A 140,538-nucleotide genomic window follows, 5' to 3' on the forward strand; every position below is an offset into this window, starting at 1 on the left:
TTTGTCCAAAGTATTTTTTTAATTAAGTTGAAGTCTAATCAACTTTAAACTTTGCACACATATTCTTTCTAATTTTAAGGCCAAACTAGAACTTTGACCACAATTTCAGGTTCTACCATAGAAAATAATGGTGCACATTCTTCTTTTTTTTAAAGTAGGATGTCGGGTATATACAATATATATAGTATGTCAAAATAATCTTCAGACATGGACATGTCTCTATACCATGACAACCACTGATTAGGTACTGTAAATGCAGAAATTATTGCAATGTTTTTATAAATGCGAAAAAATGCAACAAGTTTGCAATCGCAATAATTTAAACTTGCATTTAACAAAAATTTATATGATGTAAACAGGATTTTTCTGATAATTGCGTTCTATTCTAAAATTACAAAATCACAATTATAATAAATACAAGCAATTATTTCTGAATTTACAGTACCTAAACAGGGTTACCAAATGTGACATTGTTAAACTGGTTTCTGTAGATCTAAACTTGCACCCTTTTTTTATCTTCAACAATGGAAAAAGAATACGCATTACTTTGTTATTAAGGGCTATTGGTACTTTACGGAACGGAACGGAATTTCATTTAAGGTACCCAAAGGGGGCATTTATCAAAATTTCAAAAAATCTTTAAAACAAAACAAACTTTAAAATTTCTGTGTTTTACGTTTTTCCATATACAAATAACACAAATGAATACTTAATCTCATCTTCACAGGTGAAATGTGTAATAATGTATAACATCGGGAACTATTCTGTAGATGAATATGTCGGATTGTCCTGATAAATTATCATGAAATTAACGCATTTGCAAGTCATGCATTATGATATCTAGACTGACCTCACGTCGTCCTTTCCGACGATGATTAGAAACATTGGTTCTGATTTTAACTTTTTATACGACCGCAAATTTTGAAAAGATTTTCGTCGTATATTGCTATCACGTTGGCGTCGTCGTCGTCGTCGTCCGAATACTTATAGTTTTCGCACTCTAACTTTAGTAAAAGTTAATAGAAATCTATGAAATTTTAACACAAGGTTTATGACCACAAAAGGAAGGTTGGTATTGATTTTGGGAGTTTTGGTCCCAACATTTTAGGAATTAGGGGCCAAAAAGGGCCCAAATAAGCATTTGCTTGGTTTTCGCGCTATTACTTTAGTTTAAGTTAATAGAAATCTATGAAATTTTGACACAAGGTTTATGACCACAAAAGAAAGGTTGGGATTGATTATGGGAGTTTTGGTTTCAACAGTTTAGGAATTACGGGCCAAAAAAGGGCCCAATTGAGCATTATTCTTGGTTTTCGCACAATAACTTTAGTTTAAGTTAATAGAAATCAATGAAATTTAAACACAATGTTTATGACCACTAAAGGAAGGTTGGTATTGATTTTGGGAGTTTAGGTCCCAACAGTTTAGGAATTAGGGGCCAAAAAGGGACCCAAATAAGCATTTTTCTTGGTTTTCGCACCATAACTTTAGTATAAGTAAATAGAAATCTATGAAATTTAAACAAGGTTTATGACCATAAAAGGAAGGTTGGTATTGATTTTGGGAGTTTTGGTCCTAACAGTTTAGGAAAAAGGGGCCCAAAGGGTCCAAAATTAAACTTTGTTTGATTTCATCAAGAATTGAATAATTGGGGTTCTTTGATATGTGGAATCTAACTGTGTATGTAGATTCTTAATTTTTGGTCCCATTTTCAAATTGGTCTACATTAAGGTCCAAAGGGTCCAAAATTAAACTAAGTTTGATTTTGACAAAAAATTAATCGGTTGGGTTCTTTGATATGCTGAATCAAAAAATGTATTTAGATTCTTGGTTATTGGCCCAGTTTTCAAGTTGGTCCAAATCGGGGTCTAAAATTAAACATTGTTTGATTTCATTAAAAATTGAATAAATGGGGTTCTTTGATATGCCAAATCTAACTGTGTATGTAGATTCTTCATTTTTGGTCCTGTTTTCAAATTGGTCTGCATTAAAGTCCAAAGGGTCCAAAATTAAACTTAGTTTGATTTTAACAAAAATTGAAATCTTGGGGTTCTTTGATATGCTGAATCCAAACATGTACTTAGATTTTTGATTATGGGCCCAGATTTCAAGTTGGTCCAAATCAGGATCTAAAATATTATATTAAGTATTGTGCAATAGCAAGTCTTTTCAATTGCATAGTATTGCACAATGGCAAGAAATATCTAATTGCACAATATTGTGAAATAGCAATATTTTTTTTTAATTAGAGTTATCTTTCTTTGTCCAGAATAGTAAGCAAGAAATATCTAATTGCCCAATATCGTGAAATAGCAATATTATTTTTTAGTGGAAGAAGACGTCAAGTCTTCTGAAGACTTAAGGGGCCGACCATTTGCATTGAGTCTCCGTATGCCGCATTCATTTCGTGTATTACAATTTCAAAACAACTTAGATTCCTGACACCGATTTTTATACATGATTAGGCATCTGAATCATTTAATTTGTAAATTATGATTGTAAAACCATCACTATCGTAAATATGACCCTTTTATTTATGTAAATTATTAGATTTCATCTCAATCACATGAACGTTATTTGTTTACTTGTAACAGGATGTTTTAACTGTAGATATTTGTATTACGCATGCCTGAATTTGGTATCGGGACAACTCGCCCTGTCGGTCTCACTAATTAGCGACAACAAGAATTTTAGCGTCAACAAGCGACAACAAGAATTATTTTAGCGACAACAAGCGACAAGAAACTATTTAGCGACAAGAAAACATATTTTTTTAAATTAAAACTAATTATTGCAATAAATATTAAAAGAATATGCAAAAGAAAATAATTTTAGCGACAAGAAAGTTAAAATTGATAGAAAAAAATTACATAATGATATTTATTTTATCATCTATTATGTATAACAGCCAGTATTACGTTTAATTATTGTATTATGAGATTGCTTTTCCTTGTGTTTTAGAACACATTATTTATCTTTAAATTTGTTTTTTTATAACTCTTTTCGTGCAATATATATTAAGCCCGCAAAATCAATTATTTGTGCATCATTGTCCTGCAAATATTGACACAAATTGTGAAATACAAAAAACTGAAATCAAACAAGAGGAAAAGAAAATTGAAATGTTAATGTTTTCATCTTTTTATTTGTTTATTGCCTCATTAAACGATATTTATCATGTTTTTGCATATTGATTAAAGATGAAAGGAAATTAATGACAATCTTGAGTTTTCAACAGGTGTTCATTATTTACAATGATTGTATATTCTGGCGCGTGTAATTGTATAGTCTGACGCGTGTACAAAGTTGAAGGTGTTAATTGGATGTTATTGTAGCAATAAAACAAGGGACACGCGCGTCGTTAATCTCAATATTCAAAATGAAAATATAATTAAAAACACTTTAGAGGGCAAGTTTCTATCAATTGATCAGATTTTGAATGTGCTGGTAAATAAAAATGTTTCTCATACTGAGATACCACGCTCGGTTAAAGAGAATGAATACTTTGTGCTAGACAATCAATCACATATGACTAGGAAAGCTAAGTCTAAGAAAATGGAGTTTTGGGACGATTGTGGAACATGGGATTCCAAATCAACCTCAACTAAACCAACATATTTTGTAGTACAAAATGATAACAATTTGGTTTCTTGTGTTAAAAGGAATGATATGTATTGTAAAATAATAAAAAAGGAATTTATTCCTTTAGAACCGCAACCTGATGATTCTAATTTGTTTATCCTTAAGCGGTATTATGAATCTCTAAAAAGAATGAATTCTTACAAAAAAAGAATTAGTTGGTTCGATAAAATGCCTGGCCATTCTTTGGAAACAATGAATAAAGCCATAGCAGAGTACATAGGAACTTATCCTATTGAAGTAGTTAACAAGCATGGTAATGCTATATAAACTGACAAACCAAGACTATATCAGAACATCACCTGATACTAAATTGCAAGTTAGGTCAGAAATAGAAGCTGGAAAATCAGTCAAACAAATTTTCACTGATAACTTTGAATCTGAACATCAGCCAGTGCTTGTAAATCATCCATTATTGGTGTTGACAGAACATTCAATTTGGACACAAACCCAATAATAATGGGACCAATTTATTTGCATTGGGATGGTGCTTGCCACACCTACCAACGTTTTTTCACTCATATTGCCTCAGTGCTTGATACAACAATAAGTGATACCTTGCTTAGTTATAGCAATCTTGTGATTGGTTCAGATGAGGAAAAGGCTTTAGTAAAAGCTATCAAAGACAGTTTTCCAACATCTGAACTCACATTGTGCACAAGACACTTGAGTGAAAATGTTACAAGGCATTTGAGAACAAAGGTTGGCGTAAATGACAAGAACGCAAAACAAATTTTATCAGACTTATTTGGGGATAACGGTCTGATAGAAGCAGATACGACGGTAGATTTTTCCACTAAGGTTACTGATATTGAAAGAAAATATGAAGACCTCGTTGGTCCATATCTTGCGCAAAAAGTTATTCCTACTATAAGGGATTACGTGTACAATGCTCGAAAAACAGAGTCGAGAATTCCATTGCAATGGAAAAACAATAATTGTGAATCAATCAATCACATCTTGAAACTAAATCAAGATTGGAAGCCTGAGAAACTTCCAGAGTTAATTAATAAAATTCACAAAGAAATAAAGTTGCAAGAAAGTCTTGTCAATGGCGCACTTTATGGACATGGAGACTTTCAGCTAAGCTCCTCAGTAAGCTAGTTCCCGTGAATGCACAAAAGCTCTATGGCAGATTAAATCGGAGAAAGAAAAGGCTTTTGCATTGCAAAAATTCTTGACTCATGGGAGAAAGTTAAACGCAATCCCAGAGTCTCTTTCTTCCTCACAAATGTTTCATTTCTTCGTCTATCTATATAATAAAACATTTTAATTAGACATATCTGTTTGTAATTAAAAAAAAAAAAAACATTACATACAACTTTCTTTATATCTAATAAAAAAAAATTGTTGTCGCTAAATAGTCTTCTTGTCGCTTGTTGTCGCTAAAATATTTCTTGTTGTCGCTAAAATATTTCTTGTTGTCGCTTGTTGTCGCTTGTTGACGCTTGTTGTCGCTTCTTGACGCTTGTTGTCGCTAATTAGTGAGACCCCGCCCTGTTTACAAGTTCGCCCTTGAAGTTACGAATTTGCAATCCTGCAGACAAGAAGATTTTGTTTTTATATAAATAAAAAGGATATATAAAGTGTTGTCTTTATTCATGGTTTTCCTTTGTCATGTGAATTAGATGCCCTTCGTAACATACATGTGAACCTCCCGTTTAGGAGAAAAAACTCCCGTGTATGAAATTTTTCATACGCCATATTTGATAATTTCTTACTACTGTACGGGTGTAATTGACACCTGTGTTAAATTTTACCTGAACATCAAAGAAGATGTATAATTATATGGCTTCACTTGACAGCGTGGGTGTCAAACATACTGGTAATCAACGATGTTTACCTCCGGCTAACTGCCGTTATGTTATCAAAACGATGTGTATTGGGAATATTGAAATACTTTTTTGTTACTTCCCTTTGTTTTATCCTGTTTTCAGTTATTTTGCTTTTAAAAATGTAAATTGTAAAAAGACTATAAATGATTAATATTTTAATCAAATAATCATAAAAGGATGTTGATTAAATGAATTTAAATGATTTTGGACAAATAAAAAAATTAAAATTTATAAATTATTTTAGCAATCTAGACCTCCTTTCAAGGATTAAATTGAAGTTTATATTTTAAATTTGTTTACAACTATGAAGAAGTTAAGTACAACTCTTTGTAAGAACCAGGCAGGGTGCCATATACATGTGATTTATGAGGGTTTCAGATTTTTTCTATAAATGGCCTAGAGGAAGCAGTAACTGAATACTGCTCCAAAAATAAATATGAGTGGGAAAATACGAGTGGTTGCCATGGTAACGGACACTCTATTTTTTGGTTGTGAAGCATAGTAAAGTCTTTCTAAAATCAGCTAAATCACTACAATTCAGAGCCTGATTAGGAAAAGAATCAAACATTTTTCATTAATTTTCATATGTAACATTGATACAACTAGGTTTTAGCATCATTTTAGTTAAGATTGCATGTAAACCAAATTTGTAGATTTTTTGAAAATTTTTGCCAAAAACTGCATATTTTCAACTTTTCTGAATTTGAGATTTTTGCGATATTATCAAATTTTCTATGTTGTTTTTCAGAAAAGAGCAACTGTGTATAGCATAGTTAGCACTTTAGTTACGAAGTTTGGATACTACTTTACCAAATAAAATAGAAAAAAGCTTGGGACTTTCTTTAGTTTTATCACCATAGCAACCGATTTTTTCCTTAGAAACGGAGTTATTATTTGCAGAATATTGCAGTTTTAGAGCTTAAATGTACTAAATTGTTTCATAACTGATAACAAAATTACATTTAAGCATGACCTTACTCTTAATTACCATCGTAAATAGTTGCTGACTTCAATAGTTACCATGGAAATACATATTAACCATAGCAAAATCTATTTTAAAATGTATCAAATTTAGAAATTTTGGTAAAAATACATATATAATATATAGACGGTGTTAATATTCAAATTGGAATATGACTGAATGCTTTGCTTCACTCACGGTCTTGTCTGTTCTTTTCAGAAGGTTTAACAAATGTCATATATAATGAAACATTGGGGTTAGAACCAAAGGTAAGGACAAAAAAAGGGGGGGGGGGGTAGATTTATTTAAAAAATCCAAAAAAAATCATACATGTAGATTCTTGAAAAGATAACGTTTGGTCAGAGAGCCTGATAATGTATAGAATCAATTCCATTTTCAGAAATTTCATATATGTGTATAACATCGATATAACTTGGTTTTAGCTTCAGAGCTTAGTTGGTATTGCAGTTCAACCCAGAATTTTAGATTTTGTTAAAAAATACTAAAACACATTCATTTTTTCCGGAATCATAAAGTTTTGTGAAATTAACAAATTTCCTCGTGTGTTTTTTCCGAAAATTGAAAATATGTAAATCATAGCTAGCATTGTAGTAACAAAGTTTGAATACTACCTGACCAAAATAAACAAAACATTGCGTGGGGCTCTCTTAAATTTTATCACCATGTTAACGTATTTTCGCCTTGGAGTTATTATTTGTTATTATTTGTTGAATTCTGCAGTATTGGGAATTCAATGTTCTCAATTGTTTCCAAACCATTATGAAAAGACCTGCATTGAAGCATATATAAGCTCTAAACTAGATCAGGATCATGCACAACTAAGGTGTACATTAACTACCTCAGATATACTGCAAAGTTCAAATGTACTCTTAACTGATCCTAGACTTTGAAAGGGGTGCAATTCCATAAAATAAAAATAAAAACAGATGCGCCATGTTACGCTTGTCGATTTTGCAAAGAATAATTAAATTTTAATAACTTCTCAATGTCATATCACAAATTCATAAAAAAAAACTAAAGGGAGGTTAAGTTAATAGATATAAACCCGTCACCAAAGTTCGTAACTGCTCAAAGCATTGTCTGAAAACTGGAATATTCCACCTTTTTAGCTCACCTGGCCCAAAGGGCCAAGTGAGCTTTTCCCATCACTTTGCCTCCGGCGTGGTCGTCCGTCGTTGTTAACTTTTACAAAAATCTTCTCCTCTGAAACTATTGGGTCAAATTAAACCAAACTTGGCCACAATCATCATTGGGGTATCTAAATTGAAAAATTTGTCCGGTGACCCGGCCAACCAACCAAGATGGCCGCCGTGGCTAAAAATAGAACATAGGGGTAGAATGCAATTTTTGGCTTATAACTCAAAAACCAAAGCATTTACATCAAATCTGACTGGGGTAAAATTGTTTATCAGGCTAAGATCTATCTGCCCTGAAATGAATCGGACAACCCGTTGTTGGGTTGCTGCCCCTAAATTGGCAATTTTAATGAAATTTTACTGTTTTTGGTTATTTAGGCAACATTAAGATTTCAACAGTACTAGTAGTTATAGGTGTCTACACAATATGTCAAATTCTAAATCATTACTTATTTATCTATATAAAGATTTTCTTGAAGATTAATTAATATATAGTTGGGATCCTGCTAACATATTTAAGTTAAATTACACAGGCTAAAATATTTAAGCTAAATTGGGCCAGGCACATACATAGAGAATGTGGCGGGGTTAAAATTAAGCCTGTCACATTCTCTATGAATTTGCCTGTCCTAAGTCAGGAGCATATAATTTAGTGGTTGTCTGCTTATGTGTTACATATTTGTTTTTCGTTCACTTTTTGTAAATAAATATGTTTTCTTGTTTGAAGTGATTTACATTGTCATTTCGGGACCTTTCATAGCTGACTATGCGGCATGGGCTTTGTTATATATTGAAGGCTGTATGATAACCTATAGTTATTGTTTCATTTTTGTCTCTTGTATGTGAAGAGTTGTTTCAATTTGGCAATTATACCACATCTTCTTTTTTATATTAACAGAGATGATCAAAAATAAATACATGAAAGTTGAAAAATATTATATGGTATGTATGACAGAAAAAAAGGGCTCCAGAAACGTTTCCCTTAAAGGTCAAATGGTCCCTTTTAAAAAGGAGTAGGTGCGGTAAGGGCCGATTTTGGCCTCAAATTTCAGGTTCATCAAACGAAAGTTTTTGGACACTTTTTAAACACTCAAGAGTCTATTTCAATTGATTCGATTAGTTTAAGTGAAAGATTTTAACTGATTAATTCATTAAAAACGCTCTGATTCAAGCTTAAATATGAAAAATCTATCAAATATGCCAAAAAACGTATTCATCCTCAACCTTTATATATGTTATGTATTATCAACTTACATTTCAATATTATGAATGAACACGAATACGGCTCCTTTCATTTTAGACGGAAACCGTCTATAGATTAACCAAAATGCTAAAATTTTGAAGATTTCAGTAATTTAGCATAACGTTATGATGCTAGATCGCGATATTTGTGCATTGTATTTTTAAAAACAGCTCATATTTATTTAGAAAAGGCATTTTTCTTTCCAAAATATAGCTTAAGGATTAAATTTTCACAATTTCCTAAAACTGCTATATTTTTGGGCCAAAAAGGGGTCTTACTGAACCTACTCCTTTCTTCTCTTAACCAGGTCATTTAAGGTAAACTATATATACAGTTCTAAACTCAGTGGCAGATCCAGAACTTTTTGTAAGGGCTGACACTGACATAAAGGGGGGCTGCTCCAGTCACACTTCAGTGATTCCCTATATAATCAACCAAATTTTTCCCACGAAGGGGGGTGGGGGCGGGCCCCCCAGGATCCGTCTATGAAACTGATCTGGTTCTTGGTTTTAACAATTTTTAAAGTATCATACAAAGAAAAGTCACGCAAAACGGGCATAACTCGGGAACAGTTAAATTGACATCAACTAAATTCAAACTTGATCTCTGTTTTTTGGTAATAAGCATTGTGTATATTATGTTTTATAACATTTGGTTGAGGCAAACTAAAATAAGAAAATAGAAACAAACTTCCTGACGACTAAAGTACTGACGGACATGGGTGAAACCTATGATATGAGACAAATCTTCACAAGAAACGAATTGAAACAGAAATAAATAACCATATGTCACCCTTCGACCTTCAACAGTAAGTAAAGCACATACCACATAGTACCATATGAAGGCTTTGTAAACGGATATCAAACTAGTTGAAAAACAAATTACTTAAAATAAAAGATCATGATTTTTTAATCAGTAACTGTTGTTATGTTATTTGGCATCTGTCAATCAGTTCATTGATTTTTTTCCGCATATCAAAGAAAAACAGGCACATGTCTTAATGGTGTCTTCCTCCTATTCACACTTTTAAAAATCACGATTTCTTCAATAAATGTTTTGATCATTTATAAATTGTTTTTATAACAATCAAGTTTAATTTAAAATTCACCTAAACGAAGTTTGAACACTGTTCATTTACAAACTGGGTTTACTGAGACTACACATCATCGAAAGGGATGGCAAAGCAAGTCGACGAAACATTCCAGCACCCACGACCAAACATTTTAAACAAATAAAACTACTGAAACATGAGGAATCTAGGCCTCAACCATTATTCACTATGCAGCATTAATACTCCACCAAGAAGTAACAACAGTTGAGTTAGGCGATGCAGCCACCCACCTTATTCACGTTGAATAGAACTACTCAAGCTAGCGAACAATAAGCCAGCGATAGATTAAAAAACTTTAATAGACTAATATACGGTGAACTTCTGATGTGTGTGCTACAATATTAGTATTGTTTGTTTCATATTATAAAGCTTGTGTGACTTTACTTTTGAATTTGTGTTATAAAAGAAATATAAGATAATTTGCTACATTTCTTTATTTCGATTGTTTATGCTATATGGTCACGTTTCTATCTCTTTCACTTATTCATAATTTCCATTCTCAAGTTTCTTCCATTTCTTTCATATTTATTTGAATTAAAAACACAAAATTCAAACATATACAAAATGACCTATTTCCTATCCCAAAAAACATTGTCCAATTAAAAGTTGATTAAGGATAATCCTTTGTTTGCATAAGTTTTCCTCCTATTCCCACATGAAATTTTAAATTTTCTTAATAGATTTATAAAAAAGCGGGAATAGGAGGAATGAACCGTCTAAATAATGTTGAATATCCTATTTATTTATGATTATTTTTTTCTATAAAATTCGATTTTTTTGCATTAAATATCTATCTTTACCATAATATGTAAAAATAAAATATATAGCAGCACTCCTTCTAGTCTTTAGTGGCATTATATAGGTCTTTAGTGCACTAATGAGTCCTTAGCAGTGTTTAGACGTACCATTTACTTTTACGATTCTAGACCAAAATAAAATTTGAATTTTGAGATATTAAGAAAAATCCAGGAATACAAATTTTTAAGGAAACCATGCACCAAATTCAGCAGTCCTACATTATTAACTGTCTCTCCATCTAAAATGTCTATGCCATACTTAGTTATTACAATAACCAAATGACCCTTTCATGAAATCAAGAGATATGAGTTGAAAATATAGAGAAATATGATTGCTTGTTGAAAGAAGTCCATTTACAGGGCTGCAAAACAGATATTATAAGGTACAAAATAGTTAGTATCAAATCGGAACTTTTTTGTTCCCATGGTAACCAAAAGCAGATCAATTGTAAATTAACTATTTAACTGTTGAGTATAAAATTCAAACTCCATTATTTATATGTATCTAATACCTAGAAAACCATGTATTTGATGCTGATTCTGAATTAATTCAGCAATTTCAGACCGGTTGCTAGGGCTTTTTTTTGGTTGCTATTGTCTTTCAGCCACTTAAATTAAAGCTTATATAATTTTTTATCATTTTCAAACAAATCATAAGTTTTATTGTCTGTTAAATTACATTAATATAAAAAAATAGCAAACATTTTGATAATGAACCAGTATTGTGTTTTGTCATTTTTATGAATTTTACCAATTTTTGTTGCCATGGTAACAAAAAATTAAAAAAAAACCCAGATGTTTTTTTCCTGTTTTTTATTATTCAATGTATCAACTTTAAGATGCAATCATAGTTTATAATGAACTTGTCTGCTCAATGTCAATTTTTCTTGATTTAATATATGATATTTAAGCTATTTTCAGAAAATGTCAAAATACAGATTTTTGCACCTTTTTAAATACCATTTTAGCCCGATATCAAAAAATTTTTTCACAACCTCAACATCAAAATATAAACTTCAAATAATGCCTAATAATATGTTGATTTTTTTCTTCTTCTTGAAATTGTCATTATCATAAAATTGCTGCAACCAAAAAGTAGACATTTTCCAATTTTCATGTCTGATTTCATCAGAAATTCCTAAAAAAAATGGCTACATGTTTCCATAGCAACCGTTCAACAAAATTAAAAAAAAAAGCTTGCAAACTTTATTTCAATCTTAGCTGACTATTATATAAAAGAATAAAGCAGTTCTGAGACATGACATGAATCACCCCCTGCCTGGATCTTACAAATAGCTGTACTTAACATACAATGTGTGCAACTAGACTAATAAAAGGTCTAGTAGTTAGACTAATTGCTAGTACAATTTAAATTTGTAAATGTTAGCATTTATTATAGATTTTATTGTCTAAGCTAAGAAATAGCAAGACATTTTACACTGTTTTTTAGTCTTTTTAAGCTTTCTACAAATATGACTTTCATAATGCTTAAAATCCATGCAGTACTAGTGTTAGTGTATGTTATTTTTTTAAATTAATTTACGATGTTGCAAATATACATGTGGAGCTTATTTCTTTCTTATTTGTCTATACATTTACAAATGATAAGGAGATGGAGACATGAACAAAAATATATACAGATAAGATATATAAATATAATGATTCATTTGCAAGCAGTGAACAATCATTTGTCAAAAACAAAACAAAACAAAACAAGAAACAGATTCTTCTTATTATTTTATTTTATTCAAATAGAGAGGCAATAAGGGAACTATAAACATTACAATTTGATGGAAATTTGAAGAAAAAACACAATTTCTACATCATTTGGTTACATTTACGACAAAATTTATGTCGATAAAAAAACATGATGTTTTGACCATTCAGTACTTAATAGATGCATAGTTCTTGGGGAAAAGTTTCATCAAATAATATGAATATAAATGACTTTTTTTGTGCTCATTTTTTACAGTGGGTTGTGATGATCTTCCAGTTAGGTTACCCTCATTTGGAGTGTTGTTCCCAACCTGTTAAAGGTCCATCTTTGTGCATAATTCAAAATTGGAAATTTCAACAAGCATCTAATATTCTTAATCTGGAAAATAAACCCTGGTCTGCTAGCTTCATGTATATTTTTTCTACCGATTTAATATATAACTAGAATCATGCAACCAGACTTAAGGAAAAGGCATGTAAGTTCATCATACAAATATGACACTTTTTCTAGACAATCCAGATCTTGCAAAATACGTCGCTAAAAATTGTAACCTTTAAAATTGTTGTTTTGCAGTAAAAACCCATGTGGGAACTTTCAAAAGTTGGCAGGTATGTAACAAGTCTTGATATTTTTATGCTCCATTTATGGGCAATATGTTTTCTAGTCTGTCCGTCCGTCCTGCTTCTGGTTATAAAGTTTATGGTCGAGGTAGTTTTTGATGCAGTTGAAATCCAATCAACTTGAAACTTAATACACATGTGTTCCTCTTGATATGATCTTCTTAATTACTGCCAAATTAAAGATTTTACCTAATTTTCATAGTCAACTGAACATAGAAAATTATTGTACGGATGGGAAATCCATGTACTTATGGCCTTTTCTTGTTTGAAGAAAAAAAAAACATTTTAACGATAATGGAACAAAGCAGCCTGGGTAAGTGGGGCTGCTTTTATGGTAATTCAAGTTACCTTTTATTCACCTTCTTCCACTTCAGAGCTATCAGCTCTTTGATTAATTGGAGTTATCTTTCTTTGTCCAGAATCAACTCAAATCTTTGTTATATTCAATGTATATTCACTTTTTACTACCAACTGATAAATTAAAATAATCTTTACCTTTCAGTGATAACAAGCAGTTTTTTTTACATCTTAATATTTTATGATGTATTTAAATGAGTAGTTATTGTTGCAAACTCCATTAGAAATTTAATTGAGATTAATTTGGAATAAGGGAAAGGGGGATGTGATTAAAAAAATTGGGTTAAATTTTCTCATTTGAAATGAAAAATTTTGACATAATTTTTTTTTTGAGAGGATTAATATTCAACAGCATAGTGAATTGCTCTAAGAGAAAACAAAAATTTTAAGTTCATTAGAACACATTCATTCTGTGTCAGAAACCTATGCTGTGTCAACTATTTAATCACAATCCAAATGTAGAGCTGAATCCAGCTTGAATGTTGTGACCATACTTGCCCCAACCGTTCAGGGTTCAACCTCTGCGGTCGTATAAAGCTACGCCCTGCGGAGCATCTGGTTAAATTTATTATTCCGTTCCGTTCCGTTCCGCAAAGTACCAATTGCTCTGAGGAATTGGTATTTAACGGAATCGAACGGAAACAGACATCTTTAATGTAATTAAAGCAGTATGATAAAAAAAAAATGTCTGACACCTCTTTTTGCATGAGTGGTATGTGTTTTAGATAGCATTTTCGACTTGATCAATAATAAAAAAATTAACACAAAGGCAGGTTACACATAAAGTCTTTCTCCTTCCATCGGTAATTATATTTTAAAAAAGAGGCCTTCAACAGCCCGTTCCGACGATGATTAGAGACAGTGATCAAGTTGAATCTGATTTAAACTTTTTAATTTATTATTCCGTTCCGTTCCGTTCCGCAAAGTACCAATTGCTCTGAGGAATTGGTATTTAACGGAATCGAACGGAAACAGACATTTATAATGTAATAAAAGCAGTATGATAAATAAAAATGTGTCTGACACCCCTTTTTGCACGAGAAATAAGTGTTTTAGATAGCATTCCCGACCTGATAAATAATTAAGAATTTAAAACAAAGGCAGCTTAGACAAAAAGTCTTACTCCTTCCATTGGTAATTATATTTTTTAAAAGAGGCCTTCCACCTCTCGTGCCGACGAGGATTAGAAACAGTAATCAAGTTGAATCTGATTTAAACTTTTTAATTTATTATTCCGTTCCGTTCCGCAAAGTACCAATTGCTCTGAGGAATTGGTATTTAACGGAATAGAACGGAACCAGACATTTATAATGTAATAAAAGCGGTATGATAAAAAAAATGTGTCTGACACCCCTTTTTGCAGAAGAAATAAGTGTTTTAGATAGCATTCCCGACCAGATAAATAATTAAGAATTTAACACAAAGGCCGGATAGACAAAAAGTCTTACTTCTTCCATCGGTAATTATATTTTTTAAAAGAGGCCTTCCACCTCTCGTTCCGACGAGGATTAGAAACAGTGATCAAGTTGAATCTGATTTAAACTTTTTAATTTATTATTCCGTTCCGTTCCGTAAAGTACCAATTGCTCTGAGGAATTGGTATTTAACGGAATCGAACGGAACCAGACATTTATAATGTAATAAAAGCAGTATGATAATAAAAATGTGTCTGACACCCCTTTTTGCAGAAGAAATAAGTGTTTTAGATAGCATTCCCGACCAGATAAATAATTAAGAATTTAACACAAAGGCCGGATAGACAAAAGTCTTACTTCTTCCATTGGTAATTATATTTTTTAAAAGAGGCCTTCCACCTCTCGTTCCGACGAGGATTAGAAACAGTGATCAAGTTGAATCTGATTTAAACTTTTTAATTTATTTTTCCGTTCCGTTCCGTTCCGCAAAGAACCAATTGCTCTGAGGAATTGGTATTTAACGGAATTGAACGGAAACAGACATCTTAATGTAATAAAAGCAGTATGATAAAAAAATTGTTTGACACCTCTTTTTGCATGAGTGGTATGTGTTTTAGATAGCATTTTCGACTTGATCAATAATAAAAAATTTAACACAAAGGCAGGTTACACAAAAAGTCTTTCTCCTTCCATCGGTAATTATATTTTTTAAAAGAGGCCTTCTACCTGTCGTTCCGACGATGATTAGAAACAGTAATCAAGTTGAATCTGATTTAAACTTTTTAATTTATTATTCCGTTCCGTTCCGTTCCGCAAAGTACCAATTGCTCTGAGGAATTGGTATTTAACGGAATCGAACGGAAACAGACATTTATAATGTAATAAAAGCAGTATGATAAAAAAAAATGTGTCTGACACCTCTTTTTGCAGAAGAAATAAGAGTTTTAGATAGCATTACCGACCAGATAAATAATTAAGAATTTAACACAAAGGCCGGATAGACAAAAAGTCTTACTTCTTCCATTGGTAATTATATTTTTTAAAAGAGGCCTCCCACCTCTCGTTCCGACGAGGATTAGAAACAGTGATCAAGTTGAATCTGATTTAAACTTTTTAATTTATTATTCCGTTCCGTTCCGTTCCGTAAAGTACCAATTGCTCTGAGGAATTGGTATTTAACGGAATCGAACGGAACCAGACATTTATAATGTAATAAAAGCAGTATGATAAAAAAAAATGTGTCTGACACCCCTTTTTGCAGAAGAAATAAGTGTTTTAGATAGCATTCCCGACCAGATAAATAATTAAGAATTTAACACAAAGGCCGGATAGACAAAAAGTCTTACTTCTTCCATTGGTAATTATATTTTTTAAAAGAGGCCTTCCACCTCTCGTTCCGACGAGGATTAGAAACAGTGATCAAGTTGAATCTGATTTAAACTTTTTAATTTATTATTCCGTTCCGTTCCGTTCCGTAAAGTACCAATTGCTCTGAGGAATTGGTATTTAACGGAATCGAACGGAACCAGACATTTATAATGTAATAAAAGCAGTATGATAAAAAAAAATGTGTCTGACACCCCTTTTTGCAGAAGAAATAAGTGTTTTAGATAGCATTCCCGACCAGATAAATAATTAAGAATTTCACACAAAGGCCGGATAGACAAAAAGTCTTACTTCTTCCATAGGTAATTATATTTTTTAAAAGAGGCCTTCCACCTCTCGTTCCGACGAGGATTAGAAACAGTGATCAAGTTGAATCTGATTTAAACTTTTTAATTTATTTTTCCGTTCCGTTCCGTTCCGCAAAGTACCAATTGCTCTGAGGAATTGGTATTTAACGGAATTGAACGGAAACAGACATCTTAATGTAATAAAAGCAGTACGATAAAAAAAATTGTCTGACACCTCTTTTTGCATGAGTGGTATGTGTTTTAGATAGCATTTTCGACTTGATCAATAATAAAAAATTTAACACCAAGGCAGGTTACACAAAAAATCTTTCTCCTTCCATCGGTAATTATATTTTTTAAAAGAGGCCTTCCACCTCTCGTTCCGACGAGGATTAGAAACAGTGATCAAGTTGAATCTGATTTAAACTTTTTAATTTATTATTCCGTTCCGTTCCGTTCCGTAAAGTACCAATTGCTCTGAGGAATTGGTATTTAACGGAATCGAACGGAACCAGACATTTATAATGTAATAAAAGCAGTATGATAAAAAAAATGTGTCTGACACCCCTTTTTGCAGAAGAAATAAGTGTTTTAGATAGCATTCCCGACCAGATAAATAATTAAGAATTTAACACAAAGGCCGGATAGACAAAAAGTCTTACTTCTTCCATTGGTAATTATATTTTTTAAAAGTGGCCTTCCACCTCTCGTTCCGACGAGGATTAGAAACAGTGATCAAGTTGAATCTGATTTAAACTTTTTAATTTATTTTTCCGTTCCGTTCCGTTCCGCAAAGTACCAATTGCTCTGAGGAATTGGTATTTAACGGAATTGAACGGAAACAGACATCTTAATGTAATAAAAGCAGTATGATAAAAAAAATTGTCTGACACCTCTTTTTGCATGAGTGGTATGTGTTTTAGATAGCATTTTCGACTTGATCAATAATAAAAAATTTAACACAAAGGCAGGTTACACAAAAAGTCTTTCTCCTTCCATCGGTAATTATATTTTTTAAAAGAGGCCTTCCACCTCTCGTTCCGACGAGGATTAGAAACAGTGATCAAGTTGAATCTGATTTAAACTTTTTAATTTATTTTTCCGTTCCGTTCCGTTCCGCAAAGAACCAATTGCTCTGAGGAATTGGTATTTAACGGAATTGAACGGAAACAGACATCTTAATGTAATAAAAGCAGTATGATAAAAAAATTGTTTGACACCTCTTTTTGCATGAGTGGTATGTGTTTTAGATAGCATTTTCGACTTGATCAATAATAAAAAATTTAACACAAAGGCAGGTTACACAAAAAGTCTTTCTCCTTCCATCGGTAATTATATTTTTTAAAAGAGGCCTTCTACCTGTCGTTCCGACGATGATTAGAAACAGTAATCAAGTTGAATCTGATTTAAACTTTTTAATTTATTATTCCGTTCCGTTCCGTTCCGCAAAGTACCAATTGCTCTGAGGAATTGGTATTTAACGGAATCGAACGGAAACAGACATTTATAATGTAATAAAAGCAGTATGATAAAAAAAATGTGTCTGACACCCCTTTTTGCAGAAGAAATAAGTGTTTTAGATAGCATTCCCGACCAGATAAATAATTAAGAATTTAACACAAAGGCCGGATAGACAAAAAGTCTTACTTCTTCCATTGGTAATTATATTTTTTAAAAGTGGCCTTCCACCTCTCGTTCCGACGAGGATTAGAAACAGTGATCAAGTTGAATCTGATTTAAACTTTTTAATTTATTTTTCCGTTCCGTTCCGTTCCGCAAAGTACCAATTGCTCTGAGGAATTGGTATTTAACGGAATTGAACGGAAACAGACATCTTAATGTAATAAAAGCAGTATGATAAAAAAAATTGTCTGACACCTCTTTTTGCATGAGTGGTATGTGTTTTAGATAGCATTTTCGACTTGATCAATAATAAAAAATTTAACACAAAGGCAGGTTACACAAAAAGTCTTTCTCCTTCCATCGGTAATTATATTTTTTAAAAGAGGCCTTCCACCTCTCGTTCCGACGAGGATTAGAAACAGTGATCAAGTTGAATCTGATTTAAACTTTTTAATTTATTTTTCCGTTCCGTTCCGTTCCGCAAAGAACCAATTGCTCTGAGGAATTGGTATTTAACGGAATTGAACGGAAACAGACATCTTAATGTAATAAAAGCAGTATGATAAAAAAATTGTTTGACACCTCTTTTTGCATGAGTGGTATGTGTTTTAGATAGCATTTTCGACTTGATCAATAATAAAAAATTTAACACAAAGGCAGGTTACACAAAAAGTCTTTCTCCTTCCATCGGTAATTATATTTTTTAAAAGAGGCCTTCTACCTGTCGTTCCGACGATGATTAGAAACAGTAATCAAGTTGAATCTGATTTAAACTTTTTAATTTATTATTCCGTTCCGTTCCGTTCCGCAAAGTACCAATTGCTCTGAGGAATTGGTATTTAACGGAATCGAACGGAAACAGACATTTATAATGTAATAAAAGCAGTATGATAAAAAAAAATGTGTCTGACACCTCTTTTTGCAGAAGAAATAAGAGTTTTAGATAGCATTACCGACCAGATAAATAATTAAGAATTTAACACAAAGGCCGGATAGACAAAAAGTCTTACTTCTTCCATTGGTAATTATATTTTTTAAAAGAGGCCTCCCACCTCTCGTTCCGACGAGGATTAGAAACAGTGATCAAGTTGAATCTGATTTAAACTTTTTAATTTATTATTCCGTTCCGTTCCGTTCCGTAAAGTACCAATTGCTCTGAGGAATTGGTATTTAACGGAATCGAACGGAACCAGACATTTATAATGTAATAAAAGCAGTATGATAAAAAAAAATGTGTCTGACACCCCTTTTTGCAGAAGAAATAAGTGTTTTAGATAGCATTCCCGACCAGATAAATAATTAAGAATTTAACACAAAGGCCGGATAGACAAAAAGTCTTACTTCTTCCATTGGTAATTATATTTTTTAAAAGAGGCCTTCCACCTCTCGTTCCGACGAGGATTAGAAACAGTGATCAAGTTGAATCTGATTTAAACTTTTTAATTTATTATTCCGTTCCGTTCCGTTCCGTAAAGTACCAATTGCTCTGAGGAATTGGTATTTAACGGAATCGAACGGAACCAGACATTTATAATGTAATAAAAGCAGTATGATAAAAAAAAATGTGTCTGACACCCCTTTTTGCAGAAGAAATAAGTGTTTTAGATAGCATTCCCGACCAGATAAATAATTAAGAATTTCACACAAAGGCCGGATAGACAAAAAGTCTTACTTCTTCCATAGGTAATTATATTTTTTAAAAGAGGCCTTCCACCTCTCGTTCCGACGAGGATTAGAAACAGTGATCAAGTTGAATCTGATTTAAACTTTTTAATTTATTTTTCCGTTCCGTTCCGTTCCGCAAAGTACCAATTGCTCTGAGGAATTGGTATTTAACGGAATTGAACGGAAACAGACATCTTAATGTAATAAAAGCAGTACGATAAAAAAAATTGTCTGACACCTCTTTTTGCATGAGTGGTATGTGTTTTAGATAGCATTTTCGACTTGATCAATAATAAAAAATTTAACACCAAGGCAGGTTACACAAAAAATCTTTCTCCTTCCATCGGTAATTATATTTTTTAAAAGAGGCCTTCCACCTCTCGTTCCGACGAGGATTAGAAACAGTGATCAAGTTGAATCTGATTTAAACTTTTTAATTTATTATTCCGTTCCGTTCCGTTCCGTAAAGTACCAATTGCTCTGAGGAATTGGTATTTAACGGAATCGAACGGAACCAGACATTTATAATGTAATAAAAGCAGTATGATAAAAAAAATGTGTCTGACACCCCTTTTTGCAGAAGAAATAAGTGTTTTAGATAGCATTCCCGACCAGATAAATAATTAAGAATTTAACACAAAGGCCGGATAGACAAAAAGTCTTACTTCTTCCATTGGTAATTATATTTTTTAAAAGTGGCCTTCCACCTCTCGTTCCGACGAGGATTAGAAACAGTGATCAAGTTGAATCTGATTTAAACTTTTTAATTTATTTTTCCGTTCCGTTCCGTTCCGCAAAGTACCAATTGCTCTGAGGAATTGGTATTTAACGGAATTGAACGGAAACAGACATCTTAATGTAATAAAAGCAGTATGATAAAAAAAATTGTCTGACACCTCTTTTTGCATGAGTGGTATGTGTTTTAGATAGCATTTTCGACTTGATCAATAATAAAAAATTTAACACAAAGGCAGGTTACACAAAAAGTCTTTCTCCTTCCATCGGTAATTATATTTTTTAAAAGAGGCCTTCCACCTCTCGTTCCGACGATGATTAGAAACAGTAATCAAGTTGAATCTGATTTAAACTTTTTAATTTATTATTCCGTTCCGTTCCATTCCGCAAAGTACCAATTGCTCTGAGGAATTGGTATTTAACGGAATCGAACGTAAACAGACATTTATAATGTAATAAAAGCAGTATGATAAAAAAAAAATGTGTCTGACACCTCTTTTTGCAGAAGAAATAAGAGTTTTAGATAGCATTACCGACCAGATAAATAATTAAGAATTTAACACAAAGGCCGGATAGACAAAAAGTCTTACTTCTTCCATTGGTAATTATATTTTTTAAAAGAGGCCTCCCACCTCTCGTTCCGACGAGGATTAGAAACAGTGATCAAGTTGAATCTGATTTAAACTTTTTAATTTATTATTCCGTTCCGTTCCGTTCCGTAAAGTACCAATTGCTCTGAGGAATTGGTATTTAACGGAATCGAACGGAACCAGACATTTATAATGTAATAAAAGCAGTATGATAAAAAAAAATGTGTCTGACACCCCTTTTTGCAGAAGAAATAAGTGTTTTAGATAGCATTCCCGACCAGATAAATAATTAAGAATTTAACACAAAGGCCGGATAGACAAAAAGTCTTACTTCTTCCATTGGTAATTATATTTTTTAAAAGAGGCCTTCCACCTCTCGTTCCGACGAGGATTAGAAACAGTGATCAAGTTGAATCTGATTTAAACTTTTTAATTTATTATTCCGTTCCGTTCCGTTCCGTAAAGTACCAATTGCTCTGAGGAATTGGTATTTAACGGAATCGAACGGAACCAGACATTTATAATGTAATAAAAGCAGTATGATAAAAAAAAATGTGTCTGACACCCCTTTTTGCAGAAGAAATAAGTGTTTTAGATAGCATTCCCGACCAGATAAATAATTAAGAATTTCACACAAAGGCCGGATAGACAAAAAGTCTTACTTCTTCCATAGGTAATTATATTTTTTAAAAGAGGCCTTCCACCTCTCGTTCCGACGAGGATTAGAAACAGTGATCAAGTTGAATCTGATTTAAACTTTTTAATTTATTTTTCCGTTCCGTTCCGTTCCGCAAAGTACCAATTGCTCTGAGGAATTGGTATTTAACGGAATTGAACGGAAACAGACATCTTAATGTAATAAAAGCAGTACGATAAAAAAAATTGTCTGACACCTCTTTTTGCATGAGTGGTATGTGTTTTAGATAGCATTTTCGACTTGATCAATAATAAAAAATTTAACACCAAGGCAGGTTACACAAAAAATCTTTCTCCTTCCATCGGTAATTATATTTTTTAAAAGAGGCCTTCCACCTCTCGTTCCGACGAGGATTAGAAACAGTGATCAAGTTGAATCTGATTTAAACTTTTTAATTTATTATTCCGTTCCGTTCCGTTCCGTAAAGTACCAATTGCTCTGAGGAATTGGTATTTAACGGAATCGAACGGAACCAGACATTTATAATGTAATAAAAGCAGTATGATAAAAAAAATGTGTCTGACACCCCTTTTTGCAGAAGAAATAAGTGTTTTAGATAGCATTCCCGACCAGATAAATAATTAAGAATTTAACACAAAGGCCGGATAGACAAAAAGTCTTACTTCTTCCATTGGTAATTATATTTTTTAAAAGTGGCCTTCCACCTCTCGTTCCGACGAGGATTAGAAACAGTGATCAAGTTGAATCTGATTTAAACTTTTTAATTTATTTTTCCGTTCCGTTCCGTTCCGCAAAGTACCAATTGCTCTGAGGAATTGGTATTTAACGGAATTGAACGGAAACAGACATCTTAATGTAATAAAAGCAGTATGATAAAAAAAATTGTCTGACACCTCTTTTTGCATGAGTGGTATGTGTTTTAGATAGCATTTTCGACTTGATCAATAATAAAAAATTTAACACAAAGGCAGGTTACACAAAAAGTCTTTCTCCTTCCATCGGTAATTATATTTTTTAAAAGAGGCCTTCCACCTCTCGTTCCGACGATGATTAGAAACAGTAATCAAGTTGAATCTGATTTAAACTTTTTAATTTATTATTCCGTTCCGTTCCATTCCGCAAAGTACCAATTGCTCTGAGGAATTGGTATTTAACGGAATCGAACGTAAACAGACATTTATAATGTAATAAAAGCAGTATGATAAAAAAAAAATGTGTCTGACACCTCTTTTTGCAGAAGAAATAAGAGTTTTAGATAGCATTACCGACCAGATAAATAATTAAGAATTTAACACAAAGGCCGGATAGACAAAAAGTCTTACTTCTTCCATTGGTAATTATATTTTTTAAAAGAGGCCTCCCACCTCTCGTTCCGACGAGGATTAGAAACAGTGATCAAGTTGAATCTGATTGAAACTTTTTAATTTATTATTCCGTTCCGTTCCGTTCCGCAAAGTACCAATTGCTCTGAGGAATTGGTATTTAACGGAATCGAACGGAACCAGACATTTATAATGTAATAAAAGCAGTATGATAAAAAAAAAATGTGTCTGACACCCCTTTTTGCAGAAGAAATAAGTGTTTTAGATAGCATTCCCGACCTGATAAATAATTAAGAATTTAACACAAAGGCCGGATAGACAAAAAGTCTTACTTCTTCCATTGGTAATTATATTTTTTAAAAGAGGCCTCCCACCTCTCGTTCCGACGATGATTAGAAACAGTAATCAAGTTGAATCTGATTTAAACTTTTTAATTTATTATTCCGTTCTGTTCCGTTCCGCAAAGTACCAATTGCTCTGAGGAATTGGTATTTAACGGAATCGAACGGAAACAGACATCTACAAATGTAATAAAATCAGTATGATAAAAAAAGGCTGACACTTCTTTTTTTGAATGAGTGGTAATTGTTTTAGATAGCATTCTCGACCTGATCATTAATAAATAATTTAACAAAAATGCAGGTTACCCAAAATCCATCCATTCCTTATTATATTTTAAAATTTTCGGGAAAAAAAATGGTGAAATGGGCAAAAAAAAGTTGTCGTTAATTATTAAAGTTCGGAATGAGTTGCTACATTTGTATGTCTAAAGTAATGTTGATCCTCTTGGAATTCATTTGGATGTAAGTTTTAAATTGTGCTAATGAATATCATGCATGTGTATTTAAGTTAAAAAAAAATGAAAAAAAAATGTCTTGAATAAAAACAAAGCTCTCGTCAATTATACCCGGCATCATTTCAGTGGTTACAAATGAAAATATCAAAATCAACCTTTTATTAAATTAGAAGTCCTCAACTTTGACAATATACAGTACGAATGACATAAGCTTTTGATGTAGAAATACAAGTGTACTTAAACTATGACAGTGTCAATTTTTACAAAATTACTGTAACGGTTATTGGGTTCGGGATTGTGTACTTGTTTTTATGTTGTTCGTTCTATAAATAAAGTTTGAGTACTGCAGACGTCTTTTTGTCACAGCCAAGCTTTTTGTAGATCTCTGCTATTTGTGGTGCCAAATAGGACCCACGTTGCTTGAGAAATGTTTCAGGCATCACAATGGTGTCAGAAGTGTCGACTATTGTGAATTTATTCGACTGAGAAGTTTGGAAATTCATCGGAAAGTTGCCAGTTTGGAAAACCACGTGAGTCGACGATTGGGCGATCCAGAAGCGGATCCCCGCCAATCACAACCCAAACATAATTATTCCGGTGAGATCGTATGATTTTTATACTTTAAATACTGAAAATTGTTTTAATTTTACAAAAAATTTAGCTGACGAACATTTGCATTTGAAAAAAAATAATTCCGGTGGCTCCGACCTCGTCACCAAATTACCGGACATACAAAAATATTTTTATTTAAAAAATTTTTTTTTTTTTAGTCAAGATTTGCATTTTGTATCATAATAATTTGCATATTTTTAGACTGTTTCATGTTATACGTGTTTTTTAAGTATTACAGATCGAATTTGGAAAATAAAGGACTTATGAGTGAAACTGTTCTACACAACTATCTCAGGTCTATTCCACTCGTCATCACACAACAGACAAAATATTAATTTTCCCCTGCTAAGAGACGGGCTTCATCCTAAAAGAATATGGGCACAAAAGTGGTTTAGAAGATTACCACTTGACATATGCCAAGAGAATTGGTTAGATAGGGAATCATTTTCAGTACACGTCGATCCACAGGATTGAAAATTACAATCTTTTATAAATTGCAATTTAATAATAAACATGAATGACGATACAGTAGTAGAGACGGGTTCTGATCGAAAAGTCAGCGAAGATTCCCCGCCAAATGGTGATTAGTTGGGCATAAAAATGCTTAACGTGTTAGAAAGAATGGGGAACGACATGGGAACCTTGGCTGACACCATGACATATGTTTAGAAAACAGGATGAGGTTTCTGCCAATACAATGCAGCTACTCTACCAACAAAGTAGAAGTATAGAAGAATTGAACAATACGTTTTTGCAGAACCGGGAGACATCGAAATCCGACATTAAGAGCACAGGAACTAATACTTCCGGTTACACAGTTGACGATTTTTCTGGGTCTTCTATTTGTCCAAAGTATGGATTATATGATGGAAATAATGAACACCTAGACCCTAAGTTAGGCGAAAACAAACAAGTTGACAGTTTTCAGGTTGGCCAAGAGAACAGTCACAGACAATCCCTGTTCGGTCAAGATAGCAAGCCGAAATCGGATTTACAGTTCGGTCGTGGGAACAGTCCCAGCCCACCTTCATTTAGTTTAGATAATCAACCAATAGGATATTTGCAGTTCGTCGAGGGAACAGTCCCAGGCCATCGTCCCAGAATACAGATGATGACATACAGACCGGAAGTTTGCAGTTTGGTCGCTGGAACAGTCCCAGACCAAATGCAAATTCACACACACCATTGTCATCAACACAAAAGAATACAACAACACAGAATTTAGATGATGACAGACAGAACGGGAGTTTGCAGTTTGGTCGCGGGAACAGTCCCATACCAAATGCTAATTCACACACACCATTGTCATCAACACCAAGGGATACCACAACACTCCCCCCTTTTAAACCGTTGTTAAGCACTATAGAAAGATGGGAGTCTAGGTCGAGTTCTATGAACACAAATAATAGACAAGATTTGACAAGAAACATACAACCTTCGTTTTCTAGTGATATTGAAGCTATGCACAGTAGTAACAATACACAGCAGACAAGACAAAAAGTACCAAAGAGTGACGTTCCCCACCAAAAACTTCCAACATTTGACGGGAAGGATGATTATGAGGGGTTTATTATCCCATTCAACAGGGCAGCTAGGAGAAACGAATGGACAGAGGAGGAAAAGTTAGATAGGTACATTGAATGCCTGCGAGGACAGGCGAGTAAATTTATGACCGCAATTCCTCGACAGGAAAGAGATAGTTTTGAATCCATTTCGCGTCACATGGAAAACAGGTTTAACCGAAAAGAGCCCCCATCCACTGCACAAAAAAACTATCTGATTTAAGACAACACAATGAAAAGAATGAAGAGTTTGCTGAAGAAGAAGAAGAAGTCTCAAGAGCATACCCAACAAGTAGTATCGAGTTACAAGAGGAACTTGCAGCGGAACACTTTTTGAAGGGCCACAAGAACGCCAAAATAGCATATGAAGCTTTAAACCATCAACCTAAGACTGTATCTTCAGCACTAGATATTGTTGTACAACTACAACACAATTATCATGCTACGTTGGGCAGGGATGTTGATTATAATACAAAACAAAGGACCAGACGCGTTACGTGGAAAGATGAAGAGGAAAACAGTACTGACCAATATGAAGGGATGGACAGCGTTAGGCAGTTGGTAAATTCATTTCGGAAACCAGATAATCAAACATAACAGAAAGAAATCAAAGCACTAAGAGATCTTTTAGAAAGGGCCATGCTGCATGATTCAAAACCAGCTACCTTGACAGCACAGTCAACGGGATGTTATTTTTGTGGCGATAAAAGCCATTTCAAACGTGATTGTCCAAAAAGATCACGATCCCCCAGCCCTATGAGAAGACAAGATACTGGTGCTGATTGTGAAAGGAGATATATTATCAAATTGGCAGAGGACAAGATTTACTCATTCCAATTCAAGTCAATGGCAATAAGGTCGATGCTATTGTTGATACAGGAGCAGATGTAACGGTACTTTCAAGATCCTTTGCAAATTGTATTGGTTTGAGCGGTACTACCGGTATAAAAGCTTGCTCATTGAATGCAGAAAATGGGAAAGAAATGGAGGCTGACATGAATATTGTTGCAAAGCTTCAACTGGGTAAAAAGGAGATAATTTGGAAAGTATGTATTGCCCCCATAAGAGATGATATTTTAATTGGAATAGACTTACTGAAAGAAGTAGATGGTATCATAATGGCCAAACAAGGTGATCTGCTGATAAATAATGAGCTGATACCAGGACGGTATCGAAAAGAAAATGATTGCCAAATATCAAGAGTGACGGCTGAAATGGAACCCACTTTAGATACTTTAAAGCCCATGGACGAGACAGATGTATATGGAGGAGTTGAAAGTCTAAAAGAAAGTATTGTTGATGTTTTAGACCCAGCTTCCTTACAAGACAATAACAACATTGGGTCGGTTTTAGTGGAAACTCGCCTACAGGATAATCTTGAAAAAGATAATGTTTCAGACATGGACGAGGTAAGTGCGATTGGTTCAAATGTGCCACATGAGCCGAGGACACAGGCTCCAGACTCAGGTGGGTTTGAGAACAAGAATATTAAGCTATCGCAAGAATTTGTTGTCGAAATTTCAGATGCTTATGATGCGGCTAACGACGATAAATCTGATAGTTCAAAGAAAGAGAATTCACTATTTGAAGACTATATCATATGTTCATTAGAACAGACGATACAAAGTTTAGATTCGGGCAAGAATTCAACCAAACAAGATGATGAATCAGAACAGAAGGAGATTATATCACGTGATTCGGGGACACTGAGTCCAGTCTCAAGTGGTAGTAAGACCCATGCAAACGTAACCAAGAAGATAGGGTCTCTCAATGATGCCTTAAATCCAAAGATTTCAACCAAGATGGATGACAGTTCAGATTCCAGTGAGTCGAGGACACAGGCTCCAGACTTACCCGGGAATCATCAGATGACAAAAGAAAAGCACCCACCTAAAATCAGTCGATATGGACGCAAAATAAACCAACCCTTACGTTTCAAAGATTGACAAAAACATTTGTGCAAAAAAATAAGAGATATTCTTATTGAGAACTGTCTGTTTATAAAGAAAAGGGGGAATAGTGTAACGGTTATTGGGTTCGGGATTGTGTACTTCTTTTTATGTTGTTCGTTCTATAAATAAAGTTTGAGTACTGCAGACGTCTCTTTGTCACAGCCAAGCTTTTTGTAGATCTCTGCTATTTGTGGTGCCAAATAGGACCCACGTTGCTTGAGAAGTGTTTCAGGCATCACATTACATTGTGTCAAACTCGCACGTCAATCTTTTGTCTGTCAAGTTTTGATCACTGTTTCTAATCATCTTCGGAAGGCCCCTTTTTTAATTTATAATTACCAATGGGAGTAGAAAGAGCTTTTGTCTAACCTGTCTTTGTGTTATTTTTTATACGTCCGTCAATTTTGACGGGAAGTATTATGGTATTCAAATGTCCACCGTCCGTCCGTCCGCCCGTCTGTCCGTCTGTCCGGTGTAAACATGTCGCACCGCAACTTGAGAACGACTTATCCAAATTTCATGAAACTTAACATAGTTGTTTCTTATGATGGTCAAATGATCTGTATACTTTTTTGTGAAAATAAGATTACAAATTTTTGAGTTACGGCACTTTGTAACTAAAACAGGGGTGTGTTATTTTCACATGTCGCACCGTATCTCAAAAACGATTCTTGATTATGGCTTAAAACTTTAAATACTTCTTAGTTATATTAATCTTAATATCTGTATACTTTTTGGTGATGATTCAAAATTTAATTTTTGAGTTATTGAGTATTTTGTAAAAAAGGGGGAGGGTTTTTTTACATGTCGCACCATATCTCAAAAACGATTTATGATTATTACTTAAAACTTTACACATGTCTGTGTTATATTAATCTTAAGATCTGTATACGTTTTGGTGATGATTCAAAATTTCATTTTTGAGTATTTTGTAAAAAAAAAAGGTGGGTTTACATGTCGCACCATATCTCAAAAACGATTTATGATTATTGCTTAAAACTTTACACACTTCTTTGTTATATTAATCTAAAGATCTGTATACTTTTTGGTGATAATTCATTTTTATATGTTCGAGTTATTGAGTTTTTTGTAAAAAAAGAGGTTTTTGTTCACATGTTGCGCTGTATCTCTATTGCTTAAAACTTAACAGGCTAATGTTGCGTCGGGTTTCCAAATACATCTTGTACAATCTTCCTATTGAGCGGGAATAAGGAAGGAGTCAGGATACACTAAGCATGACATCCTGTACAACCCTGTGTTATTCAAAAAAGATTTATGTTTTTTCACAAGACGACGGGCGTATCATGCGCTCATGGCGCAGCTGTTTATTTATATATTGATCAAGTCGAAATGCTATCTAAAACACTTACCACTCATTCAAAAAAGAAGGGTCTGACTTGTTTTTATCATACTGCTTTTATTACATTATAAATGTCTGGTTCCGTTCGATTCCGTTAAATACCAATTCCTCAGAGCAATTGGTACTTTACGGAACGGAACGGAACGGAATAATAAATTAAAAAGTTTAAATCAGATTCAACTTGATCACTGTTTCTAATCCTCGTCGGAACGAGAGGTGGAAGGCCTCTTTTAAAAAATATAATTACCGATGGAAGAAGTAAGACTTTTTGTCTATCCGGCCTTTGTGTTAAATTCTTAATTATTTATCAGGTCGGGAATGCTATCTAAAACACTTATTTCTTCTGCAAAAAGGGGTGTCAGACACATTTTTTTTTATCATAGTGCTTTTATTACATTATAAATGTCTGGTTCCGTTCGATTCCGTTAAATACCAATTCCTCAGAGCAATTGGTACTTTGCGGAACGGAACGGAACGGAATAATAAATTAAAAAGTTTCAATCAGATTCAACTTGATCACTGTTTCTAATCCTCGTCGGAACGAGAGGTGGGAGGCCTCTTTTAAAAAATATAATTACCAATGGAAGAAGTAAGACTTTTTGTCTATCCGGCCTTTGTGTTAAATTCTTAATTATGTATCAGGTCGGGAATGCTATCTAAAACACTTATTTCTTCTGCAAAAAGAGGTGTCAGACACATTTTTTTTTATCATACTGCTTTTATCACATTATAAATGTCTGTTTCCGTTCGATTCCGTTAAATACCAATTCCTCAGAGCAATTGGTACTTTGCGGAATGGAACGGAACGGAATAATAAATTAAAAAGTTTAAATCAGATTCAACTTGATTACTGTTTCTAATCATCGTCGGAACGAGAGGTGGAAGGCCTCTTTTAAAAAATATAATTACCGATGGAAGGAGAAAGACTTTTTGTGTAACCTGCCTTTGTGTTAAATTTTTTATTATTGATCAAGTCGAAAATGCTATCTAAAACACATACCACTCATGCAAAAAGAGGTGTCAGACAATTTTTTTTATCATACTGCTTTTATTACATTAAGATGTCTGTTTCCGTTCAATTCCGTTAAATACCAATTCCTCAGAGCAATTGGTACTTTGCGGAACGGAACGGAACGGAAAAATAAATTAAAAAGTTTAAATCAGATTCAACTTTATCACTGTTTCTAATCCTCGTCGGAACGAGAGGTGGAAGGCCTCTTTTAAAAAATATAATTACCAATGGAAGAAGTAAGACTTTTTGTCTATCCGGCCTTTGTGTTAAATTCTTAATTATTTATCTGGTCGGGAATGCTATCTAAAACACTTATTTCTTCTGCAAAAAGGGGCGTCAGACACATTTTTTTTATCATACTGCTTTTATTACATTATAAATGTCTGGTTCCGTTCGATTCCGTTAAAAACCAATTCCTCAGAGCAATTGGTACTTTCATGAACGGAACGGAACGGAATAATAAATTAAAAAGTTTAAATCAGATTCAACTTGATCACTGTTTCTAATCCTCGTCGGAACGAGAGGTGGAAGGCCTCTTTTAAAAAATATAATTACCGATGGAAGGAGAAAGACTTTTTGTGTAACCTGCCTCGGTGTTAAATTTTTTATTATTGATCAAGTCGAAAATGCTATCTAAAACACATACCACTCATGCAAAAAGAGGTGTCAGACAATTTTTTTATCGTACTGCTTTTATTACATTAAGATGTCTGTTTCCGTTCAATTCCGTTAAATACCAATTCCTCAGAGCAATTGGTACTTTGCGGAACGGAACGGAACGGAACGGAAAAATAAATTAAAAAGTTTAAATCAGATTCAACTTGATCACTGTTTCTAATCCTCGTCGGAACGAGAGGTGGAAGGCCTCTTTTAAAAAATATAATTACCAATGGAAGAAGTAAGACTTTTTGTCTATCCGGCCTTTGTGTGAAATTCTTAATTATTTATCTGGTCGGGAATGCTATCTAAAACACTTATTTTTTCTGCAAAAAGGGGTGTCAGACATATTTTTTTTTATCATACTGCTTTTATTACATTATAAATGTCTGGTTCCGTTCGATTCCGTTAAATACCAATTCCTCAGAGCAATTGGTACTTTACGGAACGGAACGGAACGGAATAATAAATTAAAAAGTTTAAATCAGATTCAACTTGATCACTGTTTCTAATCCTCGTCGGAACGAGAGGTGGAAGGCCTCTTTTAAAAAATATAATTACCAATGGAAGAAGTAAGACTTTTTGTCTATCCGGCCTTTGTGTTAAATTCTTAATTATTTATCTGGTCGGGAATGCTATCTAAAACACTTATTTCTTCTGCAAAAAGGGGTGTCAGACACAGTTTTTTTTTATCATACTGCTTTTATTACATTATAAATGTCTGGTTCCGTTCGATTCCGTTAAATACCAATTCCTCAGAGCAATTGGTACTTTGCGGAACGGAACGGAATGGAATAATAAATTAAAAAGTTAAAATCAGATTCAACTTGATCACTGTTTCTAATCCTCGTCGGAACGAGAGGTGGGAGGCCTCTTTTAAAAAATATAATTACCAATGGAAGAAGTAAGACTTTTTGTCTATCCGGCCTTTGTGTTAAATTCTTAATTATTTATCAGGTCGGGAATGCTATCTAAAACACTTATTTTTCGTGCAAAAAGAGGTGTCAGACAATTTTTTTTTATCATACTGCTTTAATTACATTAAAGATGTCTGTTTCCGTTCGATTCCGTTAAATACCAATTCCTCAGAGCAATTGGTACTTTGCGGAACGGAACGGAACGGAATAATAAATTTAAAAAGTTAAAATCAGAACCAATGTTTCTAATCATCGTCGGAAAGGACGACGTGAGGTCAGTCTAGATATCATAATGCATGACTTGCAAATGCGTTAATTTCATGATAATTTATCAGGACAATCCGACATATTCATCTACAGAATAGTTCCCGATGTTATACATTATTACACATTTCACCTGTGAAGATGAGATTAAGTATACATTTGTGTTATTTGTATATGGAAAACCGTAAAACACAGAAATTTTAAAGTTTGTTTTGTTTTAAAGATTTTTCGAAATTTTGATAAATGCCCCCTTTGGATACCTTAAATGAAATTCTGTTCCGTTCCGTTCCGTTCCGTTCCGTTCCGTTCCGTTCCGTTCCGTTCCGTTCCGTTCCGTTCCGTAAAGTACCAATAGCCTTATTTAGTTTTTGTTCTGCCTGCTGCAGTGTGAGGAACAGGTTTTTACACTTGGCAGTGGCGGTTACAATATCGCAATTATTTGTTAAAAGCTTTATATTTCAGAAGTGAGATAACCTAGATGCATCATACTTTGTGTGCAGATACGTTATGTTATGAAGATGTTCAATCTGTCATATGTCCATCGTTCTTGTCCCCTTATAGTAAAGTAAAGGGATAACTATATTTGGTATACAGGTTCCTTAAATTGTCTACATATCCTTAGGGTAGGGTTCACCTGACCTCAACCTTGTTCAATGGATCAGTGATCAAGTCTTGTTTTAATAGATTAACTATATATGGAGTGCTGGTAAGCTTATGTCTGACTGATTGGTTTCATCTGACCTAGAACTCAATTTCATGTTCCACTGGACAATGTTAAGTTTCATTTATCATTAATTAATAGGACCACTATATTTAATGTAAAGAACAATAGTAATGTGAATGTCTTTCTTGAATGGTTCATCTGAACCTGATCTCATTTTTATAGAACATTGATAGTTTTATAATCCTGGTACCTTTGATAACTATTTAGATATATATGATACTTAAAGTAAAACATTTGTATTACATCTACAAAAACATTAATTCAATAATTAGAATAATAGGCAAGGCATTTCAGGATGAACACTCTTGTCTATTGTGTTTTGTACACTACTGTTGTCTTTTTCCAATTTATTTTATTCGTAGTGACGGTTTGATTTGAACTTGTTCGTTGGAACGGCCAATTGATCGTCTCACCTAAATAAAGTGAAAATATTACCAAAATTAGTCTGCTCCCCTTAAAATCAAATGGTCGAATCTTTACAGTCAGTGCATCAATTTGCTTGATGTTTGATAACAGTTGTTTTTGTTTTCCTGTGTCAGTAAATCAATAATATCTTTTTTCATCCTATTTTTGCAACAAAATGAAAAGTCGGGGGAAATAAAAGGAAGACCAAGTATCCAGTTTTATTATAAATAAGAAGATCTGGTGCAAATCCAATGAGACAATTCACCCAAGTCACAATGTGTTAAAGTAAATTATGTCTGGACCTGATAACATCCCTAACCACATACTGTAAATCAGAAATTATTGGGTGCATTTATAATTGCGATTTTGTCATTTTGTGCTTCAATGCCTTTTAATTTTTACGATTTTGATTCGTTTACAACTCTGTCGCATCTTTCGCAATATTAATAACCACACAATAATTTCTGAATTTACAGTACTCAAAGAATTTTCTGAACAACTAGCACCAATATCCTGCAAAGCAACATTCCAGCAGCACCTGCATACGGGGTATATATCTCCCAATTGATACGATATTCCCGTGCTTGCATTTCCTATCACGATTTTCTTGATAGAGGGTTACTGCTCACAAGGAAGCTAGTAAACCAAGAGTTCCAAATGGTGAAGTTGAAATCATCCCTTCGTAAATTTTACAGACGCCATCACGAGTTGGTTGACCGTTATGGAATAACCGTTTCACAAATGATATCGGATATGTTCCTTACGTCGTAACTACAATCCCCTTCCCTTTCATGAATTAGACCTACCGAATTAGACTATTTACCGGATTTGTAATCACATAAGCAACACGACGGGTGCCGCATGTGGAGCAGGATCTGCTTACCCTTCCGGAGCACCTGAGATCACCCTTAGTTTTTGGTGGGGTTCGTGTTGTTTATTCTTTAGTTTTCTATGTTGTGTCATGTGTACTATTGTTTTTCTGATTGTCTTTTTCATTTTTAGCCATGGCGTTGTCAGTTTGTTTTAGATTTACGAGTTTGACTGTCCCTTTGGTATCTTTCGTCCCTCTTTTAAATCAGTACTATGATTTGGTGATATTATCCCTTTATGTCAATTAATTTTAACGTTGTGTTTCCATTGTGTCGTTTGTTTTCTATTTTATTTCAGTTTGAATTCACATTACTATAAGAAGTGTCACGGTACTTTCCCAAATTCATGTATTTGGTTTTGATGTATTTGTTATTCTCATCGGATTTTGTCTATTATATGCTTAGTCCGTTTCTGTGTGTGTTACATTTTAATGTAGTGTCGTTCTCTTATATTTAATGCGTTCCCCTCAGTTTTAGTTTGTTACCCCGATTTTAATTTTTGTCCATCGACTTACGAGTGTTGAACAGTAGTATACTTCTGTTGCCTATATTTGTTCAGCATATGCTCAAATTACTTTTTGAGATTCTCAATTATAGCGTTTGAGAAAACATACTAATTGTTTAAGTAAAACATGTTTCCTTCTTGTTAACCAAATCAGAATTGACTCGGGGGATTCGAATACACATTTGTATTAAGTGGTCCTTTGTTACATCATAGAATGTTTCAAATTAACAATTTCGTAGTTAAGTGTGCCCGGTGGATTGTTTGAGGGACAATGCAAACAATATTATATTATTGAACGTTAACTACATATTATTAGTATGATAGTTTATAATTTCACACCCTTAGTTCTAACAGGGACGTATATAAGTCCTTGGTTCTAATGACTGTTTTATAAAGAAACCTATGCTCTCTACCTCTTATTTTTATCGATGGACAGATAATACATTTCATTTTAACTTCATGATTAATATACATATTTCTTTTTTTATTATTATATCACAATATGTACAATGATATATGTAAACTCATCAAATATGCACTACACTTAACATTAGGTACGTATAACGAGCGTTTCGTCCACAAACGACTCAACAGGGACGTTGGAATAAAACTGTCAAACGTCAAGTAAGAACTGACAATCAATAAATCTGAAATCCTTTTTTTTTGTAGTGACTCGATCACCGACATTGATACATGGCAGAGCTTATGCATGTCTGCTACACGAAAATATAAACACTTACTCCTTTGTTTTCTTACTGTTTATCTATATTCAGTTTACGTGTAACTGTTTAAAATTTTTGTCATTTCTTGATGCATAATGGTCCATAATATTTATTCTTTTCCATCAAGTTTTTATCAGTCAAACATGTTGAACCGCAATACTGCAAATTCATGACAATTCGTCTCTTAAACATGCAATGTTCAAGAAAACAACAGCTAGTATACACAAGAGTGTACACGCTGAAATGTCTTGCCCGTTGAACTATGAATATGAGGTCAAGGTCAGATGTCACCTGCCAGCTAGACCTATGCACCTTACAATCATCCATACACGAAATATGGTAGACCTATTGCATACAGTATAAAAAAACCAGACAAAAACACAAAAACTTAACTATAACAACTGAACCATGAAAATTAGGTTACGGTCGGATGACACCAGCCAGTTGGACATGTAAACCTTACAGTCATTCCATACACCGAATATATTAGACCTATTGCTTATAGTATCTGAGATATGGACTTGACCACCAAAACTTAATTTAACCGTGTTCACTAATCCATGAAATGAAGTCGATGTCAAGTGGAAACTGTCTGACGGGCATTAGGACCTTGCACGGTACGCACATACCAAACATAGTTATCCTATTACTTATAATAAGAGAGAATTTAATATTACAAAATATCTTAACTTTTATTTAAAGTAGTCCCCGAACATGACAGAACTTGGACATCTAACTGAAGGAAACTTCGAAACATAATGCATATATATACAAAGTATGGGGCATCCAGGTCTTCCACCTTCTAAAATATAAAGTTGTTAAGACGTTATAGCTTACGCCGCCGCCGGATCATTATCCCTTTGTCTAGCTTTCTGCGACAAAAGTTGCAGGCTCGACAAAAACCGAGGTACAATAAGATTTGTCTCAATTTGATCTTATTGCATCACGTTTGAATATAATTCGTTTTTAAGTTACTTTACCTCATTTATTATTTACATCATTTCGTACATGACAATATAACAATATAATTTAAAAGACCGTTATTTACAAATAAGAAATTCCCATCGACTATTGGATCCAATAATACTTACCATAATTGTATCTACATCAGAATATTTTAAATGTAATAAAGTTAAAACATTTAAAATATTAGCAGACAATGTAAGTGTTTCAAGTCGTTTCCTCGAGGTTATATCCGTCACACTTTAGAAGGTATATATGTTGTGATTAAAAATAGACATCACTTTCGCATAATTTGAAAAATAAACCTGAGATAAAAATAGATGCCGATCCTAAAAATACGCTAGATGGGGCTGTCGATACTTTATTGATGAGCACATGGTTACATAAGAAACAAAATGTAAAATGGTGGAAATTTGAAGAACTTACTTACAATACTTCTAGAGAATACATTTTTGATGACTACTTCAAACATTTTCATAGCGTGTTTGCAACAAATACTAATTGCACGAGGAAGAAACAGGAAGTGATGTATTTTTGGTCAGTTTTGATGTACTGTGGTACTTTTGAGTATACAAGAGTTAGACATTAAGAGGAATACGATATTTTCAAATAAGCAACTGTGTGTCATGTACCTATCGACAAACAACATACATAACATACAAAAGTAAAACAGGTAAGTGATCGTAACATGTACAGTAGATATATGATTGAACTTGTTAAACCATGCTCAACATAACGGAGAGGTGGTATATTCATTTGAACTGTATTCTTAAATTGTTTATTCATATAGACCCTTTATGTATATTTTCCTTATTTTACCTGTTGTGGTCTATCCTTTTTCTTTACCATTTCTTCACTTACTTTTTTCATCATGTTTCTCTATTCAGTAAACCCAATCCAGACCTAGATCCTCGAGCCTAGATCATGCATAACTTTACACAAAACGTTTCAAATGTTATTATTTTATCACTACAAACCGTTAAAAGTGGGAAAATTACCTAAATCTATGATCGACTGTTCTGAATTTACTTTTGAATTCTTAATTCTACAAGCAAAACTTTATTATCGTACATTTTTTAGACATAATACATTATTTTATTATATCAATCACGGGTCCTTGTCGGACAAGATACAAAAAACATCATGATACAATGATTATATAAACATTAGTGAAATACACAAATAATAAATTGATAATATGAGCAATGTAGGATATAATTATAGTAAGAGGCATTGAATGTAATGAGGCCTAATTAATATTTAAAAAAATGATATAAAGTTAATTAATAGGGAAACAAAAAAAGAGTAAAAATAGAACCAGGAATCTAGTATCTCATTCTGCTGTAGTTCTCCTCATGACCACCTGTACACAGCAGTGAGGGACTTTTACATCACAACAATGCAAAGGTCATCAAGTACAAATTACTATATAACAACTATATCCATGTTTCTTGATTACAAACAATATGATATTCATACATCTATCTTTTTAACTGAGGAAACCTTAGTCAACATGTATAAAAAGCACTGAAATTGTTTAACCTTACACCAGAAATAGATATATATTCTTTAATATTATAATTTAACAACATCAGGAATAACATAGGAAGTGTCGTAAGCTGTACAGAACACTTAAAGAATGTCGGAGGCTATCAGAGGGAGTATAATGACGTAAATCCGTCCCTAATACATTTTATTTCAAAATCACGCAAGTAAATACAATCAAAATACTTTAAATTAATATTTTTTAGTGAAATTAAAAATCATTACTTTAAGTTACACAAAACATATTTTTTAACCGCAAATAACAAAATCCTTCACGTATGTGGATAATATCAGGTTGAATGGTTTTCACTTTATATGTTGTAAATAGTTATCAAAGGTACCAGGATTATAATTTAGTACGCCAGACGCCCGTTTTGTCTACATAAGACTCATCAGTGACGCTCATATCAAAATATTCATAAAGCCAAACAAGAACAAAGTTGGAGAGCATTGAGGATCCAAAATTCTAAAAAGTTGTGCCAAATACGTCTAAAGTAATCTATGCCTTGGATAAGAAAATCCTTAGTTTTTTAAAAATTCAAGGTTTGGTTAACAGGTATTTATAAAAATGACCACCTTATTGATATTCATGTCAACACCGAAGTGTTGACTACTGGGCTGGTGATACCCTCGGGGACGAAACGTCCACCAGCAGTGGCATCGACCCAGTGGTGTAAATAGTTATCAAAGGTACCAGGATTATAATTTAGTACGCCAGACGCGCGTTTCGTCTGGGCTGGTGATACCCTCGGGGACGAAACGTCCACCAGCAGTGGCATTGACCCAGTGGTGTAAATAGTTATCAAAGGTACCAGGATTATAATTTAGTACGCCAGACGCGCGTTTCGTCTACATAAGACTCATCAGTGACGCTCATATGAAAATATCTATAAAGCCAAACAAGTACAAAGTTGAAGAGCATTGAGAATCCAAAATTCCAAAAAGTTGTGCCAAATACGTCTAAGGTAATCTATGCCTGAGATAAGAAAATCCTTAGTTTTTTTCAAAAATTCAAGGTTTGGTTAACAGGAAATTTATAAAAATGACCACATTATTGATATTCATGTCAACACCGAAGTGTTGACTACTGGGCTGGTGATACCCTCGGGGACGAAACGTCCATCAGCAGTGGCCTCGACCCAGTGGTGTAAATAGTTATCAAAGGTACCAGGATTATAATTTAGTACGCCAGACGCCCGTTTCGTCTACATAAGACTTATCAGTGACGCTCATATCAAAATATTTATAAAGCCAAACAAGTACAAAGTTGAAGAGCATTGAGGATCCAAAATTCCAATGAGTTGTGCCAAATACGTCTTAGATAATCTATGCCTGGGATAAGAAAATCCTTAGTTTTTCAAAAATTCAAGGTTTGGTTAACAGGAAATTTATAAAAATGACCACAATATTGATATTCATGTCAACACCGAAGTGTTCAGTTGACTACTGGGCTGGTGATACCCTCGGGGACGAAACGTCCACCAGCAGTGGCATCGACCCTGTGGTACCGGTGTAAATAGTTATCAAAGGTACCAGGATTATAATTTAGTACGCCAGACGCGCGTTTCGTCTACATAAGACTCATCAGTGACGCTCATATCAAAATATTTATAAAGCCAAACAAGTACAAAGTTAAAGAGCATTGAGGATCCTAAATTCCAAAAAGTTGTGCCAAATACGTCTAAGGTAATCTATGCCTGGGATAAGAACATCCTTAGTTTTTCAAAAATTCAAGGTTTGGTTAACAGGAAATTTATAAAAATGACCACATTATTGATATTCATGTCAACACCGAAGTGTTGACTACTGGGCTGGTGATACCCTCGGGGACGAAACGTCCACCATCAATGGCATCGACCCAGTGGAGTAAATAGTTATCAAAGGTACCAGGATTATAATTTAGTACACCAGACGCGCGTTTCGTCTACATAAGACCCATCAGTGACGCTCATATCAAAATATTTATAAAGCCAAACAAGTACAAAGTTGAAGAGCATTGAGGATCCAAAATTCCAAAAAGTTGTGCCAAATACGTCTAAGGTGATCTATGCCTGGGATAAGAACATCCTTAGTTTTTCAAAAATTCAAGGTTTGGTTAACAGGAAATTCATGAAAATGACCACATTATTGATATTCATGTCAACACCGAAGTGTTGACTACTGGGCTGGTGATACCCTCGGGGACGAAACGTCCACCAGCAATGGCATCGACCCAGTGGTGTAAATAGTTATCAAAGGTACCAGGATTATAATTTAGTACACCAGACGCGCGTTTCGTCTACATAAGACCCACCAGTGACGCTCATATCAAAATACTTATAAAGCCAAACAAGTACAAAGTTGAAGAGCATTGAGGATCCAAAATTCCAAAAAGTTGTGCCAAATACGTCTAAGGTGATCTATGCCTGGGATAAAAAAATCCTTAGTTTTTCAAAAATTCAAGGTTTGGTTAACAGGAAATTTATAAAAATTACCACATTATTGATATTCATGTCAACACCGAAGTGTTGACTACTGGGCTGGTGATACCCTCGGGGACGAAACGTCCACCAGCAGTGGCATTGACCCAGTGGTGTAAATAGTTATCAAAGGTACAATGTACCAGGATTATAATTTAGTACGCGTAAGAAATATTCAAACAAACATCCGATCAGTTAACATTAAATCTAAAAACGTACATTTTTCTGTCTTTCGCAACATTTTAGGAATAAGGGGCCAAAAAGGGCCCAAAATAAGCATTTTCTTGGTTTTCGCACTATAACTTTAGTTTAAGCTAATAGAAATCTATGAAATTTTGACACTAGGTTTATGACCACAGAAGAAAGGTTGGGATTGATTTTGGGAGTTTTGGTTTCAACAGTTTTAGAATTAGGAGCCAAAAAGGGACCCAAATAAGCATTTTTCTTGGTTTTCGCACCATAACGTTAGTATAAGTAAACAGAAATCTATGAAATTTAAACACAAGGTTAATGACCATAAAAGGAAGGTTGGTATTGATTTTGGGAGTTTTGGTCCCAACAGTTTTGGAATAAAGGGCCCAAAGGGTCCAAAATTAAACTTTTGTTTGATTTCATCAAAATTGAATAATTAGGGTACTTTGATATGCCGAATCTAACTGTGTATGTAGATTCTTAACTTTTGGTCCCGTTTTCATATTGGTCTACATTAAGGTCCAAAGGGTCCAAAATTAAACTTAGTTTGATTTTAACAAAAATGAAATCTTGGGGTTCTTTGATATGCTGAATCCAAACATGTACTTAGATTTTTGATTATGGGCCCAGTTTTCAAGTTGGTCCAAATCAGGATCTAAAATTATTATATTAAGTATTGTGCAATAGCAAGTCTTTTCAATTGCAAAGTATTGCGCAATGGCAAGAAATATCTAATTGCACAATATTGTGAAATAGCATTTTTTTTTTATTAATTAGAGTTATCTTTCTTTGTCCAGAATAGTAAGCAAGAAAGATCTAATTGCACAATATTGTGCAATAGCACGATTTTTTTTAATTAGAGTTATCTTTCTTTGTCCAGAATCAACTTAAATCTTTGTTATATACAATATACAATGTATGTTCACTTTTAACTACCAACTGATAAATTAAAATAATCTTTACAATTCAGTGATAACAAGCAGTTTTTTTTTACATCTTAATATTTTATGATGTATGTAAATGAGTAGTTATTGTTGCAAACTCCATTAGAAATTTTAATTGAGATTAGTTTTGGAATAAGGGAAACGGGGATGTGATTAAAAAAATTGGGTTCAATTTTCTCATTTGAAATTTCATAAATAAAAAGAAAATTTCTTCAAACATTTTTTGAGAGGATTAATATTCAACAGCATAGTGACTTGCTCTTAGAGAAAACAAAAATTTTAAGTTCATTAGAACACATTCATTCTGTGTCAGAAACCTATGCTGTGTCAACTATTTTAAAATCACAATCCAAATTTAGAGCTGAATCCAGCTCGAATGTTGTGTCCATACTTGCTCCAACCGTTCAGGGTTCAACCTCTGCGGTCGTATAAAGCTACACCCTGCGGAGCATCTGGTTTATAAATTGTTATTTGGATGGAGAGTTGTCTCATTTGCACTCATACCACATCTTTCTATATCTATATACTATGTGCATATTAAACTAAGCACATCCATCGGTGCATCAAGTGTTGCAGGTTACTGCCATAATAAGGAGAGAATTTTTGCCTAAAAAAATTATATCCCTCTATAGAAGGATTATTTCTCTATAAAGGTAAACGCATCATATAGAGAGTTGTTCCCAACCTGTTCAAAAATATATAAAAGCTACAAAAACATGATTATTTCCCTTCCTGAATTATTAACTTTTCTAAATCAAAGTATGAAATAATAGAATGTTCTCAAGTAATCAACGTTGTTAATTCATGGAAAATGAATAATGTTTCAATTAGAAATATCGCAAATAAACTAAAATAAGCATAAATCAACCAAGCGCATACAAGTACAATTCAATGCACCGACCCTTAATAAGGAAATGGCTGACACTTTCACAGCAAAATATCAGCCTCAAGTAAGAAAACAGATAGATCTACCTGTGAACAATACACCTTATCGCTATTTGTCCGCCTTTACTGGACACCACACAGGTTCCCGCAAAATTTTGACGTCATAAAACAAAATATCTTACGCCACAATGGAAAAGTAATTGGTGTATGCGTCAAAAAATCTAGCCGCCGGGTCAGCCGGGATTAGCGATAAGGTGTATACGAACTTTATCAGAACCTTTTATAATTAAAATATAAAACACATCTTGTATTGCATAAATATTTCTTGATTATGCCTATCATTTGGCACAATAACACTATACTTCAATTTGAAATAATGATACACAATTTTTAAATAAAATTTGCATTTGCAAAACTTCGGATAAAAATATAAAATGTATTTATATGTTCATATATATTTTTTTGTTCTTTCAGTATTTTATCAAATACTTTTTGATGCTCTATTTATGGGCATTACGTTTTCTGGTCTGTGCGTGTTTTGTCTGTTCGTTCCAGAGTAAAGTTTTTTAAGTATTTTATCAAAAACTTTTTTTATGCTCTATTTATGAGCATTGAGTTTTCTGGTCTGTGCGTGTTTCGTCTGTCCCGTTCCAGGATAAAGTTTTTGGTCGAGGCTGTTTAGTCTTGGTATCTATGATGACTTTATTTTGATGACGTTGAAGTCCAATCAACTTTAAACTTAGTGCATATATGTTCCAAATGATATGATAGAAAATAATAGTGCGGATGGGGCATCCGTGTTCTTAGGACACATTCTTGTTATATATAGTATTATTCAAAATCATTATGAATATTGACTATCTCCAAATATTCCTGTTCACAAAACTGAGACACAACATAACCTGTCGATCAGTCATTTATCAATAGTGAAGAACTTACTAAAATGTAGTGAACAGTTTTGCCTATACACTTATTACTAGAATAAAGTAAATCATATGTTAAATACTTTTAAATAATATTTGGAAAAAAAGTAAAACTATATCATAAATATGATTTGAGAAAGTATATTCAATTCTTTATTACTTTAAACAATGCAGTTCATCAATATACATAAATTTTAGTAATATCAAAATTATCTTTTCTTTTTTCTATTTTTCTATAATTTCATTTTGGATGTAACTCGTCTTCTGATTGGCTGACGTTGTTTTGTTTATCAGCTCATATACATAATTTTATCATGTGATCGTGACGTTTGTTTCATGGTTTACTCCGGTTTAAAATGGAATTTTAAATTAAATTATCAGAAATGACTGTAATATATTTTCTGTTTATACGAAATAACATCAAAAATGTGGTGCACACTTTAAAATAACTCGCTTAGCAGATTATTCCGTTTGCGCCACATTTTTGATGTTATTCCTCCATAAACATAAAAGATATTACAGTCATTCCTTAAATAATAAAACTATCTAAAGATGTATTGTCATTTCTCATAGTATAATTAATTTGTTAGTCTCGGATTATATGACTTGACTGACTCATATATATATATATGCACATAACATTTTATCCAACATGAAGTTATGAATACAAAAAGCGCATATATGATATAGAAACGACAACATATTTGCAACATGATAAATGATAAAAAGCAGAGACCAATACATACAAAAGCATTATAAGAAAACAAATAACATTAAGTAACAATATTTGATCTGATTGACGACGCAGACTTTATTTAGTAACAGTTTCTTAATATGTAAAACAGACGTTATTCTAAATAAATACTTAATTTAATAATGTTAGGCAAAGAACAACAGGATTTTGACAAACATTTAGGTCTAATTGATTTTTTTGTTAGGCATATTAATAAAAACAGGTATTCGTTTTCAACACAGTGCATATCACCTATTATTTGCATAAACGTAATTCTCTAGCCATGTCAGTATACCTGTATGTTTCAATGTTCAGCTTTAGTGAATCACTACGCAATTTAGTTTAAAAGCTTGAATTATAACAGTAATCTTAATAAAAGTAACATATATCTTTGAGGAAAATGTTTTTTAATTTTCCAGAATAATGGCAGAATCGATAAAACAGTCACAAGAAACTAATAAAACAATATCATCTGAAGAAATACATTTCCTACGAATAGCAAACTTGCTTATCACGATTGCCCCATCTGCGGTCAGAGTTAAATTTGACAAAGAATTTCACCCAGACGTACTGCAGAAAACACTACATCAGGAAAGATTTAAGATGTTGGAGTCTTTAAAAAAGCGAAATATTTTAACACAAATACAATGGGACCTAATGTTTCCTAAATCAGGTATGAATAATATTTATTTGGTTTCTGTTGCATCACATGTATTACAAGGATATACAGAACGATATTGTGTTAATGTTATATTAATATTTCTACAAGTCAAAATATCACTCAAGTGTTTGTACATATTTTATCATAAAAAACTGTATTATAGATAGATAGAAAACAATCATAAGTTTACATGATCAACATAAAAATGAAGTTCAGAAATTGTACTTAAAATGTTAAAGTATCCGCAAAAAGTAAAATTACAAAAATACAGAACTCAGAGGAAAATTCAATCGGAAAGTCCATAATCAAATGACAAAACACATAAAAAACGAATGGAAAAGAACTGTCATATTCCTGACTTGGTACAGGCATAATTTAAAGAAACAATTTACATTTTGTCTATAGAAGACTGATATCTTGACTTTGAATTTATCGTTCTATATAGTTGTAAAGGTGATTTTGCACAGAAAACATGCACAAATAATCAAATAATGCACTTATTTTGCAATTCTTTGGGTTGATAACTTTTATTACTGTAAAAGAGTAGACATCAATTACATCATCTCAATCACCGACTTAAAACACTATTACCGCGTCAAATTCTGAGTTGTTTGCATACTTGGCTTGCAGTCAATGTACATCTGCTAAGTCTTTTGACGGTGTTTGGGGCTTCTATATCGTGATAAACATTTTTACTGCAATTGAAATATTTAAAGACGCTAAAAAAGATACGAGGAGATACTTTTAGTACATTGAATAGCTGTTTGTGTTTTCATTTTCTATGAGAAAGACTCTCACGGGATCAGCGAACATACAGAACTTTTGTTTTCTTTCTTTAAGGAACAACTTCATCTTCAACCTTTGACCTAACATTAATGATAAGTCTGATAAGACATCTGACACCTATACCAGTAGGGGATATTCTACCTCTGACGACAGACATAAGTGAAGGTGCAGATCTTTCAAGATTAAAATATTATAGGAACAAAATTTCGCACAGTGGCACTGGTATCTTATCAGAAACAGATTTTCATCAATGGTGGACAGATATTTCGGAGGTAATTTATGTTATGAGGACTGAAATACTAAACGATCACTCAGTTGGACCCTGTTTCATGTACTAATACAAACTATGGTTGAAATTTATACCTCGATACAAATTGACAGTAGTCATATTTAAAAGGCACCAAAATAAAATGTAAAACGAGAAAAGTAACGTCTTAACTAATGTAAAAAAAATGATAAACGAAAACAATAATGTTACATAGCAACAAACGACAACTACTGTATTACAGACACCTGACTTAATTAGGACAGGCACATACATAATGTGGGTTACTGAAAAATAACGTCAAATAATAACAACAAGAAAAAAGAAGAAAAGTAAACAACCCTTGAGCCTAAAAAACAGTTCAAGGGCCACAAAAAAACCAAGAAAACTCCAGAACCCCTCAAAAAAGAAACTTCGAGAAGGAAAACCACAATAACAGAAACAATATAAGGATTGAAATCTACAAAACATTTCTTTATCATATTGATCTTTTTAATCGACGATCGATGACAGAATTAGAACTGTAGCATACAAAGCGCAACAAATAATGTGCACATAACCACGTATATGTACTTGTAAAACAAACAATTGAAAGTTTAACTTAGAATATAAGAAAGATACATTTCAGGATGGACATAAACATAACGACTAAGCAAATCGAACAGAAGAAGGTTTCGTACACACAAGCAATTTTTGAATCAGAACAGTTCTAAGGCATAACAGTTTAGAAAGTTAAAAAGGATTGCAAACAAAATATTCCAAATTAGGAAACTAACAACTTAAGGATTTTAACGATTATCTAGATTTTATTTCACATATCAATGTGTTTCTTTAGGTCAGCAAATGCATTTTATTGTGGTATCGATCCATGCATTATGAAAACTCAAAGATCATGCAGATCATAATCAAGTACAACAAACACACTTACAAAATACATTGTAAGTTTATCATATACAGACCATTCTCAATTGAGAAATAATTAATGGAAGCCGTAGATTGTTTGAAATTTTCACATGACCTGGGCAGTGATATTCGAATTTTATCCTGGCCGTTAGCGAGGGATAAAATTAACGAATATCACGGCCCATGCCATGTGTAAATTTCCAACAATCTATCGCTTCCATGAATATTATTTCGATTCTATTAGGACAAATACGGTATTTTCCTCGTGTCTGTATTGCAGATCGACTACTGAGATGAATACCTGAGAGGTAATCAAGTTAATATCAAGAATATTTACTGCAAAAGTCAAATGAAAAAAAAATGTTGCAATGTCAAATGAATGATTTTTACAGGCAATTCAAAGACTAAGTAAGGATCGGTTTAAACAGACTTGCAATGACCTAAAATATGCCAAACTGGATCAGAATGACAAAGAAATACCAAATGAGATCAGGAACATTGCAAAGACTAATGACTCTATCACAAAAGGTGTACAAAGTAAGCATGTTTTCTTCGTATTTCAGTTTCTCAACGACTTTTAAATCGAAATTTGTCGAATAAATTAAATTCACCCTGATTTGGACACAAGGATTTTTTTCAACTAACAAGTGGCATATCTTTGATCTAAAAACATGTTAAACACGTAAATAAGTCTTATATGTGAATTAAACGATTATATAAAATCGTTTTGTGTTCATGATTTGTCTAAGCCTTGATTCGCATACATGGTGGATAATAAAAGCCTTGCGGGATATTCTCACTCTGTAGATGCACCCTGTTTAATCCGTACACACATGCTGTATCCGCAACACTTTTATTTTTAAAATTTAAAATGTGGTTTGAATTGAAGACATTAAGACAACTATTCAACACTTTACTTACATAACAAATCATTTCAGATTTTGATAATCGGTAAATTATCATTGGCCCTTTAATATAATATGGCTTAAATTACAATTAAAACAGATTAAAAAAGTCTACAATTGTATTCACTCAGATCCTTTCTTATCACTCTATAAAAGATAACATTCACTGAAGTCTATAAAAACATTCCTCAGGACAAATGTATATATACAACTCGTCCAAATATCAGCCCAACAATGTTAGATCTGTAAAATTTGCTTTCGAACTCATTCTACTGAGATATCGTGACACCAAATCACCTGCACTGTATCCGACGCGCTAGACCACTCGACCACCTATATCATTATTGCATGGTTGAGTTCTGGTGGTCAACATCATTTTTATGTACCTTTAATTTATCAGGTCGACTTGCAGTTCTAGTCAAGTAAGATTAAAGCCGAACAAATCATGCCACGAATGTGTTTAGAACTCCAAGCAACAGAGCTGACAGACTGGTGGTAAATATAGATGAACTATTTAGACATGTTAGACCATTATATAAACAAATTAAAGAAAGCTTGAAACATATTAATAAATACTTTTTAGACAGTATGCATACTTGCTTAAATTATTTTAATAATCAAACACTTTTTAACCAACAGAACTTCTTGAGATGAAAATACAAGAATGGGAAAGCGAAAAGATAGTGAAAACAAGAGCTATAAAAGAATTGATTCATTTGTTGACATACAACAATATCGTCTTGGTAACCGGGACATTTGGCTGTGGGAAATCTTCTGCTCTTCATTATGTTGCTTTACAGTTCCATCATGACAAAGCATACGATATAATTCCAGTGTGTAATCCTGAAGAAATAAAACAGTATTTTAATCCGGACTGTAAACAGATGTTTGTTATTGATGATGCATGTGGAACATATAGCATCGATATTTGTAAGGTAAATCGATGGATTGACATCTCAAACGATATTTTATCGATGGTTTTAAGCAGTGACATAAAAATTATAGCATCATGTCGTACTCACATTAGTCAAGATCGGTTATTTAAAAGGAATAAAATTCTATTGGAAGTGGAATGTGACATGATATCAGAGAAATTATGTTTAACAGAAAAAGAGAGAATGTTAATTGGAAATATATTTCTATCTCACCATGATCTGCAAGTGCTTAAAACATCAAATGAAAATTTAATTACAAAGTACCTTTTCTTCCCGCTTCTTTGTAATCAATATCAAAAACAAAAATCATTAGATATTGTAAAGTTTTTTTCAAACCCGGATGAAGCTATACGAAATGAATTAATTAGGTTATTTGACGCTCAAGATCAGAAAACCATTGCAACATTAATAGTATTCATTGTATATAACAATCGTGTACATAAAACGGTATTAAATAAATTCTCAGGAATAAAGATTTTTCTTGAGGACATTTCTGATCATCTACATTTGCAATCATCGTTTTCAATTCAAGTTCTCAAGTCCGAGATACACAATCTTAAAAAGACGTATGTTCAGAAACATGGAGAGACCTACCGTATTGACAGTGAAAAAGTATTTGACATATTAGTGGCTTTTTGCGGTGAAAAAAAATTTGACCTCATTCTTGACATTGCTGATGCAGATATCATTCGTGATCGTTTTCTGTTGAAAGTTATGACAAAAACTATTGAAAATGTATCATTACAAGATGTCATCCATGTCGATGAAAAGAACGAAAGAAAATATTTTGACCGATTGTTAAAAGATATTGAAAATGGTTTTATCGAAAAGGTCTTTTCAAATCGAAACTTAAACAGCAGCTTAGTTCGTAAACAGTTTGTAGAATACATTAAAGGAAAAGTAGACTTTAAAAAAGTTTTAACTCATTTGCCACAACAAAAACTATATTCACTGTTGTTATCAATGCTTCACCAAGGTTATAGTGAATTGGTTCCCATGTTGCTTACAAAAGACATCAATTACAATCTTACTAACTGGAATGGTGATACACCACTGTATACAGCATCATATAAAGGATATACCAACATTGTAAAATTACTTTTAGAAAATAATGCCAATCCAAATATCTCAACTTGGATATGTCAAAAGCCGCAAAACAACGTCAAACTGAAATATCAGCATGACTTTGATGATAAGAGTAGACGACACCATTCCGACCGAGGTGAAGTTGAAAGTCCTAACTGGGCAACTTTACGTAAAAGAAAGTGTTCTTTAGATGGACTGTTTGATGGAAGTGTGTTTCAAATACCTCATCATATCATCAGACGATACCAAGTGACATCACTTTATATAGCTTCAAAGGAGGGCTACTTCGATATTGTAAGGTTATTGCTAGAATATAAAGCTGACCCTAATGTCATTTGTGATAGGGACAAGGTTAGTCCATTGATTGTTTCATCTCGAAAAGGTTATACAAGTATAGTTAGATGGCTTTTATTGTACCGAGGTGATCCTAATGGAACTTCCTGTGATGCGTCTAAAACTACTCCATTGTATGAAGCTTCATCGGAGGGTCATACTGCCATAGTAAAATTACTATTAAACCATAATGCTGATCACAGTAGGAGATGTACTTGGAAAGAAGATACTGCCATGGATAGGGCAGTGTGCAATAATCGTATAGGTGTAGTTGAAGAACTATTAAAGCACAAGGTTGATTGTACTATATCAAAAGGAGACACAAAAATACCACTGTTTGTTGCTGTAGAAAACAATTATAAGGAAATCATAGATTTGATGTTAAATTTAAGCTCAGATGTTCACATTCGAGATAAATTCAATACAATACGTTTATATTTAGCATCCAAAAACGGGGACTTAAGAACAGTTCAAGAACTTTTGAACCAAAACGTTGACCCTGGAAATGAATACAATATATCGTCCTTGTATATCGCCTCCTATGAAGGTCATGTGGATATTGTTAGGTTATTATTGGACAAAAACATTGATACCAATATTGTAAATAAGGAAAATGAATCCGTCCTTTATGTAGCCGTAAGTAGAGGTCATACTGATATTGTAAAAAAATTGTTAGAACACGGCTGTAATCCTAATATTTGCAATATTGACAATGAAACACCACTACATATTGCGACATGTTTGGGACATACGGAGATTGTTAAATTATTGTTAATTCACAAAGGAGATCTAAATGTGTATAACAACGAACACCAAACACCACTTATCATTGCGGCAACACTCGGTCGCGTTAAAATTGCAAATTTATTATTAGAATATAACTGTGATGTAAATATAAGTAACAATGAAAATGAAACCCCACTTTATATAGCATCTTGTAGAGGAGACATAACCATTGCAAAATTATTATTGAATTACAATTGCGACCTTTCGATCAATAACAAGTACAACGAATCTCCTCTAGTAAAAGCAAAGAGTTATGGTCATCTTGAAATTGCTGAGATGTTGTCCGAAAAACTCAATATTAATAACGTCTTTTACAAAACTTAATATTGGAAATAATTGTAAATATTTCTTTTAATATTTTTCAATATTATTATGTAGAAAAGTTTATATGATATGGTTAGTTTTCTCGTTTGAATTGTTTTACATTGTCTTATCGGGGCCTTTTATAGCTGACTATATGTGGTATGGGTTTTGTTGCTCATTGTTGAAGGCCGTACGGTGACCTCTAATTGTTTATGTTTGTGCAATTTTGGTCTTTTGTGGATAGTTGTCTCATTGGCAATCATACCACATCTTCTTTTTTATATTTACGTTTGTCAAATTAAATTATACAGTTGAGACCCTTGTTTGTGTGTGAGTAATGATAAAGAGAGTGACAGACACATAAAAAGTAAAATGATAAAATACCAAGCCCCAATGAAAACTCAGATTAGAAAGCCCTTTATCAAATGGCAAAATAAAATTTCCAAACACATTAAACTAATAGAAAACTACCATTATATTCCTGACTTGTTACAAAATTTCCGAATGTATATGTAGAAAATAGTGGATTTAACCTTGTTTTACAGCTGATTATCGTGAGAAATATTTTTGCTTCTTTTTATGAACTACTGAATTTGTATATTATTATTACATATGTATTATGATACCCTCATTTAAATCCTCGCAGGTTAAATATTTTTTTTGGTGTGTACATATTAAATATGGAGATTGATGGGTACTATCGGATTTGTCTCTCTTGTTGTGTGGAGGCATCATGCTTGTATGCTATCTCACTTTCGCCACTGCAGGTTAGTTTGTGTAATTTTAATATGAATTCCACCATACTTTCTTGACCCTATTGCTTAATTCTTCCGTTAAATTTTACTCATCAATAATTATTTGGCGGAGTCAATATACCATCTACATCCGACCGTACTGGTAACCGAATTGTGATACACTAAACGAGGTACATCATATTTGAGAAACAGACAGTATAGAACCCCAATTTTAGAATTCATTTATGCATTTTTATTTTATTCAAAAATATCAGTTAAATTAAATCATCATAGATACCAGAATTGAAATTTTGTATTACTTTTGCACGCTTCAGTGTAATCGTCGGTCAAATTTATGACAGTACATTTGTCACGCGTACTAAATTCATTACATTACCGATACATAACGACATGTTTATGAAATTATAACAAATCTATTGGTTAACAAATTTTTATTCGTTATTGCAAAATAATGAACTTACAATATCTGACATTTTCTCCCTACCCAGTTTACTTGTGTGGACTGGTCATTGTTATTGAATCGTAGGCAATTTGATTGGATTAAGTTGTTATTAGTTTACCTTCAAACTTGTTTATGCTTTTCATACATGACTATTGATTAATTAGAACGTGCATGCATGTGTACGGTTACTAAAATGACCTATTGTGAAGATTAAAGAGAAAGTTTACAAATAATACGTTTTGTTCCATTAAACAAGTCATTTTCGTAAGAGAAATGTAAAATTATTATTTATCAAAATTAAAAAAAGCATTTTTCAGTCTCATTGGAATATGTTGATTAAAATTAATCCCAAACTTAAGAAGTAAGTAATTAAAGTCAAAATATGTCCAATCTGCCCATTTCTGCACATCAAAACTCAATACGATCGTTTTAAAGTCAATTTCGTCTACCTCACAAAATCTTGTTAGGCACTATAGCAGTGACAGTTCTTTTTCACTCCGTGGTGAAGGTCTCGATGTGAATTTGAGATGAAAAATAGAAAATAATTAAAGCGCTGTTTCTTTTGCTTCTTGTGATTGTTTTGTGTTGTGCACATATCGATTTAGTATCATAGATGGAGTTTTCATTCAACGCACAACAGAACAGAAAAAAACAACTTCACACTGACTGCCTCGACATCAAGTTTATGGTTATAGTTGTTCGACCGTTTTAGTTTTCAAAACTATTTCATACTACTAGTAATATATCACAAACATGATATTTATTTACAGAGGAAAACAAACTGGAGTATAATCTTAAAAGAGACAAATATTGCTGTTATGTACATGTGAAATCAAAACACATACATAAACTCATCATAGATACCAGGAGTAAATTTAGTATATACGCCAGACGCGCGTTTCGTCTACAAAAGACTCATCAGTGACGCTCGAATCCAAAAAAAGTTAAAAAGACCAAATAAAATACGAATAAAAGTTCTGTAATTTCACTATTATGAAATAAGTTTATACGGTTTATAGATGGACTCTGGCATTTAAATGACCATTCCATTGTTTATATCAAAGTCAGGATTATAGAGAAAATATATGATTCATCAAATAATAGTACACACTATCGCTGACAAAAAGAACATTACTGGATTAGAGAATAAGGAACAACTATCCCTGCAGGATGCAATGAAACAATTGATGTTCAGATATTTTGTCTAGTTCCAGGTGTAGTTTTATCAGTTCAACTCATTTAACACATCTGTATGGGTTAATTTGAATCATGGTCATCGAAGGTATGCACGACCTGCATTTTACAACGTGTATATATATGGTGTGTTTACCTCTTCCCTTAACTTTAAGAATACACTATTTTAAATATTTCGAATTGCTCAAACCACTTCTGTCATTGATACGAATTCTGTTAAGTAGAAATTGGTGGTGATAGTAATGGGAGTTGATTACTACTACATGTACAAGGCTAATCACGTGACAGCTATCGATGACAACATTTTTTTTGCATAAAACAATGGACTATTAGGCATCAGTCTTGGCAACATTTGAAACCGAAAACATTGCGCAAAACCAGTTTTATAACATGATTACTTCAAAATGCATTTGTTATCTTTATATATACACTAAACCTTTTGTATTTGATATGACAAAGCCATGGCGTTGTCAGTTTGTTTTAGATTTACGAGTTTGACTGTCCCTTAGGTATCTTTCGTCCCTCTTTTAAAGTAAAGAAATAAACTCATCATAGATTCTAGGACTAAATTTTGTATATACGCCAGAAGCGCGTTTCGTCTATAAAAGACTCATCAGTGACGCTCATATCTTAAAAAGTTAAAAAGACCAAAATAGAGTACGAAGTTAAAGTGCATTGAGGACCAAACATCGAATGTAATTTACCGGAAAGAATTATCGGTGCTTTTCAATACAGTGGGTTCTATATGTGGAGGAGGGTCGATATCCCTTTCTGCGCACTTGAGATCTACATAAAGTTTATTTGTGTAGTTCGTGCTACTTAATTTCAAAGTTTGTGTTTTGTGTACTGTTGTTTTTCTTGGCGTCATTTATTTTGTCATAACATTGTTAGTTTGTTTGTGTTATACCTATGGGTTTGACTATTCCCTTTAAAAGAGGGACCAAAGGGACAGTCAAACTCATAAATCGAATTAAACTGACAACGCCATGGCTAACAATGAAAAAGAAAAACAGACAAACAATAGTACACACAACAGAGAAAACTAACGAATAAGCAACACGAACCCCATTAAACATCTAGTGGTGATATCAGGTGCTCCCGAAGGGTAAACAGATCCTGCTCCACATGTGTTACCCGTCTCGTTGCATATTTTATAACAGATGCGGTAATTAGTCCAATTAGGTAAGTCACATTCATGAAAGAAAAGGAGATTGTAGTTACGACGTAATGAACATATCCGATATCATTAGTGAAACGGTTATTCATTAATGGTCCACCAACTCATGATGGCGTCCGTTAAATTTTTACGAAGGGATGATTTCAACTTCACCAATTTAAACTCTTGGTTAACTAGCTTCCTCGTGAGCAGCATCCCTCTATCAATAAAATCATGATAGGAAATGCAAGCACTGGAATATCGTATCAATTGGGAGATATATACTCCGTATGCAGGTGCTGTTGCAATGTTGCTACTTAGAAATGGAAAGTTCACAGTTTTAAAACTGAAATCATCTCTTTTGTCGTAAAGTTTTGTTTTCAACCGAACCTCATTGTCAATTTCTAGATTTAAGTCAAGATATGAGGCCGACTTAACTGTATCTGTTGTATCCTTTATCTCTAGTTTAGTGGGATATATGCGTTCGACTTAGTCACCAAATTTTGAATTATTTAGTGAAAGAACGTCATCTATATAGCGGGAAGAAGAGTTTAAGGATGTTGCTAACTTCTTATCTTTCTTACTAGGAAGTTCATATTTGAAGTAGGCTCATACTTATAAAGAAACAAGTCGGCAAGAAGATGGGCGCAATTGGTTCTCATTGGAACTTGTAGTAACTGACTGCAGTTGATGAACATGCTAGAAAATTGGCGAAATGCAGACCAGAAGAATCAATCTTGGACAATTTATCTGAAAGGATCAAACTTTGCAGTCATACATTCAAATAGAAATAAAAGTTGTACAACGAAACAAGGGTATTTGAAATACAAACTCGGCTTAATGAGACATTGTAGTAATGTTTAAATAAAGCATATGGATAAGCAATGAACAGCGTAATGAAATCAAAGGTTATGATGTCAATGAAAAATTGTGAAGACTGTGATTGAATATTTTGAGAAACATAGATACACATTCCTTGTTTTACTGGAAAACTGACTTTGTGATGAATCACACTGATTTCTACAATTAATACACCGACTATGATACCATCAACTACTGGACTATTTGTTACGACAACACAGATATTCCGTTTTGTGGATTGACAAACCTGCCGAAAACAGACATTGCATTGGGTGTCTAATTTATACTGGCCGACGTGTTGTAACTCATATGAAGCAAAACCCTATAAATGACAAATAAAAAGCATTTTGTCAAGTTTAAGATTTCACATACATCCTAGTAAACACACAATAAATGATACTACCGACCTTAAAAGGTTAGCTTCATATCTTTTTCGTGATATTAAGCAATGGTGAAAAACATAAATCTAAAATATATGACAAACGTTATCATTGTAACTTACCAATGGTCAACTTGTCGTTTCTAAGCAGTTACATAAATTCGTTTAAATCTTATGGCGTATTCGTATTTTAGTAATTACGTTATATGGTCTTATCAAATTGTTAATGCTCAATCATTGTAAAAACGAAGAACAAAAAAAAATGAAGACCCACTAAATAAGTTGACAAGTCACAATGACAAATTGATGTACCGAAACTATGTGTCAGTGCCCCAAACAACAAGCGACATGTTTTCGTAGTCTCAGAAATGTTTTTCTTATACATCTTAGCTTTTCGCGGTAAAAGATTTTAAACATATTTTCGCGGTTGAAGACATGTTTTCATAGCCTCTAACATGGTTTCGTGGCGTTAGATATGTTTTCATGGTCTTTAACATACTTTCACGGTAGAATATCATGAATATATAGAATTCTGAAATGTTTTGTTCCCGTTGTGAAATTTTTACTTGCATTGCAGGTGATCGATTTAAAGCATACATAGAAACGGACTATTTGATAACATACAGCAGTATAACACGTTAAGGGTCTGGAACATTGAAGTTTTATATCTAAAAGATAATCTTTATTTATATTTCAATGTTCACTGCTGACTAAAATGCATTTTCCTAAATATAATGCATGCTAATATATACTCATTACTATAATAAATTATGATTGGTTTAAGAATATTTTTTCATTTCATAAATTTGACGATATTTATAAAAAATAAATTAATCTTAAAACCAAATGTACCAAAAATAACAAAACATTAAGTGTAATAAAAATATATGTTTTCCACACTAGGCTTACATATTTAATCCGTTCATACAACGAATTTCAACGTAATCACGTGCAGCTATAGTTGTCAAATGATATTACCATTAGATATTCATTCAAATATAAACATTGCCAGCGAAAGGAATTACCTGTATCAATGATCAAAAGTATATATAAAAATAGAATTTGGAAGGAAAGATAACAATTTGTAAGATATCCAATGGTGATTATACTACAACAGAAGGGCCAATTTTGACATTTTAATTATGGTGTCAAATGTTCTCAAATGGTTGTAAATATAATGGAATTTTATGCCACTGTCACACAAGTGAGAGGTTTAGCTAGCTATAAAGCCAGGTTTAATCTACCATTTTCTACATTGGAATATGCCTACACCAAATCAGGAATATGACGGTTGTTATCGATTAATTCGATGTGTTTGAGCTTCTGATTTTCTCATTTGATAAGGGACTTTCCATTTTGAAATTTCCTTTAAGTTCAGTATTTTTGTAATTTAACCTTTTTTGAAATACATATCGTATCTTAATATTAAAACTGGTAATAATTTCAAATAAAAGCATTTTAGTTATATTTAACTTTTTTAGAAAGGACTATCAAAGTTTGAATTTATCCATTTTTTATTGGCAATAAGACAAAATTTCAAAAGTATTATCAAAAACAAACATTCTTATCAAAGTTGGCATGTGGTAAAAATAATGCATACAAGAATAATTAAGAACAAACTTTCAAGTAAACATAAAACTCATACAAAATTCAAACAACCAAACAATGTTAAAAAGGTAAAAATTGTTAATATGAAAATAATACTAATGTAAAGTTAAAAAATGTTTTCCACACATTATTATACAGTGTCCTACGTTCATGAAAATGTCAATTATGTACGGTAGTCTCATAGAGCTATCCTTCTCCACAATAACGACACCATGTATTAAAGAAATAAATTTAAAGATAAATATTGCCTTCTTAGTGTGATCAGCAATAACCCAGGAATGACCGGGTACCATCAAAATTAAGATAATCAGAATTTTTAAAAATATGAATATGTACCAATTACTAGGATGTTTGTTGTTAGAGGCTCCTTTATTTTGGCCTTGATCTAACTTGTCTTTGTCCGGTGAATCAATTGTAATTCCGGATAAATTGTTTTCCATTTTTTTTCGTTGTTTGTCAGCAGCTTCATCTGAGGCGAACATGAAGGACAGGAAATCAATACCATATCCTATTATTATCCGTATAAAGTATCGAGTTTCAAAGTTAAAACTTGTTAACATCCCTAATAACATCAACGTTATATCTTCCATTTTGTTTAAACGAATTCAACTATTTCCATTTTTAAATGTTATATAACTTATTAATGAATCATTTTACAGGTAATATCGATTCTAGATAAACTAATTAATGTTGTCAAGTGTTTGAAACTTGAAAAGATAATCAATGTTGTATTTGAATGTTGAGATATAGAAATATTTTTGATTCAAATGAATTGCAATTGGCCATGACATAGTAATTTGTTTGATAATGTGTTTTGTGTGTGTTTAAATCTGCGGTCTAATCAAGTTGCGCTCCATCGGATAATTTGTTTTGTGTATGTTTTTAAATCATTGTCTGCAGCAACGCAACAATAAAATAAAGTGTATTAAATCATCTACATAATGTATAATTTTGTTATATAGTTACAATGTATAATGATTAAGCGATAATTCTTCAAAAAGAACTGATATCGATTGAACTGAATAACTTTAACTTTAACTATTGCGTTGATATCTTTTAAAAATCAGCGCATTTCTTAATAAGCTGGGTTTGTAAGTAAATTCTAAAACAACATGTTATGATGTTCAACGACATAAACGATGCATTAGTAAATCAAAGTTCATATTTTATTACTTAGAGAAATACAAATATAACATTACACGTCTGTCTTTGTGTGCTAGCTCTTGTGTTACCACAGGGATTGGATGTGCGTGAAATCGAAAGCCGAGTGCGTCAGACTTTTTTGCCAGTACGTACAAAGTCTCTACCAGTCTAAAACCCCTACAATGCCTCCTAGCGACAGCACACGATAACCAGGGTATTGTATCCTAGGCTATGTCTTTTTTTGATCTTGGAGTAGCATCGAAAGGTACCCAAAGATGCAATGTGTAGAATATGCTCTAACACCCATTAACCTTTCCCCAGCTAGGAGGTTATAGCAGCCAGTTAGTGGTTGCAAGCCAGGTAAGACACCCAATCTAGGAGATAAACTCTAAACAAGGGATAGATCACCACTCATCAGCTAAACAAGGCAACTGCTCTAGAGAATATGATACTTAACGACAAAACCTTGGTCCTCAAAGTTGGGGGTTGAGCATGAGGCTAATAACCTCATATTATAAAACAACAACGTATTACAGAATTCAACACAAGAAAACAGCAGATATGCATGGGATGACAGGCAGCAATTTGATTGTGCAAGGGAAAAGCCTATCTCGAGAGGCCTTTGACAGGAACTGGAATCAATCTCATGGATAAAAAAGACCATGTTCCAGGTCTCCAAGGAACAAACTATGAATATTAATTAGGCATCAGTGAATGAAGGAGGACAGAGTCCGGAAATTTTTGTTCACACAGAGTCCTACAATCATATACATCAAAGAGAAATGACAACCAACATACAGAAGGAGTGGCAATCATTATAAATAAGGAATGTACAAAGAGTTTGACATAGTGGGACAATGCAACACTAATTCAGTTATTCTTGCCTACAAACTATGCGGAAGAAAAATGAAAGACGCTCACCATGACACTCTTTAGGCTCACCGTAGTAAAACACCACAACATAAGTCTTCCTATCATAGGATACTTATGTGTTAAGGTTGGAAAACTTAATACAGAAAAAAAGTAAAATTAAAAATATACTGAACTCCGAGAAAAATTAAAAATGGAAAGTCCCAAATCAAATTGTAAAATCAAATGATAAAACACATCAAACGAATGGACAACAACTAACATATCCCTTACATGGTACAGACGTTCTCAAATGTAGATAATAATAGTTATCTTAACTCTTATACATTTCTATGAATATGATTGGTTAAAAGCGACCTCGTGGAGACCGTGAATATTCAATATTAGGTTAGTAGGGAGACGGGGCTTATTTCAATACAGGTTAGTAGTGAATTTACGACTTAGGCACTGTTTGATTATTTAAAAGTATTGAAAGTCCTGTTTAATATTGCTATATCAAGGTTGTTGATAATAGATATTTATCGCTTAGGTTAGTTTTGTTTTGGTGCAGACCAATTGAAGAAGGTTCTTAAAATTGAACACTCGAACACTTTAATACAGAAATAAGAAGATGTGTTCTGATAGCAAATACGACTTTAGTCTAATTTCAACAAATAAAGATAGTCGGTAAGATAAATTCGTTACATAGTGTGCTAGTGACCTCACCCCATATGGAATTTACTGACCCTGTACATATCATATAAGGTCAGGTCACTATCACACTATGTAACTAATAGTTTTATAGCGCTTAACCTCTCACTTGTATATGAATATGAAAGAGCTCTGAAAAAATGTATTGGCGTAATGAATGAGAATAGAGATATGGCAAAACATGTGGTCATTTGATAGATAAGTTATTGGAGGGACACTATTTAGGCATAAAGACATACCCAAAATTAGCTGAAATTCTGCAAAAAACAGGGACAAAAATCAAATAATCATAAATGGCAAATGGAAACGATTATTAGTCGATACTCGAGCATTTAGATGAGCATATATAAACAGCGACCATCAATTAGTTATAGCTAACCTGCAACTGAATCTGCAAAAGGTACCAGAAAACAACAAACCTGGGAAGAACCTAAAATGAAACAAAAGTTTTTCACTGAACTCAGAAACAGATTTTGAGTATAAGGGGATCTTGATCAAACTGAAGACAATTCCATACAAATGAATTGGAAAACATCAATATCATAACACAAGTGAAAAGATCATTTGTTTCCGTTAGAACAGCAATAATAATTGTTATCTTCAGATATATGTGAAGCAATCGATGAAAGAGATAACTCAAAGAAAAGGTCACCAGTACTTGATTATCGAGATTAAAAGAACAGACACAGAAAGAATATGAAGAGAAAGACAAAGAGGTAAAGAAAATAAGTAGAAAAGAAAAAATAAACATCTGGAAGAATAAATTAAAGTATCACAACAGAACTATGTGGACAATCCAAACAACCACCTCCAGTTAAAGACAAAAAAAGGAAACATCATTACAACTGAAAGGGAACATCATTACAACTGAAAGGGAACATCATTACAACTGAAAGGGAACATCATTACAACTGAAAGGGAACATCATTACAACTGAAAAGGGAACATCATTACAACTGAAAGGGAACATCATTACAACTGAAAAGGGAACATCATAACAACTGGAAGGGAACATCATTACAACTGAAAGGGAACATCATTACAACTGAAAAGGGAACATCATTACAACTGAAAAGGGAACATCATTACAACTGAAAGGGAACAGGCTGCTCGGTGTGTAGAACACTTCCATCTGCTTTTTAAAAACCAGGGCCAATAAGCGAATTCCAGGGAGCATCCCAACTTGAAGTATTAGATATAAGGGCTGACCCACCATCTAAAGAAGAAATAACAAAGGCAATTAAATCCATGAAATCAGGAAAGGCAGTAGAAAGTAGGCAAGACTTCAAGCTGAACTATCGAAAGCTGACATCAACACAATTACATAACTTCTTCAAAGACATATGGAAAGAAAGGGAAATTGCTGAAGACTGGGTAAAATGTTTTATCGTTTAACTAACGGAGAAAGGTGATCTTGAGGGGAATAATATATACTCTCAATCTCAAGTAAAGTGTTTTGCAGAATGCTGTTAAACAGGATATACTCCAAACTGGGTGACAGGTTGAGATAGGAACACGCTGGTGTTAGGAAAGGGAAATGATGCATTTAAAAAGAAAATCATTAAGCAGTGTACAGAACGGAAGATACCTCTAGATATCAACTTTATCGATTTCAAGAAAGCATACGACAAGTTCACACATAAAGACTTTTTGGACAATACTTATACATATCATATGGAGTACCAAATAAGATCGTTACAATGATAAAATGCTTTTATACCAACTTCGAATGTGCTGTTATACTTAACAACAGGGAAACTGACTGGTTTGATGTGAAATCTGGAGTATGACAGGGTTGCATAATCTCACCCATCTTATTCCTGGTTGCCACTGACTAGGTATTGTGAAAGACCACTAGCGACTGAAAAAGAGGCATCACAGGATCAATGTGTACTTTTATTTTGCTGATGGTATAGCACTCCTGTCATCAAAGCAAGACAATATGCAGGACAAGACAAATCGGCTCAGCCATTTTGCAAGCCAAATTGGACTAGAAGTGAATGCAAAAAAGACGCAAGAAATGCGACTTAACAACGCAAAAAAAAAGTTTACATGTGACGTCACGTTTGTTGCGTCGATCTAACAATGCGTGGTTCTGTTGTGCTGTTTTAAGGTGATGCCCTAGATTGTTTTACGATGTTGACATAAATACTAATTATAGTATATGTTGGGTTTTTTAATAAATGTACTGTCGCAAAAATATGAATTATTCAAAATACGAAGGACTTACTTATCGTAGGCATAGATAACCTTATCCGTATTTGGCACAACTTTTTGGAATATAAAGTCATCAATGCTCTTTAATTTAAGACTTGTTTGACTTTCTGACTATTTTGATCTGATCGTCACTGATGAGTTTGATGTAAATGAAACGCACGTCTGGCGTATTAAATTATAACCCTGGTACCTTTGATAAGTATTAGCATGGCGAAATGTATTATTGTATTGTTTATTTGTGTATTTCTCTGTCCTGAATATTTTTGCATTTATTTGTACGGTAGTCCTGTCATGTAATTTTGTCATTTTAGTGTTATATTAAACATAACCATAAACGTGTGAGGTTTTTTTAGCCACAAAACCAGGTTCAATCAACTATTTTTTCTTAAAATGTCCTGTACCAAGTAAGAAAAAAAGGCAGTCATTATCTTACAATCGGTTCTGTGTGTTTTACATGGTAGTTTTTTTTTTTATTGAACTGTAGTTTTTCTGATGTTTCGTTGTTTTCCTGTGAGGTGTTGTGTTTCCTTCGGTGATTGTTTGTAACCCGGATTTGTCCGCTCTTAATCGATTTAAGACTTTCGAACAGCGGTGTACAACTGTTGCCTTTATTTATGTTGAAGTTTTCTTGTCCCTGTTAAAATATTGTAGATTTTTGTCGAGCCTGCGACTTTTGTCGCAAAAGCGAGACATAGCGAACCTACATTACGTCGACGGCGTCATAGGTGTAGTCCACAAATATTCACTTTGTGGTTAAAGTTTTTGAGATTTTGATACTTATTTTGGATTTCTACCATACCAAACTTGAATAGAAGTTTTTTCGTGATCCTGTTTATCCGCATTTTACTTATAAATGGATTTATTTTTGCTACCAATTAACATTACATACACCTCCATATGGGATAAACCTTTCCGAACTTATTCGGTATTCAAGAACTTGCAGTTCATACTAAGATCTTGTAAAATGTGACCAGTGTCTGAACAGAACGTTGATGACCAAGGGGTTTGTGAAAGAACTTCTCGTCTTTCTTTCTAAAAATGTTCATCGAAAGGTACCAAGACCTTGTTGATAAATATTCTATATCAATTTCACAAAAAATACACGATGGTCTTGAAGTGTAGATTAAGCGTACTGGCGTTGTTTATCATCTTAATAACGTGTTAAAGTTTGCACTTTGTAAATACAACTATTTCTAAAACAACGCCTTTTTTGTGGAAATATAGAGTATTCATAGATGGTTAATTCTGTTTACATACTGTTCATCTCATAGAGACATAACTTAGAAATGTTACCAGTAAATATTCATATGCATATCTTTTATACTGAAATCTGTGGTAATCCTACAGTCAGGGTAGGGGTAGTTAATAAACTGAGTGTTAGTTTAAACTAAGCCGCACATCCCTATATTTTGACCTCTAAAAACAGTAGTGCATCCTATTCTATGATACAATTTTTTTCAAAACTTCATAGTAAAAGTAGTACAGTTCTAGTCGTAAAAGGAGTACCCATGGGAAATAGCATTGTCGATATTTAATGAAATGCATCCTATAGTGTTCACTTATTTGTTTTTAATAATATTTCTTTTACTGTTTGTTCTGTTTTGGTGATATCCATTTGACGTGGCTCTTTACTTATGCATCCCATCATTGTGGTGTTAGTTTTATCTTTCATTTTTGCTTATGTGCTTTGTCCGTGTGACATTTTGTGTTTCTTTGACACAAACGATGTGGCACTGTACTTACACATCCCGCCATTGTGTTATTGTTATATTATATTTTTTGTATTTTTGTCTATCATATTTTCTAATGCTTAGTCCATATACTTTTTTTAGTTTCCTTGTTACATAATGACGTGTTTTTTTAAGAAGTACACAATAAACATGATAAACATATAGACAACCGACAACAAGAACAAAGGTAAACTTCTTATTTACACTCTGCAGAGGATATGCATGCCTAAAAGAACTATAGACTATGTTTTTTTTCATTCTTTGAACGACAAAATTATTTAATATCTCTACCTGTGTGACGTTTACATTGTGACGTCAAACGCGCGATTATAAGTCAGAGTTAATGTCAATCAAACCATTCGATCCCAGTACTTATAATTTTTTAATCCTTTATAGGTGGTTTTAACATACATAAATAAAATACAAAAAAAGAAAGCAATGAATGAGGATGTTAAGTTTGATATATGTACTAGATGCCTTTTTGTGCTTCATGGTTAATATGTGTTTGTTTAATTGTGATTAAAGATTTAAACACAATGGTGACTGCTAAACTCCTAATTGTGATATTTTTAGCTTTTTATCTGTTTGCACGCATCGTTGTCAACATCTTGGAATATGATGCCACTGTCATAGTTTAGCTAACTATTTAAGGTTTTATGAGTGCTTAAGAGTATAATGGCATGACCTCTTACAACATCATAAACCCTTCCTGTCGTACTTTGGACGATTATTTAAGCCATTCTGAGTTGAATTAGAGCGAAGAAAAGCGACCATTTGTATAAAAGGTATACATTTCAGGACATTTAGACAAATTGAAGTTGATGTACGATTTCCTTTTGATTGTGATTTAAATTGGTTTCTGAACTGATGAAACTGAAATAACCATAGTGTTCATAAAGCCAGAAATAAAACTTTGAATCATAGTTAAATTATACAACTAAAGAGCGATAATGATTTTTACTACAATAACCTGATTTATTCGACCTTTGATTTTGATTTTTGTTTTTGATTGTTCTGCCTCTCTTTGTATAAAACAACATTTAAAGAATAAAAATACATTAAAAAGAAACAAAAAACGTGTGGGAAAAACAAGTTTTTATTTTATCAATGTTTAGAATCCTAAAAGCAAAATTGAGTACAATAATATAACTGACATGTCATACTTTGTATTTTAAATTATTCAAATATGTGTTTACCTGAACGACATCGAGATTCACCTCAATGTCAATGTTTTTGAAGTTTAACATTATGTTAGAACTGTCCTCAACTGTGATGTGGTAATTACAATTTGAGAGATTGCAATAGTCTGATGTGTAATGCGGTGACGTAAAGCTGTGATGTGGTAATTACAATTTGAAAATTGCAATAGTCTGATGTGTAATGCGGTGACGTAAAGCTGTGATGTGGTAATTACAATTTGAGAGGTTGCAATAGTCTGATGTGTAATGCGGTGACGTAAAGCTGTGATGTGGTAATTACAATTTGAGAGGTTGCAATAGTCTGATGTGTAATGCAGTGACGTACAGCTGTGATGTGGAAATTACAATTTGAGAGGTTGCAATAGTCTGATGTGTAATGCGGTGACGTAAAGCTGTGATGTGGTAATTACAATTTGAGAGGTTGCAATAGTCTGATGTGTAATGCGGTGACGTAAAGCTGTGATGTGGTAATTACAATTTGAGAGGTTGCAATAGTCTGATGTGTAATGCGGTGACGTAAAGCTGTGATGTGGTAATTACAATTTGAGAGATTGCAATAGTCTGATGTGTAATGCGGTGACGTAAAGCTGTGATGTGGTAATTACAATTTGAAAATTGCAATAGTCTGATGTGTAATGCGGTGACGTAAAGCTGTGATGTGGTAATTACAATTTGAGAGGTTGCAATAGTCTGATGTGTAATGCAGTGACGTACAGCTGTGATGTGGTAATTACAATTTGAGAGGTTGCAATAGTCTGATGTGTAATGCGGTGACGTAAAGCTGTGATGTGGTAATTACAATTTGAGAGGTTGCAATAGTCTGATGTGTAATGCGGTGACGTACAGCTGTGATGTGGTAATTACAATTTGAGAGGTTGCAATAGTCTGATGTGTAATGCGGTGACGTAAAGCTGTGATGTGGTAATTACAATTTGAGAGATTGCAATAGTCTGATGTGTAATGCGGTGACGTAAAGCTGTGATGTGGTAATTACAATTTGAGAGGTTGCAATAGTCTGATGTGTAATGCGGTGACGTAAAGCTGTGATGTGGTAATTACAATTTGAGAGGTTGCAATAGTCTGATGTGTAATGCAGTGACGTACAGCTGTGATGTGGTAATTACAATTTGAGAGGTTGCAATAGTCTGATGTGTAATGCGGTGACGTAAAGCTGTGATGTGGTAATTACAATTTGAGAGGTTGCAATAGTCTGATGTGTAATGCGGTGACGTACAGCTGTGATGTGGTAATTACAATTTGAGAGGTTGCAATAGTCTGATGTGTAATGCGGTGACGTAAAGCTGTGATGTGGTAATTACAATTTGAGAGGTTGCAATAGTCTGATGTGTAATGCGGTGACGTAAAGCTGTGATGTGGTAATTATAATTTGAGAGGTTGCAATAGTCTGATGTGTAATGCGGTGACGTACAGCTGTGATGTGGTAATTACAATTTGAGAGATTGCAATAGTCTGATGTGTAATGCGGTGACGTAAAGCTGTGATGTGGTAATTACAATTTGAGAGGTTGCAATAGTCTGATGTGTAATGCGGTGACGTAAAGCTGTGATGTGGTAATTACAATTTGAGAGGTTGCAATAGTCTGATGTGTAATGCGGTGACGTAAAGCTGTGATGTGGTAATTACAATTTGAGAGGTTGCAATAGTCTGATGTGTAATGCGGTGACGTAAAGCTGTGATGTGGTAATTACAATTTGAGAGGTTGCAATAGTCTGATGTGTAATGCGGTGACGTAAAGCTGTGATGTGGTAATTACAATTTGAGAGGTTGCTTTAAATAATCTGCAAAAGGTACCAGAAAACAACAAACCTGGGAAGAACCTAAAATGAAACAAAAGTTTTTCACTGAACTCAGAAACAGATTTTGAGTATAAGGGGATCTTGATCAAACTGAAGACAATTCCATACAAATGAATTGGAAAACATCAATATCATAACACAAGTGAAAAGATCATTTGTTTCCGTTAGAACAGCAATAATAATTGTTATCTTCAGATATATGTGAAGCAATCGATGAAAGAGATAACTCAAAGAAAAGGTCACCAGTACTTGATTATCGAGATTAAAAGAACAGACACAGAAAGAATATGAAGAGAAAGACAAAGAGGTAAAGAAAATAAGTAGAAAAGAAAAAATAAACATCTGGAAGAATAAATTAAAGTATCACAACAGAACTATGTGGACAATCCAAACAACCACCTCCAGTTAAAGACAAAAAAAGGAAACATCATTACAACTGAAAGGGAACATCATTACAACTGAAAGGGAACATCATTACAACTGAAAGGGAACATCATTACAACTGAAAGGGAACATCATTACAACTGAAAGGGAACATCATTACAACTGAAAAGGGAACATCATTACAACTGAAAGGGAACATCATTACAACTGAAAAGGGAACATCATAACAACTGGAAGGGAACATCATTACAACTGAAAGGGAACATCATTACAACTGAAAAGGGAACATCATTACAACTGAAAAGGGAACATCATTACAACTGAAAGGGAACAGGCTGCTCGGTGTGTAGAACACTTCCATCTGCTTTTTAAAAACCAGGGCCAATAAGCGAATTCCAGGGAGCATCCCAACTTGAAGTATTAGATATAAGGGCTGACCCACCATCTAAAGAAGAAATAACAAAGGCAATTAAATCCATGAAATCAGGAAAGGCAGTAGAAAGTAGGCAAGACTTCAAGCTGAACTATTGAAAGCTGACATCAACACAATTACATAACTTCTTCAAAGACATATGGAAAGAAAGGGAAATTGCTGAAGACTGGGTAAAATGTTTTATCGTTTAACTAACGGAGAAAGGTGATCTTGAGGGGAATAATATATACTCTCAATCTCAAGTAAAGTGTTTTGCAGAATGCTGTTAAACAGGATATACTCCAAACTGGGTGACAGGTTGAGATAGGAACACGCTGGTGTTAGGAAAGGGAAATGATGCATTTAAAAAGAAAATCATTAAGCAGTGTACAGAACGGAAGATACCTCTAGATATCAACTTTATCGATTTCAAGAAAGCATACGACAAGTTCACACATAAAGACTTTTTGGACAATACTTATACATATCATATGGAGTACCAAATAAGATCGTTACAATGATAAAATGCTTTTATACCAACTTCGAATGTGCTGTTATACTTAACAACAGGAAAACTGACTGGTTTGATGTGAAATCTGGAGTATGACAGGGTTGCATAATCTCACCCATCTTATTCCTGGTTGCCACTGACTAGGTATTGTGAAAGACCACTAGCGACTGAAAAAGAGGCATCACAGGATCAATGTGTACTTTTATTTTGCTGATGGTATAGCACTCCTGTCATCAAAGCAAGACAATATGCAGGACAAGACAAATCGGCTCAGCCATTTTGCAAGCCAAATTGGACTAGAAGTGAATGCAAAAAAGACGCAAGAAATGCGACTTAACAACGCAAAAAAAAAGTTTACATGTGACGTCACGTTTGTTGCGTCGATCTAACAATGCGTGGTTCTGTTGTGCTGTTTTAAGGTGATGCCCTAGATTGTTTTACGATGTTGACATAAATACTAATTATAGTATATGTTGGGTTTTTTAATAAATGTACTGTCGCAAAAATATGAATTATTCAAAATACTAAGGACTTACTTATCGTAGGCATAGATAACCTTATCCGTATTTGGCACAACTTTTTGGAATATAAAGTCATCAATGCTCTTTAATTTAAGACTTGTTTGACTTTCTGACTATTTTGATCTGATCGTCACTGATGAGTTTGATGTAAATGAAACGCACGTCTGGCGTATTAAATTATAACCCTGGTACCTTTGATAAGTATTAGCATGGCGAAATGTATTATTGTATTGTTTATTTGTGTATTTCTCTGTCCTGAATATTTTTGCATTTATTTGTACGGTAGTCCTGTCATGTAATTTTGTCATTTTAGTGTTATATTAAACATAACCATAAACGTGTGAGGTTTTTTTAGCCACAAAACCAGGTTCAATCAACTATTTTTTCATAAAATGTCCTGTACCAAGTAAGAAAAATGGCAGTCATTATCTTACAATCGGTTCTGTGTGTTTTACATGGTAGTTTTTTTTTTAATTGAACTGTAGTTTTTCTGATGTTTCGTTGTTTTCCTGTGAGGTGTTGTGTTTCCTTCGGTGATTGTTTGTAACCCGGATTTGTCCGCTCTTAATCGATTTAAGACTTTCGAACAGCGGTGTACAACTGTTGCCTTTATTTATGTTGAAGTTTTCTTGTCCCTGTTAAAATATTGTAGATTTTTGTCGAGCCTGCGACTTTTGTCGCAAAAGCGAGACATAGCAAACCTACATTACGTCGACGGCGTCGTAGGTGTAGTCCACAAATATTCACTTTGTGGTTAAAGTTTTTGAGATTTTGATACTTATTTTGGATTTCTACCATACCAAACTTGAATAGAAGTTTTTTCGTGATCCTGTTTATCCGCATTTTACTTATAAATGGATTTATTTTTGCTACCAATTAACATTACATACACCTCCATATGGGATAAACCTTTCCGAACTTATTCGGTATTCAAGAACTTGCAGTTCATACTAAGATCTTGTAAAATGTGACCAGTGTCTGAACAGAACGTTGATGACCAAGGGGTTTGTGAAAGAACTTCTCGTCTTTCTTTCTAAAAATGTTCATCGAAAGGTACCAAGACCTTGTTGATAAATATTCTATATCAATTTCACAAAAAATACACGATGGTCTTGAAGTGTAGATTAAGCGTACTGGCGTTGTTTATCATCTTAATAACGTGTTAAAGTTTGCACTTTGTAAATACAACTATTTCTAAAACAACGCCTTTTTTGTGGAAATATAGAGTATTCATAGATGGTTAATTCTGTTTACGTACTGTTCATCTCATAGAGACATAACTTAGAAATGTTACCAGTAAATATTCATATGCATATCTTTTATACTGAAATCTGTGGTAATCCTACAGTCAGGGTAGGGGTAGTTAATAAACTGAGTGTTAGTTTAAACTAAGCCGCACATCCCTATATTTTGACCTCTAAAAACAGTAGTGCATCCTATTCTATGATACAATTTTTTTCAAAACTTCATAGTAAAAGTAGTACAGTTCTAGTCGTAAAAGGAGTACCCATGGGAAATAGCATTGTCGATATTTAATGAAATGCATCCTATAGTGTTCACTTATTTGTTTTTAATAATATTTCTTTTACTGTTTGTTCTGTTTTGGTGATATCCATTTGACGTGGCTCTTTACTTATGCATCCCATCATTGTGGTGTTAGTTTTATCTTTCATTTTTGCTTATGTGCTTTGTCCGTGTGACATTTTGTGTTTCTTTGACACAAACGATGTGGCACTGTACTTACACATCCCGCCATTGTGTTATTGTTATATTATATTTTTTGTATTTTTGTCTATCATATTTTCTAATGCTTAGTCCATATACTTTTTTTTAGTTTCCTTGTTACATAATGACGTGTTTTTTTAAGAAGTACACAATAAACATGATAAACATATAGACAACCGACAACAAGAACAAAGGTAAACTTCTTATTTACACTCTGCAGAGGATATGCATGCCTAAAAGAACTATAGACTATGTTTTTTTTCATTCTTTGAACGACAAAATTATTTAATATCTCTACCTGTGTGACGTTTACATTGTGACGTCAAACGCGCGATTATAAGTCAGAGTTAATGTCAATCAAACCATTCGATCCCAGTACTTATAATTTTTTAATCCTTTATAGGTGGTTTTAACATACATAAATAAAATACAAAAAAAGAAAGCAATGAATGAGGATGTTAAGTTTGATATATGTACTAGATGCCTTTTTGTGCTTCATGGTTAATATGTGTTTGTTTAATTGTGATTAAAGATTTAAACACAATGGTGACTGCTAAACTCCTAATTGTGATATTTTTAGCTTTTTATCTGTTTGCACGCATCGTTGTCAACATCTTGGAATATGATGCCACTGTCATAGTTTAGCTAACTATTTAAGGTTTTATGAGTGCTTAAGAGTATAATGGCATGACCTCTTACAACATCATAAACCCTTCCTGTCGTACTTTGGACGATTATTTAAGCCATTCTGAGTTGAATTAGAGCGAAGAAAAGCGACCATTTGTATAAAAGGTATACATTTCAGGACATTTAGACAAATTGAAGTTGATGTACGATTTCCTTTTGATTGTGATTTAAATTGGTTTCTGAACTGATGAAACTGAAATAACCATAGTGTTCATAAAGCCAGAAATAAAACTTTGAATCATAGTTAAATTATACAACTAAAGAGCGATAATGATTTTTACTACAATAACCTGATTTATTCGACCTTTGATTTTGATTTTTGTTTTTGATTGTTCTGCCTCTCTTTGTATAAAACAACATTTAAAAAGAATAAAAATACATTAAAAAGAAACAAAAAACGTGTGGGAAAAACAAGTTTTTATTTTATCAATGTTTAGAATCCTAAAAGCAAAATTGAGTACAATAATATAACTGACATGTCATACTTTGTATTTTAAATTATTCAAATATGTGTTTACCTGAACGACATCGAGATTCACCTCAATGTCAATGTTTTTGAAGTTTAACATTATGTTAGAACTGTCCTCAACTGTGATGTGGTAATTACAATTTGAGAGATTGCAATAGTCTGATGTGTAATGCGGTGACGTAAAGCTGTGATGTGGTAATTACAATTTGAGAGGTTGCAATAGTCTGATGTGTAATGCGGTGACGTAAAGCTGTGATGTGGTAATTACAATTTGAGAGGTTGCAATAGTCTGATGTGTAATGCAGTGACGTACAGCTGGGATGTGGAAATTACAATTTGAGAGGTTGCAATAGTCTGATGTGTAATGCGGTGACGTAAAGCTGTGATGTGGTAATTACAATTTGAGAGGTTGCAATAGTCTGATGTGTAATGCGGTGACGTAAAGCTGTGATGTGGTAATTACAATTTGAGAGGTTGCAATAGTCTGATGTGTAATGCGGTGACGTAAAGCTGTGATGTGGTAATTACAATTTGAGAGATTGCAATAGTCTGATGTGTAATGCGGTGACGTAAAGCTGTGATGTGGTAATTACAATTTGAAAATTGCAATAGTCTGATGTGTAATGCGGTGACGTAAAGCTGTGATGTGGTAATTACAATTTGAGAGGTTGCAATAGTCTGATGTGTAATGCAGTGACGTACAGCTGTGATGTGGTAATTACAATTTGAGAGGTTGCAATAGTCTGATGTGTAATGCGGTAACGTAAAGCTGTGATGTGGTAATTACAATTTGAGAGGTTGCAATAGTCTGATGTGTAATGCGGTGACGTACAGCTGTGATGTGGTAATTACAATTTGAGAGGTTGCAATAGTCTGATGTGTAATGCGGTGACGTAAAGCTGTGATGTGGTAATTACAATTTGAGAGGTTGCAATAGTATGATGTGTAATGCGGTGACGTAAAGCTGTGATGTGGTAATTACAATTTGAGAGATTGCAATAGTCTGATGTGTAATGCAGTGTCGTAAAGCTGTGATGTGGTAATTACAATTTGAGAGGTTGCAATAGTCTGATGTGTAATGCGGTGACGTAAAGCTGTGATGTGGTAATTACAATTTGAGAGGTTGCAATAGTCTGATGTGTAATGCGGTGACGTAAAGCTGTGATGTGGTAATTACAATTTGAGAGATTGCAATAGTCTGATGTGTAATGCGGTGACGTAAAGCTGTGATGTGGTAATTACAATTAAAGGAGTTGCAATAGTCTGATGTGTAATGCGGTGACGTAAAGCTGTGATGTGGTAATTACAATTTGAGAGGTTGCAATAGTCTGATGTGTAATGCGGTGACGTAAAGCTGTGATGTGGTAATTACAATTAAAGGAGTTGCAATAGTCTGATGTGTAATGCGGTGACGTTAAGCTGTGATGTGGTAATTACAATTTGAGAGGTTGCAATAGTCTGATGTGTAATGCGGTGACGTAAAGCTGTGATGTGGTAATTACAATTAAAGGAGTTGCAATAGTCTGATGTGTAATGCGGTGACGTAAAGCTGTGATGTGGTAATTACAATTTGAGAGGTTGCAATAGTCTGATGTGTAATGCGGTGACGTAAAGCTGTGATGTGGTAATTACAATTTGAGAGGTTGCAATAGTCTGATGTGTAATGCGGTGACGTAAAGCTGTGATGTGGTAATTACAGTTTGAGAGATTGCAATAGTCTGATGTGTAATGCGGTGACGTAAAGCTGTGATGTGGTAATTACAATTTGAGAGGTTGCAATAGTCTGATGTGTTATGCGGTGACGTAAAGCTGTGATGTGGTAATTACAATTTGAGAGGTTGCAATAGTCTGATGTGTAATGCGGTGACGTAAAGCTGTGATGTGGTAATTACAATTTGAGAGGTTGCAATAGTCTGATGTGTAATGCGGTGACGTAAAGCTGTGATGTGGTAATTGCAATTTGAGAGGTTGCAATAGTCTGATGTGTAATGCGGTGACGTAAAGCTGTGATGTGGTAATTACAATTTGAGAGGTTGCAATAGTCTGATGTGTAATGCGGTGACGTAAAGCTGTGATGTGGTAATTACAATTAAAGGAGTTGCAATAGTATGATGTGTAATGCGGTGACGTAAAGCTGTGATGTGGTAATTACAATTTGAGAGGTTGCAATATTCTGATGTGTAATGCAGTGACGTACAGCTTCTAACTAGTCATTTAACAGTCATAGTAAATAGTTCTGATGTTTAATGATAGAAGTCTTGTTTATGACATATGTGGCTGTTTAACGACTTTCAAATATTAAGGAATACGTTTCATCTTATTAACTAGCATGAGACCCAGTTGTTTAATCTATCTATTGTAATAATTTTGTTTTGTGCAATTCAAAATAAGGAGACCGAAATTACCAAACAAAAAGCAGTTTTTAATTTTGAATGGTAGTAAATGTTGCAGTTTTAATTCATTTATAGGTTAAACAGCTTAACATGTTTAATATTAAACGTTTTTAAGTGTAAACAATCAAATTATCACCCTTATTAAACCTATGTACAAGCTTTAGAAACCATGTAACCACAAGTTTACGAAATACGCTATAAAAACCAGAAATGAAAAACAATAATGGTGCTTTGAAACACCCAAGATTTATGTTTATGACCCAGAAATGTTTTACTGCAATAAATTGTAGAATCAATTACCTACAACTTGGGAATATCTGGTTCTACTTTTTTCATATACATCGGATTTGATATTTTAACGGCATAAATACTCAATAAAGACATGACTTAAGCAATGTAAAACATATGTGTATCGACAGGCAGTAGGTTGTTTACCTCTTTATAGATAAAAATGAACGTGTATGTGTCTTATTGTCTTTTGTCTTTACAAATATTCTTGCTTTGAACCCCCCCTCCCTTCCAAGTCGAATGGTCCATGCCTTAGTCTGTTTTTTTTCAAAACACCCATTTGGCGTGGATCTGTACATATACATCCCGTCATTGTCTAATGGTTCTATGATAATTTTTATACTTGTGTCTGGCGTTTTTACTAATAATAAATATTATTTATATGCCTTATTGTTGTTTTGTTTAAACATAAGACGTTACTCTGTACTGATACATCACGTCATTGTGTTATTTTTCTATGTTCTTTGGTATTTTTGTCTTTCATTTTTGCTAAATTACATGTGCTTTGTTTTCAGGTCTTTTTATGTTTCTTTGATACATATGACGCGTCTTTGTGTTATTGTGCTAATGTAAATTGTGTAGTCTTGAATGTTTTTGTAGATAGTAGATGTGTTTGTGTTCTGTTAAATTGTTCCTTTTAAAATTGTTATACGATGATGACTGATGTACACATATTTTGACTATTTTATTTATTGTGTCTGTTTAGTTAACGCATCGATTTAAATATAACGGAATTTGACGAGACTGTCATCAAACTTAGAGGGTTAGCGCTATAAAAGCTGGTTTTCTACATTTGAAAAAATGCCTGTACCAAGTCAGCAATATGACTGTTCTTGTCCATTCGTTCTTGATGTGTTTTTATTTATTTGATTTTGCCATAAGATTATTGACTTTCCAAATTGATTTTCCTCAAAATTCAGAATTTTTGTGATTTTACTTTTTGGCTTTCAATTTTGCTTATATGTTTTGTCTATATGCTTTATTGTGATTCTGTTTTACACATGGTTTCCCCGGGGGTAATAATTTCTTTCGCCAAAACCATATATTTTTCGCCACTTTATATATTTTTCGCCACTTTATATTTTTTTCGCCAAGTAACATTAATATATTTTTCGTTTAAAACTTTCCTTTTTTCTATCCCCAACCACAAAAGGAAAAACAACAATTAAATTAGTTTCAAACTTATATTTTAGTCTACATTATAATGAATAAACAATTAACATTTACTTTTTAAAAGATACTGTAAAATAGCAATATATACATGCAAATACAGAAATCATCATTTTGACATAAAGGAACCCAATATTCATCTTCAATAAGTGACTCGGATATATATATTTCCCTTCCTGTCGAAGGATAAAGACTAAAGGCAGAGATTTTTCTTACTTTTGAACAAGTTTTGACCTCCCGGGATTACCTTAAATAGAGGACTGCACCTCAGAAAAGGGATCATTCGGCTATTGTAGAAATTTAAGTATTAAGGGATTCTACCCCACCTGTTGAATATATCTCTTCATAACGACAGTTCGTGCTTTCCAGATTGACCCCATCATGTTAAATGCAGTTCTGGCTTTGCCAATTCTGATCTTTACATCTTTATCTGAGCCGCCAAGATTATCCACTACGCTTCCAAGGTATGTAAAGGATTCCACTTCTTCTAATGCTTGGGTGTTAACCATCAGACTGGCTTGGGACTTTGTGTTTGACTTTAACACTTTGGTCTTGTTTTGATTGATGGAAAGGCCCGTTTCTGCTGCTCTCTTTTCAACCTGCTCTAGTTTGTCCTGCATTTGTTGGTGGTTGTGGGATAGCAATGCAATGTCATCGGCAAAGTCTAGGTCATCCAGCTGAGTGAACATGGTCCATTGGATGCCATTTCGTCTGCCATCTGTGGCTTGCTTCATGATCCAATCAACTGCCAGGAGGAATAGCATAGGTGAAAGGAGACAGCCTTGTCTTACCCCAGTTGTTATATCAAAGGCCTCTGTTAATTGACCTGTTAAAAAGAGAAAATGGCGATGGATAGGACACACACTGAGGAAGCCAAAAACTAACATTACAAGGCAATCCTTACAGTGGAACCCACAAGGAAAGCGTAGCAGGGGCAGACCAAGATACACCTGGAGAAGGAATGTTGCAGCCGAGATGGAGAAAGAAGGGTACAAGTGGCATGATCTGGAGAGGCTAGCAAAGAACAGAACAAGGTGGAGAAATATCGTTAGTGGCCTATGCTCCACCAAGGGGCAACAGGATTAACTAACTAACTAACGACAGTTAGTTCGAGATTACTCTGACGTCTAACGGCTGTTTTACCAGACAAGCTGAGGTAGTTTGACGTCAAAGTAACATCGGACTTAACGACAGTTCTCTCTTCTGACCATCGTCAATAAAAAAAATGCTTGAAACACGTGCATCATTAAAACGACTCTCAAGTCAATTATCTATATCAAAATTGAAAAAAAAAAGTTTTTTGAGTCGGAGAATTTTCTTGCTTTTGAACATTTTTGTGAGTTTTTTGTCCGGAGCATCGTTAAAAAAAGGAAAGAAGATGTCTAAAGTTTGAATCAAATACAATCGTCAAGTTGTTTATAAATTCTTTATGTGACATGTAATAGACTCCATTTAACCATATCATTTAGAAATTTCAACTATACAATTAACACCTTTATTATTAGTCCTTTGGTGTCTACAGCTATAAAATGCAATCAGATAATTATTGATTTCTTGTCAAAATCTTAACGAGTTCAAGGTAACCTCCGAGTATTGTCTGATCAGGCAAAGTCCGAGAAACCCGAAAAAAACTAAAAAAAAAACAACAAGAGGGACGAACTAAAAGCGTTATATATATTTCTTTCGCCAAATTCGTTCGCAAATGATGAATTTTAATCTCAACAATTATTATTTTTTCGCAAAATGTCAGCGGAAACCCTGGTTTTTCATATTTGTTTGCTTTTATGGATTATTACACAATGTTGACTGCTTTCCGGTATTTTTAATTATTATGTGTGTTTGTTTTGTTCACACATCATTGTCAATATAATGGAATTCGATGTGACTGATATATAAGTGAAAGGTTTATCTAGCAATAAAACCAGGTTTAATTCAACATGGGGTACATAAGTCAGGAGTAAGACAGTTTATTATCAAATCGTTTGATGTGTTTGAGTTTTTGCCATTGATGAAAAAACCTTCTGTATGAATTTCCGGAGAGTTCAGTAGTTTGGGGTTTTTACCTTTTACATTTTATGACTTTTATGATCATTTATCAAAGAAGGTGAAACATCGAATGAAAGAAGAGACAAAACATATCAAAGTCAACCAATTGCTACAAGAAAGGAACGGTGATATCAGTTCGAATATATCAATAAAACTATATTTCATCATTGTTTCATTAAATCTGAAATTTCTTCCCTCTGCAATTTCTGGCTTATGCCAACTTTATCATTAATTAAGATGATGTATATTATTTGAAAAGCTATATCATGTTATCTAGCCGTATTTGGCACAACTCTTTGGAATTTTGGAACATGAATGCTTATCAATTTTATACTTGTTTGGCTTTCTAAATTTTGATATAAGCCTTACTAATGAGTCATATGAAGATGACGTGCGCGTATGGCGTATCAAATTATAAGCCTGGTACCCATTCACACGGATGTGACTAACCGAATTATAATTAGACTATTGTACCCGAGAGTATAACAAGCCCAGTAGTCAGCACTTCGGTGTTGACATGAATGTCAATTATATGGTCATTTTTATAAATTTACTGTTTGCAAAAGTATGATTTTTTTCGAATTACTAAGACGTTTCTTATTCAAGGCATGAGTTAAGTCTGCCAATTGATATTTTATCGTATGTTTTTCTATGTTGTGATGTTATGCTATTGTTTTAGAAAAAGGGAGAAGGTTTGGATCAATTAAAACGTTTAATCCCACTGCAAATGTTTGCACCTGTCCTAAGTCAGGAATCTGATGTACAGTAGTTGTCGTTTGTTTATGTAATATATACGTGTTTCTCGTTTCTCGTTTTATCGTTTTGTTTATATAGATTAGACCGTTGGTTTTCCCGTTTGAATGGTTTTACACTAGTAATTTTGGGGCCCTTTATAGCTTGTTGTTCGGTGTGAGCCAAGGCTCCGTGTTGAAGGCCATACTTTAACCTATAATGGTTTACTTTTTAAATTGTTATTTTGATGGAGAGTTGTCTCATTGGCACTCACACCACATCTTCCTATATCTATAGATTACCTCAGACGTATTTTGCACAACTTTTAGGTATGATTGGTCTTGAATGCTCTTTAACTTTATACTTGTTTGGATTTTTAAATATTTTAATCTGAGGGTCACAGATGGGTCTTATGTAGATGAAATGCGCGACTGGCGTATCAAATTATAAGCAAGGTACATTTGATATGTATTCGGAATTTTGGGGACCAAATTATGTGAGTTTTTTGGTTCTTCTTTTAACAATGATTCACATTTTGTATTTTATCATTTCCTGGTAAATGAATACCTATGTAGCCCAGGTCGCATACTGATGGACCCCTGTATTTTAACAGCCTCATTTGATCAGTGAAATATCAGTTGATAAAAACTTATAGTTTTACACAATTAACATGATTAATCAATTGTGTACGTTTTCTTTTTTTTTTTCTGTTAAAAGAAAACTGGTGTACACTTTTTTTTGGAGATAAAACATTTTATCAAAATTATCAAATAAAACATATTCGACTTTTTGGTTTGATAAACTCATCATAGATACCAGGACTAAATTTAGTGTATACACCAGACGCGCGTTTTGTTAACAAAAGACTAATCAGTGACACTCGAATCCAAAAAAAGTAAAAGGGCCAAATAAAGAACGAAGTTGAAGAGCATTGAGGACCAAAATGTTTGCCAAATACAGCTAAGGTAATCTATGTTTGAGGTAAAAAAGCCATAGTTTTACAAAAAAATAAACAAATTGTAAACAGTAAATTTATAAATATAATCATATCAATGAAAATTCATATCAGCACAAAAAGTGCATACTACTGGGCTTGTAATACCCTCGGGGAAATAAATCTCCACTAGCAGTGGCATCGACCCAGTGGTTGTAAATAAACTCATCATAGATACCAGGACTAAATTTAGTGTATACGCCAGACGCGCGTTTCGTCTACAAAAGACTCATCAGTGACGCTCTAATCCAAAAAAGATAAAACGGCCAAATAAAGTACGAAGTTGAAGAGCATTGAGGACCAAAATTCCTAAAATTTTTGACAAATACAGCTAAGGTAATTTATGTCTGAGGAAGAAAAGCCTTAGTTTTACAAAAAAAATCAAAAATTTGTAAACAGTAAATTTATAAATATAACCATATCAAGGACAATTCATGTCAGCACAGGAAGTGCTGACTACTGGGTTTGTAATACCATTGGGGAAATAATTATCCACCAGCAGTGGCATCGACCCAGTGGTTGTAAATAAACTCATCATAGATACCAGGACTAAATTTAGTGTATACGCCAGTCGCGCGTTTCGTCTACAAAAGACTCATCAGTGACGCTCGAATCCAAAAAAGTTAAAAGGTCCAAATAAAGTACGAAATTGAAGAGCAATGAGGACCAAAATGCCTAAAACTTTTCCCAAATACAGCTAAGGTAATCTATGCCTGAGGTATTAGCCTTATTATTTCAAAAAAATGAAAAGTTTGTAAACAGTAAATTTATAAATATAACCATGTCAACGACAATTCATGCTGACTACTTGGCTTGTAATACCCTCGGCGAAATAAATCTCCACCAGCAGTTGCATCGACCCAGTGGTTGTAATTAAACTCATCGTCGATACCAGGACTAAATTTAGTGTAAACGCCAGACGCGCGTTTCGTCTACAAAAGACTCATCGATGACGTTCGAATTCAAAAAAGTTAAAAGTGCTAAATAATGAACGAAGTTGAAGAGCATTAAGGACCAAAATTCCTAAAAGTTTTGCCAATTACAGCTAAGGTAAAATATGTCTGAGGTAGAAAAGCCTTAGTACTTCAAAACATTCAAAAATTTGTAAACAGTAAATTTATAAATATAACCATATCAATGACAATTCATGTCAGCACAAAAAGAGCTCACTACTGGGCTTGTAATACCCGTAAAACTAAATTGATTTCAATCAGAATACTTTTTTTTTGGGGGGGGGGGGGTATTTTTTACCATCATCTCTTTCATCGGTTATGATGATTGTTAATAACCAAAGTTCAAATTATTGATAACGAATAAGTAAAACGAAGTATGCTGCATGATAATTATTTTATTAACTACTGTCTGGTATTATTTGCACGTTTTGCATGTTGTGAAAGAGAATCATCTACAAAAGAGACATGAATTGAATTAAAATGAGCTCAAATGAAAAGTTCTAACTTCAACATCTTCTTATTACTAATTTATGATGCAAACTTCTTAACACTATAAATTGTATTCAATATAAATAATTACGTAAATACTGCATAAGAATCCAATATTTATGATGGTAAATCTTCAAACAAAGCAAGACGACGGGTGCCTAATTTGGAGCAGGATCTGCTTACCTCTCAGGAGCATCTTATATTACTCCACGGTTTGGCGGGGTACGAGTTGCTTAGTCTTTAGTTTTCTATGTTGTTTTATGTTCTATTGTTTGTCTGTTGTTCTTTTTTTTTTGTGTTAGCCATAGCGTTGTCAGTTTAGTTCCGACTTATGATTTACAATGCCCCTCTGGTACCTTTCGCCTTTCTTTTATTTTAATAACAAGATGATTATAATTTTACGTTAATGCATGTGGTAAGTAGAAAAGAAAAAAGAAACACTATTATATGGATGGGCCGTATAGCTCTTGTTGGATACCTTTTAATTGAGGTTTTACTTCTAAATTTTATACGACTTGTACATCAAAAGCCAATAGATTCCCTAGCATGTCTATTTCCTTTTTCTGGTTCGTTTTGCTCAGTCTGCTTCAGAGTTTCATATATGTATTCGAACTTGCATAACATTCATTTGATAGGATAAATTTCACTTACTGAAATGTTTTATAACTGGCACTGAACCCCGTTTTGCGTACAGAAAAATCGGAATAGAATTGAATGATCATCTTATTTGAAGTGGAATTTATTTCTTTTCCTTCAGTAGGTCCACCTGTCAAGTAAGCTAGTTCTGCATCTGTTGTAACCTCACCATCAAATACCTACTCAAAATAATTTATTCTTAATTTATAATGATGTTTCAGTATTTCATCTTACCGACATGTTCATTGAACAAAATATTAATGTTAAACAGAATATTGACATTAATTTTCACTGAAATAAATATGGTGCATACAATGAGTTACATATTATCCACTGGACGATAAATTAATGTAAAACAGAACATTGATATAGGTTTTTCATTATAGTATTTATGTTGCATAAAACGAATTACACATTGTCAACAAAGCTGGTTCGCGGCTGACTACTACTATTTGTTCATAGACATCCGGCACAGGCACTTGTCTCAGAAAATTTTCTCCTTCAAATAAGGATTGACATTTGTTTTTGTTTTGTTTTCCCTAATCATAACGATATCAAAATTTTATTAGAAATATACATACGATGAACAAATAGAATTATTAGCCAAATACACATTTTCATTCAGTTCCATAATCAATTTCAAATTTTTCCGCATTTTAAGCCTTTTGGAGTTATTCCAATATATAATGTAATTCGCGAGAGAGCCTGAATGATGTAAATAGAATCTGAGTTTTAAAAAATAGAAACTCCCGACACATTAGACAGACCTTTAATAACTCTAATTTGGGTTTGTATCACAAAATTATCTTTAAAGAATAATTCATATTCAGAGGGAAGACAGTTTTTTTTTTAGATATTTTTTAGAATAAGTCAATCACTGTGGACTCAGTGTTCCCAATCCTTGGTCGGTATACAAAAAACACACGTTGTCCTGCATCTGAGGTCTGCTACGAATGATCCCGACAAAAATTATAGTTGTGCCATACACCGTTGTGTAGATAAATTAATTTAGATTTACGGTATAATAAGTTTAAGTTTTGACAACCGAGAAATCGAAATATGACAGAAATTCGGGACTGGCTGAAATTTATTAAAAAAAGTACCTTGTGTTATATTAAGGTATATAAGATTTTTTTCTGAGAGAAGTGCCTGTGACATATGGTGGGATGCGATCTATTGTATATTCTATAAACGTCAAATCTCGTAAAAATTCTGGGGCAAATGTTATCCTTCCAAATTGGTCCGTACCGGTTGTTTGAGTGTAGCGTAATACAAGCGGATTCGAGTTTAATTGTCGACTGGCTGTTGCATTGACTTTCGGGACTGAAACCACTAAATTAACGAGACCTGCTTTAATTTATTTCCAGTGTATTTGAGATCAGCCTATGATTTATAATGGTACAGGCTTTTTATTTGTTATTTTATGTGTAGGGTTTTGTATACTTTTGTATTTCGTTGCTGCTCTTTTAGATGATGATCTCATCTACAAAAATTTTGATTTTGATTTTGATTTTTGATTGTTCTGCCTTTATTTGTATAAAACAAATTGAAAAGAAATACAAAATAGTGCAAAACAAGTTTCTATCAAAGTTTAGTAGACCAAATATTTATATGAATACAACAATATTACTAGCAAGGCATGCACTGCTATTTAAATTATTTGAATATGTGTATACCCTAACGGAGTCTACACGAGCCTCCATTTCAAAGTAAGTAAAGTTCAGCATAACTTTTAAACCTTCCTCAACTGTTATATTGTAATAACAATTGTGGTTATTGCAGTAATTTGATGGGTAATATGGTGACGTAAAACTTCCACTTGTTCCACCAAGTATTCCACCACATGTAGCTGTCAAAGTGAATAATTTAAATGTTTATTAGTAGAATTCATTATTGACGTAAATAGCTGTTTTTTCAACCATTATCGACTACTTTTCATATTAGTAAATCATGTGAACCAATTGGGTAATTTATAAGTTTATGAAAAACATTTGACATATTCCCCATTTCTATTCTCAATTTCAATTTCAATAAAAGCAGAGGGATATGAATTTTTTTTATTTCTGTGTATAGAAATATTGTCAATGGCGTGACAATAATTTTTCACTGATATTCAAGGTATTGTTTTGAAGAGTACAGCATCTTTGTATTTTGTTTTAAAGATTCTTACCATGAGAACGTACATTACATTTTAGACAAGATCAACATATACAGTAATATAATGTAAGAGTTTACTTGGTGTTGATTATTTAAAATGTTACGTGTATTTACAACATCTTTGTATCTGAATAACTATAAATATAAACACATATGTAACAAAAAGGCTTATAATAGCATACAGGCACAGCATATTGGCAAACATTAAAGACAAGAGTACACAAATTAACAATAGTATGATAACACAATGAATGGATGTATAAGTACATAGCCACGTCATCAATGTATCAAAGAAGAGATTCTCGTGTGCTAGATAATCTATGTAAATAAATTTGGACATTCAACAAACAAGACTGTCTGCACCTCTATCAGCATTTATTATTGTTTCTTTATCATTGCATTAAATTAACTCATACATTTAAATTAATGGATTCAAATAGATTGATTCTAGTCTTGTTAAAATGTAGTATGTATTGTTGTGGTTTGTTTTTGTTGTTTATGCGGTGAAACAATTATAGTGGTTTTTTTTCTAGACGAAAAGTTTTTTGAAAGATCTCCCGACTTTTAGAAATGAACCTGTAAAAAAGGGTGGCTACAATGTAACAGCATCAGTAATCTTGAAACAAGGACCATTTTCTTTCTTTCTAAAATTGCGCTATCAATTCTATCATTTTTTTTAGAAAGTAAGGTTCCTATTTCTTGCATGCAAAGTCGACCAGAGGCCAATTTTGCTTCTGTTTTATATCTTTTCTTTATGTCCTATAGCATACCGTTTCCATGTATGTATACGTTTGTGGCTTTTGAATGGTTACTTCTACTTTTCCTAAGACAACTGAATCAATCTCAAGTAGGTACCCGGTGTAAAGGTTTCCATGGTCATTATATTTGCTGAATTGCATGTTACAGCTTTAAACTCTGGATATTCGTGCTATCTAATTTTTAGGTTTCATCTAATCAGTTTATAACCGGACAGATCATTTTCAATCATATCGATATAATAGAAAAACAAAGAATTGGGGAATCCATTCATGACACAAAGACAAAAAGAAGAAAAAAAACAGTGCTTTTATTGCTGATCTTCATCCCAAGGTTCAAGTAAGGCCTGCAAAATAAAACTTTCGCTTCATTGTATATACTCCTTATTATAATAATTAATCAAAACGAATAGCATACCATTGCAGGTTTTACAACACTTCATACTTTCGCAGCAAAGTCCGTCTTCGTCTTCTGTTTCAGTTTCTGATTCACATACAGGAATACAGTTGCAATCTGCATCGTCTATAAAATAATTTGTCTCGACTTTATTATAAAAAAAAAAGATCGAGTTTTACTAACTAAATGGACACACCTCATTTATCATAATTCTAAAACCTGGTTAATAAAATTCAATTGTCGTAGGATTTTTTAAATCGACGCATACATACATAAAACGAATTGTTACACAGAAAACTCGAAAAAAGATAAGCGTAGCAAAAACGGATGTTGCATATCTTGACTTACATCTAGAAATTGACAATGAAGGTCGGTTGAAAACAAAACTTAACGACAAACGAGATAGTTTCAGCTTTCCAATTGTGAACTTTCCATTTCTTTGTAGCAACTCTTCAGCAGCGTCTTCATACGGAGTACGATATTATTGCGCTGTTTCGTATTATTAAATTATGATTTCATTGATAGAAGGTTGCTCCTCACAAGCTATTAAACAAAGAGTTCAAAATCTTATGCAGGCGCAGCTGGAATGTTGCTATATAAAAATAAAAAGTTCACAAATGGGAAGCTCAGATTATCTCATTTGTCGTTAAGTTTTCTTTTCACCCTCATTGCAATTTCTATATGCTGACTTAATAGTGAAAATCCAGAAATTTTCTTATCATTTCTTGTTTAAAAAAATGTAAATAAACCGTTAAACAGAACTAATATTTGTGACATACCTATTACTTACCTAAATATATACTACGGAAGTGACATGTTAATGGCGTTTACTCGCGCTTTGCTTACATGTTTATAAAATTAAAATTAAATTAAAGAGTATCTGCTATACTACACAACAGATAAGATAAGTATTGCATACCAATACATGTAGTCGGCTCACAACATCTGTTATTATTACAAAAAGGGCCTATGCCTGTATCTTGTTCATTAACACCACACACAGGTTTACTCTTTCCGTTTCTAGCTTCACACTGAGCATTCTGATCTGTATCTTAGAATAGATAAAATGGAAAAAACAATTTATATATACATTGTAAAATAAGCTACACTAGTTTGAGGATTTCTCGAAAAGAATAATATTATAACAAATATCTCACATTTAGTCTTCATGAACGTTTTTATTAAACATTTAAATCTCAGAATATTTTAAATCTTTTTAATACCTTGAAAAACATATCTGATTTTGCTTTTATTTCATTGTCAAAAATCCTACGTTATTTTCATTTATTCTAGGAAATTACCGTTCGTGCAAATTTCCTAACCATTACTCTAACTTCATGTTAAAATGTTTATCAGTTAAAAAATGTGTAGGCAGACGTGCATGACACAGCATCCAAATGACAAACATAATCAATATTCCACAACAACAGACAGGTTTCATAAAATACATAAATACTTTTTTTTTTAAAGTTTTCGAAATTGTAAAGAAATTGTAAATAAGGCAAGTAGTATACCGCTGTTCAAAACTCACAAATCCATGGACAAAAAACAAAATCGGGGTAACACACTTAAACCGAGGGAAACGCATGTAAACCCGTTATCAATGTCAAGGTCGTCTACAAACACAAAATTCATTTTATATTTTACATTTTCTTGAATTAAAATTTCCGTAGTATTACCGCCTAGTCTGCATACAATTATAGAAAATTTTAATTTGTTAGAAATGTTAATATTCGTTGATCACATTTTTACATTTCATCAACGAAAATTGGTATTCCTTTTTATCAAACACCTTAAATCAATCAACTGTAACATGTGTATGCGGTTTACATACCATTGCACTTAGGTGGTTGGCAACATCTATAACTGTGGCGACAGCATGAACCTGTGTCTTCCTCATCTACAGCACACGTTGGTTTACATATTCCATCTCCAGCTATGCACTGACGTGTATCTAGATATGCAATTAATAAAAATATTCTTTTTATTGGTTAAGGAATGACTGTAATATTTTTTCTGTCTATGAAGAAAAAAACATAAACAATTTGGTGCACACTTAATTGTTAAATAACCCGCATGTAGCGGGTTATTCAACAATCATACCACATCTTCTTTTTTTATATAACCTATATATCCATTAATCTAATGATTACTTTTGTAGCTTTTAATACGTAAAATAAGTTCTAACAGAAGTAAGTAAACAGAGTTTGGAAAATATGAAAAAGATATATATTATAAATGAAAACTCTATATTGACTGTTTACAATTGTTAAAATCAGATAAGTCTGAAAACTAATTATCATCGGTTGTTAAAAAAAGAACTAAACAATTTCGTTTAAAATTAGACATAAAAATACGCATTTAAAAGTTGTTCTTTGTATCAAAATCAGACTGTAACCAACTCTAAAAAACAATAAAGAGTAAAACTGTATTTTACATACATAATTGAACTTAGATTCTGCAGTAGTGTATGAATAAAGGTAACAGTAGTATACCGCTGTTCAAAACTTATAAATCCATGGACAAAAAACAAAATCGGGGTAGCAAACTAAAACCGAGGGAAACGCATTAAATATAAGGGGAGAACAACGACACAACACCGAAACGCAACACACACAGAAACGGACCAAGCAACAGACAAAACACCACGAGAATAACAAATATAACATCAAAACCAAATACGTGAATTTGGGATAGACAAGTACCGTGCCACGTCTTATCTCAATATCTCAAAAAAAAAAGAGAAAACACAAACGACTCAACGTTAGAATGCAACACACACAGAAACAAACAATATTTAAACAATGGCCATCTTCCTGACTTGGTACAGGACACTTTTAAAGGGAATTAAAGGGGTGGGTTGACCTGGTTTTATGGCATGCCAAATCTCGCACGTTAATGGCAAAGTTAAATATAACATTGAAATGACAACATACTATTACAGGAATACAATACAAATAAATAGGAGAACACATTAGACAAAGACAAACATGATTAATAGATAACAACAGGCATCATGTTTAAAATTCAATACGCCAAAAACGCGTCTTGTCCACACAAGACTCACCAGTGACGCCCAGATATAAAAGATCGAAAGTGAAAAAAGTACAAAGTTGTACAGCACTGAAGATCAAAAGTTGAAAAGGTTTTGCCAAATACGGCATTGTTTGTATGCCCGGGATAAGAACATTCTTATTATATAGAACAATTCATGCTATTGCAAACAGTAAATTTTATCAAATGAATATGAAAGAGATATACATAATGAAACTGAAGTATTAACTAATTACAGAAAACTAAACCCGAATACATAACGCCCAGATATAAAAGATCGAAAGTGAAAAAAGTACAAAGTTGTACAGCACTGAAGATCAAAAGTTGAAAAGGTTTTGCCAAATACGGCATTGTTTTTATGCCCGGGATAAGAACACCATTATTATATAGAACGATTCATGCTATTGCAAACAGTAAATTTTAACAAATGAATATGAAAGATATATACATAATGAAACTGAAGTATTAACTTATTACAGAAAACTAAACCCGAATACATGAGGCTAATTTCAATACAGCATAGACACACCCGAATCAGTCCAGGCGTCAACGCAATTAAAAAAAATGACGTCACATACGATGGCGAAAAGGCACAAACGTTATGCGACATTTGAATTTATGAAATTTGGAAACAGCATGACGTCACACATTAAAAACTATAATTCAAAAGTTAGATAGAATTAGGATTGCTTTAAGATTATATTAGAACTAAATACTGATAATTCATTAAAACAAAATGCATATTGTAATACTTATTAATAGCAATTAACTGTAATGTATATATGTCCAGTTTGTTATGAATCAAACTTCAAACGTAATTAATCGTACAAAATTAAATATAATTAAGAAAGGCGGAGATTAATTTTTCTATCCGTAACACCTAAATATAATAAAAAGACGTCAACACATTTGACAACATCCGATGAGAATTACAAATATAACATTAAACATGTAAACTAAAAACATGAATTTGGGATAAACAAGTACAGAAACACGTCTTATAGTTTTACGAATTCACATTCAGCAAAACAGTCACCATCGGGAATAAGTCACGTTTGGTAATTACAAGATTAGACGACATAGAGACAAACCACAATCTACCATGTGGTAAAAATGTCCTTAGCTAGTTTGGTTAAAGAGACATCATATGGATCCACCAATTCGTGATGGTGTCCATAAAATGAAAACCGCATAAAAAATTTAAAAAACAAATTACACATAAGCAAATTGCTTGTACTTAGTAACAATAACATTATATATTTTCAAATAACGATAAAGACGTCTTACTTTTAACTTGGTTTACTCTCACCGCTGCAGCACAAACAATGAAAAAGACAAATACAATTTTCATCTTGGTTTACTTATGTTCCACTTTGAACATGTAAATAGTTAGTACTGTAAATTGTATATTAATGAATATATATATAGTGTTGATCGTGGGGTTGTCTTGAAGTATGTATATATCCACGTTGATTGCTATATTTAGATCTGTGATTTCAATCTGTAGCATATGTAGAGAAAAACAAGTAACACATTTGTATTCAGACATTGTTTAAATTTTGTAAAGTTCAATCAATAAGACTATTAGATTAAAAAAAATATCAAAATCAGTAAAATGAGTAGCTGTTCAGTTAGACCCCTTTTTCGTCCCAAAATATTGCAGTTTTACAAAATTGTTTGAATATAAACTTTTAGTTATTTTTTGGAAGGTATAATGCCTCTGCCACATTAATATGGGCTGTTTTTGACATTGCAATGCACATATATCGGGTACTTGCATCATTAAGTAATGCTTAATAACTGGAATATTCACAATTTCAGCATTTTAGTTAAATCTTAGACGGTTTCCGTCTTAAATGAAAGTGGCTGCATTCGTGTTCATTCTTGATATTGAAATGCAAGTTTTGTCTAATGATTATACATAACATATATAAAGGTCGAGGATGAACACAAATGCGGTCACTTTTATTTTTGACAAAAAACATATGAAATGTGACAATTTTTGGCATATTTGATAAATATTTCATATTTAAGCTTGAATCGGAGCGTTTTTTATGAGTGAATCAGTTAAAATCTTTCCCAAAAATAATTGATTCAATTGAAAAAGACATTAAACGGATTAAAAAGTGTCCAAAATCTTTCGTCAGATGAACTTTAATTTGAGGCGAAAACCGGCCCTCACCGGACCTACTCCTTTACTTTTATTCATTCAGTTTTATAATCTTTTATGTGTTGATTCACTAAAAAAAGGCGGTAATTGCATTAATTGCATCAATGTAGAGGGCTGATAATACAAACAAGTACAGTTGTAATTTCACGAAATTTTGTTCATTTCGATTTTAAACCTTTACCAAAGTATTTGATTTAACAAATATATATATATAACATTTTAAGCATTTAAATCATATTCTTTTTCATTATTCAAATCCTCTCATATACGAAATTGATAAAATAGATCGCTGCTTTATGTGTACTAAAGTAGAGACATCCACGTTGTTTACTATATTTAGATTTATTGTTTCAATCTGTTGCATATGTAGAAATAATGTAGGTGAAAAAATTTATTCAGACATTGTTAAAAGTGTGTAAAGTTTACTCAACTTTAAAACTTTCAATGCACTAAAGAACACATCGATGTGCACTTGCATAGCTATACATAAGTGCATTAAATAATTTATTAATTAAATATTTGATCATTTTTGTCGTCAATAGATTTGCTCAATAAGAAACTTCAAAATGGACTAGTGTACAGTGGTTTATATTTGTTAAATAATCAATAAAACTTTAAGATCTAAACATATGATATCAGTGCAATTTGCTTTTAAGGTTGTGGTACGTTAGCTAGAATACCAACCAGGATAAATGCAGAATATTTTACATAATAACATGCCTGTATCAAATAAAGGCAGCAGTGGTATACCGCTACCCGAAACTCATAATAGAAAGAGAGAAAAACAAATCCGGGTTACAAACCAAAATCGTGGGAAACACATCAAATATTAGAGGACAATAACGAAACACCAGAAACAATTAAGTGAAAAAAACCGACAATGTAACACACACAGAAACAAAATATAAGTTAATAACTACCATTTTTCCTGACTTGGTGCAGGACATTTGAAGAAACAAATGGGTGAACCCTTGTTTTGTGGCTATCCATTCGTTTGATGTGTTGGAGCTTTTGATTTTGCCTTTTGGTAAGGTACTTTCCTTTTTGAATTTTCCTCGGAGTTCAGTATTTTCGTGATTTTACCTTTGACATCAGGAAGGTAATAATTATATAACTAATATACAAGGATATCACCAGCCCAGTAGTCAACATTTCGGTGTTGACATGAATATACAAATTTCCTGTTGACAATTTTTTTTCGAAAAACTAAGGATTTTCTTATCCCAGGCATGATTACCTTAGCCGTATTTGGCACAACTTTTTGAAATTTTGAAAATCATAATTTTGCCTGTTATTTTAACGTGACTGAACAATGTAACATATGATCGATCAATGACTTTGTTGACATTGTGTAACATATTGTTTATTTCTCATCGCGTGTTTTGTAAGATCTTTTTAAACAGGTAAGAAAATAGTTAGTTATCTTTTTGGCATGGATTTATAAAATCTGCTCTATCACCCTCTTTGCTATGTGTTATTTAATTATCTATACTGAATGTCCTACTATTATTGTCTATTTCAGATGATTTTTATTTCAAAGTATTTTCTATGACGTCACAACAAATACAAACTCAATATTACTTGTACCTCACTCATTTATTAACTGGTAACACACTATTTATCCAATCTTATTTTCAAAGTGTTAAATTCATAACTTAAGCCACAATGTATACCTTAGGTGTTTTTGTTGTTGTTGTTATATTACTTTATATACGTCTATTGTTACATGTGTGTAATGGTAGATTGATTATGTTTTATTCATATTGTTAAACTTGTATGTAGAGAGACTTATTGAAAATTGGTTTAATCCAAATAAGTATCTCTCTTTAAATAAAGATATTATTATTATAACTATTATTTATTATGTCGTCATCGTGCTCTATGGTGAGAAATATTGTTGTCTTAACATAACATTTTCGACTGATTTTATGGACTCGTTGACTTTGTTTTATTCAAGTGTCACCATTTGAACTTTTTGACATGCACCACGCGTTTGGGAGTAGAGAATAATAATCCGTGCATTTGCACTAGTGTTTAATAACAACATAAACATTTTTGTTTTTGAATTTTGCCAGATATTCGGAATCCTTTTGTTTAAACCATCAAGTTCCTTTTATGCACCCCCCCCCCCCCCCCCCCCCGTTATCCACTACTTTTCTTTGACCATAACGAAATAAATATAAATAAATTAAAAATGTTAATTTAAAAATCCTCTTGTTGTCAAATAATAATATTAAGTCAGTAGTAGTTTTAGATAGTAGAGGGGCATTATGTTTCTGGTATGTGCGTCCGTTCGTCCGTCCGTCTGGTCGTCCTTTCGTCGTTCTGGCTTCAGGTTAAAGTTTTTGGTCAAGGTAGTTTTTGATGAGGTTCAAGTTCAATGAGCTTAAAACTTAGTGCAGATGTTCTCTATGATCTCCCTAATTTTAATGCCAAAATAGAGTTTTTATCCCAATGTCATGGTCAACTGAACACAGAAAATGATAGTGCGGGTGGGGCATCTGTGTACTGGGAACACATTCTTTTTAATAATATAATAAAATCGGAAAAGATTACTGTCAAGGATTGATCAGACTGATAAATTATTAGTAAGATATAAATTATCATAATCTAAACTTATGTTATTTTCACATGACTGAACGATAGACAAAAATGATGATCATTGATTTTGTTGACAAAATGCAACATAGTGTTTATTTCTCATCATGTGTGTTGTCAGTTATTCCACTTTGTACTTGTCTGCCTTTATAACTATGTTGATCGGAGCGTCACTGACGAGTCTTGTGTAGATGAAACGCGCGTCTGTCGTATTAAACTATAATCCTTTTTCTTTTGATAATTATATAAGATGTTTAACAGCTGAGAAAAACAAAATGTTATCATATTTGGCTATTGCGTTTACAAGACAAAATATACATTAATAGAAATATCTGTAGCCATGCATTTCTGAAAAGATAAAATTCAAAATTTGTATGCAATGTCCAGGACACATACTTATCGATTGTTATTCCGCCGTACTTTTAAATTGTAATCAGACATGTCAGCATATGCATTGATGTTGATAAATGTAAATATCAAGAAGACACTTCCTTTCTAATCAAAGTTCTGTGTAATCATTTCGATAAGTGTCGTATTTAGGTAGACGTCAATGTTAATGTATTTGAAAATGATATGATGAAGAAGGTATATTCGAAATTATTGTCGCATACGCACATTTTTAGCCGTTCAACTATACACGTACGTTTAAAAATGATAAAACAAATCAGACACATGCTTACAGTAGACTTCCTGTGAAGCAGTATCTACTTGGCCTCCGGATTACATGGGAACACCCCAGGTTTATAAATACTGAACTTAGAAGAAACGAAAATCGGAAAGTCCCTTCTCACATTGCAAATTCAAATGACAAAAACATCACAAACGAATATACAACAACTGTCATATTCCTGGCTTGGTACAGGCATTTTCAAATGTAGAACATGGTGGATTAAACCTTGTATTAAAGCGCTAAATCTCTCATTTTGTACGACTATTTCATCAAATTCCATTATATTTACAATGATGCGTGAACTCAACAGACATAATAAATAAAATAGTCAAATTATGTGTAGAGCAGTCATCATCGTGTTACAATTTTAAAAGAAACAATTTCGCCTGTCTGACGTCAGAAAATATATACGTCACATATTTTTTGTCGTTTAATGTTTATACAAACAACTCTAAAATTTCACATGGGCAATGTTAGCATACATAAAATGAATGGATCAATAATTTAACCATGATTTTATTATTTTCTAAATGTACTTATTTTCTTTGTCTTTAGATTACTTTGGAGAATAAACTAAGCAGAATATTATCAGGAACTGTTCTATTGGTTTATCTGCAGAAGTAAGATGACTATGAAGGATCAGATCGACAGAATAAAATTAGGAAGGATTCGAAAAAATATAGCGCAACATACTGTGGATTCACTTTTATTCGTAGGATACACATTTTCGTAGATTTAGTAAGTGGAAGTTAACCTCGTACATCACATATTCAAGCGTGCAATGAAGTATAATTTGAATGAAGTAAAACAGAAATAAATAAATGCACTGTAATTGATTTTATTTTGAGTGTATAATGTTCATATAGCTTAAGAAAACATCTTGTTCATTGATTTATGATAACAAACAACTGTTACTTATTGTTTAATCGTTATTCCATGTTGTGAAAATATTTCTTTATCAGGTAACAAATAATATGTTGCATTGTTGATCAACGTTTGCTACTACGATGTAACTTTCCTCAATTTTTTATTATCCAATGAGTACCGGTTCTTCCTACGCCATTTTTATGCTTTTCAACTTCGTAATTGTTTGGCTTTATAAATATTTTGATATGCGCGTCACTGATGAGTCTTATGTAGACGAAACGCACGTCTGGCGTACTAAATTATAATCCTGGTACCTTTGATAACTATCAACACTTGGTGTCTTTCAATAATTGTTTTAAACGTTGATACATAATAGACAATAATTGCTATTACTACAAAAATAATGAAAGCACAGTTCTATTAAGTTTTTAATTATAAATGTAAAAGATGAACGAAAGATACAAGAGGCACAGTCAACTCATAAATCCAAAATAAACCGACAACGCCATGGGTAAAATGGAAAAGACAAACAGATAAAAAATAGTACAAACGAAACGACATAGAAAACTAAAGACCGAGCAACACGATCCCCACCAAAAAACTGGGAGTGATCTCAGGTGCTCCGAAAGGGTAAGATGATCCTGCCTCACATGTGGCACCCGTCGTATTGCTCATATAATGACAAATCTGGTAACTAGTCTTATTCGATGGGCCACATTTATGAAAATAAAAGGTGATTGTAGTTACGAAGTAAAAAAACATATCCAATATCATCTGTGAAACAGTTATACGATAACGGTCAACCAACTCGTGATGGTGGCCGTAATATTTACAAAGGAATGATTCAACTCTTTGTGTAATAGCTTCCTTGTGAACAACAACCATCTATCAAGGCAATCATGATAGGAAATACAAGCGCGGGAATATCGTAACAATGGGAGATATAAACTCCGTATGCAGGCGCTGCTGGAATGTTGCTACATAGAGATGGAAGGCTCACCATTGGGGAGCTGAAATCATCTCGTTTGTCTTAAAAGTTTTGTTTTTAATCGACCCTCATTGTCAATTTCCATACGTAAGTCAAGATATGATGGCAGAATTTACAGTATCTGTTGTCTCATTAATCTCTAGGTCGATGGTATAAATGCGTTCAAAATAGTCACCAAAGTTTGAACTATTTAGTGAGTGACCATCATCTATATAGCGGAAAGTCAAGTTAATGGATATTGCTAACTTCTTATTTTTCACCTTAAGAAGTTTCTGTATGAAGTCAGCCTCATATTAATAAAGAAATAAGTCGTCGAGAAGAGGGGACCAATTAGTTCCCATTAAAATGTCGACAGTCTGTTGAAAAACACGTCCTTGAAGCGTAACAAATATGTTGTCAATCAAGTAATTAAGCATCTTAATACAGTCAGTTTCAGATAATATTTTGTATGAATAAGTGGGATCCTTTTCAAAGTATGATTTATTTCTCCCTTAAACTAGATACTTGTATCTACGTTGGCGATTATTTTATGAAACAAAGCAATACAAAATTTTTCAATATGTCTTTGATATGCGCGTCACTGATGAGTCTTATGTAGACGAAACGCACGTCTGGCGTACTAAATTATAATCCTGGTACTTTTGATAACTATCAACACTTGGTGTCTTTCAATAATTGTTTTAAACGTTGATACATAATAGACAATAATTGCTATTACTACAAAAATAATGAAAGCACAGTTCTATTAAGTTTTTAATTATAAATGTAAAAGATGAACGAAAGATACAAGAGGCACAGTCAACTCATAAATCCAAAATAAACCGACAACGCCATGGGTAAAATGGAAAAGACAAACAGATAAAAAATAGTACAAACGAAACGACATAGAAAACTAAAGACCGAGCAACACGATCCCCACCAAAAAACTGGGAGTGATCTCAGGTGCTCCGAAAGGGTAAGATGATCCTGCCTCACATGTGGCACCCGTCGTATTGCTCATATAATGACAAATCTGGTAACTAGTCTTATTCGATGGGCCACATTTATGAAAATAAAAGGTGATTGTAGTTACGAAGTAAAAAAACATATCCAATATCATCTGTGAAACAGTTATACGATAACGGTCAACCAACTCGTGATGGTGGCCGTAATATTTACAAAGGAATGATTCAACTCTTTGTGTAATAGCTTCCTTGTGAACAACAACCATTTATCAAGGCAATCATGATAGGAAATACAAGCGCGGGAATATCGTAACAATGGGAGATATATACTCCGTATGCAGGCGCTGCTGGAATGTTGCTACATAGAGATGGAAGGCTCACCATTGGGGAGCTGAAATCATCTCGTTTGTCTTAAAAGTTTTGTTTTTAATCGACCCTCATTGTCAATTTCCATACGTAAGTCAATATATGATGGCAGAATTTACAGTATCTGTTGTCTCACTAATCTCTAGGTCGATGGTATAAATGCGTTCAAAATAGTCATCAAAGTTTGAACTATTTAGTGAGTGACCATCATCTATATAGCGGAAAGTCAAGTTAATGGATATTGCTAACTTCTTATTTTTCACCTTAAGAAGTTTCTGTATGAAGTCAGCCTCATATTAATAAAGAAATAAGTCGTCGAGAAGAGGGGACCAATTAGTTCCCATTAAAATGTCGACAGTCTGTTGAAAAACACGTCCTTGAAGCGTAACAAATATGTTGTCAATCAAGTAATTAAGCATCTTAATACAGTCAGTTTCAGATAATATTTTGTATGAATAAGTGGGATCCTTTTCAAAGTATGATTTATTTCTCCCTTAAACTAGATACTTGTATCTACGTTGGCGATTATTTTATGAAACAAAGCAATACAAAATTTTTCAATATGTCTTTTAGTTTTGAAAGGGAAATACTTCTGTAATGTGTAGAAAAGTCAAATGACAATATAACAAAAATAAATCATATTTTATATTTTTAAAAGTAAAACAATTGACGTTCGTGTTCCAACTTAACAGTTTTGGTACATGTATCATGCAAAATTAATTTTTATGAAGTATGTAGGAGTTTGATGCTCCTCATCAAGAGCCTCGCGTCAAATCGATTGTGTTTCTTTTTTTTTTTTAAATTTAATGAATTTGCATCTAGAATTATCCACTTAATTAGTTGATTGACTGTATTTGCCAAACGAAGCAAATGTTTTAAGTATATTCATACATGAAGAACACAAACTGATTACACACAATAGTTTCCCTATAGTTGTTCTCTTGTCTTTACAGAGCATAAAATCAAGGCAACACCAGTTTACCTATGTTTAAAACTCACATATCCAACTAAGTTAGACATCACGTGACTTTTGTGACGTATAATAGCCGCCATTTTCTATTATATTTCCCCATATATAATGCATATATGCTTCAATAAAGTTTAATTTTCTCATAAACCTGATCCGTTTTCTTACTTTTGCAAATCAATCCTTGATATTCAAACATATTTCTATCAAACAATGTTGGTCCTAACAGTTTAATTTTTGATTTAATTCGGTCAAATCGGAATCGTAAAACATGCACTTTTTCTCGTCATTTCTCCGTTGACGCAATGCTAAATTACCGATACCCATGTCTACTTTTACAACAAATAAAGAAATTCTGTAAATAAAACACAAACTTTGCAAATCGATTAAGTATATTCAAACATTTAACTAACAAGGAATACTAATTAAAACAGTTTAATTTCAGGTCAAATTCGGTCAAACATCGAATTAAAAAAGGGAATTGTCCGAGATTTTTCAAAAAGGCGGCTGATGTATCATATGAAGATGTTGCATCAAATCAATGATTTCTATAGTAAGACTTTCCTAGATTATAATTAATTTTTCATAAAGAATCTCTGATGTTTCTGTTATTTTCCTTTAGTGATATTTCGATATCATTAATTTCAAAATTTCTTAATAAAAAAAAATATTTTAAGTGTGACACGGGAACATTTATTTTGACAGATATGCATCAAGGAGATACTGTTACCAGAAAATAGTTTGCAAAATCTATAATAAAAAATATCTCTTTTTTTTTAAAGGTGTTTTTCAAGTTTTCTGTATATTTTATCTTTCTTTAGAAATATATTTATACATTCCTTTTAGAACAAAAAAAAATGTTTTCATCCTAAGAGAAAAAAAAAACCCAATGACCTATGATAATAGATAAATATTCTATACCTTTAAAATTTCATTCCTTGACCGAACAGGTGAAATCTTACTTGGGTTATAATGTTACATCATAATATATTGTCAGGTAGACGTGCAAACCAAAAGCAACCAGGTGACATTCCACATCCTGTCAGTGTGTATACATGTATTACCAGAGTTTAAATTTTGTGATATACAAAAGTTTTCATAAATGTACAAATAAATATCTTCTCCTTCCCGTGTGAAATCAGAAGAAGTATGTTTGATATAAACTTTAGGAAAATATGAATATGATGAAAATTTCTTTAAAAAACTATTTTTTGCTTAAAAGGCATTCAAATATTTATATGTTTCTACTGAGACTACTATAACACATGTGTTATAGTAGTCTCAGGTTTCTATAATCATTTCAAAGAAATATTCTGATTCAAATTTTAATTTAAATGAATTTCGATCATTGAATATGATTTTGTTGTAATTTATTTTTTAATTCAATATTTAAAGATAAATCCAGGCAACGAATCGATATAAAGTTTAAATTGTGTAAAACAAAGAGTTATAGTATACATTCCAACAGAGACTTATAATACGATTGGTCTGGTTTTAACAATATTGTATACCCGATATTATCTCTCGACAGAGTTATCGGTCCTGAATAGGACTGATATAGTTGGGTATGAATAAGAATCGGATAACTCAAACATGATTCGGTTATAACTACAGACAGGACGTCTTTTTGCATCGTCATTTGAACTCTGGTGAATAGTAGTCTTATTTGTAATTATACTATAACTCTTTTGGATATGTATATATATATATATAACTACTAGAACACACCCGTGATATCGCGAGTACGTGACTGAATTAAGTACATGTATATAACTATGCGCAAGCCTTATTTTAGTATTAGTATTGTCATCTGATAGTTTTCTCTGCTTTCAAATCTTTTTGTTTGAACCCGTCGAACTGGAACTTATCAATTATTGGTAATATTAATTTTTTGAAAAAAAAGATCCTGTAATGGAGTATTTTTTAATCAACAGCATTGTCCTATATTAGTTATCATAAAGTTGAATTCTCTGAATCGCTGTTTTACGTCATGCCCGCTAACAAATTGAAAACTGTTCCTATATGCCTTATTTTTTTGTCCAGATTTTTAGTATTCTTATTGTTATCTTAGAAAGTCTTACTGATTAAAATACTACAATAGACCTGTAACAATTTGACAATTTAGTAGTGTCAACCTTGTATATAGCATATCAATCCTGAATAAGCATATTAATCCTGAATACACCGTTTGTTGGTGCGCCTGTCAGATGCGGAACGTACAGATAAGGTAATATGTAACCGGTGAATATACTATTCGTATCGGTATCGGACTCGACCCGGAACTTCTTAATTATTGGCAATATTAATTACATGGAAAACAAAAGGGCCTGGAGTGGTGTAATTTTTAATCTACACCTTTGTACTATATTAGTTATATATAAAGTTGAATTCTTCGTCGTTTTTACGTGATGACGGCTGACAAATTGGACCTCGTAATTTTAGTATTATAGATGTTAACCTGTTCTTATCATCATACAGCTTTGATTTATGAAGATGCAAGTATCGCAAACAAAACTATTCAGTATGAGAACAAGGTATGATCGTCAATGAGACTACTATACACTTTCTCAAATTATGTGTTTTGTGATAACAACAGCGGATAACTGGACAGCCTTCAACAATGAACACAATCCTTAACGTTAAGTCAGGTATGCAATACCCGATAGAATGTGAAACTGTCCAACGAACAGACCAACAGTCTCATTTCGATAAAACGAGGACCGAAAGAAAATAGTACATACAGTAACCAATATAATGTACATAATACTGTAGATCACCATTATTCGTCGGATGCCAATTTTCGTACATTTTGTGGGTACAGGGAAGCCATGATGTCAAATGTTTAACGAATCACAATATTGCTGTATACTTAAATCCAGATTTTTGGAAAAACACGAAATAAAAAATCCACGAAAAAGTTTTTCTCAATCCTTAAAAATTTTTAACCACGAAAAAAATCGAATCCACAGTAACAGCCTCATGATTAAGAACATGCACATATACAATCTTATAGAGTTAAACATGTGTGTGAGTACACAATCCTCTTCTTCCCTGAATGATTGGTGTCACAGCCAACATTAGAATACATTTTAGAAGTCAGTCGGATTCATGATGACCAGCGTTGAGTGTTTTGTTTTATGTTTTATTTTTTGTTGTTTCTATAGTTTTAAAGCCTGGCACAGTAAACTCCGAAACAAACAATTGAATTACTAGTGAAACAAATACAAAATTTACAATGGCTAGATCATTTGTAGATGGTCTTCACTAAGTTAAATAAATTGCGTAAGGGGGAAAAGCGTGTTGTTATTTATTATTTATGTTTAACAAAACAACGCAAACAAATTATATTTATAAATTTAAAAAGTAAAACTACAGACGTTTGTTGTCTGACTTTTCAAGTATAATATGATGCATGATTAGTTTTTATGAAATTTGATACTGATCACCAAGAGCATCAGGTTGAATCGATTGTTTTTTTATTTGATGAATGGCTATTATCTATTTTGAATTTATTGCACAATAAAATTAATTTTATGGTTGAATAATTTCAAAATTAATTATTTCAAAATTAATTATTTCCATTCATTATAAATAAATTTCTATAAAAAATAAGGCTAAAAGAACTATTTATATCATTAATATTAAAAATGACAACGTACGCACATGTTTGTGTATGCGTTTACCATTTCAGAGTGGGCGTGCCGCCATAAAAATTGACAACACTGAAAATAAAAGTAATACTTTAAACTAATCAGAAGACAATACTTACACTAAATTTATTTATTCTAAAAAATACAATGGCTAATTCTAGTTTGATGGCTAGCCAAAGTTTCAGCTTGTATGGCAATGTTAAATAATATCGCTAAAATAACTACAATACGTTTTAGAATTAAAACTAAAACACCTGCAAGAACACTTACCACAGAGAAACACACATATAATAGTCGATACAATATGTCAACTGTAAAATAACAACGAACATCTTCCATAAACAACAGACAGCATAAGACATCACAAATAAAGGCAACAGTAGCATACTGCTGTTCGAAATTCATTAATCGTTTGAGAAAAAACAAATCCGAGATCCAAACAAACATTGAGAGAAACGCTTTAAATATAAGAGGAGAACTACGACACAACAGAAACACAACACTAAAATGTAACATACACACAGAAACGAACTATGAAATAACAACGGCCATTTTCCTGACTTGGGACAGGACATTTTAGACAAAAAATGGTGGATCGAACCTGGTTTTGTGGCTATCCAAATCTCCCGCTTTTATGGTAATGTTAATTACAACATTAAAATAACAACATTACACGGCAGGACTACAATACAAATAAACTGGCGAACATCTAGAACAGAGAAACACGCAGATATTAGCTATCGAGAGGTACCAGGTTTATCATTTGATACGTCAGTCAAACAGCGTTGAGAGAAAAAACCACACAGGATGAAATAATCAAATATAAATGCCCAACCCATGGTTAAATTTACAGCTGCCATGAAATATTTCTTAAATAATTTTTAAAATGTTTTTTTTTCATTATAAAATAGGCAAATTAGCACAAATAAAATATGCTCGACAATCGGGTAATGGTTCCCTACATACATCTCTTTCTTAATTTATAGAATTAAAAAAAATACTGATGGAATGAAATATAAAATTTACACAACATACATGACATACATTTTTTCATCATAATTTCGGAGAAACATATTTTTGACTTCTTGAAAAAGAAATTGTTTTGCCAAATTGCTAGACCTGAGTTTCATATTTTGGGAAAGGTTCGAATTATTTTACTCTCTCCAACAACATAAGAACACATTGTTTTTGTTCCTGATGAAGGTAAATCCAGAAAAGCGCCTCGGACGCATTCAACTATTAAACGTGTTGTCTTCAATTATTTTAACAGTGCAGGGATACAGGTGGTCTCCTCTTTCTGGCAAATGACATCATAATAGTATTATTGCATTTAGCAATTAAACAAATTGACGTCATATTTATGGTCACGGCGTCTAACGTAAAATATTTAGGTGAAAATTGTGAGTGTTTTGAAGATTGGTATGAAGAAATTACATGTCAATTCATTCAAGTTTTTATAATGTCGGCTTTCCTGATTTAAAGATAGGTAGATATAGGTTTGTTTACAGTTGTAAACCACTCAGAACCATTAGTTAACAATGATAACATTTGAATTATATGTTTGCATTACATTATACACATATAGAGATGAATATATGTTTTTAAAATATCCTCATAATTTATAGTTAATGCTATGAAATATTTGTGTCTATCAGTGCGGTGATAATATTTTCACTTGATTTAAATTTCCGAATTCTAAAATGAATTTGCCAACTTAGCCCAACGGAAACTTTTCGGCTTTTTTTAGGCCTTTATCAGTGACGATTTATTTGATTAAAGAGTGGCGAACGATATCCCAAGAAGCTCCTCTCGTCAATCAAACTAAATTAAGTAAAAGTAATTATTTATTATAGTGACATGTGTATCACAACATACATTTATACAATTTCATACATAGCAATTTGATATTTAGACCAGCCCATTGGACCTATATGTCACTTTAGTAATATTATTTCATATTCGAAAACGTAAAAGTTTTCAAAATAAAAATACAGAATTAGAAGTAAAGTTGTTTTTTCCATAAATGAATGCTGAATTAACAAGTTTTGCAGTTGGAATTTGATAGTATTTCAATTAATGAATAAGTTTTTCGCTATTGTCACTAAAATTGGCTAATGCGGCCATAGGTAGAAAGCTATGTCTAAGTTTGGCATAGCAAAGGCAGGTTAACATTAAAAAAAAATCATCTTCGACCTCCTGTTTTTCACATAGTACACATATTCTGTCTGGTAGCGTTTCGCTACGGAACCTTCCAGTCTCAGTACGTCTAGGAAGAATCCCATGTCTTAATGTGGAAAGAGCCGAACGTTCTTGTTTTGATATATTTGATGTTATATACTATTCTAGTTAGTAGTTTTCTTTGAAGGTCACAAACGTTCGTTCTTTCGGTTATGAAGCAGATTTGTATTTCCATTCACTTTCAGTATAATATAAAAGTTTTTCTTTAGCTTCTTGTATTTCCACTGTTTGTTTTGTTTTATAGACGTTACTTAAACCAAGTTTATTTAAGATGTTCATAACTAGTGTGCACCATTATCCATTATTCTTATACTCCCACTCGAAAACTTTTTTCGTGAGTCTCTAGTCGTCCATACGAGTGAAACGGTTCCATAGGTGTATCAATAACCAATGTCTCTGCGTTGTTAGTAACCAGCCAATTTCACTGTTTAATGCTATAGTGCGTTCAAACCGATGTAAACCACCGAAATAACGTACTGCTCTGTTTTGTATCATATCAATGCAACGATAAGTATTGTAGTCCCAAGCATCAGATCAATAATCTAAAACAGGGCTGATACAAAAGTTAAACACAGTTTCAAAGGTTTTAAATCCAATTTCTTTGTAGGAATGAACTTTTGAATAGCAGCACCAAGCACCACCGGCTTTGGCGAAATGCATCCGCTGCATTAAGTTTCTAGCTCAAAATAACGCCCAGGTTTTTGTTTTTCTCAACGATTTGTGGCTGTTCATTTCCAATTTTGAATTTTGAACTGGTCCGTGGAATTCGACCTTTCCGGAAGTGCATAACACTTTTAAAAAAAAAAACATTTATTAAGTACGTCAAGAACAGCTTCCATATCGCGTTCGTTCTCTGTCACTAAAGCAATATCATCGGCGTACAACAGTAGACTGATTTTTTTCATTTTCTACCGAGATATCCATGTTCAAATTTTTACTCTCAACAGCAAAGTCATAAGTAAAAATCAAAAAAAGCGTCGGGGAAAGGTTGTCTCCCTTTCGAACACCATTTACACAAGGGAACCAGTTCGTTTGGAATTCGTTTATACGCACACAAGACTCAGTGTTAACATATAAACTGGATATGAATATAGGAAGATGTGGTGTGAGTGCCAATGAGACAACTCTTCATCCAAATAACAATTTAAAAAAAGTAAAACATTAAAGGTCACTATACGGCCTTCAACACGGAGCCTTGGAGCACACCAAACAACAAGCTATAAAGGGCCCCAAAATTACTAGACGTGTAAAACCATTCAAACGCGAAAACCAACGGTCTAATCTATATAAAAAAAAACGAGGAACAAGAAACACGAATACATTACATATTAAACAAAGCATTGTGCATGTAACCATCTATTCCATTCAATCTCAGTTTGTACTGCATTAAGTTACGATCAACGAAGTCAAATGCTTTCTGCAAATAAACGAAAGTTACAAAGGTTGACTTCCGATTTTGAAACATACTGTTTAATATGAAGACATGGTCCAAACTTGATCTATTTTTTTCGAAATCCGTTCTGTTCGTCAACAATTGAATTATTTTCTTCTAAAAAGATTTGTAATCTGTTGGTTTAAAACCAAAATCAAAAATGATCTCATTGTGTACCTTTTGGAATTGGATAAATAAAAGCCTTTCCCCATTCTGAAGGTACTTTTCCAAATTTCGAAACATAATTGAAATAACTTATGTAACACAGATATGACACTATTGTTCTTCCAAACATCATAATGCAAAAGAAGAATGCCTGGGGATTGTCCGTCTCTACAGTTAAAAACAATCTTCCTCACTTCCTCGATAAAAATCGTTCCATTCAATTTTCCGATATGTCCAAAAAGCAGATTGTCCTCTAGTAAATGTACTTAAAATGTATCATCAGATGTCGTATTAACTTTTTTTTACAAATTTGAGAAATCAAATTCCAATTTCTGTAAAACTTCAGTTCTATCACACGTTATCTCACCGCCGCATGTGTCACACTCAGTAGGGATATCTTTCTTCTTTTTCGGGCCCAATTGTCAACTCATCCCAGATTTTTCGTGGATTACCTATAAATTCGATTTGTACTTTCTCTCTAAGAAAAGTAAACGATTATCAAATGTTTTTTTATTTAGAAGTCGAAATTTCTGTCCTAGATTTTCGTCGGGCTCCATGTCCGTTAGTTTTAAGAAACAAATTTTCTTTATCCCGCATATTCTTCCATAATTGAGAAAGTTCGTCATTCTAGACAGATTTATTATTACGAAATTGTCTCCGAGTTCGTTTTGAACAATCAGTAATCCGTACTTTATCTTCCGTTCACGAAAAACTGTGTCACAAAAATCGGCGTATATACTATCTATTTCACCTTGAGTAATCGATCTTCTTCGACAAAATGTAACGCATTTGCATAATTTAGTTTTCTGTAATTAGTTTTTACTTCAGTTTCATTATGTATATCTCTTTCATATTCATTTGTTAAAATTTACTGTTTGCCATAGAGTGAATTGTTTTATATAATATGAATGTTCTTATCCTGGGCATACAAACAATGCCGTATTTGGCAAAACCTTTTCAACTTTTGATCTTCAGTGCTGTACAATTTTGTATTTTTTTCACTTTCGATCTTTTATATCTGGGCGTCACTGGTGAGTCTCGTGTGGACGAATTTTAAACCTGATGCTTTTTGTTATCTATTAATCATGCTTTTCTTTGTCTAATATGTTCTGCTTTTTATTTGTATTGTAGTCCTGTAATATTTTGTTTTCATTTCAATGTTATATTTAACTGTGCCATTAAAGTGCGAGGTTTGGCATGCCATAAAACCAGGTTCAACCCACCTCTTTTATTCCCCTTTAAAAGTGTCCTGTACCAAGTCAGGAAGATGACCATTGTTATAATATTGTTCGTTTCTGTGTGTGTGTTGCATTTTAACGTTGAGTCGTTTGTGTTTTCTCTTATTTTTGAGATAAGACGTGGCACGGTACTTGTCTATCCCTAATTCATATACATGTATTTGGTTTTGATGTTATATTTTTTATTCTCGTGGTGTTTTGTCTGTTGCTTGGTCCGTTTCGGTGTTGTGTCGTTGTTCTCCTCTTATATTTAATGCGTTTCCCTCGGTTTTAGTTTGTTACCCCGATTTTGTTTTTTGTCCATGGATTTATGAGTTTTGAACAGCGGTATACTACTGTTGCCTTTATTTGGGAGTGCCAGACGAAATCAAGCTTTTTGTTCTAACCATCTATGTGCCTGTCCCAAATCAGGATCCTGTAATTCAGTGGTTGCCGTTTGTTTTTTGTTATTTTTAATTATGTAAATAAGGCCGTTAATATTCTCGTTTGAATTGTTTTACATTGTCATTTCGGGGCCCTTTATAGCTGACTATGCGGTATGGGCTTTGCTCATTGTTGAGGACCGTACAGTGACCTATAGTTGTTAATTTCTGTGTAATTATGGTCTCTTATTGAGAGTTGTCACATTGGCAATCATACCACATCTTCTTTTGTTGTAATAAGTAGTATCAAGATTGTGATTGTCAAAATGTGGCTCAACGATATCTCGGATATAAAGGTCCCTTTTTCAGTGGAATGAAAAGCATCGACAAACTGTCAACCACTTCCCCCAACCAAACTCTGTAGTTCCAAGTTTGTGCTGATTCATGTATATGATGTATTTCGAGGACGCCAAACACATGCGTCTTTAGGGTTTTCGTCCCTATCAGATATTTAATTTAGCACTATACGCTAGGAAGACATCCGTCATCTTTAGATGGCCAGAATTTGCCAATGACCCATTCCAAAGATACGTTAAAATGTTATACTGTTGCGTCGATATCAGAAATTAAACGCTTACAATCTAAAGAATATATGTTTAAAAGTGATAAGCCGTTTCGGAAATTTTAAAGATATATTCTTCGTTCAAATAAATCGAAGGCAAATAAGTCCGAGACAGACATTAAACAAATGATTTACATAAACTTCGTTTGAATTGTTTTACAATGTCTAATCGGGGCCTTTTTAGCTGACTATTCGGTATGGGCTTTGCTCATTGTTGAAGGCCGTACGGTGACCTATACTTGTTAAAGTCTGTGTCATTTTGGTCTCTTGTGGACAGTTGTCTCAGTGGCAATCATACCACATCTTCTTTTTTATATTAGTATGTATTAATCGTATCAGGCAGTTAATAAAAAAAACCCAAAAAAAACAAGCCTTGTACATATAAATTTTAGCGTAGAGATAGTTGTCTTATATAATATAAAACCGACATTTAAATATTAACACTTTAATACACTTATTACTTATTCTTTATTGAGGAATTAAAATGAAATTCCTACGGCTGTGAATTTATGCTAAAAAATATTGAGGATATATATATCTATTGTATGCGTGAACTGTCATATGCGTTTGATTGGTATTTAATTTAGCACTATACGCTAGGAAGACATCCGTCATCTTTAGGTGTCCAGAATTTCCAATGACCCATTCCAAAGATACGTTAAAATGGGATACTATTGCGTCGATATCAGAAATTATTTGTAAACGCTTAACATCTAAAGAATATATGTTTAAAAATGATAAGCCGTTTCAAAAATTTTAACAATATATTCTTCGTGCAAATAAATCAAAGGCAAATAGGCCCGAGACAGACATTAAACAGATGTTTTGACACATTTCATACATATACAAATACAAAATTAGAATGCAGTTTTATAAACTAATCTTTCAAGTAGTCCTTAGATATTTCATCTAAAATATTCATGACGTTAGGTCTAAACAAATTAATAAATATTGTATTGTTCCCCTTTGCACAGCAGAGTTTATAACTACCGAGTTTTTTCTTTACATAAACTTCGTTTGAATTGTTTTACATTGTCTTATCGGGGCCTTTGCAGCTGACTATGCGGTATGGGCTTTGCTCATTGTTGAAGGCCGTACGGTGACCTATACTTGTTAATGTCTGTGTCATTTTGGTCTCTTGTGGAAAGTTGTCTCAGTGGCAACCATACCACATCTTCTTTTTTATATTAGTATGTATTAATCGTATTTGGCAGTTTGATAAAAAAAACCAAAAAAAACCCCAGCCTTGTACATATGAGTTTTTAGCGTAGAGATAGTTGTCCTATATAAATATAAAACCGACATTTAATTTAAACAATAACACTTTTAATACACTTATTAGTTATTATTTATGGAGGAATTAAAATAAAATTCCTACGGCTGTGAATTTATGCTAAAAAATATTGAGGATATATATTTCTATTGTATGCGTGAACTGTCATGCGTTTGATTGAATTATGTCTTTGAACATTATTTTCGTCCATGAAGAGTGAAACTATAAAACGTTGTGAGTATTTAAAATCTTGTTTTACCAAAAAGTCTGAATAATATCAAACTTGTTGAAAGTAAAATAACAAAAAATACTGAACTCCAAGGAAAATTCTAAACAGTAGTCTTTCACGAATTGGCAAAATCAAAAGCTCAAATAGATAAAACGGATAACAATTATCATATATTCTTGACTTAGTACAGGCTTTTTTTATGTAGAAAATGGTGAATTAAATCTGGTTTTAAAGCTAGTGAAACCTCATTAAAAACTGCTAAATGATGATTTTATAATCTCGTTTGCTAATATTTTTTTTGTTAATATCATAACCTTTAAAAATAAAAGATTTTGTACTCGGTCTTTACCTTCACAAGCATTTAAATTCATTCTAAAATAAAATATTTCTGATAAACAAACACGAACACAGTACGAGTAAATTTTATTTTTCCCTAAATTAAACTGATACGACGAGGCTTCACAGAAACATCTACACATATATAATATACCAGTAATCAACTTTAATTAAAATTTAATTCCAGATAAAACATTCTACTTTGACTCCTTGTATTACCCTGTACTGACTCTGTTAGTATTGTATTCATATACCTACCGTTATATTTGTAAGATTAAATTGTGTGTTTGTTTGGATCATATGATTCAGTTATGTTGTATATCCAAACATCTTAAAATTGTTGTCCATTCACTAACTTCAGTGTGCCTTAACCAAATATTTTCAAACTTATAGACGTTGCTTATTACTGCAAAACACGGACCAATCTTGAATTTGGGTGGCGTCACTGTTACTGCTCTATGGTCATGCCTATTTACATATGGAAATTGTAAATTTTAAGTTTCCGTTCTCTAACTTAAGTTTGCTTCCGCAAAGTAGTAGTTTTGGTAAGGGCCGATTTTTGCCTCAAATTTCATCTGATTAAAGATTTTGGACACTTTTTAAATACTAAACGTCTTCTCCAGTCGATTCAATTAGTTAGTGTGAAAGTTTATAACTGATTTAGTTATAACAGACTCTTCAATTCAAGCTTAAATATGAAAAATCTATCAAACATGCAGTAATATGTAACTTGTCAGATGTTTTTTGGTCAAAACTCAAGATGATCGCATCCGTGTTCACTCTCATTTATGTTTTATCATAAAGTACAACAAACATTTAGATATAAAGAATGAACACAAATGAGCCTACTTCCATTTAAGACGGAATCCCTCTAAAATTTAACCAAAAAGTAAATTTTTTAACGATTGCCGTATTTTAGCATGACTTAATGATGCTAGTACCCGATATATGTGATATTATTTTGATGTGGGTTGACTTATGTTTACCTCGCGTCTCCTTTTTATACATAGAAAAATCTACAAGTTTTTAACTTACAAAAACCAAATTGTGACATGTATTTTTAACATAAAACAAAGTTTGACGACTTTCACCTTAATCATTTAAAATCATCACTGAAAATATTAAGAAATCACTACTTTTTGTTTGCTGCCTCTGTAGAAGCTCGCTAAATGTTATTTCTCATCATCTATGATATTTTTGTTAATAGGTAGACATTGATATCATAGGACAAGGTCACTGTCTACATTTACTTCATTCATTGTGTTTTTTATTTGGACCTTAACCTAGTTTGACAATGTGACAGATTTTTAATTTAAAAATTGGATTTCAACAATTGAGATGTTCAGTGCTCATACACTTGAAAAAGTTTTTGTTTATCAAACTCGACAAACCTTTTTGTTGAAAATAAAGAAAAGTAAAAAGCAATTAAAATAAGCGAAAAATAAGTGTTTATAGTTGGGGATTGTTTGTGATAAAGTACCCCAAAATGCAAGGCAACGATTTTGGAATAAAAGCTTCCTGTTTCACATGTTTCATTACCAATAACAACATTTCTTTTTAAGCTTCTTCCGCATTTGTTGGAAAAAGGCTTTTAAGAAATACGCAAATAGTATTTGGAGTACTTGTTCATAATGTTTCTCTCCTAAAAATAACAAGGTTGCCATTAAATAAAAAATAGTTTCAATACTCGTGTGTATCTTTGTCATATATTTGCAAATGAATAATTGCACCGAAGACCACAATGTTCAATTTCGACGCATATTTCATGGATAAATCTTGTTGCATTGCTATAATTATATCCTTTCTCATTAATATATATTATAAAGACAAAATACATATCCCAATTGTTTAACATTTATAAAAAGTGCAACCTTTATGAAAATATTTTATAATAGACATATATAAAAAGTTACGCAGTCAAAATCAAGAATGTTTTTTTTCATAAAATTTAGAAATCCCGGTGCAGATAGTACTTTTAAATAATAGTAATTTAAATTTGATTGATTGATATCTCGTGAAGTTCAAGCTGAATTTACATGTATCTTGTTTCGAAGTAAACAAATTAAAGGAAATCCCACCTATTACAATTTCATAAAATTTCAAAATCGAATGCCTCTCATTGCATTTCAATTTAGATGGAAACGAATAACGTTAAATTAAACTTATACAGTTCTTTTTTGTTGAAAGTATGAGCAAGTAGAAAAAGCAATTCTGGTCCTCTAATTTGCCAACATTATTTATAGGGAGGAGAAGTAATAAATCATTACTATATGAAAAGAGGCTTTCCGGTTTATTGTTTGCTTTAAAAAAATATTTGAAAGTCCCTGTTTTCGGTTTGATCATAAATCTATGCTGTAAAATGCAAAAGTGCATCTCATTTACAAGTCATTTCCACATTAGCAAACAATAAACCGGAAAGCTTTTTTTCATATAATGATGATTTATTACTTCTCTCACCACAAATACCTATCGGGAGTTCACCCTGTAAATTGTAAATTTCGGTCTGATTACTTAAACTGGTATGTATTATTATACTATACAAATGGAAAAAAGTATTGCAACACCAAATTGAAATTGAAATTAAAAAAACACTCTTTATTTTTTTGTAATGTAATTTGTTAGAATAGAACTAGTTAAACATTCATTAATATCACCTGATTTTGATCAATAATTATCGACTCGACAAGTTCTTATCTGCACATGCAGCTACTGTACCCGTAAACAGCAAAACAGTTGTTTATATCCTCATTGTTTTCAACACTTTAAATAACCAAGTTTATAAAATTATGTGATTGACACCTTGTAATGGGTTCTCCATAACTCTTAACCGTAGCAAGATGGCAGATTATCAGCATGAGAGAAGCAGGAATGTCGCTGTGACAACCGCACGTAATGTTGGTCATCACCATTCCACTATTAATCGTTTTGAGAATAAAAATCAGGTAATCAATGATGTTGAAGACTATCCGAGATCAAAAAGACCCCCTATGCCATCTGCCAGGGAAAATCAAGCATAATGAAGCTTGATAATAAAGAAACCCATTGCTTACAATACAATCCTAAACAGAGAATGGTGGGCATATAGGAGCCTTTTAACAAAAATTGATCGAGATCAACTCATCGCTACTGTTTATCGTGCGATAAGACCATTTCAGGGACCTTTGATTACGAACAGACACACAGTTGTCCGAATCCAATTTAGTGCAGAGCTCGCCAAATTTGGAAATTAGCATCGTGGAGGAATTCGGTTGATCTTCCTTGCCCCGATCGTAGCCCAGATTTGAACTATATCAAGTATATATGGGACACTATTGGGCGTAATGTGCGCGAAAGGACAACCCAGTCCAAACACGTGATGAAATAAACAATGCCCTTCATCAGAAATGGTTGCTGCTACCTAAGTAACACATTAGTTTTATGTCAGGAATCAGAAGATGTTAGGTGGCGGTTAACCGTTTGAATGGAGGCTGCGCACAAATTACTTATTCTTTGGCGTATAACGATCAACCATGATGTAAACAATCATCTTAAGATAAATTTTGAAATGTCTGACATTTTAAAGTTCGACTACAATAAAAGTTGTTAAATGCATTTTTTTTTAACAAAAACACTTCATTTTGTTTTTTGAATTGTGGTTAGATAAATTTTTCAAACATTTTTTGTTCGTTAAAATGCCAATGTAATCATAAACTATGTTTCAATATTATTTTACAAATATTTTATTATAAGCCATCCAAAATAAAAATTAAAAATTCAAGGTGTTGCAATACTTTTTTCCATGTGTATATTAACCCTGACAGATGTTCATGGTTTATGCCAATGATACAGCAACAAAAACAGCCTTATATGTGTTTAATTTGACTTTTCCATATGTTTCTTTTTATCAATAATGTATAACATAGGTAACTTCGAACTGACTACTCCAAAATTTCATAATGTAGGCTCCCCGGGATTTGAATCAAATTTTTTTTCAATCTAATTGTTTATTACTGGAATTTCATATGAGGAGAATGAGGCTAATCATACATTTGCTTATATCTATTCTGATTTTTTTAATGGCGAACCATGTCATTATAGGCTCGCGGGAGAATGACACTGGCAGATAAAAGAGGGACGAAAGATACCAAAGGGACAGTCAAACTCATAAATCAAAAACAAACTGACAACACCATGTCTACATGTAAAAAAGAAAAAGGCAAACAGACAACCAATAGTAAAAATGACACAACATAGAAAACTAAAGAATAAACAACACGATCCACACCAAAAACTAGGGGTGATCTCAGGTGTTCCGGAAGGGTAAGCAGATTCTGCTCCACATGTTTAATTTTCCTGTAAAATCAGAATATCTCTCAATATTATTTATTGTGCTATGAGTTCTTATTGATCCAATCTTACTCTACAGAGCATAACACTGCAAACTGTAGAAGATTATTGAAAAAGAGACCTAATTGATATTTGTTTTAAAACTCGTTTTTGTGATGCTTTGTTGTAGCAACGATTTTATTGAATATATAGGGAAACATAATTTAGGAGGTAACTGTTTTGTATTTTAAACTTGGCGTTTGTAAAACATACATTTTACTGTTGCAAATTGAGTCAACCTAGCGACGCGGATATTTCGGTTATCTCCATTCCAATGCAACATTTTGAAAAAAAAATCGTTAAAAAATATTTTGACTTGATAAAGGAAAAATTCCGCGAAGCTGTTGAATCGTCTTTTGTATTTAAACCAAAGTGTCGTCATATGTAAACTTCGATGTAAAACATTGACACTAGACGTATTTATGCTTTTCCTGCGCTTCCTAACGGAGAAATTACATACATAGAAAATTCGAATTTCCAAATAGCTGTCTTAGTTACAGACTGGTGGAACGTGGAATCTCACCCTTAAATAATTTGCCAACGTCCAATGAAGATTATCGTTAGAAACAAATATTCTGTGTCTGAAGTACACTAGTAAGAAATTGTATTAGCAAAATATTCCTAATATAAAAGTAAAAAGATGTTCTCTATTTCACCAATACAGAGCTATCTACGAGAGACTTAAAACCGTAAATGTAAGGTGATAGCAATGCCTTCAACTTTGAACAGCACGAATACTCTACAGTAATCTGTGAAAGACTCCTAAATGAAAATTGACAAACGATATAGCAATTCACAGAACAATAATCGAAAACAAATGTGAATGGTAGAAAATATGGATATACTCTCAATCCAGCCTCCTGATGATTTAAGAGAGGCACAAATGAGGGAGGAGGGCTATACATGTTTGCGGGCGATTAATCATTACATAGTAATTGAACAGGTCAACAAAACAAAACTTGAAAATAAATAATAAAAGTACTAGGGATTATAATTTAATACGCAATACGCACGTTGCATCAACATAAGACTCATCATTGTCGCTCGGATAAAAAAAGTCATAAGGAAAAACAAGTACAAAATTGAAGAGCATTGAAGACCCAAATTCCAAAAAGTTGTGCGAAATACGGCTATGCAAATCTATGCCTAGAATGAGATATCCTAAGTTTTTCGAAAAAAAATGGAAGTTTTGTAAACAGGAAATTTTTAAAAATGACCATATAATTGATATAATGTGATACATTCGGGGACGAAACGTTCAGCAGCAGTAGCATCGACCAAATTGTGTAAATAGTTATCAAAGGTACTAGGATTATAATCTATTACGAAAGACGCGCGTTTCGTCAACATATGACTCATCAGTGGCGCTAAGATCTAAATAGTTATAAAACCAAACAAGTACAAGATCCCTGAAGACCCAAAATTCCCAACAGTTGTGTCAAATACGGCTTAGGTAATCTGCCCGTGGGAAAAGAAATTCTTTAGTTTTAAAAAAAAAATCAAAGTTTTGTAAACGGGAAATTTATAAAAATTACCATGTATTCGATATGCATTTCAAGTCTTGAGTCATCAGATTTCCCAATCTGTAAATACCTTCATCTGAGAAACTACACAGCTAAAACTTAGAATAATAGGAAAGAAATTATGATAAGGACATTATTTATGAAAACATTAAAATACATATCAACCAAGACCATTTGTACTGGCATTATTACACTTAAAGATCTTTCTTTGAAAGCACATAAAAGTAAAGCCAAATTTTCGCAATAAACACACATGCATTATGTGTTGACCAAAATGACCAGTATATGAAAAAATGCTTAAAAATAAACTTTAAGGAACCTTACGTCCATTCAGATTAAAAGACTCTCTACAAATATTTCTAATTTGTACTGATCTGTTGGAACGCTTTTAGGGTATTTGTCATATAAATTGCGCAAAAGTTTAAGGTCACATCTATTTCAAATTGTGTAGTTTTATTATTATTGTCACGGAGCTCTTCTAAGGCTCTGGCTTAAAAACTCATGTTCTTATATACATATTTATTATGTGCAAGTTCATATATATACATTAGCAGTAATAACATTGTTCTAAAAGAGAAACATCTATTCACTATCATTAACTATCTTCAACCTTCTCGAATCTCAATCTCAGAATACAAACACACAGAAACATAAATTATATGGCTTCTAATTAGAAATGATTACAGCTGCATCGTACACTAAATTGAACGGTCAATCAGACAGTCTGGTAAAGTTCATTAAAGCAATAAATCAACAGATACTTAACCATGTTAACACTCTTGACTAAAGTAAATTAATGTGGGCAATTAAATACGAATCTGAGATCAGATGTTCACCCTATGGCACTTTTTTTTTTGGATTCGAACGTCACTGATAAGTCTTTTGTAGACGAAACGGGCGTCTGGCGTAAATGCAAAATTTATTTCCGGTATCTATGATCAGTTTATTTACAACCACTGGGTCGATGCCACTTCTAGTGGAATTTAAATTCCCCGAGGGTATCACTGCTGACATGAATTATCAGCTATATGGTCATATTTCTAAATAAGCTTTTTACAAAACCGTTGATTCTTTTTTCTGAATACGAGGACACTCTACCTCAAGAATAGATTACCTAGGCTTACCTTGGCAAAACTTTTAAGAATTTTGGTCTTCAATGCTCTTCCAATTCGAATTTTATTTGGCCTTTTTAACTTTTTTGGATTCTAGCGTCACTGATGAGTCTTTTGTAGACGAAACGCGCGTCTGGCGTAAATTCAATATCTAATCCTGGTATCTATGATGAGTTTATTCGCAAGACCAGTTACACAAGTTTTATGGAACCGATTATGGACCAGTGAAGGTCATGTCACTGATTATGAGAAACAACAACGATTAATATTGCAATTACTGTTTTAGTTTTTGGAATCGGAGCCTTGTTTTCAAATCGTATGCTTTTTCATGACATAAAACAGAAAATGAATGTGATTCGCATTTTTTGTGAAAAAGCTCTATATAACATTTAATGAGACGATACATTCGATATAAACCAAGATTTAGACATGTTTAAAAGAGAATTTGTTTTTAGAATAAACATGCTTTACGTATGTTTTTTTTTGTGCCGTGTCCGTCTTATATTTTTTTCTTTTTAGTACTGTCTCCCTTTTATTAAAGGCCCACCTTTTTTCAAGCAAAAAAATACCTGTGTAACACACTTATTCACCCTACATCCTTTTTGTGTTTATTTATTTACTATTATTATCTATTCAGTTCTAAATATAATCATTTAGTAATAGATTTGTGACACGTCCTTGATAAAATTCAGATGTATAACGGAGGAATGAACGTGAGTTTTCTTTTACTTTTCAGTCACATATTAATAGTTTCCCATACAATTTGATTAAAAGGTCTGGTTCTAAAAATTTAAAAGACGACTTTAGGTATTCTGGGTGTCATATTTCTAATTCTGCTATAATAAACGCATGCGCAAGTCCAATAACATATATTATTTATCAGTATTTAGAACATTTTATCATGATGGTAAAGTATACATGGCTAACAGAAAAAAAGTAAGTTTTTTGTTTTAGTAAGCGCATTAACTTTCTTAATCTCATCAAATGTCAAATGCAAATCTGGTATCAGATGCATTTTTGTTTTGTATTTGTGATAACATTCCTTTCAAAGAAGATGGTATAGATGAGTTTAAAATATGGTTATTTGTGTACAAAATGTTAATCTTTTTTTCTATGATGAATTTATTTGTATCCCTACTCATAGATGAAGTGTCTATGCAATGATTAAAAAATTCCAATATTGATAGGTTGAACGTCTATTTGTATTATCATTACTTAGTATTTTAATTGTGATAAAATATTCGAACACAAAGTTATGTCAATTTCTCTACATATTAATTTTTATGTTTGTATATCACCATTAATAAAGGCAACAGTAATTTACCGCTGTTCGAAAGTCATATTTCGATTGAGGAAAAAAAAACAAATCCGGGTTACAAACAAAAACTGAGGGAAACGCATCAAATACAAGACTAGAGCTACGACACAATAGAAACACAACATTAAAATGTAACACACACAGAAACACAACATTAAAATGTAACAAACACAGAAACGAACTAAAATATAGCAATGGCCATTTTCCTGACTTGATGCAAGACATTGTAAGAAATAAAATGGTGGGTTAAACCTGGTTTGTGGCGTGCCAAACCATCCTCTTTTATGGCAATGTTTAATATAACATTAAAATGACAACATCACATGATGGGATTATAATACATAAAGGTATTTCTTGCCTAATTTTATCAATAGAAAAATCTGAGGTAAGTTGGTTATGTTATCATCTAGGGTATCACATGACTAATAAGATTTAAATATTCAGCATTAAATAAATTTAATAAATTGAGAGTATCGTCTGCTAAACTAGAAATATTTTCTTTGATTTTGACGGACTTAAGCTTCTTTTGTTAACCTATATTTTTCATAAGCGGTTTTCTGCTTTTATTTGGTAAAAAATTGCATGCTTTTCGTGATTCTTCCATTGCTTGATTTGAACTCTGAAGGAACACAAAAACGGACAGGTGGATTCGGACATAAGATAAGTACATATGCTTTATTGAAAGTTAGATTAGTTACTGCAATTGTATTTTCCGGATTATTTTATTCTGAAATTTGAACACGAAATTATTTGATTTATATTATATATATTAAAAATGATTTCTTGCAAATAGTTTGATTCATTACTTCAATTTTTCTCTCTCTTGAATAGCATATTACACGGAACAAACTTTAATTTAATGATAATAGTTAAGTTACATCGGGCACACTTATATTTCATTGACTAGCATTTAAATTAAATACTTTACTACAGGTGCTATATTTTGTTTTAAATGTATGAGCGATACATTTTGAAAGAGTAATTAGTATGTACTTATGTTGTGTATGCCGTGTTATCATTAAAATGACCAAAGACGTTTATTTTTATTAAACGTTACATAATTTAAACATGTATGTTTAATTTGAGGAAACATAGTTTGATTAAGGTAAGCTTGCAATTGGTAATAGACGCTATTAAACGTTTTCAAAACGATGTTTATTTTATTAAAAAAAAGCACACATTGTAGCTGTTTTGAGTTATGTTTTTATGATCAACTTTATTTGTTTTGATGCATGAAGATTTATCAAAAGTTTAGTTAAGACTACGCAGTGTAAACATATTTGAATTTCAATTTATTTGAAGTTGAGGAATTTTTCTCAAGTTAAATTTATACATTGTTAAATAAGAACTGGACTTTAAAGACTTGATGTATGTATCTAATGTATTCATGATTATAATAGTTATAACAATGCCAAACTGTAGAAGTAGACGTCGTCGCCGACAGGACCTGTTTAGAGATCCGGTGCTTTGGGTTAGGAGGGCTCCTATGGAAGTACAACAGCCACATCCAGTTGTCAGAAATGTGGGAAGGCGTCCGCAAGCTGATGTAGAGCAGGCAGTATATAAAGAAAGAAGACTGTGGGTTGATAAACCCAAATTAGTTGCCATGCGACCTGTAGACATTCGATTGAATGAACCGCAATTAGCTGCATTAGGTGAGGTTAATGAAGTTTATAATGAACCTCTAATGTTACATGTACCTGGCTTTAATGAAGTTGACATACATGTCTTTATAAGCCAAAAACTTAAGGACGAAATTTGGAATTTTGAATACATTCATTTGTCTCTTATGCATCGTAAGAATTTTAACAGTCAAACAAATAATAAAAACACAATTGGCATCAATGAGGGTATGCTAGTGATTCAAAACAAAGTAAAAAATAAACCATACTGTAACTTCTGTTGAAGATTGGACTGATTTATTTATTGCCTATTCCCAGGTCCTTATCGAAAGGTATCCTGGAAAGGCACGTGATCTTTTTTCGTAAATGTCCACAATTAGTGGTGCAACAGCTGATCGTTCTTTTGAAAAAATATATTCTTATGACCAACAATTCCGTTTAAGGGTATCAATGGATCATACAAAGAAATGGCCATCCATAGATGTTAGTAATTAATGCTTCGATTTTCATTCTAAAGGTTTTTGCAATGAACGTTATTGCCAATACAGACATGTATGTCTCAAATGTGGTTTAGATCACTTTTGCTTAAGATGTCCTCGATTTATGGACAATGAAATTGATATTGCTCCGTCTAGGTATAATAGGAATGACATTGCACCTTTGCTAAACAACTCTGCTAATAGACTAAAGAAAAGGAAGTATTAACAAATGATGATTAACACTATAATGTAAATGAACTCTTTTCTAATGCAGATTTACATTTGTATGCTGACAGTGCAGGTGTTTTTTTCATTGGGTTGTGCAGTTTATTTAAATGGGTCATGGGCATTTTCACAATAGCCATCAACAGGTTGGGAACAATCCATCTATATGGTGATTATACCTGTATAAAGGGGTAATTCTTCTCTAGAGGGATAAAATCAATCCCCCTACAGAGGGGTATTTTTGTTTACACTGGATTTAAAGCAAATTAGGGCAGAATGGCATTTTCTAGTTATACAATGTATTGGCTATAATCTCATGCATTATATGCATCAACATATGCACTTTACTAAACATTAGGATGACCAGTTTTCTGCTAAAGTGGCAAAACTTGCAGTCTATTGTATATCTATCTGAACACCTGACAAAAAAGGAAATAGTTGACCTTTAAAATTAAATTTCATGTTAAATCTAACAATAGAAATTCTGTTCAGTGAGGCATAAGTGAGTGGAATTTACCTGATCATCACAGCTTTCAATCATGGTGAACAATATATTGTATATTTGGTCAGATAAGCAGCAAACTGGACATGTGCATATTTAAATAAGTACATCAATTGGTGCATCAACTGTTGCAGATTACTGCCATAATAAGTAGAAAATGCCATTCTGCCCTATTTTGATTTAAATCCAGTCTAAACAAAAATACCCCTCTATCGAGTTAAAATCACCATATAGAGGGTTTGTTCCCAACCTGATCAATGAAAACGTTTGTTGAGAGTTTAGTTTGCCAAAGGAAGTACAGAATAAGAAGAATGTGAATAATTTGAATCTGTTACTTTTGTTAAGTTTTGAATTAGTCTGTGGGATACCATAGGCGGATCCAGGGGGGAGCGGGGCGTTAGTGGGAAAAAACAGTTAATTATATAGGACATGACTAAAGCCTACCCTCTTTTCAGGTCAGTCAGCGGGGCCCCCTTGAAAAGTTCTGTATTCGCCACTGGCTACATGATAACCGTGATTTCATTCAACAGTATAACAAACGTCATTATCACTGTTTCTTGATGTGGGGAATGATGCGGCAGATGAACATAAGTAACCCAATCGAAATGTATTGCTTGCGGAGGTTTTTTCTGTGTTCCCATGGCTGAACGGAACTTTAACTCTAAATATGTTATCGTTAATTATGATTTTGTGACTTTTAAAGTTTTTTTTAAAGTACCTGTGGTTATTTAGTTAATTTGTTTTGACCTCACTGATATTATGGACGTGGCGTTCTTTATTCCAAAAAGATGCTTCTACCAAAAGTGCCAGCTAAAGCTGGCATACTAATATATACATATGATGTCACGTTGTTTACATGGCAACCAGACTATACAGATTTTTTTTTTATTATTATTTTGTTTTATTTGACTGTCAGTTTGGACCATTTCAGCTTATAAAAAAAGTAATCGAAATAAAGAATCTGGCCCAAATTTTTCATATTTGGTCTATTATTTACAGAGAATTGATGTTAACAAGTTGAATATTAAAAACAATTCAACTAAGCTGGCTTCATGACAAAATCATGGGAAATGAATACACATATAGATAGCCAATCATAGATACCAGGATGGATTTTGTTTTATTCTGCGTTTAGTTAACAAAAAGTCAGTGATGCTCGTAAAAAATGCTTTAAATATAAATCGTCATCGTATTTGGAATCTTTGTCACACAGAAACACAATATACTCCTTTGTTTCTAATACAATGATCATTTCAAAATGTTTTTTTTACGCATATGTATGACTACTATAACGAATTTAAAACTTTAATTTTAAAGGAAGCATTTTGTTGAAAATTCTAGGTGAATAAATAGTTGTAACATACGAAATTAAAACACAAAAAAGATTCCATAGCGTAAGCTAAAAGAAAAATTATTGGCACCTTTAAACATTGGACAAAACGTATCCACTAATGGTAGAAAATTGCAATTAAAATGAAGAGATATAATAATTCGTTATCAATTTAAACACATCACAAACAGAAAAAATAAACAAAACAAAATATCTATAAATTATATACATGTTTATTGATATTTTAAATATAAATACTACTGGTTATAAAACTTAGTATTTCGGTTATATCTAAATAATATAGAAAATAATATTAGATTATCATTATGCAGTAGCGTCAATCTAATGATATGGAATATCTCTTTGATATAACAGGAGTATGGGATATCCATCTATTACAAAAGTCAGTACATGCACATCACAAATCACACAAAAAGGCAAAGGAACAGCGCAGATTTCTATTTTAAAACATTTTTCTGATTGCAATATTTGCGCATAATTTACAGGGTACCATTCTGAGGAACATTGTCTTAGTTCAAGAGATCAATATCAAGGTACTGATGCAAAAGTTGTACCAAAACAACAAGTAGAGGTAATTCTATCAATAGTATCATAATTTGACATAATTTGTAACAATGTTAGTTGCCAAAACAATTAAGTTGAAGATGAACATAAGCATAAGCACAGAAATAAGCGCAATAAAAATAAGAAAACATAAATAATTGAAAATGTTAAAGAAAATAAAGAATGGACAAAATCAAAAAAAGATATTCGACAGATGAAAGATAAATATCAAGCAGTAAAATGATTTGGATACATCTTTCTTGAATATGACCAACAGCTAGTTTAACAATAAGAACAATGGTTGTAGTGGATAATTATATATCTCAACTTGTACGATTCGCTCGTGTATGTAACAACGTTTTAGATTTTAACGAGAGAAATTTATGTAACACTGAAAAATTATAACACCAGGGTTTTCGATATCACAAACTGGTCAAAACAGTTACTAAATTTTATCATCGGTATAAGGACATCATTCGTAAATATAGCTCAACATGCAGACTTCTTATACATTCAGGTATTTCACATCCATTTTTATGGAAATATTCTTTATAAAGCACAAAGGTATCAATATTCACATCAGAAACTAACAAAACTTTTGAATAGACTTATTAAGAAGGGATAGAGTTACGATACTGTTGTCAGGTATTTAAAGATTGCAGTTTTTGGCGTTAATATTGATTCACTTATAGGGTCTTTGCATCGGAACTAAACAAATTTTTATTTAAGAACATTTGTTGGCATGACATGGGTTATGTTCTTCTCATATATGTTATGATGGTATGATACTAAACCTCTAACGGGAAGTCTGGAGCTGGCTTGTCAGTTGGCTGCTAGTAGTCTGTTGTTATTTATGTATTATTGTCATTTTGTTTATTTTCTTTGGTTACATCTCCTGACATCAGACTCGGACTTCTCTTGAACTGACTTTTAATGTGCGTATTGGTATGCGTTTACATTTCTACATTGGCTAGACGTATAGGGGAGGTTTGAGATCTCACAAACATGTTAACCCCGCCGCATTTTTGCGCCTGTCCCAAGTTAGGAGCCTCTGGTCTTTGTTAGTCTTGTATTATTTTAATTTTAGTTTCTTGTGTACAATTTGGAAATTAGTATGGCGTTCATTATCACTGAACTAGTATATATTTGCTGAGGGGCCAGCTGAAGGACACCTCCGGGTGCGGGAATTTCTCGTTACATTGAAGACCTGTTGGTGACCTTCTGCTGTTGTTTTTTCTATGGTCGGGTTGTTGTCTCTTTGATACATTCCCCATTACCATTCTCAATTTCATCTTACTAAGCAGTTTACCTAATCCTATTCATTGAATTGTGTATAAAATTATACTGTCAATCAATGGAGAATATATTTTGGACATATTTTGTTTTCCGAATAAAGACAGGTTGTGTGTATGGGCAGCAATTGTGCCCCTTTAATCTCAGACTTGTTCATGAACTGTAATTTTTTGAATCACAGTATTTGGTCGTGTTGCTGAGTTTGACTGTTTCTCTAATATCTTTTTCCACTCTTTTATGATGAAACTCAGTAAAAACCCGTTACTTTAAATACATCTAATGCTTAAAGCAATAAATGTCCTTTCCTAGATTTAAATAGTTCAGTTTTACACCACAAAATAAATTCAAAAAAATTAAAAAAACAAGGTATATTTTTTCCGCTATTGTTAATTTTTTTTTTTTTTGTTTGGACCGTGATGTTCTTTTGGCACTGTATTTTTTGTTGTTTGTGTGTCATAACACGTTCGCTTTGCCCGTTTCTGTAGTGACGTTTTGGATTTCAATGAACGCAATCTACTAATTAAAGTTTGTATTGCTTGTAAATTTGTTAATTCAGGGATTTGGTTACGACTAATTACTTAAAACCTTTATCAACTGCTTCCTTATATACAAATATTTCGTTTGCAAGTTTGCTGTACTTGAAGAAATAACTTATTTCAAACGGAATACAAATTTAAATTTTACGCTTTTGTTGTTTACCGAGCTCGGAAATTTTGATACTATCCGGGTAACAAACAAAAAAGTTGTTTATTAATTATATCCACTTGAATCTTTGTGGATAATATTCTCATTGGCAACCATACGACATCTTATTTTTATATTAAGATGTCATCATGCTGGCGGCTGCACTGTGCTGAGTGTGTAGAGTGGTTTACTTTTTCGAAAAGACCATTTATTACATTGAACGTTCTATGGAGTGTTTGTTTGCACTTAATTCTAGTTTAAACACCTTTGAATGATTTAACTGTTCCAATTAACATTTCCAGAATAGTTGTCTTAGTTTGTATTTGAAGTTTTTATGTATTTAATCAGACAATTATACAACTACAATATACAAAAGAAGACGTGATATATTTGCCAATGAGGCAATCATCCACCGAGAACAAAGAATAATCAATTACATCTGAAATTCGGCCTTCCGAATGAGCGAAATACGTACCGTAATGAATGCTATTAATGGCACTGGGAGGACAACATTGGAGGAATTTCACTCGGATAACCACCGAAACGACTTATATGTGGTTGACAGCAGCAGACGAAAACTTATGGGTGAAAGAATTCTGACTTGTTAATTGTTTATTAGCTCACCTGGACCAAAGGGCCGAGTGAGATTTTCTCATCACCTGGCGTCCGTCGTCCATCGTCCGTCGTTGTTAACTTTTCCACTAAAACTACCAGGCCAAATTTACCCAAAGTTGGCTAAAATCATCATTGGGGTAATCCAATTTAAAAATGTGTCCGGTAACCCAGCCAACTAACTAAGATGGTCGCCATGGCTAAAAATAGAACACATGGGTGAAATGTAGATTTTGGCTTATATTTCTGAAACCAAAGCATTAAGAGCAAATCTGACAGTGATGAAAGTATTTATCAGGTCACTGCACTGAAATTTCCAGATAGATTGGACAACCCGTTGTTTGGTTGCTGCCCCTGAATTGGTTATTTTAATGACATTTTGCTGTTTTTGATTATTATCTTGAATATTATTATAGATATAGATATACTGTAAACAGCAATAATGTTCAGCACAGTAAGATCTACAAAAATGTCACCATGACAAAAATGGTCAGTTGACCCCTTTTAGCACGTATCTGCTTACCCTTCCGTCGCACTTGATATCACCCCTAGTTTTTGGTGGGGTTCGTGTTGCTTATTCTTTAGTTCTCTATGTTGTGTCATTTGCACTGTCTTTTGTCTGTTTTTTTTTTAATTTTTAGCCATGGCGTTGTCAGTTTTTTATCGATTAATGAGTTTGACTATTCCTCTGGTATCTTTCGTCCCTCTTTTATTGCCCTTAATAGTAATTTTTGGTAAATTTTTCGTTCATTTTCGTTATCTTTTACAAATATCTTCTCCTCTGAAACTTTTGAGACATATTTAAATAAATTTGTCCACAGTAATCATCAGGGTATCTAGTTTAACAAATGTGTCCAATGACCCCGCCTGCAAACCAAGATGGCCAACATGGCTAAAATAGCCCATAGGGTAAAATGCAGTTTTTGGCTAGAATCTCTGAAATAAAAGCAAATAGAGCAAATCTGATGAGGATCAATTTTATCTGTCCTGCAATTTTCAGACCAATCAGATAACCCGTTGTTGGTTTGCTGTCCTGAATTGGTAATTTGAAGAAAATTTTACATGTTGGTTATTATCTTGAATATTATCATAGATATAGATAAACTGTAAACAGTTATAATGTACAGCAAAGTAAGACCTACAAATAAGTCAATGTGACAAAAATGGTTAATTGACTCCTTAATAAACTCATCATAGATACCAGAACTAAATTTAGTATATACGCCAGACGCGCGTTTTTTTCTACAAAAGACTCATAAGGGACGCTTGAATCCAGGAGTTATTGCCCTTATAGTCATTTTTTAAACAATTTTCATCATTTTGTAAACTTTGTAAATTTTTACAGAATATTTCAACTACTGGGATAGATTCATAGGTTCATTAGAGATAATCGTAAGCAGAAAGAATGTTCAGTAAAGTAAGATCTACAAACACATCACCATCACCAAAACACAATTTTGTCATGACTCCATCTGTGTCATTCGTTTATGATATGCACAAATACCAAAGTGAGCGACACAAGCTCTTTGGATCCTCTAGTTTAGATCTTTAGAGCTTTAAACATGTTGTAAACACTCATCCGAACCACCAACTATGGCCAATTATGTAAAGTAAAACAATATAAAAGGGGGACGAAAGATACCAAAGGTACATTGAAAGTCACAAATCGAAAGTTAAATGAAAACTTAGAGACGTAAAGACTGAGCTACACGAACCCCACCAAAATCTACTACAGTTATCTATTCATACATCCTTATTTGGTGCAGTTATATCATAACAAACTATTAAAGTAATTTCGAATTTTCCTCGGAGATCAGTATTTTTGTGTATTTACTTCTGACTCAGCAGATTAACAAAAAAATCACACACGAAAAGCAGCCAACTAAATCAGACTCAAATGACCAATCGAAAAGTATTCCCACTACCTGCAAGCTCATTTGAAAGGCATATCGAAATTTATGATTTTTTTCCTAAGATTTTGACAGGTATATCACTAGAAGACGAAAACTATCTTCGCACTGTACATCTATTAAGAACAGTTGCATCAAGAGCATTTCGGGTAAAATTTGATGAGGAATTTAATCCAAGTATGTTACAAGCAGTTTTATATCAGAACCGATTGAAGAAAATAGAACCCTTGATGAAAAAGAGAGTACTAACGAACCATCAATGGCATTTATTATATCCAGTTTCAAGTGAGCATACGTAATTTTGATGTCTCTTTAGTGATATGAAACAAAATCATTTGCAAAGGAAATGTAAATCTGAAACGTACAATAAAATACGCATTTGTTGAAATAAATCCATCGTATGATACATTGCTCATTTAAGCATGATGTGGTCTATATATTTGTTGAAACTTCTTTGCCAAAATGCCACTATCTTGTGATTTTTATACCACCAATTTCAATTTAATGTAACTTTTTATCACAAGGTAGGTAATAATTTTGGACTCATCGAGACGGAAGACATTTTTCTCAAACTTTTTTTCTCGCACAACATGTTGGAAATTTAGGAATATAATGATCTTCAACTATGTATTTGATTGGCCTGTTTTGATTTGAGCGCTACTGATGAGTGTTGTTTAATCGAAACGCATGTTTAGCGTAATAAATTACAAGTCTGGTGTCTTGAAGATTTGAAAATGCCACTGGTCGGTGGCACTGACTGGTGGACGTTTCGTTCGCGTGACTTTTACCAACCCGTGATAGCACTTTTTTGTGTTTACAGGAAGAATATTGATATATTCATTTTTCTGTTAGTTTACTGTTTATAAAATTTACTAGGCCAAGAGCATAATACAATTTGCTTGATTAATGTTATGCTGTTACACTACTGTTCTATGTTATTATAAAGGTTGTTCTCTTGAAAACAAATGTGTAACCCGTGCAACTAGTTTTGTTAGAGTGGTTGTCCTAAGTCAGGTGACCGTAATAAGATAAGCAATGCCAAATTCTACTGCACCAAATGCGCATTCCTACACCTAATGTGTCTTCAGTGATGATCGAAACAAAATAAAAAAAATATAAAGAAAACTTGCATATGTTCAAGAAATGTCGACGCTTTTTCTCGTTTGAGTTGTTAAATATTTGATCAAGCTGGCTATCGTACCACATCTTTCAATTTCTACATTTTGTTCCTTTATAGATTGAATAAACAGCGGTTCATTGTGATATTTATTGCCGTCCCATATAAAACAACACTATAGAAGAATTATGATCTTTTTCTTTGTTTGCTTGTTTGAATATAAATTCTTTCAAGTTTATTGCATAACCTAAAAATTCATTAACCCTTTCAAAAAATTCTAAATGCTTGTATTTATATTAATTCATATTATTGAATCATTCATGACTGCTTTTCAAAACTTATTATCTCATGAATGAAGATTCCAGTGATTTCTAATCAGAATTTTCCCTATAACATTATGTGTGACAGTAAAAATATCTCTTCCCTAATTGGTATGCTATTTGCACATTTTCTGACCGGTGTGAGAAATTTTTTTTCTCCTCACTAGTAAAAAATCTGTTCTCGGCAAATGATTGGTTGAAATTTAATTGTGACGTTAAATTTTCTTTTTTTCTTCTGAATTTCCTAATTATGACGTCATGAAAAAGGGCGACCTTGCCTAATGACGTCACCTCAAAAGTACACAACTTTCCTCAAATCTTTGAAAAGGTAGGATAAAAATCATTACAGAAACAGATTCCACCACTGTAACTCTTGTATTACGATATTTCTCCACTCTCAACATTTTAATTTTAAATATTTAAAAAGCTCGGCAAGCCACGCTCTTTAAATATTAAAATCAAACTGTCTCGAGTGGAGAAATATCGTAATACACTCCTTGCAGTTGTGGAATCTATATATCTCACCTTGTGATAACTTTTTTCGATTTTTTTAAGAATGTTTGTCACCGTTTAGTCTTGATTTGTTTAAAGTCGTTTGTTATAAGAACAATATTTTAATGAATGTTTTTTATCGTTTAGTCTTGATCAGTTTTACGTCTTTGTTATAAGGACAAGGTTGTCACGAAAAATTTGAAACAATGTATAAAAAATATTGGCCTAATATTTACAACAACACAAGTTACTTACGAAAAACGAATATGACAGACATGAACCATCAAAAACCACTGAATTACAGAGTTCTGACGTGTGACAGGCACATAAAGAAAGAAAAAGGATGGATTCAATATGTTTGTGAGCGATCAACACTTCCACTTAACTTGAGACAGAGGTGTAACAGCACAAAACACTTGAACAACTTACTGTAAATTAGTTGACAATGGCACATGGATCTATACGAAGCATAGAAAGTCATTAATAAACACAGAGCACCGATATACGAGTTCTTAAAGTTACAAAGCTAAATACAACTAATAACATTAATAAATAAATCGACTCAGACTAAAGCATTAATCAGTACACATCCAAGAGTTTGGTATTACGACGTTAAAACTAATCTGAGAAACGCATTATCTGTTGAGATGATGTTCATGTTATCAGGTAGAAAATGTAGAAAAACGAGTTTTTAATTTTCATGAAGTCAAAACTAGAACGGAAATGGAATCCCGATTCCTAATGTAAAAACTGTACTAATAAAGATTTCCCAATTTCTTATGGATCGGGTACAGATAACACGTATCTCGACAGTACGTGGTGATTATGGCCATTATTTAAACCATGAAATTGTCAACGGTTTCGAAATATCTTTATATAAAACAAGAGGGACATAGCCGATTGACATTTTGCAACTGGTTGATTTTTTGATAGTTTTTATTTTTTGTTATGATAGCACAAACTCATATTTTCTCGAAAATATGGGGAAATGGGTTTCATATCGAGTAAAGATTATTCTAGCAAAATCCTGAATACTGATTATTTCAATAGACCTGAACTTATTATTTTTCTACAAATGCATTAAAACTTACAAGAACAAAATGTTTAGACATAATTGTTTCATACTTTACGGAAAATTTACTGACGCACAGCTGTACCAAACTTCCGGGACTTACTGTGTCTTATACTTTTTGTATTTTTGGCCAAAAATATGTTTGAAATAAAACAAAGGAGTAGGTCCGGTAAGACTCCTTTTTGGCCCAAAAATATAGCCGTTTCACAAAGTTATTAAAATGTAAATTTTAGCTATTTATTGGGCAGTAGAATGCTTCTGCTACATAAATATGGGTTGTGTTTGACATAACAATGCACATGTATCGAGTACTAGCACCGTAAAGTCATGCTAAATTACTAAAATCTTCACAATTCTATCATTTTAGTTAATTTTTCGTGTTAAACGAAAGTGGCCGCATTCGTGTTCATCCTTAATATTCAAATGTAAGTTGTATTTTATGATAATACATAACATATATAAAGGTTGAAGATCAACACGGATGCGGCGCGGCCTCTTTCATTTTTGACAAAAAACATCTAAAAAGTGACATTTTTCGGCATATTTGGTAGATTTTTCATATTTGAGCTTAAATTGGATCGTTTTTAATGGTTAAATCAGTTGAAATCTTTCACATACACGAATTTATTCAAATAAAATAAACACTTAAGAGCTTAAAAAATTGTCAAAATTTTTCGTCCGATGAACGTGAAATTTGAGGCCAAATTCGGTCCTTACCGGAACTACTCCTTTCTAAAACCTTGTTTCTTGTTTTTACCTTTCACTTAAAAACGTTTTGGGCAATGCCATAGGTCAATGAAACAAGTATCTAGTTCAAAAGTAAGTAATGCGTCACCTGTTTTGATAGACTTTATAGGAGAAAAAAGTAATTCACTCCTTCGGATCGGAATAGAAAGTATTTATTTTTTCGTACACATCTTCAAAAAGTCTCCTGTTTTTTCTGTTATGGCTGTGTCAGTTTATTTTCGATTTTTTAATTGTCTCTTTAGTATCTTTCGACTATTATTTATTTACCTCATGACAGATTTGTTCTAAATGCTTTGGTCTCAGAGATATAACCCAAAACCTACATTTTACCCCTATGTTCTTTTTTTAGTCATGGCGGTCATCTTGGTTGGTTGGCCGTGTCATTGGACACATTTTTAAACTAGATACCCCAATGATGATTGTGGCCATGTTTGGTTAATGACAATATTCTCCTATGAAGTGATGAGAAAATTCTCACTTGGTCCTGACGGCCATATGAGCTAAGAAAACGTCACAATAAATCGTCAAATAAAGACGAATGTTTTACTTCTCTTTTTTAGGTCGATTTATATTTTTATCAAAAAGCTAATAGTATTTCCAAGACTTTGAAAATTTCGATTGTAAGAGTTCCTGATGAAGTGTTTATTCATTTGCTCTATTGAATAAACACTTATTTATATACTCTCATTTTAATGGACTTGGAGTAATGGCACATATTCTATTGTATTATATAACATGTCTGGGTTATTTCATTATCCATTATGGCATTATGAAACACTTGAATACTCTCAAAACTTAGATTATATGCATTTCAGCTCCCTAGTTATGCAGATTTCAAAATATCTGATGTATAAAAAATGTTTATCAGGTCAAAATCTATCTGTCCTGAAATTTTCAGACAAATTAGACATCCCGCTGTAAGGTTGCTGCCCCTGAATCGGTATTTTTAAGGAAATTTTATAGTTTTTTGTTATTATCTTGAATATTATTCCAAAATGTTCAATTGACCCATTAAGGAGTTATTGTCAATTATGGTAAAAAATTTAACTATTTTTTTAACATATATGTAATCATTTAGAAATCTTCTCCTCTTAGACAAATTGAACCAAACTTCGTCAGAATCATTATTAGGGTATTTATTTAAAAAAATATGTCCGTTGAACCTACATGCAAAACAAGATGGCCGACAAAGCTATAAATAGAACAATGGGGTAAAATGCAAATTTTTACTTAAATCTCTGACGCAAAAGCATTGAGAGCACATTTTTGTTGTAAGGTTACTGCCCCTGAATAACAAATTTTATAGAAATTTGTTGTTTGGTTATTATTTTGAATATCATTTCAGATAGAGATAATTTGTAAACAGCAATGATGTTCAGAAAAGTAGGTCTTACAAATAAGTCAACATGAACAAAATGGTCAATAGACCCCATTAGGACTTATTGCCCTTTAAAGTGAAATTTAACTTTGTTTCGTAAATTTTTGTAATCTTTTACAAAAGTCTTCTCCTAAAACAACTGAGACAAATTTAACCAAACTTTGACACAAATGAGCTTAGGGTTTTTAGTTTGTAAAAATGTGTCCCATGACCCTGCCTGTCAACCAACATGGTAGACATGGCTAAAAAAAGAACTTTGGGGAACAATGCAGCGTTTGAGTTGTATCTCTGAAACTAGAGCATCTAATTGAATCTAATTTAAATGTTTCAGTTTTGAGAAATCACTACCAAACATTTCAGTTCAGGTTCTGAAATTGATAAAGATATATAAAACTTTAGTGTCGGCAGCATTTTTTTGTCTCTAAGCAAAAGAATAATTGTGTCAAACTTACCAACATTGAAATTGGTAGGTTTTAATTAAGCCTTACTTAATCATTAAAGAGATCAATTTTGTAATGAATAATGTTTTTTTTTTAAATATAATTTTCCGTCGTAGGAACAGTATTGTAATATTGTATGTTTCAGTAATCTTAAAAATTATCAAATAAGGAATTAAGGTAGAACGAATCTCTGAAACCTTTACTAATTGATCAGTGATCAAAACGTTTTTGTAGAATTCGTATAACAAATTCGATGTCATATCTTTATTGTTAGGAAGATGTTATCTTCCAATGAAAGATTTTAATGTAAGATACGATACTTGTTAGGTTTTTGGTCTTAAAGATGCAGTTATCTTTTCAGATCTTTATTGTTGGAATTTGTTATAAATATATACAAACGTACCTAATTATGTTTTATGATACGATTTAAACACTTAAAGGTTGCACTTTGTAAATAAAGCTGTTTTCAAAACACGCCTCTTTTGGGGAGATCTTGAATATTCATCGAAAATCAATTTTGTTTACATAGTTGGTTCCAAGTTATGCTCTCTGTGTTCCATCTCACAGAGACATACGTTGGAAATGTTTCCAATAAATAAACATGTGTATATTGTTTACATCTGTGGTAACATTTCATTCGAGGTAGGGGTAGTTAAGAACATTAGCGTTAGTTTAAACTCTAGGTTTTAGTTTAGTTTAGGTTTTTAGTTTAGGGCATATAATCGTTGAAAATATGCCAAACAGCCCTATATGTTGACCTTTGAAAAAAATTCTGGTGCTTATGAACTTTCAATACTAGAATAAGATTTGTTTCAAAACTTCATAGTAAAAGTGTTACAGTTTTAGCCGTAAAAGGAGTTCCTATGGGAAATTGCATTGTCAATATTTACAGAAACGCAACCAATACACAGTTCAATGTCCTGTTTATATCTCTATTATGGTATTGCATTTGTCATGCTTTATAAACTGTTTATTACGACTTAACAAAAACAGTTTGAAGTACACTGATTTTGTTGTATTCTGATAAAACATTATTATATATTACTGCGATTATTCATATATTACAACTATGTATCTTTTCTCTCTTTTTTGTGCTTCATACCGAACTCTTTGTACAAATTTTTTCCAACCGATTTTCACAGTGTTTGTGTAAAACTTTTACATCACTGTTTAATATCAAATTTATGTTATGCGATCGTAGACAAGTACAATATCACCACATTTTATATGCCAGTCTTAAGTCAAGAGTCTGTTAATCAATGGTTGTCGTTGATTGGTGTCTAGTTTAGTGATCAATTATTGTTTTATATAGACCTGAGTATGTACTGTTTTGTGGTATTTTTGGTTCTTAATACCCTTTAACATCTTGTGTTTGATGTGGTCATTAAACTTTTTATATTAGATCGTCATGGAAGAGTATTATGTAGATGAAACGTGCGTCTGACGTAATCGTTACAAGCTTGGTTTGTTTTTAGAATTTTTTTAATCATAAATGAGGCCGTTGCGTAACTTGTTTGAAATATTTTATATTTGTCTAGTGTTGGCTTTTATAGTTGACTTCTCGGTTGCAATTTGTTGCAGGCCATACGCTGATTTAAAGTTGTTTATATTCATGTCATTTCGTCTTTTGGGAATAAATGTGTTATTGTTAATCAAAGAACAACCTCGTCGTGTTTTTTTCAAACAAGTATCAGTTCTCAAATCTGAAATATGATATAAATAATTATATAACATTTTAAACGTCCAAAAATCAATAGTATGAATTAAACAGGATCATAACAAATACTGCGCACTATACATTGAATCTTTACATAATAGTTAGAGTCATTAATAATTTAATCATAGAATTACTGCTCAGAGCTTATACTTATTTCGAAAAAAAAAATCATGAAATTGATAAATATTTTTGCAGGAAACGCCAATTCTGAGTCTTTTGATGTGTCATTAATGGTCTGTCTGATTAGAAATTTAACATGTATACAAATAGTAGATTATTTACCACATCATTCGAAACATGATGACTCATCAAATTTGACCAGACTTTGGTACTATAAAAGAAAGATTATGCACGGTGATGCTGATATTTTCTTAGATCGAACTTTCGACTTAATATGGGATGACATATGTCAGGTAAGATTTTGATAAAAATCTTATCAATAAGGGATAAGCTTTTCAAATTATACTTAATATACATTTGTTGTATTAAATGATTTTTAGAAATTTAGTTTCGTTTCGATATGAATGAATTTATACTTATTATTTTATTAAGTTAAAGTTATAATAATGTCTCTTATGTTCAATAATATCAAAATGTATCTAAGGTTCAAGTGTCAACCGAAACCGAAATTACTATCGCAAACCATAATATTGGTTATTGTATGAAAGTAACATTAAGCCATTCTTTCTATCATTTTTTTCATCCAATAATTATTTCAATAAAGGGGGGTTCATATTAATGAATTTCTGTAAGTATATATCTGTCCGATAAATCCTTACAACTAATATAACTCATATATGACTGTATATTTTTTTTATATCATAACCTAGTTTTGTCTTTAAAGGCAATTATAGGAATTGGCGGTGTGAGTTTTGCAGAAAAATGTTCTCGTTTAAAAGTATGCTCACTTGAAAGTAATGAAAAGAAATTCTCAAAAATTTAAGGAAAACAGCTAGACTGAGGCAGAAATGATTTATACAGTAAGTTGTAAATATTGTGTTTACATATACATATTGCATTAAAACCGATCTGTAATTAAATTCATAGCATATATTTATATCATTAGGCATTGATGATGAAAAATGAAAAAAAAAGGTAATACTAATTTCATATCGTACGGTCTAGTCCAGTACAGAAAGTACTACATGTACTAACTATGTGTGTATGTCGATTCGAAACTATCTCAGATAAACATCATTACATTAAAATTTAACTGGATATTTCCATGATTCAAAAACTTCTTACGATCTTTAAAGCCAAAGTGTGTTTGCTATTGCCACTTATTAATGTCCAGTATATTTTTGTTTACACTTCTCACCAATATAGACCAGTCTATTTAAGAAAGAAAAATTGACAAAATCATGGCCGTTAAATGAAACTATGATTTTTTTTATAACACAGATGTTGTAAGTCCTCTGCCTTGAAAATGCTTCTTTTAACCTGCAAATAGTGAGTCCTTGACATGAATTATCATGGATTTGGTCATTACTGAAAATTAACTGTTAACAAAACTTTGAATTGTCCCAATACCAAGGTTTTTTCGACCCCAAAAAATGATAACCTCGGCTTTTTTTTGGCAAAACATTTAGGAAATTTGGACCTAAATGCTTTTCATCTTTGTATTTTGTTTGGCTATTTAGCTTTTTTTAGTCCAGTGTTTTAAAATGACGAGTCCTTTATGGACGAAACGCACATCTGGTGCAAATATGAAATTTCTTTGATGAGTTTATTTATAATCAATATCATAGTTTACAAAGAGATTTCCTTTCATAAATAAAGGCAATATATAAGACTCATTAGTTATCAGACTTATAATTTGATACGCTGGACGCCCGTTTCATCTACAGAACACTCATCAGTGACGCTCAAATAAAAAATAGTTAGAAAGCAAAACACGTATAAACGTGAAGAACTGTATGAATCAAGAATTCTGAAAAAGTTTTGCCAAATGCCGCTTACAAGTCCCTTAAAGCTTTCTGCATACATTTACATTTTGATGTATTCTATCCGTCTCCATTGATTATTTTCATACAAATCGCAAAGTATTATTTATGCAATTTCTGTAAAACATGTGTCAATCTGGTTATTCAAAATATAGAACACCACAAATTGTAGAAGTTGTATATTCTTTTCGTTGACAAAATATGTAGAAAGTATCTACAAGCTAACCATAAAAATCGAAAATCGAAAAGAAATATAACATCATGGCAAATTAATGGTAATCGTGAAGTGTGAGCAAACGCTGATTCAACTTTATTCAAAGTAGCTATTGGGTGGATAGAAAATTTTAGGGAAATGATAAAATTGAACAAAAAAAACCAGTTTCAATCCATCATTTTCTACATTTAACAATGCCTGTACCAAGTCAGAAATATGACAGTTGTTGTCCATTCGTTTGATGTGTTTTATCATTTGTTTTGCGATTTGATTAAGAATTTTCCGTCTCGAATTTTTCGCGGAGTTCAGTGTTTTTGTGATTTTACGTTTTTAATATCGTCCCACATATGATGCATATATACTCAATATCAAATTGGTAGTATAACGTTAGTCTGCAAAGATCATTATGTACAAAAAGGACAATCAAAAATAATGAAAATCCGACAACAGCATTGCAAAAAAGGTCTACTGAGCACTTTATAACACAAAGACTAAGCAGTATCGATCCACTTAGATCGGGATATGATCTCAAGAACTTAAAGAGGAAAACTTTATCCTACTCCACTTTGTGATACCGAATGCACGACTTAAACTTCACAACTATGAACCGATAATAAGACAGCTAAATAGTAGTGAACATTATAAATCGCCATTTTACGTATATCATGTAAACGGATGAACACATATTTCATATGCAATCGCTTTTTTCAATGTTGATAGTTATAAAGAATTCAAAGTGCACATTTTGAAAGTTTGAATCAATCATTTGCGTGGAAAGGGTGAATCATATCTTTTGTTTAGCATATTTTGGATGCGTTTGGATCGTTGTGAATCTCATGTCAACTAACTAACTTCTTCTATATGTTCTTACGTGGTAGTTTGTAGAAAAAAATATAATTTTTGTTTTTACTAGATCGGTATAAAATCCTAATTTTATAAGAACTATGCGAAAGTTTTCAAGATGATGTAATGAAGTTGTTTAATGAAATAAATACTATCATTCGCTTAAGGAAAAAGTACATTAACTTTAAACGTTAAAAAAACACTGATGCAAATTTTCTCTGAAGCTGACGTCTTCATTAAACTATTCTTTGTAATCTACATAATATTTTTGACTTTTTCAGGACTTAGGGCATGATTTACAACAGACACTCGGCATCCATATATAAACCATTTGATTTCCGCTATTTGCTGACCATTTCATTTATTCAAAAGAAGCTGACTTGAAACAATCAATACCTCGGACGAAAGAAATATAATCTAGCACAATTCTTTACATTCACGTACAGCTTTACAAATGTTGTCAATCATAATTAAAGACTTAATTTTTTTCACGATCCAAATGAAACAGTTAAAGATGACAGTGATTGAGCAAACACAATTCACAATTCTCTTTCTTTTTGTTGACCGTATTAACTGTATCATGGAAAGTTTATTTTCTAAAATTAACAATTGAAATCTATATATATAAAGATGATTCGGATTGACAACTTATTTTACAGAGTAAAATAGATTTAAAATGAATAGAATTTGACACATTTAAGTTAATTTATGCGCTAATCCTAAATTGCGTTATGATAAAAATGGCATAAACATGATAAAAAAATGACAAGTATGATCATTTTGTTTTAGGGGGGTTCCAGATGAAAATGTCAGTGAACTATTTAAATTAAAATTCATAACCATGATTGCGCTCTATTCTTGTTATTTAATTTCAGAGGTTGAGTTCAGAAAAACAAATGAATTGCAGTAAACAAGTATTTTTATACCGATTTCCCTTACATTCTTTCACATTTTCCACTCATATAAATACAGGACATACCAGTCAGTCCAATAAACCAATAGAACATTAAACTATAATAATTTATTTTTGTTCAATTGTCAACGATAGCTCATATATCTATTTAATATGATCTTAAAGCATTGTTCTATTAAAATCAAATACAACTGAACTTATTTATGTCACAACTGAATGCCAATCAGTAGCAGTACATGATGTACAGCTGTAAATGAAGGTAATATACATTCAATATCGAATCCAAATGATAAGATGCACACAAAAATCACAATATGAAAGTATGTCTAGTCAGGTTAACAAGTTTATTTGCACACAACATTTGAGAAAGGTTGTTATGTCATGGCAAATGTAATAATGACACAGTGAAGTTGTTTTATTATAATATTTAAATTTCCGTTTGATGTCATGTCTCAGTTCTTATATATTGCAAGTGAACAAATGCAAAAGAGAAACGAAAGATACCAGAGGGACAGTCAGACTCATCAATCGAAAATAAACTGACAACGCCATAGCTGAAAATGAAAAGGACAAACAGATAAACAATAGTATACATGACACAAGATAGAAAACTAAGGAATAAACAACATGAACTCCACACCAAAAACTAGGGGTGATCTCAGGTGCTCCGGAAGGGTAAGCAGATACTGCTCCACATGTGGCACCCGTCGTGTCGGTAGGTCATATGTATAAAGGGAAGGGGATTGTAGTAACCACGTAAGGAACATATCCGATATCATTTTTGAAACGGTTATTCCATAACGGTCAACCAACTCGTGATGGCGTCCGTAAAATTCAATGGTGAGAGTAGTTTTGCATGATGCGTTTAACAATTCAAAAAAATGAGATCAAAAAGCTTTTGATGGAGTCCATTTTTCTCAGTTTTTATATTCTTATTTGATTTTGATTTATTGTTTGTTTTTCCGTCAGCTTTATTTTTTCCATGGCGTTTCCCTGTTCACTTTAACACAAACAGAAAACATAATCAACTTGATTAAATTGATGGTAAATGTTTTCGAGAAGGAAATACAAGCTGATGTAAAATAATCAATTATGTTTATAAGTTGATGAAATTATTTTCTCCACTTCGGCTTCTCCATTTGATCTCTTATCTGTTCGAACACATTTAGTGTATCAGGATTTTTTAGGGCATCAGTTATTATCATGAATATGCCTACTGAGTTGTACTAGTTCAGTACCGTACAAATATATTCGAGCAATGAAAACGATCAAATGTTTTCCCTTCAAAACAAATAAACAGGACATAACAGAATGAGTGATTTGTTTCTTGTTTATCTAAGTAGTGTAGAACTGTTCGTGTTATTTTTCTATTGTCGATAGGGTAATTTTTATCTGTGCGGCGTCACGTTTTACAAAGATTTTTGTCGACAAAATTATTGATGGAGTTTTTTTAATCGAAAATGTATTTATGAGGATACAATCAGCAATTGACGACGTCAACATTTCAAATACAGTCCTGTGAGAATTTGTTTTTATGATTATCTAAAAACACATCCCAATCAATAAGTATTGAAAAATTAATCACAAGAGAAAGCTTCCTTTAGTTGTTCTCATCAGTTGCTAAGAATCCTACCACCATACTTTCTAAAGTGAATAATTGATATTAAAATGAGGTATATTTAACTAACGGTGTCAATCTGTGTTTCTTGAAACATGGAAAATTGTTTAATAATTGTATACCCCAACTTGAGATTCTTATCTGTAGCGACATTTATTGTAACAAAAAGATAAATAGTAAATAACAAAACCAAAAAATCCCAGAATTTCCAGTTTAATAAGAGTACTTTTGACATATGAATAACACAATAAAGCTCATAGAAATGTACGTAGTTTAAAAAAGCACTCAGAAAAGGGGAATTTTGATCAAAATATCAATGATCTATAAGGTTGACAAAATATTCTTCCAATTATTTAGTTTCAGGTTAGCCAATTATATTTCCTACATGTTAACTGTTGTTTGTTTTTAGAATACTTCATTCTTTTACTTTTTATTATTTAAGGTATGCGTTTCTGTGGGACGAAAATTGTTAGAAAGTTTATCTACAAAATCGTTATATATTAACAAAAAAATATTTGCGAAATTTGTGATATGAGAAATGAAGACACATTTTGAGGCTTCAGATCATTATATATACAGGCATTAATGATTTTTTAGATCATAAGAAGATATAGTACAATTTTCAATTTTAAGTAAAAAATCTATTGTTATTTAAAGACAAAATCGTTAAAGGCGAATTCAGTAACTCATTTCACGAAACATCTCATAAAATGAAATCACAAAAATTCCGAACTCCAATGAAAACTGAAAACGGAAGGTCCCTAAACTAATGGGAAATCATAAGCTGAAAAACCCTTTGAAAAGAGACAAATCGTTTTAAATTTTCTTCGGAGTTCAGTATTATTGTGATTTTACTTTTTACATACCAAACGAATAGGCAACAACTGCAATAGTGGAAGTATTTGTAATACAGATCATCAGTGACGCTCATATCAAAATATGTATAAAGCCAAACAAGTACAAAGTTGAAGAGCATTGAGGATCCAAAATTCTAAAACGTTGTGCCAAATACGGCTACGGTAATCAAGCTATGCCTGGGATTAGAAAATCCTTAGTTTTTCGAAAATTCAAAGTTTTGTAAACATGAAATTAAAAAAAATGACCACATTATTGATATTCATGTTAACACCAAAGTATATCGATCATATACCTCG

At 32.6% G+C, this 140,538-nt stretch overlaps 2 protein-coding genes and 1 long non-coding RNA gene across 3 annotated transcripts; 2 read left to right on the top strand and 1 right to left on the bottom strand.

Moving 5' to 3' along the window:
• Positions 1-36,712: 36,712 nt before the first annotated feature.
• LOC134694647 (uncharacterized) lies at positions 36,713-51,836 on the top strand. The gene is made up of 5 exons (XM_063555687.1): positions 36,713-37,111; positions 44,539-44,792; positions 45,621-45,838; positions 47,127-47,271; positions 48,279-51,836. Exons 2-5 carry the CDS (start codon positions 44,543-44,545, stop codon positions 51,101-51,103), a joined length of 3,438 nt encoding a protein of 1,145 aa, XP_063411757.1. The 5' UTR covers positions 36,713-37,111; positions 44,539-44,542; the 3' UTR covers positions 51,104-51,836.
• A 29,040-nt stretch (positions 51,837-80,876) lies between these two features.
• Positions 80,877-89,298, bottom strand: LOC134694133 (cubilin-like). The gene is made up of 7 exons (XM_063555128.1): positions 89,204-89,298; positions 86,697-86,816; positions 85,782-85,913; positions 84,884-84,988; positions 83,230-83,402; positions 81,569-81,732; positions 80,877-80,880 (listed from the first exon to the last, which is right to left on the bottom strand). The coding sequence occupies exons 1-7, from the start codon at positions 89,265-89,267 to the stop codon at positions 80,877-80,879; spliced, it is 762 nt and encodes a 253-aa protein (XP_063411198.1). The 5' UTR covers positions 89,268-89,298.
• A 44,878-nt stretch (positions 89,299-134,176) lies between these two features.
• LOC134694821 (uncharacterized) lies at positions 134,177-137,313 on the top strand. Its single transcript, XR_010102617.1, has 3 exons — positions 134,177-134,266; positions 134,698-134,833; positions 137,135-137,313. It is a non-coding gene; the product is annotated as an uncharacterized LOC134694821 (long non-coding RNA).
• The last annotated feature ends 3,225 nt before the right edge of the window (positions 137,314-140,538 follow it).

The sequence above is a fragment of the Mytilus trossulus genome, chromosome 13 (assembly GCF_036588685.1).
Source record: "Mytilus trossulus isolate FHL-02 chromosome 13, PNRI_Mtr1.1.1.hap1, whole genome shotgun sequence".
Taxonomy (NCBI): domain Eukaryota; kingdom Metazoa; phylum Mollusca; class Bivalvia; order Mytilida; family Mytilidae; genus Mytilus; species Mytilus trossulus.

Excerpts from the sequence above, each read along its gene's own strand:
- LOC134694647 (XM_063555687.1), top strand. The coding sequence starts at position 44,543 with ATGGCAGAATCGATAAAACAGTCACAAGAAACTAATAAAACAATATCA. Across the intron at positions 44,793-45,620 it reads CCTAATGTTTCCTAAATCAG|GAACAACTTCATCTTCAACC; the intron begins GTATGAATAATA and ends TCTTTCTTTAAG. Across the intron at positions 45,839-47,126 it reads GGTGGACAGATATTTCGGAG|GCAATTCAAAGACTAAGTAA; the intron begins GTAATTTATGTT and ends TGATTTTTACAG.
- LOC134694133 (XM_063555128.1), bottom strand. The coding sequence starts at position 89,267 with ATGAAAATTGTATTTGTCTTTTTCATTGTTTGTGCTGCAGCGGTGAGA. Across the intron at positions 85,914-86,696 it reads CCAACCACCTAAGTGCAATG|ATACAGATCAGAATGCTCAG; the intron begins GTATGTAAACCG and ends ATCTATTCTAAG. Across the intron at positions 81,733-83,229 it reads CTCGTGTAGACTCCGTTAGG|GTATTTGATGGTGAGGTTAC; the intron begins GTATACACATAT and ends TATTTTGAGTAG.